The sequence below is a fragment of the Anolis carolinensis genome, chromosome 2, assembly GCF_035594765.1.
Source record: "Anolis carolinensis isolate JA03-04 chromosome 2, rAnoCar3.1.pri, whole genome shotgun sequence".
Classification (NCBI taxonomy): Eukaryota; Metazoa; Chordata; class Lepidosauria; order Squamata; family Dactyloidae; genus Anolis; species Anolis carolinensis.
In genome coordinates, this window is record NC_085842.1 from 220649802 (window position 1) to 220772425 (window position 122624).

The 122624-nt window shown below is 41.5% G+C and overlaps 1 protein-coding gene and 1 long non-coding RNA gene across 3 annotated transcripts; one reads left to right on the forward strand and one right to left on the reverse strand.

Moving 5' to 3' along the window:
- Positions 1-7480: 7480 nt before the first annotated feature.
- LOC134296552 (uncharacterized) lies at positions 7481-18292 on the reverse strand. Its single transcript, XR_010003348.1, has 2 exons — positions 18070-18292; positions 7481-14333 (listed from the first exon to the last, which is right to left on the reverse strand). It is a non-coding gene; the product is annotated as an uncharacterized LOC134296552 (long non-coding RNA).
- Positions 18293-18400: 108 nt separating this feature from the next.
- On the forward strand, positions 18401-60817 carry rad23b (RAD23 homolog B, nucleotide excision repair protein). Of its 2 annotated transcripts, none has more exons than XM_003223752.4 (10): positions 18401-18604; positions 32058-32139; positions 35591-35670; positions 38522-38796; positions 41399-41454; positions 47322-47449; positions 50508-50652; positions 54542-54669; positions 55376-55579; positions 59489-60817. In XM_003223752.4, exons 1-10 carry the CDS (start codon positions 18539-18541, stop codon positions 59600-59602), a joined length of 1278 nt encoding a protein of 425 aa, XP_003223800.1. In that variant the 5' UTR covers positions 18401-18538; the 3' UTR covers positions 59603-60817. The 2 variants fall into 2 exon arrangements, with proteins under 2 accessions (XP_003223800.1, XP_062827882.1); XM_062971812.1 differs by having other exon boundaries at positions 54542-54668; positions 55357-55579.
- Positions 60818-122624: the final 61807 nt, after the last annotated feature.

The window sequence follows — 122624 nt, forward strand, 5'->3', positions numbered from 1 at the left end:
CAATTTTACCATTTAATATAAGGGACCTCATTTTATCACACAATTGTACAGAATGGAGTTGTATTGTATAGAATGAGCATCAATGGATTTGGGGACTTGGAACTAAACCCAGCAGATACAAAGTGTACTGCTGTGATCTGCCGTGCAGATTCTGATGAGCACAGCTATCCCTCCCAGTCAGAAGAGAGAAAGAATATTAAGTTGGTTGCTCTTGGACCATGTTGTTATGCCAGGTTAAACTTCTTAAAAACAGCTTCAGCTGTATTCACAGTGACAGCTTGTTGCTAATGGTGTGTATCACACCCTCGCCCCATTTGTGGTGTAACTGTATGCTTTGCATAGTTTTTTCAGGTGAACTAATGGCGTTATTATCATCTCATTCCCCCCACCCACCCCATGACTTGGCACTGGTTTGCTTCGATAGTTTTTAAAATAGGCATACTAAAGCTAGTACAGCATGATGTTATTACAGCACACTTATCACTGTCCAAATTTCCCATCTTGAAAGATGACAGGAAAAGAAATAGTCTACACCCACATCATTTTTGATATCTTTCTCCTGTGAAAAACAAGAGTCCTTATTTCACTAGTCAGTTGTTTCAGGTTCTCCTGTTCAAAACTGCTTCACTCATACTCATTAAGCCATAATAACATGATCACAGCACAGTATCATTACAGTGCGGCCATCCCTGCCCAGATTTCACATTTTGAGAGGTGGCACAGGAAGAGTCCTGTTCAAAAGTCATTTCCATAAATCACTTCATTTGCAATTATGCAGTAATAACATTATGGCAGAATGTCCTGCCGTTATTACACTATTAGCCTATCAGATAAAAATAATTTTCAAAATGTAACACTGTGGTTGGTGGCAGGAAAACTGTGGATAAATATTTTAAAAACAAGCTCATGTTATGCAGTAAAGACATTGATTTTAAATGGCCAATAGGTCAATACAGCAGCATTAATACCAAAGTCTTTATATAAAAATGAGAAAAAAAATCTGAGGATGTAAACCAAAAGCTACTGTGTTTCCCTGCTGAAGATTTCCTTGGGAATGCTCAAGGGAGAGACGGCGAAAACACTCCCACACTGTACCCATTAATCACAATGCAGTGGAATGAGGCACCCACATTCAAACCGGCTACTAGATCATAGTGGAAAAGAGTGTCACTGACAGGTTATTTTCAACATTAAAAAATTATGTTCCCAATGATTGTATGGCACAACAGCACTGGAAGAACCATGGCATCATTTCATGCAGTTGAGACAAAAGCAGGACCAAACTACTGCTATGACAGTATGACAGAATGATGTGATCAGGACATTAGTCAACAATTTCAAGATCCTATGAGTACTCTTAACCCATCCTTGTATGGTGAGGAAGGATAGAAACCTTGCTCCTGGCCAAAGCACCCAGCTTGGAATTTCAGCCCATGAGACCAGCAAACAACCAGCTTGCAAAAAGTGTGTGTGTGTGCGTGTACGTGAGATGTATGCATGGATGTAACATAGCACCCTAAAGGACAGTTAGTTAAAACTATAAAAAATGTGTATGCGTCAGTTTCAGATATCCCAAATCAGATCCCCAAGTTAGAAAAATATAATGATTTTTTGTAATTTTCTGGCCAAACTTGTGATATCACAGAGGTGGTTCCTTGCAATGATCAAAAATGGATCAGGAAAGGGCTGACCAAGAAGACAGGAATTGCTTCCAGGCATACTGATTGCGAAAACGGATGGAAACAGCAACTGAGTAAACAAGTCCAGGCTCCAAATAGAATTTAGCTAACCTGAGGTAATAATAATAATAATAATAATAATAATAATAATAATAATAGCTTTATTTTTATATCAACATATCCCTGAAGGGACTCGGGGCGGCTTACAGGGGGACCAAGCCCAGCCCAGCATAAACAAAGATTACAAGCTAAAACACAATAAAAAAAAACATAATAACATATAGACAATCTAATTAAAATAATTAAAATCAGCAGAGTAAAAACATTATAAAAATAATCAACCATGACAACTATGAGACAAAGGTGAAAACAACTGGTGTCAAAGAGGACACACGTACCTTTAAGACAGCGGTGGAGGCTATTCCTCACCAGAGGCCATGCTGGCTGGCATTATTGGGACTTATAGTTCAACAACTTGTGAAGGCCTCCATGGTTCCCATCCTGCTTTGAAAACTTAAGGCAATTGCAAGTTAGAAGGAGGAGTCTGTTTTGGCTGTACCATGAAATGCTGAAGTGCATGGTTCCGAATGGTAACACATGGCATATGACAACAGGAATGCCTACAATTTCAGGATTTTGCATTAACTTTTTCAACCTGGACCTAACAAGTAGAGGAAGTACTTTTAAAAAAGGACTCTTCATTTGGCAGTCTCTATCAACTTCCGTGTATGTGTGTATAAGCACCTTCAAGTGACCTTGTTGACCTCAAGAAATTCATAAGGATTTTTTAAAAGACAAGCAATATTCAGATGTGATTTTGCCAGTTTCTTTGTCTGAAATATGGCCTACAGCTCTTGGTATTTGTTGGTGGTCTCCTACCCAAGGACTACCCAGTACCGACCTTGCTCAGTTTCCAAGATCAGACATGATCCAGTGCCCGTAGAGCATTTATACAAGCCTACACTTAACCCTCACCCAAATGTCCCTCTTTTGCTCTGAGCCTGTGACATATGCATCTGATTAAAATGGCTGTTGCTTTCCTAAGTAGCTTTGTTGGCAGCAGAACTTGGAGCTGCTGGAACATGATTGTTTGGCTGTGAATCAGCCACATGGTATAAACTGAAGCTGAACTGGCCAACACCAGCAAACATCAAAACCTGGAAAGGGCACCCTGCAATATGAATATTCATCTGTGCTCTACTAACCCATTTTTCATGGGGTAATACCATTGGCTTCAGTTAAATGATACAAACAGCAAATGAATTCCCCAGTATAGACTGGAATGTTGGATGCATCTCTTTCCTCCATCTCATCCCACACTGTTCAATCACATTAACAAATTTGGATAACAAGCCCCTTATTGTGCTTGTGGCATGTACACAAAATTACACTTGTTCATGGCAACGTTAATTAATACCGAACAATTGCCACCCTGGATGCATAATTAACATGAACTGGAATCCCCGTTTGGCTCCTAGAAATTCGCTAAAACAGCAGAGCACTCTTACCATCCAGCTGGGTTACACAGGGCTTACTACTGGAACTGAACAATAACTCCACAGAGACCCTCCAGACTATGTTGGCTAAATGTTGAGATGGAGACAGGGGAGATGGGTGGCTTACATGTCAGTGGGTCAATTAAGTGGCTGTGGTTTTTAATTTGCATTTCAAAGGAGTTATCCAAAACAATGAAGCTAGTTTGGAGACTGAGAACCTTGGACAGCTCCTTTAAAGCTCAGACTAAAACACAGAATATAATCACTACCCCACTAACATTAGAGCCACCCACTTCACAGTGAGAGGTTATAGCTCTCCTGTTTTCATGTATCGACTGTTTTTTTAATTGAAAACACAGGGGAAAAAACGGAAAAAGCAGGGGAAATCCAGAAAGAAACAATCAGGGCCAGCTAACACCTCCCAACAAAGGATTCCCCCAGGCAGGACGCAACCAAGCTTTGAAGCTGCAAGGCCATTCAATGCTAATCAAGGTGGCCAATTGCAACATTCATACTTGCCTCCAACAGACAAGAGTTCTTTCTCCCACTCTGGGCATTCCACCGATATATAACCCTCACTTGCCTAGTTTCCAAGAGACCTCACAACCTCTGAGGATGCTTACCATAGATGTGGGCAAAACATCAGGACAGAATGCTTCTGGAACATGGCCAGAAAACTCATAGCAACCCAATGATTCTGGCCATGAAAGCCTTTGATAACAAATTATGAAATGTCTACACAAAGCAGTTTATAAATAAATAAATAAATAAACAAACATTCCACTCTCTATACACATATTTTTCTCCATTTGAGAAGCCTTTGAGATCATGCGCAGCAACTAAATGTGCTTATCAGAAATAATAGAAATCATGCAGCAGCTGGGCATGGTGGATTGCACCCTTTGTGTGTTCCTTAACACGACCGTCTTGCATCATGATTACATCTCTGACATTTCCAACATAGAGGGAGGAAAATCAAGAAAAGTTCATTACAATAATTATCATCCACACAGTTATGGGAGGAAGAGAGGAACAACATAATGGAATTTATAAAAATGTAAAGGGGAGGGGGAAGATTACTGATTATAACTGATTATTTTTTGCTAACAAGCACCAGCATTAATCAAAACTGGCTGACAACTAGGAGAGAGAGAGAAACAATGGTGAAAAATGAAATCTTCAGATCACCAAGAAGGGATCAAATGGATTTTTGTCAGTGTGGTATGGGGAAAGGAGGAATCCTCTCCTTTCCTCATGCAACACACACACACTGCCCCTCCCTCATTCTTGAATTTTTGACAATGTTTTTTAAAAACATGTATACACCCTTAAGAGGATTAAAGAGCCCAGTCACAGAGAAGTGTCACAAAATTATGAGAAATTTTAAGTAAGGTCTGAAAGTCTATGCTTCAACAATGTGAGCAGTGTATTGTTGCGTAGGGACAATTACATAAAATTGTAATTTAAGATGAAATGTGTAATGCTAATTAAATCATTCTTACATTTATTCTTCAATATACCAATTTTTACTCAAGTTTAATGCCCCATCAAAGTTAATGTGCCATAGAATCTAACCTCAGTTTTGAAAACCCTGAAACCCTCAAAAGTATTTGCTGCCGAATGTAATGCGTAGTGACAAAAAGTGTGCTCTTTGCGTTGTCAAACAAAGAGCAAAAGGGATCCTCTCTCCTCTGTATTAGTCTACTGTATACAATGCAGCTGTGGACAAGTCTACATAGGTACCACCAAGCGCAGCATTGCCCAAACACAAATCAAGGAACGTGAAAGGCACTGCAGACTAACTCAACCACAGAAGTCAGCCATAGCAGAGCATTTGAGGAACCAACCTGGACACAGCATATTATTTGAGAATACAGAAATGCTGGACATGTCAGACTACACAGAAAGGCCATTGAAATCCACAAGCATGTGGACAATTTCAACAGAAAGGGGGAAACCATGAAAATGAACAACATCTGGCTACCACTGTTAAAAAATTCTAAAATCAGGATAGTAAATAAAGAGCAACACTCAAAAAACAGGAGAATTCCAGACAGGAAACAATCAGGGCCAGCTATCACCTCCCAACAAAGGATTCCCCTAGGCAGGAAGCAGCCAGACTTTGAAGCTACAAGGCCATTCAATGCTAATCAAGGTGGCCAATTGCAACATTCACACTTGCCTTCAACAGACAAGAGTTCTTTCTAACCCTGGACTTTCCACAGATATATAAACCCCATTTGCCTAGTTTCCAACACACCTCATGACCTTTGAGGATGCCTGCCAAAGATGTGGATGAAACGTCAGGACAGAATGCTTCTGGAACATGGCCATACAGCCCAGAAAACTCACAGCAATCCAGTTATATCTTGACTTTTGAGAAAAAGAATTACAAATCACTAGTCATTTATAATGTTACTTCCATGTCATTATATACATTGCATAGGCTTCTATTACCAAGGTACTTGGCCAGGATCCGCCTGTCCACATAGCTTCAACTGGCAGAATTATGTGGTTTCTGTGGCTCCCCTCCACAAAGTTTCTAACCATTAAGTTGAGAGAGATGGCTGAAATGGCTGTAGTGTTATGTGATTTCAGCTCAGTTTGAGTTCCCAGTGTACCTGCGCTCCACTCCAAAATAAGACACAGCTGGATGAAGGCAAGCGCCAGTGTTTTTATTCACTTCTGCCAAAAGGTTTGATTTGAGAGTCTGTACTCTTAAATCAGACATGAAGCAATGGATACATACAGGGACTTCTATAGACTTGACATCTATTCAAACAATTTACGTTTGCTGCTCTGGGTGCAAATTATTGGTGCAAATTATGATCCACACACTGATTGGTGGAGGCATGCCATATACTGCCGATTGAATGGTGGGGATTTTAATAAACCGTCATTGCTCAGTTTGAAGCTTGTGGTTGTTTTCTGGGTCTGCCTTTGGGGGGTGGAGGGGTGGAATGTGGCAGGGCTCGGGGCTGATGGGCGTGGATAGCTTTCATCCAGCCAGCCCAAGTTAAATGGGTCTGACTGGGGAAACAATGGGTATTGACACACCTGGAGAGGTTCTCAGGAAGAGACAAAGGCAGGGAGTTGGGCAACTTCATGGCCTTTTTGGATGGCCAAGGATTAATTCATTGTTGGGTGTTTTATTGTTGGCTAGGAAGGGATGGTTATCAGGTGAATATGCCAGCTGCCTGAAGGAGAAATTAGATCAGCCCTGTGTTTCCCCCTGGTGAAACTGGAGAATGATGTACATGGTACAGAGCAGTAGTTCTCAACCTGTGGGTCCCAGGTGTTTTGGGCGACAACTCCCAGAAATCCCAGCCAGTTTACCAGCTGTTAGGATTTCTGGGAGTTGAAGGCCAAAACATCTGGGGACCCACGGATTGAGAACCACTGGTATAGAGGTTTCAGTGCTGGACTAAAGTTCTAGAAGATCAGGGTTCCGATTTCCATTCAGCCACCGAAACCCAGTTGGTAACCTTGGGCAAGTCATGCTCTCTCACCCTTAGAAGACGACAATCGCAATTTTTCTCTGAATAAATCCTGCCAAGAAAACTGTATTATAGGGTCACCATATATTGGCATTGACATGAAGGCACATAATAACAATATGCTTTCATTATACAGTAGAGTCTCACTTATCCAACATTCGCTTATCCAACATTCTGGTTTGATTATCCAATGCAGTCTGCCTCCCACCCTGATCCATAGCTGTTTCTCTAGGCAGCAAGGACTGAACTTTTTACGGATTTAATTTCCCACAATGTTGTTATTGTAAGTTCATTTTATGCAATTCTATTTTTATTTGCAGTCAATTTGTTAGTAGTCAAAGTTTTTGTAGTCGATGTTTTCAATACATTACGATGTTTTGGTGCTAAATTCATGAATACAGTAATTACTACATAACGTTACTGTGCATTGAACTGCCTTTTGTTGGTTTGTTGTAAAACATGATGTTTTTGGTGCTTAATTTGTAAAATCATAGCGTAATTTGACATTTAATAGGCTTTTCCTTAATCCCTCCTTATTATCCAACATTTTTGCTTATCCAACATTCTGCCGGCCCATTTATGTTGGGTAAGTGACTCTACTGTATTTGCTTTTGAGTGAATACATTCAGGGCTCTTATATAAGATAGAGGAATAGTCAACTCTTGTATACTCTACTTTTAAAAAATCCACTTAAGATCTGCATATTCTCTTGTGATATTTTAGCTGTATGAAAGCAAAAGCACATGCTTAGAATCTCAAAATGGGAATGAGATAATTAATTTACATTCAATCTGTCAAGAGTCAGACGCCAGTTAACATACAAAACAAAGTTTATTCCAAAGATAAGCCAAAAAATAACATAAACACAGGAAATATCCTTGAAACACTTCACTTTTCAGTGTTTCGAGAGTAGATTGGACAATAATAACTCAAAAACGAGCCACGCTAATTTCCCATGCTGGCATTCAATAAAAAACTAAATAACGCTTCAATTCAGCTTTGGAAAACAAATAGAGTTAATTGCTGGAAAATAAACAAACTAGAAAAGCAGTAAAGCTGCTTCCACGGTGCAGATAAGCCGAGAGCCTCAAAGGGATGATGAATAGCCGTCGTCAGAAGAATCCAAGGTCAGGTCGGGAGGCAGCAGAAATTCCGAAAGACAAACCAATAGTCAGAAGCCGGGAGTAGCCGTCAGTCAGAGGGCGTAGACAGAAGCCAGGTCAAATTCAATCCAAAGTCCGAAGAGGGTGCAGTCATCCAAAACAGGTCCACGATAAGACACAGCGAGAGCCAAGCTAGATGATATCAGCAGATTCAAATCATAGTCCAAGTTCAGTCTTCATGGAAACACAGAGATCCCAATGGCGCCTCAGCAACACCTTGCCACACGCAAAGTACAGTGGCCAAACATTCCCATTTTATTCCCCTTCCTCCTGGGTGACCAAACACTCACACCCAAACACCAGGTGTCCCAAATCTACTCAGAGTCTGAACTCCACACAGCTAGAGCTCGTGGATCTGGAGTACCTAGCAATTCGTCGGAGTCCCAATCATCCTGCCCACACTTAGCCCCATGAACACTTAAAGAACCATCCTCCCTTCTCCAAGCATCCCAATTGGGATCAGCTCCTGCAGAAACCCCAGGATCAGAAGTATCCATAAGCCCCAAATCCCCAGACATCTCCGGAGGCTGTGCCCATTCAGTGCCCGCTTCCCCAGCCACCACCTGTTCCTCAGCATCCATCTCCCCATCTGAATCTTCCTCAGAAGATCCCCCATATAGCTCTCTAAGTCGCTTCCTGCGCAACTCCTCCAGTGAACCCTCATCACGAGGGTTTTTTCTTCCTCTTCGAATTCCATCACCATCAACCATAATCCCCGAAGGCGCAGTCACAACACAATCTTTCTGAGCATGCACTCCAATTTCAAATCTATAACTCGATCTTTAAAAAATGGGATCCTTTGCAAGCATCCTGCAGCCAAGTAGTCCCACTACATCACCAAGATGTACCTTAATTCTACTGTTGATCTATGGGCTGAGTTTGATGTAGCAGCTAGAGGCCTAATGCAAAAAAAAATATCTTAGTATCTTCACAAAATTAATATGTACTTTGCTTGTATTGGCTTTTCTGACTGGCTCCCAGATGAATTCACATAACACACACTCTGTCTAGAAATCTATATGAAATGATGATATGACTGCTGCTTCTCCCTAAAATTTTAGTAATTAATTGTATTTTTATGTTCATTTGTTTTTGAATTTGTTGTACCCAGCCTCGAGCCATCAGTAGAGACAGGTAATAAATAAAATGCATTTTTATAATTAAAACTGTTTTGCTTAATTGTTCTGCTTGTCATTTGAGAATAACACCTTGTTTCCTAAAAGATGTTGAGTTTTGTTCTCTTAAAAGCATGCAACAATTTTCACTCTTGTACATTCCATGCACACATACTTGTCCATAACATTCAGGCCAAAAGGGAGAAAGATCGATTTCTCTTCTTGTTTCAGTACAACTGTTGTGATGGATTACTCAAGTTCTTCAACTCCCTGCTGGAAGTTGGGGCTCCCTTTCTTCTTTTAAAAAAATATGCTTGGGCAGCTTTCTTTATTCTGATGTGGGGAAGGATTGTGTCAGTCTGTTCTTTAAATCAAACTCATACGAGTAAGTTTTCTGCATAGGTCTCCACTGTGGCCACTGCAAAAACCCCAGCAAAGCAAACAGCTGAAATATATAGGATTTGGGCTGAAGCTCTCTGTCGAGGCAGCTGCTGCCACCTACAGGCTCAGTATAAGGTGTTGGTAACTCAATGTTTCAGAAAGAGACAACAGACATTCTTACTTTGTGTGGTTAGGTTATACATGTGTATGGATGCAGTTTCAAGTGGCCCATTAACATATGGGTTGTTTAGAAAAGAAATGTTCTGAGACAATAGCCTACAGTACCCTGCATTCAATGGGGGTATTCCATCCAAGATTAATCAGAACCAATCCCACTTAGCTTCCAGAATCACACGGCATCTGGTGCCATTAGAGCAGGCATAGGCAATTTTTTTTTGCTTTGGGGCAGCACTGCAGGTCCGGATGCTCACCACATCCTTATGCCAGGGGGAAGGCAAGACACGCGGTTTTGGAAAATGGCATTCATAACCTTTTGGAAAAACACCTTTAGGAAATCATAACTTTTAAAAAGAAAAACATGACCTTTCAGAGAAAAGCCAAAAACCCTTTAGGGTAGAATCTTCTCTTGGGGTATGCAACCAGATATAATTACGCAAGGCAATGGTTTCAGTTGTTAGACTGAATAACCTGTTATTTCTGATCTGTTAGAAAACAGAGATTTGCCAGTGCATAAAAACAGCAGAGCTTTAGAAGTGTTTTTCAGTGCCCAAAATATATACTCTCCCATAAAACAGCTTGTTTTATATTGTGCATTTAAGAGACAAAAATGAAGCAGGCTTTGAAAAAAAGAATGTATTTGGTTTACTCACCACATTCATGTGTTCAGCATACATAAGTACAAAACTTATCAGTCCAGTTTCAGATATGTTTGAGATGTGTGTGTTTGTGTGTGTGTGTGTGTGTGTATGTGTGTGTGTGAGAGAGAGAGAGAGAGAGGAAGGGAAAGGGGAGAGAGGAGGAGGGAGGGAGGGAAAGAGAGAGGGAGGGAGAACCATGGAGTCAAGGAAACTGCATACCACAACATACATAAAGGAAACAGTAAGCAACAGGTTCATAGATAAACATTACTAGAAAAGGCTTGAAGAAGGTTGTTATTTCCAATATTCAGCGACTGTCCTGATCCTCCTCCTCCAATCCTCAGGTTGCCCTCTTGGCATTATGCTGGGAGGAGGGCGAGACAGGCGGTGGTTGAAAGTGCTCTGGAGGACTCTTAGTCGTTGCATGCCTTCCTTGAGCCGTCCTCCTGGCATAAAGATGCGGCCGCTTGCAACGTCGTTATGCCAGAAGGGCGAGACATGCAGCGGCTGTGAGTGCTTCAGAGGGCTCTCAGCTGCTGCGTGCCTTCCTTCCCCATCTTTTAAGCATAAGGACACGATGGGCCACTGTGTCCTTATGGCAAGAGGAAAGGGATAATGAGGAGGGCCTGAAGTAAGCACCCAGGGGACTACATTCGGCCCCCAGGCCTTAGCTTTTCCATGCCTGCACTAGAGGAACAACATTTAATCACTAAAATACATGTGCGCAAAATCAGAATATAAGGCAAAACAAAGACATTGAACCTGAGCTTAGAAAGTAATAGGTGGGAAGTCAAATGATGGCGCTGACTTTCACAGTACATGTAATTGCTTGTAAAATTGGAATTGACACAACTGGTAGAACCCAGGATGTGCTCACTTCTGTGTGTGTATGTGTGTGACTTGTCTTAAGTCATTTGTTACATTTCATAGTTTTCTTAGAAGAATACTTAGAAGTGTTTTGCTAGTTCCTTCCTCTGAAATACAGTCTAGAGCAGGGCTTACTAAACTTTTCCACTTGGGACCCCTTTCCACCTTAGAAATATTTGTGTGACCCTGGGTATACAGGTATATAAAATAGCCATAGAAATCAAAACGTTTACTGGTAACAAACCAACATTTGCAAGGCTTGCTAAACAGGCTGATTTACCTTTTTATGCAGTATAGCTGAAGCAATTTCTGCAAAGTCGACAATAAAAATTGCATGTTGTTGGTAACAGATTTGTGCAAATGTCTAGGTGGCCTTCTGAAACATTTTACTGTTGCTAATGTTTTAGTGATCCCAACATCAAGCTAAGGGGACCCCATTTGAGGTCAGGACCCACAGTTTAAGAAGCAGTGGTCTATGGCATCTGGTATTTATTGGTGGACGAACCAGGGCTAACTCTGTTTAGCTTCCAAGATCAAACAGGATCTGGTGCTTTGGGGCATTTATGATTTGTTTTTATTGTTGAGTTTTATATTGCTTGTTGCCTGGGCTTGGCCCCATGTAAGCTGCCCCGAGTCCCCTCAGAGAGATGGGGCGGGGTATAATAATAATAATAATAATAATAATTAAATTTTGCCAATCTCTGTGAGCCGCCCTAAGTCCCGTCAGGTGAGACGGGCAGGGTATAAATGCTGTAAAATAAATAAATAAATAAATAATAGCCCTTGCATTTTTATGTTGTAGGGAGGCTGCAGTCGATCAGCAGCCCCATTAGATTTCTACGGGATACAGCCACCATATGATACATGCACAATTCAAAGAATTCTACAAACTTCAGGCTGTCATTTACTCTGTACTACAATTAGATCCCTATGAATAAGTACAGTATGTTGCCATTATCTGCTTCTAGGAAGTAATCTACACAGTCAATCATGCAGTACAGCTATTTTTGCACACCAGGATTGGGCAAAGTATGGTCCATGGATCACAACTGAGACCCAAAGCCTTTTGTTGGGGTTTCCTAAAGCCCTTCTCAGAGCTAGAAAAACCAGGTAGGCAAAATGGAGCCAATGTGAAGTAGTTGGACTAGAACACTAACAGTCCAAATCTGCATTCTTAGCTGAAGAAACCACAGGATGGCCTTGGACTAGTCACAAGCTGAAGTGAAAATGCAATGGCAAACTTCATCTAAGTAAATGTTGCCAAGAAAACCCTATAATATGATTACCATAAACTTTATTTTTATTTAGTTATTTATAGTTATTAATCAGACCCAACCATACTATCTATAGGTGCAGAGTTTCACAGCTGAACGCCATAATTCACAAAAAAGGACGCAGGATATTGACTGGAGTTCACAGAGATGCATTTGAAATAACAAGAGTATGGAAACATAACCTCCTCACAGATTATAGGAGCAAAATAGTGGGGGATAGGAGCAAATTTAGTAGAAAATCTGAGGTTAGCATAGACTGAGCTGCAACTACAGAATAAATCAGAATGCTGATAATGTATTATGCTCCAACCATCACTAAGTATTCTTTGTCTAAGAAAATCCTATCAAACTAATGGAATTTTCATAGGTGGACAGGTGAATTGAAGGTACATACACATGTAAGCTTGACAAGCACTGTGTGCTGAAGAGAAGAAATTATTTTCTCTTAAATAACATAAAGAAGCTGTGCATTTCAGCCTGGCCTCTGATGAATTCACAAATACTGTAGTCCAGCTTGAAAATTACCTATATGCTAAGAAAACCATCTATTTTAGAACCAACATTATTCTACAACAGATGGTGTTATTTGTTTAATAATGTGGTAGCAGCTTCAAGGCACGTTGCATTGTTCTATGTTACCATAATGCAGTCATTATTCCCATAATGTAGAAATATAGATACATATGGCAGTGTACTGAAATTCATAATTATGTCTCTAAATATAGCCACATTTCTGCGTAATTTTAATCATATCCATTATAAAACCTGGGGATGGAGGCATGTCAACCAGTTCTGGGTGGGGTTACCCCCCCCCCCCCCAAGATTGTGTTTGTAGTGCATCTAGATTTGTCTCTCCAAATGTCAGACCAGGTAAATGCGATGGTCAGGAGTGCTTACTACCAGCTTTGGATGATATGTCACCTGCACCCCTTCTTGGAATCGGAGGACCTAAAGATGGTAGCGGTAACCTCAAGGTTGGACTTCTGCGATGCACTTTACATTAGGCTACCTCTGTACCAAGTTTGGAAACTCCAATTAGCTCCAAACATAGCAGCCAGACTTGTTATAAGAACATCCAGGACTGAGTATATTACACCCACACTAAAGTCACTCCACTGGTTGCCAATTAGCTTCCGGGCAAAGAACAAAGTGTTGGTTTTGGCCTTTAAAGCACTATGTGGTTTTGGCTACCTACAGGATCACCTTCTCCTGTACAATCTACAGTGGACACTTAACTCCAACCACTCCAGAACCTGACTAGTGGCCATTACTTAGAGAACTTTTACATAAGCTGCACCAAGACTGTGAATAATCTGCGGGAGATTTGACAGCAAAATCAGTTGTAGGAATGCAAGATACAACTTGAATCTCTTCCAGTTAGCATACCTGGTAAATTTTAAACCGTGAATTTGAAATTTACATTCTATGATGATTGTATTTTAATCTTTGTTTCATGTATCTTAGTGTGTGCATTTTATATAACAATGTTTCAATATATGCATTTTATTGAATGTTTTTGTGATGATGCGTTTTAACTATGTTATGCTCCGCCTCATGTTGTGAGGAGAAGCAAGTAACAAATCATGATTATCATGTGTTTGACTATTTGCTAACTGTTCAACCTGTATGTTCATGATAAGACTATTTAAAGAATTAGCATACATCTCCAGTACTCTTACAAGAAAATTGAGAATGTACTTTTTGGGAAAAGTGAACATAAAACAAAAGCATATAATATGTTCCTTTTCTCCATGAAGAATCATGTATAACTTGAGTGTTTGTAACACTATACAATTTTGTGCACTAAACCAAATTTGTATAAACTAAGCCATTGGAAAGCAAATATCTTTATTTCAGATTTCAGAATTCTGGATGTTAACCCAATGCTAAAAGACATGAACTTGTCAATTATCTTCCAAGCCCAATTAAGAGTTTCACTGGCCATGGCTGACTGGTGGCCAGGTCTGTTGGACTGCAATTTCCACCATTGCTGACCACTTGCCAGAATTGCTGGGAATAGTAGAAGTTAAGGTACAGAATTATCTGGAAGACAAAAGGTTGCCCTTACTCATTTCAGTCGTTAACACTTTTAAATATTTATCAACTTTTAAAATCTTAATTGTTTAGAGTAGTATCGACACTATGGAATTGCGGATTAGGTTGGAGTATTTAGAATTCTAAACTAGAGAACTCTAGGACATCACAATACTATAAACTACAAGATTCTATAGGATGCAAGTATGGCAGTTAAAGTAGAATCCTAACACTATGATGACATAGTGTGAAAGAGACCCAGATGTTGAGTGGCCCTCCACTCACATTATTCCCAAACAGTTGTCTAAAGCAGTACTAATCAAAGTGTTAGTCTCTGTATAGCTGCTGGTGCTTTCCAAATTTCCAGGAAAGAAAGAAGCACTCTTGTTCAGCAAGAAATTTGCCTCCTGTTTGTTGCTTTGCAACTGCACTGCATTCTGAATTAAACTTTCAGCTGTGTCAATTTCTTTTCAAACATCTTTGACATTCCAATTCCAGTAAAAGTACAAATGTATTGTCAAAGCTGTCAGTGGAACTTCTGAATTCTCATGAGAACATGATTTTTGTGTCTAACAGAAGTGAAATCTTATAGAGTTCGACAAGAACTGATCACAAATAATGAGTACAGGACTGCTGTCATAAAAATCTGTTACAGGCTGTAGTCCTACAGAGCAGGAAAAAAGGAAATGGATATATGTGTTTGGGTACATGTGTATGTGTATACAGGCAATCCCCGAGTTACAAACATCCAACTTTCAAATGACTCCTAGTTAAGAATGGGGATGACAACGGAAGTAAGATAAATCTATCCCTAGGAAGGGAAATTCACTCCTGAAAAGAGTTTTCATGGGGAAAAGGTGTCTCCACTGAAGTTTCATCACCAATCCTTGTTTCCACAATCAACCATTTTTTCAACACTCAATCATCACAGGGACAGAAAATGAGATGAAATCTTCTAAACTGGGTAAGAGACAGCAAAACAAATACCACAGGGGTGTTAACACTTCCCTATGCTATTCAAAGTGCATGCACACACACAAACACAAACACACACACACATATACATATATGGCTGGAGTTACATTTAAATAATGTACCTGTTCCAACTTACAAATAAATTCAACTTAAGAACAAATCTACAGAACCTATCTTGTTCGTAACTTGAGGACTGCCTGTATATATATCTATACATATATATATATATATATGCATACAGGCACACACACACATATGGCAAACGTAAGCACATACTAAGACAGAATAGTATTTTTAGACGGGTTTTCTTTTACCACAACAAATCTGAGATAAGTACTGTCAATTTACATATTTATGTGCGCGCACGCATATATAAGCTGTATCAACGCTTCATATGTTTGTGTTGTATATATGTATAAACTGACTATACTTTTCATATACATATGTATGTACAGACTAGGCAAAAAGCCACAAAGGAGCCATACACATACTGTATATGACACTATGGTACTGGATGCCACTTACAAGATTTGGTTTTTCACAAGTAATTACATTTATTTCTCATATCTACGGTTTATGATGCTATGGTGTTAATCTTTTTTTAAAAAAATATTAAAGATCGAAACCCCTTAATGACAGCAGATAATCTGGACTTTATATGGCAATGTAGAAAGCTAAAAAGCCAATGGGACTTGTGCCTGCATAAACAGGAGTATAGTGTCTAAATTCAGGGAAGTGATGATACCCTTCTATTCTGCCTTGGTCAGACCACACCTGGAATCACACTGTGTCCAATTCTGGGCATCGCAATTGAAGGGAAATGTTGAAAAGCTGGAATGTGTCCAGAGGAGGGCGACTAAAATGATCAAGGGCCTGGAGTACAAGCCCTATGAGGAGCGGTTTAAACAGCTGGGCATGTTTAGCCTGCTAAGAGGAGATATGAGGAGGGTCATGTATAAATATGCAAGGGAAAGTCAAAGGGAGGGAGCAGGCTTGTTTTCTGCTGCCCTGGAGACTAGGACACGGAACACTGGCTTCCGGAACATTAGGAGGAAGTTCCTCACTGTGAGCGCTGTTAAGTAGTGGAACTTTCTGCCCCAGTGTGTGGTAGAGGCTCCTTCTTTGGAGGCTTTTAAATAAAGGCTTGATGGCCATCTGTTGGGGGTGTTCTGAATGCGATTTTCCTGCTTCTTGGCAAGGGGTTAAACTGGATAACCCACGAGGTCACTTCCAACTATAATTCTATGAAGCTGTGGAGAGGTGGGTAATAACATTATTATTACACACTTATATATGTGTCTCCTCACATACATATACACACATATTTGTGTGTAATGAGCTGTGTGTACTCTGTCTATATACTCTGCTCTCACCATATACATAAGCCGACTGTGGCCCCTTCTACACTGCCATATAATCCAGATTACAAGGCCGACAATTCACATTATCTGCTTTGAGCTGGATTATATGAGTCTACATTACCATATAAGCTGGATTTTATATGGCAGTATAGAAGGGGCCTGTGTGCATTCTTTCTCTTTCCTCACCCTAAAAGTATAAAGTGTGGTAAAAGACAAATCCAGGCAAGCAGCACTTTCACCTGCCTCAAAGGATTATTTTGCTTTAGGCCCCTTCCATATTGAACTACATTATATGGCAGTGTGGACTCAGGGCCCTTCTACACAGCCCCTTATCCCAGAATATCAAGGCAGAAAATCCCACATTATCTGAGTGTGGACTCAGATAAACCAGTTCAAAGCAGATATTGGGGGATTTTCTGCCTTTATATTCTGAGATAAAGAGTGGTGTGGAAGGCCCCTCAGATAACCCAGTTCAAAACAGATATTGTTTCTGCCTTGATATCTTTGGTTATATGGCTGTTTGTAAGGGCCCTCAGGCCTGAATAACATGCTACATTATCTGCTTTGAACTGGGATGTATGGCAGTGTGGACATAGGGCCCTTCCACACAGCCTTATATCCCAAAATATGAAGGCAGAAAATCCCACAATATCTTCTTTGAACTGGGTTATCTGAGTCCACACTCAGATAATGTGGGATATTCTGCCTTGATATTCTGAGATCTAGGGCTGTATGGGCCTTCAGATATTTCAGTTCAAATCAGATATTGTGGGTTATTCTGCCTTGATATTCTGGGTTATATAGCTGTGTGGGAGGGCCCTCAGTCAATACATTCTCAAGTTCTCCATTCATTTCTCTTTGGGACCATCCACACAGCCATATAACCCAGAATATAAAGGCAGAAAATCCACAATATGTGCTTTGAACTGGGTTATCCGAGTCCACACTGACATATATTCCAGTTCAAAGCAGATAATATGGGATTTTATTCAGCTGTGTAAAAAGGGCCTGGATTATCTCAGGGCCCTTCCAGACAGGCCCTATATCCCAGGATCTGATCACAGATTTGCTGTTTATCCGATTATCTGGCAGTGCAGACTCATATAATCCTGTTTAAAGCAGTAATCCTGGGATCAGATCTTGGGATGTAGGGCCTGTCTGGAAGAGCCCTTAGGGCCCTTCCAGACAGCCCTATATCCCAGAATATCAAGGCAGAAAATTGGACATTATCTGTGTATGAACTCAGATAACCCAGTTCAAAGTAGATATTGTGGGATTCTGTGCCTTGATATTCTGGGATATAGGGCTGTCTGGAAAGGCCCTCAGTCACACTGACATATATCTCAGTTCAAAGCAGAAAATGTGGGATTTTATTCAGCTGTGTGGAAAGGGCCTTCCTGTTTCCTCACCTCTGAGCCTACTTTCTTCCTCAAATCGTGATCCTCCTCCTGGCTTAATTCTCTCTGCCTCATTCTGTCGCTTCCCTCATCCTTTGCTCTTCGCTGCATAAGAGTCGCGTTCGCACATGCGCAGTTGTTCCACACACAGACACACAAACAAGTCCTTTCCCGCTGGCGGACTTTCTCGGAGGGGCTGTCACGAGACTGCAGCGTCACGCGCGCTGTCGTCATCATGGCGGCGGCGGCCCCTTCTGTCCTCCGAGCGTGAGAATTCCGCCCTGCGCCTGCGCGGGTGCGCGCGCAAGGGGGGAGACGACGCTTGGCGCGCTCTGACTCCGCCTACTGTCGCCCTCCCCTTACTGTCGCTGGAGCTCGCCTGCTGTCTGTCCTCCGTGAGGGAAGGAAGGAAGGAAGAGAAGAGAGAAAGTGCGGGTCGGCTCCGCCGGGGGAGGCCCCATTGCCAATTGCCGCCGCCGCCATGCAAGTCACGCTAAAGACGCTGCAGCAGCAGACCTTCAAGATAGACATCGATCCTGAGGAGACGGTGCGGCCTGAGAGGAAGAGGAAAGGGATGGGTGGCGGGGAGGAGGAGGAGGCCTGAAATGTTAGGCCCGAAATGGCGGAGCCTCCTCGAGGCCTAGCTCGCAAAGAGGACTGTGGAAGTTTATTTGGAGGGGGGGGAGGTGAGGAGGAAAGAGAGTTGGCTTCCCCTCTGGGCTAAGTAGGGACTCGAAGCCCGCGCGCAGGCCTGGGCCTATCGCATTGTTGCTTATGGAAACGGCTCCATGCGATAGGCCCAGGTCTGCGCGCGGGCTTCGAGCCCCTTCTTAGCCCAGAGGGGAAGCCCTTTTTCCCCCTCCCTCGTTCTTTCCGCCATGACGGCTCATGCTCTGCTTCGTTGGCTGGTGACTGACGGGGGGTATTGAATGTCGTCTCCGTCGCGCAAGAGGGAGGGTGGGCGGGCCTGTTTGTGAGGGGGAAAGGGTGCCATGACTGTGCACTATCGCTTCGCGCGAGGAAGGGGTGTGTGTGTGTGTCGCTCTGGCTGTCTCTGTGTATCCGTCCGTGGTTCTGTTTGCGCATGCGCCAGTGTACTTGGGATCCATGCGCGGGAGAAGTGAGCATGGGCAAACTTCAGGAACCCCAGGCATTCAAAACTCTATATGTTGAAGGGTTGTTGTATGTTTTCCGGGCTGTATGGCCATGTTCCAGAAGCATTCTCTCCTGACGTTTCGCCCACATCTATAGCAGGCATCCTCAAAGGTTGTGAGGTATATTGGGGGAAAAACTAAGCAGGGTGGGAGAAGGAACTCTTATCTGTTGGAGGCCAGCGTGAATGTTGTAATTAACACCTTGATTGGCATTTATGGTCTTGCCAGATTCCTTTCCTGGCTTCTTCCTGTCTGGGGCAATCTTCTGTTGAGAGGTGTTATCTGCCCCTGATTGATTCATGTCTGGAATTCCTCAGCTTTCATAGTGTTGTTTCTTGTTTACTGTTATTATTTTAGAGGGTTTTTAAAAATACTGGTAGCCATATTTTGTTCATTTTCATGATTTCCTCCTTTCTGTTGAAATCGTCCACATGCTTGTGGACTTCAGTGGCTTATAGTTGTTACAGTGGTCCAGCATTTGTGTGTTCTCAAATAATATACTGTGTCCAGGTAGGTTCATCAAGTTTTCTGAACTATATGTGGTAGTCGCTCCTCTGCTTATTCCAGGCCAGTCTGCACAAATGTGCATATCCTCTGCTGTGGAACTCATTCCCTAGTGATATTAGATCAGTCCCCTCCTTCCTGGCCTTCAGAAGGAGAGTAAAAACCTGATTTTGGGAGCAGGCCTTTGAAAATTTCACAGCAACCCACTGAGGCAGGAGCTTTTAGAACAGGCATAGGCAAACTTTGGCCCTTCCTCCAGGTGTTTTGGAATTGTGGGAGTTGAAATCTGGTCAAAGTTTGCCCTTGGCAGTTTTACAATCATAATACTTGGAAGAGACCTCAAGGACCATGCAGCCCACACCCCTTTTGGTTATTTTTATTTCATTTTTTAAACCTTTTTTTTTGCTGGGACAGGGCCAAATTGTATCTCAAACCCCTTCCACACAACTAGGTAAAATCCCACATTTTGGGTTGCAGTGAGTTTTCCAAGATGCCTGGCCATGTTCTAGAAGCATTCTCCTAATGTTTCACCCACATCTATGGCAGGCATCAACTAGGCAATGGGGTTTATATATATGTCGAAAGTCCAGGGTGGGAGAAAAAACTCTCATCTGTTTGAGGCAAGTATTTATCATATCAGAAGTAAACCAAGATAACAGTTGTAAAGTATTTAAAAAATACAAACAAAGTTAAAAACCTGGCATTATATGTCCTATGACCAGTGACTGGCCACTTGGAGTGCCTCTGGTGTTGCTATAAGAAAGCAAGTGTGAATGGTGCAATTTGCCACCTTTATTAACATTAAATGGCCTTGCAGCTTCAAAATCTGGCTGACTGGGGAAATCCTTTGTTAGGAGGGGGTTAGCTGGCCCTGATTGTTTCATGTCTAGAATTCCCATGTTTTCTGAGTGTTTTTCTTTATTTACTGTACTGATTTTAGAATTTTTTTAATACTGGTAGCCAGATTTTGTTCATTTTCATGGTTTCCTCCTACATTTGCTGCTTTGGACTAGAATATATGGCAGTGTGGACTCAGATAACTCAGATCAAAGCAGATATTTTCATGATTTCCTCCTTTCTGTTGAAATCATGGGATTTTCTGCCTTGATATTCTGGGTTATATGGTTGTGGGGAAGGATCCTTAAAATCTTCTTAAATAATTATTGGCTTATTTCCAATCTTCCCTTCCTGGGCAAGGTTCTGGAGAAGGTGATGGCCACCCAACTCAAGGGATTCTTGGATGAAACTGATTATTTTCATCCATCACCGTCTGTTTTTCGGCCTGGTCATGGAACAAAGAGAGCTTTGGTCGCCTTGGTGGATGACCTCCGCAGGGAGCTAGACAAGGGGAGCATATCCCTGTTGGTTCTGTTGGATCTCTCAGCGGCTTCCGATACCATCGACCATGGTATCCTTCTGGCCCGGCTCTCTGGGATGGGACTCAGGGGTACTGCATTGCAGTGGCTTTGCTCATTCCTGGAAGATCGAACCCAGATGGTGGTGCTGGGAGACACCTGCTCGCACTCTGGCCATTGGCTTGTGGAGACCTACAAGGTTCTGTTCTATCCCTCATGCTTTTTAACATTTACATGAAACTGCTGGATGAGCTTATCTGGCGTTTTTTAGTTTGGCTTAATCTATATGCAGATGACACAAAATCCAAGGAAGCTCCCCAAGTCCTGGACTAGTGCCTGGCAGCTGTGATGGGCTGGAGGAGGGCTAACAAACTAAAGCTTAATCCAGACAAAACAGAGGTCCTCCTGGTCGGTCATGAGGCCGATCGGGGTATAGGGTGGCAACCTGTGCTCGACAGGGTAACACTTCCCCTGAGGACACAGGTTCGTAGTTTGGGGGTCCTCCTGAACTCAGCCGTCAAAGTTCTTCCTACTGTTTAGGTGGAATGTCTTTTCCTGGATCCATTGCTCCCTGCTCTATTCTCTAGAGCAGCAGGAAACAAGTTTGCTCCCTCCTTAATGTGACTTCCTTTCAAACATTTAAACATGGCTATCATGTCCCCTTCCAGCCTTCCTTTCTCCATGCTAAACATACCCATCTCCCTTACCTGTTCGTCATAGGGCAGGGGTCCCCAAACTAAGGCCCGGGGGCCGGATGCGGCCCTCCAAGGTCATTTACCTGACCCCTGCCCTAAACTTTAGATTTAGGGTTGACCTAAGTCTACCTGCTCTTTGGAGGTCTTTTTACTTACCTATGGTCTTATGAGATCGTCTAGATGGTCTTTGAAGGTCTCTTTGCTTAGCTATGGCCTTATGAGACCATCTAGATGGCTTTTGGGGGTCACTTTCCTTACCTATGGTCCTATGAGACCGTCTAGATGGCCTTTGAGGGCCCTTTCTTATCTATGGTCTTACGAGACCATCTAGATGGACTTTGGAGGTCTCTTTGCTTACCTATGGTCTTATGAGATCATCTAGATCAGAGGTCTCCAAACTAAGGCCCATGGGCCGGATGCGGCCCTCCAAGGTGATTTCCCTGGCCTCTGTTAGGGTTGACCTAAGTCTGAAATGACTTGAAGGCACACAACAACAACAATCTTAATTTTGGACTATTTCATCATAGTCTGGCCCCCTAACAGTCTGAGGGACTGTGAATCGGCCCTCTACTTAAAAAGTTTGAGGACCCCTGTCATAGGCCTTGGCTTCCAAACCTCTGATCAGTTTGGCCGCCCTTGTCAATATCCTTCTTGATGTGTTCTAGGTTTTTCTCCCTTGAAAGGAGCTTTAGAGAGCCATGAGAGGTTTTACAGTCTCAAGTTGAACCTGAGAAAGTCAGTTATGTGTGTTAATTTTCAGTCTGGGATATCACAGAGAAGGAAAGTTCCTACATGTGACACAAGCTACCCAAAATGGTTGTTTCAAGTTTATACCGTCTTTGTAATTTAGGTGGATAGCAGAAAAGTGGTCTAAATGCCTTAAAGAGACCGGATCCAACCTGATTTCGGAAATGAAGCAGAGTCATTCCTGTTTAGTGGAGTCTCTGGTGGAGCAGTGCCGGCAGAACTGATGACTTGAAGGTTGGGTTGCTGACCAGAAGGTTACTGGGAGAGTGCAGATGAGCTTCCTCTATCAGCTTCAGCTCCATGGGGGACATGAGAGAAGACTCCCACAAGGATGGTAAAAAACATCAAAACATCTGGGCATCCCCTGGGTAATGTCCTTGCAGACGGCCAGTTCTCTCACACCAGAAGTGACTTGCAGTTTCTCAAGTCGCTCCTAACAGTAAAAAAAAGAAAAAAAAAAGAAGCCTGGTTAGTACTTGGATGGGAAACCAGTGATAAATACCAGGTACTACAGGTTATATTTCAGAGGAAGGAATGAGCAAAAAAAACCCTGAGTATTCTTTTTTAAGAGACTTTGTTTTGGCACTAGACACAAACCTGCTGAAATGCCCTAAAGGCACCAGATCCTATCTGATGGAATCTAAGCCGGATCAACCCTAATTAGTATTTGGATGAAAGACCACCAATGAAAACTAAGTGTCATAGACTATATTTCAGAGTAAGGAATTATCAAAACTACTTCTGAATATTCCTTGCCTAAGATTAACCTATGAAATTAATGGGATTCCCATTAATTAAGCATGAGTGTGTGTGTGTGTTTTGTATTTGCATCAGGGGAGCGGTGATACCTCTGAACCAATCCCATGCAAATATTGAGGATCCACTATGCAACACTAGAACAACTGTTATGTCTGCTTCATAATGCTTGTCTAACTCTTAAGTAAGTGTGTCCATTAATTTAATTAGATGCCCTTTTTCTGTAATAGCTATAGATGAAGTATAAGGTATTGTGGAGCATGTTTCTGTTCAAATCTGACAGTATTCTTCTGTAAAGATTACATACAACTTCAAAGAAACTAAGACCTTTGAGTTTGGTAAACAAATATATATGTTATGAATGTTTTTCATTGCCTATGGATTCATTGCTAAATACAGGTATATGTACTGTGGTAAACAAGGTAAACAGTTTCTTGGTTCTGTTTTTAGCTTAGCTAGTTGTTGGGTGCAACATAGAAGTTTTTTTCCAAAACACTGTTGATACATATATACTGTACTTGGGATGTAATCTGGAGATGTGCTTAATTTGTTGGATAGTTTAAGGCAATCTGTACTCTCAACTTTTTTATTTGTAAGAGGGCAGGGTGGGCATTTTGTGACTCTAGATATAACACTGCAACACCAAGATCAACAGTGGAACTGGAAATTGCACTTCCTAAATGCCTACACTGCAGTTCAGAGATAAGGATTGGCTAACAATATGCTGTTGTAAGTGTTATGGAAATAGTGGGCTTGTTTGTCTGGTCTACAGTATCTCAGTTAAATATGATGAAATATCAGTAGGATTTATTGGGTATGCTCATTCCTTTTGCTCCTCCCTTCATAGTAAGAACAAATTGTTGAAAACTTCAAAATAGGAAGCTATGGCAGACATAGTTGTGATAAGCTATGTTATAAAGTCATCTTCAGACTACAGTTTTGTATCCTGACTTGTTCTTGGAGCTATTAATTAGAGTATTCTCTTTGGATATAATTTTAATGAGTTTGAAGGGGATCTGCTTGGTTGACTTCTGTGAAGGAAGAAGCTGCCAGGTTATATGTTCAACCAAAAGGCCTATTTTTCATCTCAGCTTACTGTTTACAGACTGAGTCCTTAAATAATGCAAGAACTATAGAAAGAAGAGCTTATCAAATCAATCCTACATTACGATACATTACAATATCACAATCTAATACTCAGATTCTCTCTAACACTGGCACTGCTTCTGCTTTGGCATTATGGGAATTGTAGTCCAGTACAGGTTGGGAAGGCTGCTCTGAAAATTCATTATTGAGGTCTGGATGTGGGGCTGCTCGGCCATGACTCCCATGAGTTAATGCAGGGCATTGTGGGTGTGAGGGAGGGAGGAGGAGGAAGAGAAGAAGCACAGTGCCTACCAGGCTGTTGAACGCCTCAGGAAGGGGAGCCAGTGGGTGGGAACTCCCCCCCCCCTCAAATAATGGGCTGATTTTCAGCCCCCCCCCCCCCCCGAAACAAAACAATCAAAAACAATTTCAGGAGGCTTTCCGAAAACGGATTGGGCCCCCGCAGCGAAAGCCAGAAACGAAACGGGACTAGCTTTTACCTGAATGCACACCACTAGCCTCCACTACACTTTGGGGCAGAAAGTTCCACTGCTTAACAGCTCTCAGTGTGGACTCAGATAACCCAGTTCAAAGCAGATATTGTGGATTATCTGCCTTGAAATTCTGAGTTATATGGCTGTGTTGAAAGGCCCTGAGATAACTTGTTCATTATCCCACTCCCCCAATGCAGCCTTCTGTGAATTTGGAGGTTTTAAAACAGAGACTGGATGGCCATCTGTCAGGGGTACTTTGTGCTTTTTCTGCATAGCAAGGGGTTGGACTACATGGCTCATGTAATCTCTTTCAACTCTACTATGCTATGATTCTATAATTATTTGAAGCACTGAATCCTGATTTCGGTCACTCCTGTAGCAGCCTTTTCTATTGTAGCCCCCCTCCCCATTTTATTGAATTTAAAGCAGTGGTAGAGGCAATTGAATGTGATACCCATATACTCATTAAAAGCTTACACTTGTAATAGGAAGAAAGCATATGTCTTTGATGAAATTAAACGTGTAGATTTTACTCACCTGGAATGCTTGTTGATCTCTGTTCTAACTGACTTCAGATTTTTGCACTGGTTTGGAGTATTTATTGTGAGCACTGGCTTTTAAAATGCCTGGCTCTTGTCCTCATGTAGGCCTGTGACTATCAGTTTTGGTGTTGTAATCTGACGCCTTGCCACCATTGGTCTTCTAGCTATGTCTTAAAGTGCCATTTTGTTTTACCCTTAAACTTCTGTTCTGCCAAAATCCATGAAATTAGCTGAGAAAATGTAGTTGAAAGATTCATTTAATCTTTTGGTGGTTACTTATCATAGAATCATAGAATAGTAGAGTTGGAAGAGACCTCATGGGCCATCTAGTCCAACCCCCCGCTAAGAAGCAGGAAATGGCATTCAAAGCACCCCCCGACAGATGGCCATCCAGCCTCTGCTTAAAAGCTTCCAAAGAAGGAGCCTCCACCACAGAGAGTTCCACTGCCGAACAGCCCTCACAGTGAGGAAGTTCTTCCTGATGTTCAGGTGGAATCTCCTTTCCTGTAGTTTGAAGCCATTGTTCCGTGTCCTAGTCTGCAGGGCAGCAGAAAATAAGCTTGCTCCCTCCTCCCTATGACTTCCCCTCACGTATTTGTACATGGCTATCATGACTCCTCTCAGCCTTCTCTTCTGCAGGCTACACATGCCCAGCTCTTTAAGCCTCTCCTCATAGGGCTTGTTCTCCAGACCCTTAATCATTTTAGTCGCCCTCCTCTGGACGCTTTCCAGCTTGTCAACATCTCCCTTCATCTGCGGTGCCCAAAATTGGACACAGTATTCCAGGTGTGGTCTGACCAAGCCAGAATAGAGGGGGAGCACGACTTCCCTGGATCTAGACGCTATTCCCCTATTGATGCAGGCCAAAATCCCATTGGCTTTTTTAGCTGCCGCATCACATTGTAGGCTCATGTTTAACTTGTTGTCCACGAGGACTCCAAGGTCTTTTTCGCACACACTGCTGTCAAGCCAGGCGTCCCCCATTCTGTATCTTTGATTTCCATTTTTTCTGCCGAAGTGAAGTATCTTGCATTTGTCCCTGTTGAACTTCATTTTGTTAGTTTCGGCTCATCTCTCTAATCTGTCAAGATCGTTTTGAATTCTGCTCCTGTCTTCTGGAGTGTTAGCTATCCCTCCCAGTTTGGTGTCATCTGCAAACTTGATGATCGTGCCTTCTAACCCTTCGTCTAAGTCGTTAATAAAGATGTTGAACAGAACCGGGCCCAGGACGGAACCCTGCGGCACTCCACTTGTCACTTCTTTCCATGATGAAGACGACGCATTGGTGAGCACCCTTTGGGTTCGTTTGCTTAGCCAATTACAGATCCACCTAACCGTAGTTTTGTCTAGCCCACATTTAACTAGTTTGTTTGCCAGAAGGTCGTGGGGGACTTTGTCGAAGGCCTTACTGAAATCCAGGTACAGCATTCCCTGTATCGACCCAACTCGTAACTCTATCGAAAAAAGAGATCAGATTAGTCTGGCATGACTTGTTTTTGGTAAATCCGTGTTGACTATTAGCAATGACCGCATTTATTTCTAAGTGTTTGCAGACCACTTCCTTAATGATCTTTTCCAGAATCTTGCCTGCTATTGATGTGAGGCTGACCGGACGGTAATTGTTTGGGTCGTTCTTTTTTCCCTTCTTGAAGATAGGGACCACATTCGCCCTCCTCCAATCTGCTGGGACTTCTCCTGTTCTCCAAGAACTCTCGAAGATGATTGCCAGTGGTTCTGAAATAACTTCCGCTAGTTCCTTCAGTACTCTTGGATGTAGCTGATCTGGCCCTGGGGACTTGAATTCGTTTAGAGTGGCCAGGTGTTCCTGGACAACTTGTTTCCCTATTTGGGGTTGGATTTGCCCCAATCCTTCATCCATTCCATGTTGCTGAGGTTGAAGATGGCTTTCTTTTTGTGAGAAGACCGAGGCAAAGAAGGCATTAAGCAGTTCTGCCTTTTCCCTATCCCCTGTCACCATCACCCCATCTTCTCCTTGCAGTGGCCCTATCGCCTCCTTTTTCTTCTTTTTTCTACCAACATAAGCAAAAAAACCTTTTTTGTTGTTTTTTATGTCCCTGGCAAGCCTGAGCTCATTTTGCGCTTTAGCCTTGCGAACCTTTTCCCTACAGGTGTTGGCTATACGTTTGAATTCTTCTTTGGTGATTTCTCCCCTTTTCCACTTCTTGTGCATGTCACTTTTGAGCTTTAGCTCAGTTAGAAGTTCTTTGGACATCCATTCTGGCTTCTTTGCATTTGTCTTATTTTTCTTCTTTGTTGGCACTGTGCATTTGCGCCTTGAGTATTTCACTTTTGAAAAACTCCCATTCATTCTTAACTCCCTTGTTTTTTAATATTGGCGTCCATGGAATGCCGCTCAGTAATTCCTTCATTTTTTGGAAGTCAGCTCTCTTAAAGTCCAGAATGCGTGTTTGACTTATCTTAGTTTCAGCATTCCTTTGTATTGCAAACTGCAGGAGCACATGGTCACTTGCCCCTAAGGATCCAACCACTTCAACTGTATTGATCAGGTCTTCCACATTTGTTAAGATTAGATCAAGAGTTGCTGATCCCCTTGTTGCCTCTTCTACCTTCTGGACCATAAAATTGTCTGCAAGGCAAGTGAGGAATTTGTTGGACTTTGTACTCTTGGCCGAGTTTGTTTTCCAGCAGATATCGGGATAATTGAAATCGCCCATGACTACTATATCTCTTCTTTGTGCCTGTTTGGTCAGCTGTTGACAGAAAGCTTCATCAAGTCCTTCATCCTGACACGGAGGTCTGTAGTAGACACCCACGACAAGGTCTTTTTGAGTCCCTGTTCCCTTGATATCAAAATGCACACCTGTATTCAGTATCTGCTCACCATTATGAAATTTTAAAAAGTGGGGTTTTCTAAAAGCCACACTTTGTTGTCTTTTAGTGGTGGTGTAAATCATTTTTTAAAACCTGCGTTAACATTGAGTATCCCTTATCAGAAATGCTTGGGACGGGAAGTATTCCATATTTTGTAGATTTTTGAATTTCAGAATACTTGCATATCCATGATGAGATATCTTGAACATGGGACCCAAGTCTAAACGCAACATTTATTTATGTTTATATTCACCCTAAACACATAGTCTGAAGATAATTTTATACAATATTTTAATAATGTTCATGAAACAAAGTCTTTGCGCATCGAACCATCAGAAACCAAAGGTGTTGCATCATGCCACCCACATGGACAATTTTGTGTTTTGGAATATTTTGGCATTCTGGGTAAGGTATACTCAAACAGTAGTGACAGTAAATGTGACAGTTTTAGAAATCAGATGGCTGTGTTATTACCAGACACAGAAAGGTCTTCTAATAGAGTGTTGCTATATTTTTCTTGTTGTTGTGTTCCAAATACTGTTAAATTGAAACTAGTACCCTTTTAGTAGGATAATTTATTTAATGGCCCTTTAAGTTGTAGTTTTACTGGTGTGACTGGTTTTAACCATATCATAATCTATGTTGTGAATTACAGTAGAGTCTCACTTATCCAACACTCGCTTATCCAATCTTCTGGATTATCCAACGTATTTTTGTAGTCAATGTTTTCAATACATCGTAATATTTTGTTGCTAAATTTGTAAATACAGTAATTACAACATAACATTACTGCGTATAGAACGACTTTTTCTGTCAAATTTGTTGTATAAGATGATGTTTTGGTGCTTAATTTGTAAAATTATAACCTAATTTGATGTGTAATAGGCTTTTCCGTAATCCCGCCTTATTATCCAATATATTCACTTATCCAACGTTCTGCCGGCCCGTTTATGTTGGATAAGTGAGACTCTACTGTACTTTGTGACCCATACAGGAGAAAGGTAGTATAGACATAGCATAAACGTATAAAACATTAACATATATTTGGTCCTTTTGCCAGATGGGAATATAGATTCTTGAACTGGTACCACTGTAATAGATTGTATAGTATCTGTTAGGTATCAGATTATTATTTTATTATGACACAGCAAACAAGATATATATGCTGGATTTCGTATCACTTCCCAAGAGTTTAGGTTATTATTATTATTAATTTTATACCCCACGTTTCTCCCTGTGATGACTTAAGGCACCTAACAATCCACACTAGACAAGTTTAAAAAGTGCAATACAAAAGTTAAAAAATAATTAAATAGTAACATTGTAGTAAAACCAGAATTAAAATACAATAAATACACTAAAATGGCCTTTTAGAACATACTCCAGCCTAAATCATAATTGACCAAAATGTCATTCTAATTTGAGAAAAAAACATTTTTTTTTCAAAATACATACCATAGTAAGATGTAGATGTTTAATATTTATTTTAAATTAATGTTTCAATTGCATTGGTATTGTTTGTAAAAACACATGTGTGATAGTTTTAACTTAGCTTCCCATGTTTGAAAGAAAAGTAGGATAGCAAACAAATACAGAATAGCTTTCTGAAGCTTTTGATTTCAGTTAACATTTTAAAACACTTTGTATCATTAATAGCCTAATCATATGGATATTTACAGTATATCAAAATCTGCTGCATCAAGTTAATATACACCTTTGTAAGCATACATTGGATTGCAGCCATACTGAATGAAAATGTTTAATTTACATATGGTTTATGAATTTGAACCTTTCCCTAATAGCTGTTTTTAGCTAGAAACATCTTGATTTGATGTTGTAGCTTGTAGTTGTCTCCTTAACATTTGTGGTAACATTTCCCCTCCCAAGGTTTGATAATGTTTGCTCTCTTGAGCAAGTTAGATAGGTCTTTTCCTCAGAGAAGGGCATAGTTCCTTTTGTAACAAAACAAAACAGTGAACGTGCAGTATTAACTCTTACCAAAAAAAGGAAACACCCTCGTCTCTCAGGAGAGTGGTTAAAGGCAAGAGCTTAGTCCATCATGGGAGAATCTAAAAGAAGCACCCACCCCTGCTACCATTTTCCCATTCAGTCATTCTAAAAGTCCAGAAACAACACACAACAGAGGGAGCAGAGGGGAAATAGGGCATCAGTAGATTCCCCCAGAACAGACTTAAGGGCCTTCCAGACTGGCCCTATATCCTAGGATCAGATCCCAGGTTTTCTGTTTATCCCAGATTATCTGGCAGTGGGGACTCGTATAACCAGTTTAAAGCAGAAAACCTGAGATCAGATCCTGGGATTTAGGGCCTGTCTGGAAGGGCCCTAAACGTTCACTTTTCCACTTTACTCAGGGGATGGGATGGTTTCTTTTCCTTTTTAAAAAAATAAGCATTAAGATATAGTACTTTAACCCATGAATAAGTCAATCTGGATTTTTGGAATTGATGTTTTTTAGTAAATTTTTTAGACTTTTAGGTGAGATATTTAATCTTGGAATAGAAATGTTTTGGAAACCACAAGTTTGTTTGGAAGTGAAAAGCTGACGAGTTTAGTTCCTGTTACTAAATTTTAGGCTACCCGAAGATTTTGTTTAGCCATTGATTATGAGATAAAGTTCTTCTGTGCAGTTGTAAGAAGAAGGAAGTTGTAGAACCTGTTTCACTAGATGGTTTACAGATACTTACTCATCTTATAGTTGGAGCTGGAAAAATTCAGTATATCTGCATGGCTGGCTAAGAAAGTCCTATTTTAGCATTCCTCAATTAGGACATTTTCTAAGTGGCCTCAGATGTATTAAGCTCAACTGGCTGGTTTAATTAGCTACTAGGTTCGTTAGAACCTGTAACAAACTGGCTGTGGCTGCGGTGGTGTAGCGGATTAAACTGCTGAGCTGCTGAACTTGCTGATCAAAAGGTTGGCAATTCGAATCCGGCAAGCTGAGTAAGCTTCTATTGTCAGCCCCAGCTTCTGATAACCTAACAGTTTGAAAACATGCAAAATGTGAGTAGATCAATAGGTCCCAATCCAGTGGGAATTGGCCTGTGGAATTCGTGAAGCTGTCATGCTGGCCACATGACCTTGGACAACACTGGCTCTTTGGCTTTGAAATGGAGATGAGTACCAACCCTCAGAGTCGGACATGACTAATCTTAATGCCAAGGGAAAACCTTTAACTGTTATCTTGTTAGAATAAAATGAGAAATGATGGGGAAGAAATTTGACTTTTTATCCTTGTGTGATAAGGGCTATAGTATCTAACAAGTTCTTACAATAGTGAAGTCAGAAATAGTTATGAGCTATGGGTTTTGAATGTGCGAAGGATAATGTTGAAAAATGGAACCCAGATGTAAAATGGAGGACATTAAAATTGGTATGTCTGTATCTGTGCTAGACCTCTTTTTAATGACGTGAGTGTTAATAGGTAAGTTCCCAGGGTGTGGCAGATGCACAGATATTCTAAGTTTATTTTGGACAACAAGTGATCTCCGATCCTATGGAAGTTGAATTTAACTGCAATAGTGTATAGGTTAGTTGTCTCTTAGTGAAACTGCTGTAATCTGTGTTGTGGTGAAAGCTATAGGTATTGTGAAATGTATCTATTACTTGCCATAAATTTCAGAATTAGTGTAACTGGTTTTGAATAATTTTAATGCACTATCACTGAAAATATAAAATACTGTTTTCTATTGAAAAGGGGGAAATCCCCTTAAATTTTGTAGAAGGAGTATCAGGTGTTGTGATATTATAGAGTTAGAAGTTCCAAATGTGTTCTAATTGAAACTGTTTGTTACAGGTAAAGGCTTTGAAAGAGAAGATTGAATCGGAAAAGGGGAAAGATGCATTTCCAGTAGGAGGCCAAAAATTAATATACGCAGGTAAAATGATCTTATATATAAAAATACCTTTGAAATGGGTTGTATAGAAAACATGACACTTCTAATCAGTTCATGAAGTACCAAGTAATGGGAGATGTCCAACTTCTTTTATTTCATTCAGTAAATATTGTAAAATGAGACATTTTGTTTGAGGAATTGTCATAAAATGTATATTATTTAGTCTCTTTTCTTGCTTGGCTTATATGCATGTGTACAGGTAGTCCCCAGGTTACAAACATCTGACTTACAAACAACTTCCAGTTAAGAATGGGGGTGTGACAACAGGGAAGGAGTTATCATGGGGAAAAGGTACTCCAACTGAAGCTTTATTACCATCCTTGTTTCCACAGCAAGCCAAATTTTTCAAAATCCAATTATCACAAGTACAGAAAGTGAGATAAAATTTTCTGAACCAGGGATACAGACAGCAAAACAAACACCACATGGGTGTTAACCTTTCCCTATGCTATCCATAGCTTGCTTGTGTGTGTGGCTGGAGTTACACATAAAAATGAATTTGTATTTAAGTTGCAACAGGTACAACTTAAGAACAAACCTACAGAGCCTATCTTATTTGTAACTTGGGGACTGTCTGTACTTGGAAAAAAGGTTCATCCAACACAGTAAGACTTGGAGATGTATACTTATGCTTGTCCGTTCCTTTCTGTTGCTTGTGCCATGACCCTTTAGACTCATAGTAATTAAAAAAATATATATAATAGTGCATTGTAAAAAAGAAAAGCAATATTAAAGCTATTTCAGTTCTGAACATGTTATGTAGTATAGAAATTAGTTGAAAAATATTTTGATGTATGCTAAGTTTGAAACATGAAACGGAAGCATGAATCCAAATTCTGTGTAGTTCTTTCATGTAGACTTGACAATTGCAAGGGAAAAATGGAAAAAATATCCCTTCTCAGCAGTTTTTGTCATCCCTGATCTCTAAAGATATTACCCATAGTGACTCATATGTGACATCTTACTGCTTTATTTTGCACATAAGCATTCTGTTTTCTAAATATATGGGCCTTTCCACATACTATTCTGTGTGGAACTGTAGAATAGGTACTTATCCTGTTTGAGAGCCTTGTGTTATAGTTATAGTTTTTGCCTGTCTTATGAGGTCTTTTTGCTAATCAAAACATTTATATTCCATCATGAAATGCTTAAAAACTTGGGTAATTGGATTAGTATCCCAAAAGTGTTTCATGCTTACTTTGGCTATTTAATATAGCATTAAGATTTTCTGCAGTGTAGACAATCTGACAGGCAAATTGTATTCCTATGCATTGGTTTTAGCTTTATATATAGAAATGCATCAGTATTTCTCTTGCTACTAGATTCATTGCAGAAAACTCTTTAAATAAAATATTGAAGATGCAGTGTAGACATCTACCACAAAAGTGGATAGACAAAGAATGCCAATTAGAAATGGTTGGTTAGAATTTCTGCCCAGCAGTACCTTATGTATAACTCTATCAACTTTTGTGTTAGTTGTGTATATCAACTGACTTCTGTTAACTACAACTGCATACAGCAATAAAGCCAGGACTTGCTTCTAGCTTAAAGGGATGGCCCATGAGCCAGTTCCAATCTGCAAGCTATTTGTTGTCAACTCATGGTGAATTTCCAGGAAAGATAGAAGCAGATATAGCTAATAGGTACAAATATTGCTGGGGTCTGGTACACTGCAGTAAAAAACCTGCTGCCCCACCCCCACCAAATAGTTTTAAAAGCACTGCTGTATAGTATTCTGATTGAACTACTGAATTAATATATTATGGAGCAAATGCCCAAGTAATCCTCCAATAGATATCATCATTACAGAATTTTAAAACGAACGCTCAAGAGGGAAACTTGTGATCTTATAGGCCATGTTGTGAAAATAGATCACTCTATATTATGGGGTACTTACTATACTTAATAACTAACAGCATGTTATCTATTATTACATGTGGGAATTTAGTATTGTTTTGCCACAAAGTAAGAGATATTCAACACTACAGGCATTCCCCATTTTTTGGCAGTCTGCTTTTTGTCTATATGCTCTTTCAACTCTAAAATTATAACCAGAATCCATTAATTTTACACATGGTTTGCTCTTTTGACCATGCATTGAAGTAATGGTTTCTAGTTACATAATTTAAAAGAGTCAATGGAATCAAGGTAAGGTATCTTTCAATTGGATATCACCATTTCTGCACACACACCTTGCCTAGCTAACAGCCTGAGATAACTTTGAATGCGCTTGGAAGGGATGGTTGGGAGTGATTATCTTATGCAGTTGGTTGGCTGTTGAATTAGCAGGCAGTGGGTACTCAAGATTGAATGAAAAGATATACAGAATACTACTGCGACCATGTTTTTTTTTAACTCAGTGCCATCTTTCATTTAATCCCTACTGCGTCCTCCACTTACTCAGCAGGTTTATTTATTTATTTATTTATTTATTTATTTATTTTGTATACTGCTCTTCTCCCCCAGTGGGACCCAGAGCGGTCTTACATAATGGCAAGATTACTGCCACATACATACAAAAATGGATCAGAGTACCACATTTTGGCAGTTTCTGCTTTTTGACAGTGCTCTGGTTCCTAATAGGGCTGTGCATGGATCCATTTTTCAAAACTGGCTCAGGCTGTTTTGGCATGGGTGCTGTTGCCATTTTTTTCTGACCACAACAGACCGCATGTCTACCTTCGGTTTCTTTCTGCTACACGTGGAGTGCGGAGTGGGAGGCAGCCACACGCTCACAGGTTTCCCTGTGAGGCTGTAAGCCCTGCTGCATACCTGAGCCAATTAGAAGAAGAAATCCGCTCATGTGCTCAGTGTTCTATCTCAGTGCCTGAAGGAGATTAAAGGAAAGAACGCCAAAAACAGTGGTTTCTTAAGCCTGATTCTTTAAACCAGGTCTAGCTGAAGGAGATTACAGGAAAGGATGCCAGAAACAGTGGTTTTCTTAAGTCTTTATTATGCCTTAAACCCAGGCTTAAACTGAAGGATATGAAGAGAAACTATCCCAGAAACTGGTTTCTTAAGACTGATGCCCTAAAAATGACGGAAAGGGGAGCCTCGTAAGTTCCCCATTGCCACCAACAGGCCGGATATTTCGGCTGCCAAACTGAAAAACTGAATCTTCCCTGCCCGAATACGGGAGACTCCCAAAAAATGGATTTGGGGGGTGGGGGGCACCGAAATCTGGACACTGAAAACGGCATGGGATTTTAACGAATTGCACACCCCTAGTTTCTAATCTGTCAAATCAGTACGAGATACCTGTAGACATAATGTTTTTCTGATGATTGTAGAAAGCCTGCTCCCTATGCAGTTATATCACTTGTTTCTACTTAAAGATTTCAACACAGAATGAACACATTACTTAACCACAATTTTGTGGTGGTGAAGGCTAAGGAAAGCAAACATCATCTGAAATGTTTGTCTCATTTTCTAGGTAAAATTCTTAATGATGATACTGCTCTGAAAGAATACAAAATTGATGAAAAGAACTTTGTTGTGGTTATGGTGACAAAGGTAAGTTACTATTCATTAATTTTGTTTTGAGATTTTCTGGGTTTTTCTAAAAAGTATTTATTGTAAACGCAGGTAGAATAATGAAAATTTTAGTAACCATTTCATAGTACAAGCAGAATGTTGTTCACTTAATTTTCTTAACATTGCTGATTCCGCATTTATTTCCCACTTGTGTCTAACCATATTACTCCCCTCCCCCCCCCCCCCCCCAACCCTCTGGGAACAGTACTTTCTTTTGTACAAATATTATTTTAATTGATCAATCATGGTTCAGTTTTTTATATTTTCCCTTTCCTTTATCAATACTTCCCATTTCAGATTCTACTTGATTTGGCCTGATGTATATTTGGTTCTCCTTTTGAGGATGTAGTCCTGGAGCATGAAATCTGCTAAATATTCAAACCATTTTATGTGCTTTTTCCAGCCCAATGCCATTGTTGTTTGGGTGCTGACTGTCATATATTTTATAATATCAGGCCAGTCTTTAGTATTGTCCTTCCTATCCACTTTCTGGGTAAAGATTTTTTTTGGTTCAACTCCAATTTATGCTCTATTAATTCTTCCATCTCCTTTACCTTGTTACAGAATTTTTGTGCTTTGTCGCAGTCCTACCACATATGCATATAGGAGCCAATTTCTTCACATCTGTGCCAACACAATTTTGTGATTGATTTAGTTACATGAGCTAATTTATTTGGGGTTCTATGCCATTTGATCAATATTTTCCTTTGTGTTTCTCTGGTCCTTGTATATTTAAATTTTTGATTGAACTGGAAAAATCAACAAATTCACAATTGGAAAAATAATTTTATTTGACTGGGATATGTCTAGTATAATTAAGATAGCCAAAATGATGATTTCCCCCAAATTTCTGATTTCTGTTTGAAGTCGTACCATATAGTATTCTCAACAAAATAATCAAGAAATGGGACAACTCAATAAAAACTTGGATAGCAGTAACAAAAAAAAAAAATAGAATCACCAACTCAATATTTTTCTCCCCGGAAGGAAATGGAGGCCCGCCAATTAACAAGACTGTTACAATTAGATTTTGATTATTCAAAAAGATGGGCCAGAATTGAAAAAACAATGGCCAGGATCACTGTGTTTAAAAGGGCGGGTTAACAATAAGGTATTAAAATAAATTAAAGGAGATCCAATTATCTTATCCATGGAGTATTGGAAAAATGGTAAAGCAAATTTCTAATAAACAAAGTAGATATGCTCCCAATAGGGTTTTTCGATAATACAAAGGAACAGAAATGAGAAAAGGAGAAAGGTCTGATGGGCTTCATATAAATTAGTTGAAAAACAATATCTCCTATTCTGAATCCTGATATCCAAAATTATCCACATGGATGACTGAGTTAGGGACACCTTCGCTTTCTGATAGTTCAGTGCAAACACATTTTCTTTCATGCACAGAAATATTTAAAATGTATATAAAATTACCTTCAAAACGTGAGTATAAGGCAGTCATGAGCAAACTTCGGCCCTCCAGGTGTTTTGGATTTCAACTCCCACAATTCCTAACAGCTGGGATTTCTGGGAGTGCAGAACGCCTGAAGGGCCGAAATTTGCCCATGCCTGGTATAATGTGTTTAAACACAAAATCAATTTATACTGAATAGACTTGGATCCCATCTCCAAGTTATTTCATTGTGTATGCAAATACAGGTATTCCAAATCTGGGGAAAAAATCCGAAATAGTTCAGAAGAGGGATGCAAGTTTGAAAAGTCATTATTGTGAAATGCTTGCAGCAGTGGTGTGTTGACAAAGAATCTCATATATTTTGCTGGATTATTTTCACTGCTATAATCAGTTTAATGATTATGGTGTGATATATTGGCAGTTCGGGAGGGTTACAATTGATGTGAGTCTGAAATATAGCAGTGACTGCTTAACCAGATCTGATATTTCATCATTGTCATTGCCCCACTGACAATGTAATTTGTCTAAAATCATTATAGATTAGAGTGAACTAAGTACATGATTGTGTCTTTGTGAACACATTAATTGTGCTTTTTTAAAATCTCTGGATCACCCAACAGTTGAGTCTCTGAATAACCAGAATCACAACAAATTACTTTTTGAACATATTGATGGCATTCCAAGAGAAACACTGAAATATAGGGAACATGACTTTTAGTAGCTTATTATTTAAAACTGTCCAGAGAATATAGATGTTAGGTTTCATATCTACTAGATTTCACTGTTACTATCTCTAGTCTAAAATATATGGATTGAAACACAATGACTGAATTGCAGTACAGATATGGTAGTGGTGGGCAAGCTGTAGGTAAGCTTATTTGTTACTACTGGTAAGAATATCATAAAATTGCAAGTGTTTTTTAAAATACAGTCAGAAATCATTGGTTGTGCTAGCAGAAGGATAACAGCATAGCTATTGGCAGGCTTAAATTTTGTTATTTGCATGGAAGGCAGCTTTAAAAATGTTGAAAACGAGACTGCCAAACTATCAGTAGCACTTGATGTATACAGCAAATATGAAGTGACACTATGCTTAGAAAAGGAGTGATCTTATCCAGATATATCGAAGAGATCATTTTCACTTTATATTCACCACATAAATACTACTTTAAATAATTCTTATTATCTGCTACTGCTGTGTAAACCTTTTGAGGAAAAATTGCTGCATATAACTTATAGTACATCAGTAGCATTCTTGTGGAAGTGATTTAAAGCAGCCTCTGTGTAACAGATTTAAGTTCCAGGTGAGTCCAGAGAGAGGTGTGTAAAAGGGACTTAACATTAACGCATATTACCAAATTGAAACTGAAAAGCAAAGCATGGCTTGGTAATTTTATTAATTTAAATTAATCATTGTAGCCCAAAGCAGCAGCGGCTCCAGCTCCATCGCCAACTACAACGCAACAGTCAAATGACACCACTACTACTGTTAGTTCTTCTACGATAGCTGCCGCAGCCCCCAAACCAGCACCCGTCACAGCTCCTGCACCCGCACTGGTTTCAACACCTGTAGCAGATCCTCCAACGCCAGCTGCAGTGACTTGTGAACCAGCACCTGTGAGCTCCCCTGTAGAAGAGAAAGTAGCAGAGAAACCCATAGAGACACCAGCTGCCACCAGCACATCTACAGACAGGTATGATCAGATTGTTTGGAAGTAGAGTGCTTCTTACCACAGTTCAGAGGGATTCAGTGGAGAACCTTAAACCTATCTACCTCCAAAAAAGCTGTCTACATTTTCTTCTGAGCTGTTTATAAACTAAATGTATTCTACATACTCATGTATAAGTTGAAAATATATTCAAAAAAATGCAACCTAACAAACTGGGTTGATTTATGCACAAGTGAATGCAGTATTTATTTATTTACGTCATTTCTACCTCACCTTTCTCAACCCCGGAGGGGACTCAAGGCGGCTTTACACATAGGCAACTATTCGATGCCTTAAAACTAAGTACAATTAAAATAAACATTTAAAATAGTATTACAAAATACGTTTAAACAGTTATAAAATTTAAACAGAGAGAGTAGATGGACTCAATGCATCTTTTAGGTTCTCCCTGGCCTTAGTCCATCTCAGGATAGGCTGAAAAAAAGCCCAAATCCACACCTTTCTCTGCTGCAGCAGTGAATCTTTTGCCCTTTCCCACCAGGGCACATTTGCTCCTTCCTGACCAGAGTGGCCAGAGTTGAGGAGGCCATTAACTCCAGTTCATTTCTTCTCTTTTCAAAAGTGGCAATACTCATTATCCTTTCTCAGCCGGGGTCAGAAGAGTGGAAGGAGTTGTGCTTTCTTTTAGTTTGCCATAGATGTACTTGAGAACTTTGTCAGTCCTGGACCTAAAAGAAATGTGAATGCCTTCTACTGTTTTCATTGACCTTTTGTAATATCTGGGTAGGGAAATGATGGCAACGGCCAGGGGTGGCTGCTTCCTTGATGGAATGTTGGTAACCTGTGTTGAGCCCCACATTTTTACCCTTGAGTTATCTATGAGTCGTATCAAAATTCATAATTTTGGCATTCAGCCTTGGTCTTTGACTTCTATATGAGACCAACCTGTACATACATGAGTATATACCAGGTATGGGGAAACCCAGCCCCTGGGGCCGGGTGCGGCCCCTTGGGCTCTTTTCTCAGGCCCTTCTCTCTCTCACCATCCTATCCCTTCCTTCTCTCATTCCTTCCCTTCCTTCCTTACCCCCTCTTTCTCATCCTGTCCTTCCTTCCCTTCCACCCTTTCATCCTTCCTTCCCTCTTTCCTTTTTTCCTTCCTTACTTCCTTACTTCCTTCCTTCTTATCTTCCACACCTCCCTTCCCTCCATTTTCTTCTACCCTTCCTTCCATACTTCTCTTCCTCCCTTTCTTCCCTTCTTCCATCCTTCTCTACCTCCCTTCCTCCCCTCCCTTCTCATTTTCCTTCCTCCTTTCCTCCTGGGGATGTTTAGCTGGGCGAAGAGAAGATAGAGGGAACATGAGAACCATGTTTCAAGATTTAAAAGGGTCTCCCATTGAGGAGGAGGGAGGGAGAGGGAAAACTGACTTTCTGCTGTTCTAGAGACCAAGGCACAAGGGAGCAATGGTTTCAAATGGCAGGGATTTAGTTGAAAAGATTAGGAAGAATTTCCTGAGAGTAAGAGCTGTTGGAGTGTAGCATAGGCTGCCTTGGAGTGTGGTAGAGTCTCCTTCTCTGGGGGCTTTTCCGCAGAGGCTGTCTTATCGGGAGTGCTTTGATTGTGCCTTCTTGCATGGCAGGGGGTTGAACTGGATGGCCCTTGGGGGGGGTCTCTTCCAGCTCTAGGATTCTAGGCAATATGGGGTCTAATATATACACTTTTTCTCTCCCATCCACCATCTCATTCTGATGAAGGCTAACCTTGTTGGGATCCAAAGGTTTCCTGTCTTTCCTTCACTTTCTGCCTACGAAAGAGAAAAGGAAGGGGAGGAAAGGGCAGAGAGAGGACTTGGGGAGAACCCCCTCCCTCCCACCCCGCTCTGGCCCGCCATGCAGCCCCCAAGTTAGAAGGTTTGCCCATGCCTGGTATATAGTGTACATTATTATTACACTTTCTTCTGAAAAGGGTCCAGATAGGGCTATGATATAATGAACTGCTGTTGAATTTTAGTGTAGTGAAGAAAACTGTGTTTTAGTGTTTGTTTATGCAGATTTTTTTTATCTGTGATTTCACTTACATTGCAAAATATCCTTCCCAGAGGTGTTTGTAGGGCTCTCTAGGCCCTCCAGTACAATTCTGTGGTATGATTTTTGCCCAAGTATAGTCAAAATGTAGCTATTATCCACAGTTTTTGATTGTGTGTGTCTTGGAATGTATCCTTCATATTTATGTGAGTTGTATTTAACTTGACCTACTCTTTGAAGACAGTAAATACCAAACTAGCATGCATGCTTTGAATCACTCTGTATCTATCCTTCATCTGTTTGCTTGTATTCCCATTATGAACAATGAAGTCAAAGGTCAGCAGTTTTCATAGTTATTATATCTCTGGATTTGCTTTATAGGAGGAAGGGATGTTAAATAACTTCTAGCAATACTTTACTTAAAATAAATTAACATTTGCAGTCAACGTCCGTTTTTACTAGAATGAGTATACAGCAATTTGAAATGCTTTGTGAGCATACATTTTAGTCATCAATAAATGTTCTAATTCTGAAAGTGCATGAATGAACCACCTTCAAGGTGGAGACACATCTTGACATTTGTTTTTGTTTTGTCGCAGTACAACAGGTGATCTATCACGATCAAATCTCTTTGAGGATGCTACAAGTGCACTTGGTAAGTGTTTAATGAGAGTTGGCTGAGTGGGAAGATCATTGCTTCCATCCTACTTCAGCAGTTCTTGACACAAGATTCATAACTGAACAAGTACAATTTTTGAAGAGCCACTAATGAGTGTTAAATATAATAAGAATTCTGCTTCAGTTTATTTTCAGATAACTATTCTTTCTATTTTATACAACAACAAGCTTTGCTTGGACGTCCCCTATTAGTTTCTTTGGCTTGTCTGTGAATTCCAACTAACTTATACTTGTAACCTGTGACAAAGATGGCATTTGCTTCCATTGAAATACAGCAAACTTTAACATAAACTACAGCTGTAAATGTGATTCCTCGTCAAGTTTCATATTCCTTTTTTTCGGCAACCTGGATCAGTACATATTAAGTTCATTACTAACTAATACTATCTTGGAGATATTAACCAGACCTGCTTGTAATGGCCTATTATATAAAATGCTCTATACCATTTCCTGTACTGAAACTTTCATCATTCAGTAATATCTAAGTATTTAAAGTGTAGATTGTGATTTTATGGTTTTCCCCATCTCATGTAATGGCTTTGTACCTCATATTACTATGATTGTCATGGTGACAAAAGATGTGAATAAAATATAAACTTGCATCCAGAAAAAGAATTTATTACTGAAATCACTGTATGGGGTCTCCTGAATTATCACTTATTGTCTTGGAGATCTGTAATTTCACTGTTATGGATAGTTCCTCCACTGATGTACATTGCACTGATTCCAGCCATAGATATTGTGCCCAGACCATTGTCTGGCCATATGCCATCCTTCTTGCAATGAGCTTCTTCATACGCTACTAAACTGGCCCTTGGGCAGTAGACATGCAATCTAAATCCAGGCCCATACTGAAAGCATTGACTAGCATGGTCAAACCTGCCACAATCTGAGAACTGTCAGGTCACCTCTGAAGATAAAGCAGTACTTCATAGTGTATATTTTACAGCATTCTTGAAATTTTAGTGTATCTCTGCATATTTTTACTTTCTTGCTTTCATTCATAAGAGTGGCAGATAACAGAGGCTTGTAGTACCTTTTTATAAGTATTTTTATTCAAAAGGGAAGAAAACAGTAGAAAAATGTAATACAAGGAAGCAGGATTTTATTATATACAGGCTTTAGGTCAGTGAGGTCCTGTATCTTTGTTCAATACACAATATCTTTAACATAACCCATTGAAAGAAGTCCAGGGGAGTGATATCTGGTGAACGAGGTGGCCAGGGAATTGGACTATTCCTTCCAGTCCACTGGTCTGAAAATGTTTGATTTAGGAACCCACGAACGTGCAGTCCCGCATGTGGTGGTGCACCATCTTGCTGGAAAAATGCGATGTGGTTAAAAACTATGATAACCATTGAGTCCATAAAACAAATCTGATTAAGATATCTCATCAGTTGCTGTTGTAATAATTTTTAAATGGTAAAGAGACTTTATGGACACCCTGTATATGCTAAAACTACACTGCTACATTCTAGCTACTACAACAAACTATAAAATTATATTGAAACACACACACACACCTATAAATACAAACTCCACAAACAAACAATTCTACAGATCACACACTCTGATTAGTTTTATCTGTTAGTATCCTATTCCTTTTAAATGACAGCATATAATTACACATCTCCTTTTGGTAACACTGCTAAATTATAAATCTTAGAGTTGACATTTGCCCTCAATGTTGTGAAAAAATTAGTCCCAAACTTAAAGTCAATTCAGGATTTCTCCTTGAAAGAGTTGTTGTTCTGTGGCAAGGGAGAGGAAATCTGGTTTAGGAGCACAAGGCAAGTAGTCAAACTTTTTTTGGGTTAAAAATGCTGTGCTGCTAAAGGATGTGAGTAGTGCTCCATCAGCTGTATCACCCTGTGTGGTTTCTGTCTTGTATCCTCCCTCAAATATATGGAACTGTCTGAAGAAGGTTGGTGATATAAAACTGCATTTAAAACTGGTTCTCAACCTGTGAGTCCCCAATGTTTTGGTTTTCAACTCCCAGAAATCCTATCAACTGGTAAATAGGCTGGGATTTCTGAGAGTTGTAGGCCAAAACACTTGGGGATCCACAGGTTGAGAATCACAGTTTTAAAACATTAAATACTTTGCTTCCTATTTATGTAGCATTGAAGTGCCACTCTAGCTGCCCCGTTACTTACCTAGATTTTTTTGTGGCTTATGCTTTCAAAGCAACCAACTTTTCAAGAAGACTGGTGTGTGTGTGTGTACACACATACACATACACATTTAAAGCTGAAAGCCATTGTCTGCTTTTTCTGTGAGCTTCACAGTGATTGTAGTGTTGTGTCTTGGTTCCATCAAGATCACTTTTGGGGTTGGAATGATGCTTTTATTCAATAACAGATGCAAATAGACTTGAGTCATTACTGAATTTACCTATCAATTAGACACTAGTGTTTAATATCAGATAAGCAATTTTCTTAAGAACCTAAGAGCCCTGCTGGCTCCAACCAGGATCCATTTAATCTGGCACCCTATTTTGTCAATATGTGACCAGACACCTTTTACAAGCCTACAAGCAGATAACATTGTTAGCAATTTGGGTATTAGCATTTGGTGGGACACCATTTCTTTATCTGGAGATGCCTTTAAACTGCTGTGAGGTATATTGGCACTAGCCTATCCAGGCACTGATCAGATTGAGACATGCTTAGTTTTACTAAGATTTCTGTGTCTACAGTTGGCTCACAAGATGTTTCAGATTAGAGCTCTTTTGTATGATTGTTGTAAGTGAACAATATCTGAAGAACCAGTTTTCCCATCTATCTTTGTTATAGTTGATTGCTAGACATTTACTTGTTAGCTTCTTCTGAATCTTAAAAGTACTTAGAGTTTTGAAGGCAGATAAGTAGGAATAGGGATTCCAGGATTCAATTTAAAGAGGGGGAGGCTATTTTCAACTCAGTGAGAAAGCACATTTTAAGAGTATTAGGGCTAAATGCCAACTTATCTGAGAAACAAGTTTCATTTAGCTGTGACTTAGCAGTACCTTGAAGCCAGGAAACGGTCAAATCCCTGTGCTCCAGAAGGGAAGGGGAAAGAAACAGAATTTCAGTTCTGCTTTGACAAAATAAAACTTTTTTCCAGCCTCAGTCTTGGTCCTGCACCCAGCTAACTGTAGAGGCAGTAGTCACTTTGTTGTGTGTGTGTGTGTGTAAATTTTATCATGGCCTATTCAGGAAACAGTTGAGCAAAGGGGAAGAGGAGGTATGGTTGCCCAGTTCAAAGGATGAGCTAAATATGGAAGGAGAAGTTGCTGTTCATTAGGCTTATGCACAGATTGGGAGTGGTCCGTTCTTTTTGGCCAATCCGGCTTGTTCAACTTGGCCGGATGGCCATAACAGTAAGGGCTCAGCCATTACGTTTTTTCGTCCGTAACAGGGCCACGTGACAGCTGATCATGGCATCTTCTCCCCTCTTCGGCACCATATGGCACACTGAGAGGGTGCCGCATGCTGCTTGCAAGGAGTTCCCTGTTAGCTCTTCCTGTTGGGCCAATTAGAATAGAAGAACACCGTGACGTGTCTTACACACTGCTTCCTTAACCTCGTTGCTCAAACTCAGACTTCCTTGAAAGGAAGAAAGAAAAGGGTTCCAGGAAGGATGCTTCTTTAATCCCAGACTCCCTTGAGAGGAAGATATGAAAGGATCTCAGGAGGGGTGCTTTTTTAATCCCATTGCTCAAACTCACACTCCCTTGAAAGAAAGATAGGAAAGGATCCCAGGAGGGGCGCTTCTTTATCCCCATTCTTCAAACCCAGACTCCCCTGAAACGAAGAAAAGAAAGGGTGCTAGGAGGGGTGCTTTCTTAACCCTGTTCTTCAAACCCAGGCTCGCTTGAAAGGAAGATAGGAAAGGGTCTCGGGAGGGGTGCTTCCTTAACCATGTTCTTCAAACCGAGACTCCCTTTAAACGAAGAAAGGAAAGGACTCCAGTGACAGAAAGGGGAGTCTCGTAAGTTCCCAATTCCCGCCAATGGGCCAGATCTTCCTGGATCTTTCGGTTGCCAAGCCAAAAATAGATTTTCCCATTAATCGTTTTTTTTTTTTTTTTTTGAGAGGCTAGGTACCCATTGAAATTCATATACCAAAAACGGATCACCCTCCAGCCAAATCCACTGGCTACCGATAAGTTTCCGGGCCCAATTCAAGGTGCAGGTTATTACCTATAAAGCCTTAAACGGTTCAGGACCTGCCTATCTCCGTGATCGCCTCCTCTCCTACGAACCAACGCGAACCCTAAGATCATCCGGGGAGGCGCTCCTCTCGCTCCCGCCTTAGTCTCAAATGCGGCTGGTGGGGACGAGGGAGAGGGCCTTCTCGGCAGTGGCCCCCCAGCTCTGGAACTCTCTTCCTAAGGAGATCAGGTTAGCTCCTTCCCTGCCCATTTTCCCCCGGGAATTGAAAACATGGTTTTTCCAGAGCACGTTTGAATGAATAGGCCCAATAGAGCTGTCGTCAGAATACTTCTTTATGTTTCAAAAGCGTATGACACTTTATCACTGTTACTCATTTCCATGATACAGCACTTTATGAAACTTACCCCCGCTGGTTTGCTTTTGATTACTCTGATTTTATCTGCTTGGATTTTAATGTATTGTCCATTATTTTATTTTGTGTATCGTTGAAATTTTTAAGTTTTTGTCAAAATATGTTGTGTCGTTGTTTCGGGCTTGTCCCTGTTGTGAGCCGCCCCAAGTCCCTTCGGGGAGATGGGGCGGGATATAAAAATAAAGTTTATTATTATTATTATTATTATTATTATTATTATTATTATTATTAAATTGCACAAGCCTACTGTCCATCAGCAGCTTGCAGGGTTTTCATAGTGAGTGCTGAGAAACAGAAGACTATTCACCTTCCACCAAGAAAACATGACTCTAATATGTGGGCTGATAGCCACCAAGGGAATATGACCTTCCCCTTAGAAAAGATTCCCTATTATAATGGACAACATAAAGGCTTTTATCGTAGCAGAGCAGGATGCCTTGGTGGGGGAAGATTTAAAGGAGCTCGGCAGTAGATAAGAAAGTGTGGCAGAAGAAGCAACTAGTGATTTTTTGAGTTTTGTTTAGGACTGTCAACCTTTTGAAGGTTTTTGAGACATATATTTATCTATGTGCAAGTTGAGGATAAAGAGTTCCTCTTTGTTAATCAACTGAAACAATTTTGTGCAGTAGGTCTATGTCTCTCTTTTTCAAAGCAGTGATTGAAAGTTGTTAGCTATTCCTTAATTACAGATTGCATGCATATAGCTTTTGTTCTAATAAGTTGTTTGAATTTTCAGAGTCTGCCAGGTAAGCTAGGAGAACCAGTTTTCATTCTGACATACTGGATAACTTTCTTTAGTTACAAAGACGGTTATTATGTTTTAAATTCATCAGATATTAGCAAAGATATTAGCAAAGAAGCAGCATACTTTAAGTAGCAAAAGTTGTTTCAGTTTATTCAAAGTGTTTCAACTGTCTTAAGGGACTGTTTGTCTCATCATAAGTATGTCTGATTATATTAAGATCTGCAGGTGAGGCCCTTCTGAGGACATTATCATTTCAAGAGACCTACTTGAATAAACATGTGTGACAGGGCTTCTTCCTGTATCATTCTCAAATTGTGAATGCTCAGAGTTAACTACACTTTCTACTGTTAGAAAAGGTATCAAGACACTTTTAAAATTTGACCTTTTACTTTTTAGTTGTTCTTATTTTTAATCAGTTTCAGAGTGATTATTTCTTGCAAACCCCACTACATTGTTTTCTTGGACATTTCCCTCCCATTGTCTCAATTTATTCATTTTTCATCTTGATGTTTGGTTTTCTGTTTTTCTTAGTGACAGGTCAGTCCTATGAAAATATGGTGACTGAGATCATGTCAATGGGATATGAGAGAGAGCAAGTAATTGCTGCATTGAGAGCCAGCTTCAACAATCCAGATAGAGCAGTGGAGTATCTTTTAATGGTGAGCATATCTTGATTTTTATATGATCCTTCTGTAAGTTTACCATTGAACTATTCTTCATATGACAAAGTCCCTAAGAGTAGGTAAACCTGGATTTAAGAAATTACGGATTGAACAACTTGATTCAATAATTAAAGTTAACTACACTTTCTAAAGTTATTACAAAGTTTTCTTCAAGGGTAAAATCTCCCAAATATTTGAGGCTTCATAGTTGTCCTCAAGATCTTCCTGAAAGTATAGGCTTACCACTGAAAAGCCTGTGGAAGTAGGCTGGTAAAAATGTCTCTTTTGTTGACTGTAAAGAAGGTTCAGTCTCTTAGTATTACATATGCCAGTTATTCGGCCCTTTCCAGTATCAAAGCAGCTTGATTTCTGCATCACCCAAATTTTCTGAACCATCTTTAAAAGTAGTCCCATTTTAGGAATAAATTATAGTAATGCAGCATGGCAGTCATCAGACCAAGAAAAAAATTAAGCAAAGGCTATCTGTTTTAGGCAAAATAGAACAGTGGTTCTCAAACTTTTTTGATCATGGAACCCTTCAGAAGACCACCCCCCCCCCATGGAACCCTAACTCTGTCCCTGATTTTCCCGCAGAACCCTAACTCTGCTCCTAAGCATTGTCAACACATAATGTCTTCTACCCCTATTTCCTGAGTGTTTTGTATAATGTAGCAGGTTTGTAAATAAAAAGAAAACATTTAACATATAACCACAAACATTTATTTTGGTACAGGGAAATATTGGATTCACACCGAAAGTGATGAATGAAATCGTTTCATTTGTGTACTTAAAATAGTTTTGAAATTGGACTTTATGCTTGACAGCTGAATACATAAATATGTGGTAGCTTCCAACTCATTTCTAAATTTGGTTTTGGTGTTAGCATAAGCTAAAAAGCCTGATTTGCATTCATAGGTTGATACGAAGGGCATTGCTTGGATAGCCCTTGGCACAGATTTTTCAAAAATATTTTAAAGAATCCCTCCAATGTTTTATGGAACACAGTTTGGATAGAAAGTAAAAAGGTCTTGTCACTATATTCCCAAATATAATGATTTTCATTTTTGGACAGGTTCTTACATGGAGGTTATTTCTGAGGTGCTTCATCTTTTTCCAGAAAACACAGCTTTATTGAGGAGGTCATGTTGCACTGCTTGTTTTCCTTTCCAGAACTCAATATATGAAGCTCCCTCCACTTAATATGCAGTCTTGATGGTCTGCTTGGCGTTGTGAAAAATGTGAATATTGTTAATTAACATTTGGCCATAGTTCTTAAATCATACATGGCAGAACACTTGTTAAGCAAGTTGTCTAAAATGTTGAAACACTGCTTAAGATAACTATTTTGATAATTAGTCCCTTCCATTTGAGCCCATTTGTATCACTCCCTGATGGTAATTTGTTATAGATTTTTGTATGTGGAGAACTTTCACTTTTGTTCTCAAGTCATGGCCAGAACTTTGCAGTTACTAGTTTGGCTCTAGTTTTGCTTGTTTTGCTTTCAAGTGTTCTGATCTTTCGAAATCACATGTAGAACACCAACGTAGGAAATAATGTTTTAACCTGCTTTTGAATCTTCTCAGTTTCAAAATTAGGTTGCCATGAAATGTCTGGGCTTCAATTTGATAACAGCAAGCACCATGGATCTATGGAATGAGTTACAAAGTTCTGGCCACATGGCTACAACTGTTTGTAAATGGAAAAACAGATGCTCTGAGTTGCATCTACAGTTCTCCCTTCACATTTGCAGATTAAGCATTGGTAGATTTAATTGCTTGCAGATTACTGTATTTGCTTTTGCCATTGCTATCCTACACTTTAAAAAAAAACTTTGACCACATTGGTGTGGCTAGGAGGAAATCAAACTGAAACGGTGGCTGGCCTGCCTATGTGGGTGCATAGGAAGGGGAAAGGGGATGGTAAGAGAGGGGGCAAGGTGCATGCATACTTATTTGGGAAAGAATGGTAAAGAAGATGGGTCACTGGAGCTGGAGGAGGGAGGTGTGTGCACCCACTGGCATGAGTGGTCAAAGGAAAGGGGATGGGACGGGGGAGCAGGAGGAGTGAGGGCAGTGATGTTCGGGTTTCTAGGATGGAGGGAGGGAGGGAGCAGCACATGGAGGGGAAGAGAAGAAAGCTGGAGTGAGTGAGTGGGAGGAGTACTAGGGCAATAGGAAGAGGTTGGGGTAACTGTTCTTACAGCAGCAACCTCAGCAGGTATGGACTTAATAAGGACTATTAGTCTGATCCAGGCAAGACCTGCTTACTGTATTCACTATTAAGAGACCTACTGGGATAGTTGCTGCAAGAATAGGTGCCACAACACCTTCCTACTACCCTTGCCCTCCTCCCGCTGTCACGATCACATTTGCCTTCTCCAGTGGCAAGGGGAATTTAGGGACTACAGCTACTAAAAAAACCTCCACTGGTGTCACTATTCTCTTCTTTCTCCTTTGTAGCAGCAAAGTCTGTAGCATGCATATTTGGTAGGCATAAGGTATTTGTGTTTTTCCACTTTTGCAGGAAGCCTTCTTCCCTAAGCCCCACAAAGGTCGAGGGCTGACTGTATTTAGCATTTGTCAGAACCTTTGACTTTGATTTTTACGGTTTTACGAATCATAGAAGCTGAGATTCACGGTCCACTGAATTCGAAATTGCTTTTCAATTTAAAATGCAGCCTGTCATCACAGTGCATGCACTACAGGAAAAAAAAACCAGTCAAGTGGAGCAGTCTACAGCATTTGTTGTAGACTAATTTGTGTTCTGGCGATATTTGTGTATGTATATGTATATGGATATATATTTACATTGAATGTCGAGTGTTTCAGCTAACATGAAGATACTGCTGAATGTTGAATAGCTAACATTGTTCAGATATTTACTTGTAAATTTTCAAGAAGATAACCAGTACTGTATATATCCTAATTTTCAATGTTTATGAAAGTTATTCAGGATATTGAATGAAACGTAAGTTCTTTCCCAGAATCACTTCACACTATGCACACTTCTTAATTATTAAAGCAAGTGAATGTTCAATGTGTATGTGTCATTTTAGGGTATTCCTGGAGATAGAGAAAGCCAGGGCATGACTGATCCCCCTCAAGCAGCCAGCACTGGTGCTTCCCCCTCAGCAGTTGCAGCTGCAGCTGCAGCTGCAGTTACTACAACTACCACAACTACTACTACTAGCTCTACAGGAGGTAAGGTGGCCATATTTCAAAAGATCTCTCTGAAAAGCACCATTATCTTATATGATAACGGTGGTTTGACAACTGCTATTCTTAGAATGCTCTGTGGAAAAATTATTGAAAAAGGGGGGGGGGGCTATAGTTGTAGATTTCCTAGTCAATATTCCCAGTCCTATTTTGGAATAGACTCACGTAGCTTTTATAGACGGACATATTAACATTCCTTTTTCCATTACAAAAATGGGGTGGGAATAAATCTGACCATTATGATTGACAAATATCATCTTGGGGGGAAGTACAGGTACTGATTTTTTGGTCTAGAGTCAGCATCCTCAAACTCTGGCCCTCCAGCTGTCTGGGCCCCGCAAAATTCCTGATTATTCAACAAGCTGGCTAGGCATTGGAGGTCCAAACAGCTGGAGGGCCAAAGTTTGAGAATGCTTGGTCTAGAGAGTTTCAGCTGTTAATGTGTTGGTTTTATAACAATTCTGCATGTGTGGAAAATTAGATGCCCATACCCACATACACGCTGTAATTGCCTCTATGATAAATATGTACTGTGTGTTTACTTGATTTGTGAATCTTAAGTAAGTACATTTTTAAACTTCACTACAAAACATACTTACTAGAAGTGCCTAAACTAGAGGTGTCAAACTTGTAGCCCGCCAGACGTTTGTACCTCAAACTCCCAGAAGCCCTACTCACTTGTTCAATGTTCAATTCTGGGAGCTGACGTCCAGAACATGTGAAGGGCCACAAGTCTGATGCCACTGTTCTAACCTAAGTGGGACCCATGAAGCTGGACTGCGCTACTGGGTGGATGGTATCACAGGACAGGGACCCTCCCCCTTTCTTTCATCACTTGTGGCAACTCATTCAACTGCAAAGTCCCATTTTCTGCACACAATAAAGGCAGACCCCCCCCTCCCCCCAAAGGCTAGCAAAGCATTTCTCTGATAAGAGATAATGTTGTTTCTCCTAAGTACTTCTCTTAGAATCATAGAATAATAGAGTTGGAAAAGACCACATTGACCATCTAGTCCAACCCCCTGCCATGCAGGAAAAACACAATCAAAGCAGCCCTGACAGATGGCCATCCAGCCTCTGTTTAGAAGCCTCCAAGGAAGGAGCTTCCACTACACTCCGAGGCAGCGAGTTCCACTGCTGAACAGCTCTTACAGTCGGAAAGTTATTCCTAATGTTCAGGTGGAATCTCCTTTCCTGTAATTTGAACCCATTGCTGAGTCCTAGTTTCCAAAGCAGCAGAAAACATGCCTGCTCCCTCTTTCTTAGGACATCCTTTCCCATATTTATACATGGCTATCATTTCTCCTTCTCAACCTTCTGTTCTGCAGGCTAAACATTCATTCATTCATTCATTTACGGCTCTTTTATCCCACCTTTCTCATCCCCGGAAGGGACTTGGCTCTTTAAGATGCTCCTCATAGGGCACAGTCTCCAGACCTTTGATCATTTTAGTTGCCCTCCTTTGGAGACCTTCCAGCTTGTCAATATCTCTTTTGAACTGTGGTGCACAGAATTGGACCAGGTGAGGTCTATCCAAAGCCGAATGAAGAGGCACCATGACTTCCTTCGATCTAGACACTAGACTCCTTTTGATGCAGCCCAAAATCGCATTGGCTTTTTAAGTTGGTACATTACACTGTTGGCTCATGCTCAACTTCTTGTCCACCAAGACTCCAAGATCTTTTTCACATGTACTGTTGTCAAGCTAGGCATCGCCCATTCTGTATCTTTCCATTTCCTTTTTTCTGCCTAAGTGTAGTATCTTACATTTGTCCTTATTGAAATGCCTTTTGTTAGTTTTGGCACAGCTCTCTTAATCTGTTAAGGTCATTTTGAATCAGTAGTCACTTCTTTCCAGGATGAAGAGGAACCATTATTGAGCACCCTTTGCGTTTGGTCACTTAATCAATTACAGAGCCACTTAGTAGTATTGCCTAGCCTACAATGGACTGGTTTGTTTGCAAGAAGGTCATGGGGGACTTTGTCAAAAACCTTACTGAAATCAAGATATGCTACATCCACAGCATTCCCTTCATCTACCAAGCTTGTAACTCTATTCAAAAAAGAGATAAGATTAGTCTGGCATAACTTGTTTTTGAGAAATCTATGTTGAGTTTTAGTAATCATAACATCCCTTTCTAAGTGACTGCTGACTGCCTCCTTAATGATCTGCTCCAGAATCTTTCCTGGTACTGATATCAGGCTGACTGGACAATAATGGTTTGGGACCTCTTTTTTCCCCTTCTTGAAGATAGGGGCAACATTTGCTCTTCTCTAGTTTGCTGGGACTTCTCCTGTTCTCTAAGAATTCTCAAAGATTATTACAAATGGTTCTGAAACAACTTCTGCTAGTTCCTTCAATACTTTTGGATGTAGTTCATCTGGCCCTGGAGACTTGAATTCATTTAGAGTAGCCAGGTATTCCTGGACTACTACTTTACCTATTTTGGGTTGCATTTTCCCTATTACCTCTTCTTCTCCGTATTGTTCAGGTTGAACCTCAATCTCTTTTTGAGAGAATACTGAAGCAAAGAAAGTGTTGAGCAGCTCTGTTTTTTCCTTATCCCCTGTTAGCATTTCACCACCTTCCCCATGCAGAGGCCCTACTGTTTTTCCCCCCACTTTTCTACTGACATAACCAAAGAACTAATTTTTATTGTTTTTAATTTCTCTGGCAAGCCTGAGCTGATTTTGTGCCTTAGCCTTACGAATCTTTTCCCTACATATGTTGGTTATTTGTTTGAATTTCTCTTTGGTGATTTCCCCCCTTTTTCATTTCTTGTCCATTTTTGCTATCACATTTGGTACAGCAAGCAGTGTAAAGGAGTGTAGAGAAGGATTGAGGCAACAAAAGCTACTCTAAAGCTACTTTGTGCACTGGGTAGTGATCTACTGTGGAATTACCTTCTCTGTTATGGAAAGGGATGTGTCTGTGAAACCATTTATGTACACTTGATCTATAATTTGATCACTTTCAGCCTCTTTAAATGAGAATAAAATTCAACTATTAAAGTGCATAGCTTTGTTTTTGTTGTTGAGTATACTTTGTTTCCTTTTCCATTAGAACGCAAGGGAAAGTTTTTCACAATCTTTTCAAGATAAAATGGGTTTCACTTGACCCAAATGCTGCGTTGGAAAGAATGTGGTGTAGCTGTATAGTAGTGTTCCCTTACTTACTACGGGGGTTACGTTCCAGGACCACCCACAATAAGTGAAAATCCTCAAAGTAGGGGCACTATTTATTCTATATGTGGAGGAGAGCAAACCACAGACCACTTACTACAATGCAGTCTGTATTTTAGCAGTTACACTATACAGTACACTGGCAGAGAAGAAGAATGGAAGCTAAATAACATTTTTTTATTTCCAAACCGTCCCTCCCCTCCCCCCTCTCTCTTTATTTCTCCCTTTCCCCCCTTCCTAAACCTGCCAAACAGCGAAGATACTGTGATAAATGTGTACATTAATATTAATTGAAAACCCGCGAAACAGCGAGGGAGCAAAAAGTGAACAGTGAAGTAGCGAGGGAATACTGTACTTGCATTTTGCACGTAATGGTCTAAAAACCTTTTTTCTATTGAAATCTTGTTTATGATCTGTAGTTTTTCAAAAAAAATCTTGTTTACTATGCATTGTGCAAGAAATAAGTATGAACAAATAATCTCACTCCTATGCAAGGAATTGGGAAATTTTATTTATTGAGGTGGTATGCCATTCTGAGATAAATGTTCCCAGTTATAACGACAAGCTAAAGACTTGTCACCTCATTTGAATGAAGGATAAGCTTGTTCACACTGTTGTCCATAAATGTCAGTCCCAGCTATCACATTTTTCCTTGTGAAATACTTAATAGGCATGCTTCCATTACTTTCAGGACATCCTCTTGAATTTTTACGAAACCAGCCTCAGTTCCAGCAAATGAGACAAATTATTCAGCAGAATCCATCTCTTCTGCCTGCGTTGCTACAACAAATAGGCAGAGAAAACCCTCAATTACTGCAGGTGACTTTTAAAGCATTATGGGTTGTCCTTTGTAATTTCAAGGTGTTGTGTGTTAATATGTATCATCATTTATAATGAGGCAGTAAAGTTGGTGGCTTTTTTAAAACTACTGTATATAGTCATGTGTAATCCAAAAATTGACCTCAAACCCTGGGTCAACTTACCCACAGTCAATATAAGTAAGTACTGAACCTTTTATCTTAGCAAAAAAAGGAATTATCTTAGCAAAAAAAGGAATAGAGTAGTGAAGGGCAGGAGCTTAGCCTGTGCCCAGAGACCCTATGGGAAGCTCCAATCCCCTCTGCTCTCTCTGCCATAGTGCTGCTTCTGGTCTTGTTGCATGCCTGAGCAAGAAAATAATGGCCAATGACAGTTGGCCCTTTGAGGTGGCATTGGTGCTTTCCTCTCTCTGTAGATGTCACTCAACATATTCATAGATCATATTGAAATTCCTAATTTTGGCTCCAAAGCCTGCCTTTGACTTACGTTAGATCAACTTATACACAGGTATTTACGGTAAGTTATAAAAAGCCTCCCCATTTACATATATATCAGTTAGTCCTCATGATCAAGACTGGGGTGGGGTGGGGTTTCTAAGTTTTGTAAATTGCCATTCATTGTGCAACAATAATTGCAAGTCTGTCAGAAGAAATGCATATGCTTTATTTCAGTGTATTGTTTGCTTTTGTCCTCCCATGCACCACAGCAAATAAGCCAGCATCAAGAACATTTTATTCAGATGTTAAATGAGCCTGTTCAAGAGTCAGGCCAAGGGGGAGGTGGCAGCGGAGGTGGTGGTGGTGGTGGTGGAGGAGGAGGAGGAGGAGGAGGAGGAGTAGCAGCTGAAGCCGGAAGCCGCCACATGAACTATATTCAAGTAACGCCTCAGGAAAAAGAAGCTATAGAAAGGGTGAGTATTCTGTATTTTTAGAGTGGCATCCCGATCACTCCTTTCATTATTCCCACTGTTGTAGACGTTCAGATACGGGTAGACATCTTGCATAACAATGACTTTTAGCAGGATTGATGGGAATCCTGAGTTTGTAGAAGCATTAACATTTCTGTACAGTGCCAAAATAAAATGTTATTTCCTTGCTCCAAAGCCAAATCCAGTTAGTCCGGGGGACTGATCATGGATAGGTGGAATAGAAAGCTTGTTGATGGGGTAAAGGAGAACTGGAATAATGGAGGACATGACTGCTGATGAATATTGATTCAGAGCAGGACCTGAAGCATTTTGAATCAGATCCCACTTGCAATTAATATATGCCATGTGACAATGTTTTTCTGCTTCCAAAGCAATTTGTTTTTGCTTTGGTCCTGTAAAATAAAAGGATGAATAATTGTTCAGCGACCTTCAGAGATTTTCAGTATATTAAGAGTTGTAATACATCCAACTCACATATGACTCCTCGTTACAAACGGGGTGAGACAACAGGAACTGAGACAACAGAAAGAGAAACAGAGACAACGGGGAGCGAAATTCATTCCTAAAAGGGTTATCATGGGAAAGCATTATCTCCACTGAAGCTTTATCACCAATCCTGGTTTTCATGACAAGCCACAATTTTCAAAATTCTGTTGTGACAGGGACAGAAAGTGAGGTGAAATCTTCTGAAAAGGTCACAGACAAAAAAAACCAAACATTACAGGGGTATTAACCCACTCCTGTTCTATCCAAATCGGAATATATATCTCTGTATAAAAATGTAATGTTCGTTTTACTATGGAGTAAATAACAAAACCACTGAACCCAATCACACCAAATTTGGCCATAAAAGACATAGTCATCCAAAATATGTCTTTCAATCAAAAAAACCTAGAAAAATAGTCCAAATTACATAGGATGAGGAAGAGCTTTTCTCCCCCTAACTGCCAGTTAGAAAGGTAGGCTCTGCTGCCTTTAGGCCCCCCCCCCCTTGCTGCCTTTAGGCCCCGCCCCCTTTGTATCCTAGCAACGCTGAGGGCACAGGCAGAGTGCACTTAGGCCTGATCCACACTACCTATAAAATACTGAATATCTGATTTGAACTGGATTATATGGCAGTGTGGACTCAAGGTCCTTCCACACAGCTATATTACCCATTTATAATCTTATATTATCTGCTTTGAACTGGATTATCTTGAGTCCACACTGCCATATAATCCACTTCAGTGTACATTTATACAGCTGTGTAGAAGGGGCCTCACATAATCCACTTCTAAGCAGATAATATAAGATTATAAATACAAGAATATAAATATGAAATAATTACTGTAGTATAATAATACAGAACAATATAATCTCTAAAACCAGGACAGTAAATAAAGAGCAACACTCTGAAAGCAGGGAAATTGGGATTTCCAGAAAGGAAACAATCAGGGCCACCTAACACTTCCCAACAAAGGATTTCCCCCAGGCAGGAAGCAGCCAGGCTTTGAAGCTGCAATGCCATTAAATGCTAATCAAGGTGCCTAATTGTAGCACTCATACCTGCCACACTGAGACTATTAATTGCTATTCAACCTGGCCAACCAAGGACTCCGCAAGGTAGAAAGCGGCCAGGCTTACAAGCAGCAATGCTATTCAGTGCTTTTCAACCTGGCCAACCAAGATTTCCCCTAGGTGAAAAATCCCCAGGCTTTGAAGCCACGAGGCTACTCCGTCCCATTCAGCCTGGCCTAGCAAGGATGCCTTATGTAGAAAGCAGCCAGGCTTTTAAGCTGCAAGACTCTTCAGTGCAATTCAATCTGGCCAAGCAATGATTCCCCTACAAAGTAAGTAGCCAGGCTTCACAGCGGCTCTTTGATTGAGGGTGCTACTCCAGCTACTCCAGAAAACGACCAGGCTTTGAGGCTGCAAGGCTATTCACTGCTATTCCACCTGGCCAACAAATGATTCCCATAAGCCACAGAAACACGTGGCTGGGTAAAGCTATATATATATTGCTCGAGTTACACTTCAAAAATGTACCCATTCCAACTTCCATATAAATTCAACTTGAGAACAAACCTACATAACCTATTTTGTCTGTAACCCGGGGACTGCCTGTAGATAGCTATTACTCATAATGATTTGGTTTTACATGATTGTATAATACTTACTTACATTATTCTGGCACTTCCATAGCATTACATAGAGCCTTTCAGGCATTGTGTCTGTAATTTCTCTCCTTGTAAGTGCTCTGCAGACTCAGGGCTCAGCTCAGGAAGTTACCTCATGATTTCTTTTTATCTTTGAGGTCTTAACCTTAATTGAAGCCTAATGATTTCAGAATTGTTTACTGCAGAGTTTTAGTTGAAATTTCATTTTATCTGAAAAAACATTTGAAAAGAGCAAGTTTATACACTGTTTGATAGCCTACTTCCTGTGTGTGTTACACTTATCTTTGAATTGTGCTCAGAAACAAACTTGTAGGCAGTGGAGCTGCTGTAGCAGTGGCTGCCACTTTATTTCTGGACTCAATTTAAAGTGCTGCTTATGACTTTTAAAGCCCTATATAGCCCAGGTCTAGGCTATTTGACTGAACGCATCTCTTCATACAAACCTGCCCAGGCCCAGAGATCCTCAGGAGAAACCCTTCTCTCGGTCCCACCTCCATCATAAGCTTGATTGGTAGGAAGGAGAGAGCGGGGCTTCTTTCTCGGTGGTGCCTCCTTGACTTAAGCTCCCTTTTTCCTAAGGAAGCCAGAAATCCTCCCCCCCCCCCCCCCCCCCGCTGTCCTACCTTTCCTTTCTGGCAGGCTTTTAAAGAAGGGGGGAGGGGTTTAATATCCAGTCAGAGGGTTCTTTGAAAATGTTTTTAACCAGTTTTAAAGATTTTAACTTGATTTTTAATATGTTAATATTTCTATTTTAATGTTTATATATTTTAAGTTTTACATTGTATTGTATTGCTTTAACTGTAAGTAAAGTGCTTTGAGTCTCTTTAGCAGGAAAAAGTGAGGGTACAAATAATAATACAGTACAGTCTCGCTTATCCAACCTTCGTTTATTCAACGTTCTGTTTAACCAACACAGTTTTCCTTTTAGTAATCGGTGTTTTTGTAGTCAATGTTTTCAATACATTGCAATGTTTTGGTGCTAAATTCATAAATATAGTAATTACGTAACTTTACTGTGTATTGCTTTTTTTGTCGATTTGTTGTAACATGTTTTGTTGTTTAATTTGTAAAATCATGACATAATTTGACATTTTATAGACTTTTCCTTAATCCCTCCTTATTATCCAACATTTTAGCTTATCCAAAGTTCTGCCGGCCTTTTTATCTTGGATAAGCGAGACTCTACTATAATACTGATAATCTATTTTTGTCAAATGTTAGCATTATTTTATTTAGGTACCTCTGTAGTGTGTCATCATCTACCCTCTAGATTGTTTTTATCTTATGTCCCTGGTCTCCGTGATTATATTCTTATCCTTTTCTCAGCCCAAGTTTTAATTAAGTGTCTCATGCGGCCCGCCCTGTTATTTTTATATATATATATATATATATATATATATATATATATATATATATATTGTGTTGCAGTGTATATGATTATTTATTGTATTGTTTAATTGTATTGTGATATGTTGTTTTATATTTTACTATATTGTACTGTTCTGGGCATGGCCCCATGTAAGCCGCCCCGAGTCCCCGTTGGGGAGATGGTGGCGGGGTATAAATAAAGTTTTATTATTATTATTATTATTATTATTATTATTATTATTATTATTATTGTTACTGAGGGTACTATCTTCACACAGCTTCAGAAATGTTGAATCCTGAGTTTATTCTGATAAGTAACCTACTAGTACAGTAAATTAGTATTCTAATAGTCTTTTCCTTCCTCCAGTTAAAGGCACTAGGATTCCCTGAAGGACTTGTGATACAAGCATATTTTGCTTGTGAGAAGAACGAAAACTTGGCAGCCAACTTCCTTCTACAACAGAACTTTGATGAAGATTGAAAGGGAGAGACTTTTTTTTAAAAAATATATCTCACACATCACACCAGTGCATTACACTAGCTGTTCACTGGATTGTCTGGGATAACTTGGGCTCATATCCATGATACTTGGCATATGGTCAGGGGGAGGGGAGGGAGAAGGAAATATAGAAAGGATACGTGGAAAGATAAGCACGTCTGTTCAAAATTGGCAGATGCAGCAGATCAAAGTATAAAATAATATACAACCAAAAATCAGCTTTTTTTGCAAATACTTAGTTCTTTTCTTCTATAAACTAAGTTCACCCCCCCCCCCCCAAATGCCACTCTTTTAGTGTACTAGATTTCAAAATTAGTGTGGTGCCCTGCTTTTGTTTCTTTTGAATTAACCTTGGTCTCGGAGAGAGCGAAGGCTACCTAGAATTGGCAGTCTGTATTTCATGGTAACACTGGATAATGGCTTCTTGAATTTAAGAGAGAATATATTTGAATAACTATAACAGATGCCAAAAAATGGAGGCGGTGGGTTTCTTGCAGGTTCAGATGTATGGAACTGCAAGAGACCACTCTTTCTCATGAAGTGCTAGATTAAAATTCAAATTAAAACCACTTGTTTTAGATTCTTGATCATTGATTTTGAGAGATCTACTCCCTATCCCTTTCTTTATTTCAAAATAAATGGAGAGGCTATATATGCAGGCAGAATCATATTATTTAGGGCAAATAATGCAAGATGACCTAATTACTGCTTCAATGTTGGGTTACAGTATAGCTTTTTTAAAGAAATAAACAACCATTGCATGTTTTGGGTTTGACGTATCCTTTTTTGTGAATTGAGCACTTTTTTGTTGCCAATGAAGAAAATGTAAACTCTCCATCCTAGTGAAAGTATTTATGAAGAAATCAGATTCCATCCTACCTATATTTCGTTAAAATGAAAAAGATCTGACGAATACAGCTGCAAGTATTTCAAAACTAGGTGTCTTAAATGCTTGTAATCTTATAGTTTCAATCTCTGGGACTCTTAAGGCTATTGTCATTTGTATTGCTTTTAAAAAAGGACTGTAATGCTCCAGTAACTTGCCTTCTCTTCTGTTTAAAAGCATTGTGAAACTATTTTGCTCTTGAAGAGATGTTCAGAACATGGGAAACTAGATGAACAATCAAATTATTGGATCCCTAAAGATTATGCACATCCCCCTTTTACTTCCTATTAAAAGTAACATCTAATTGTGAAGTTTTGGCTATTGTTTCTTACTAGCAGAGAGGACCTAAAATTTGCTTAGTGTGATGCATGGTTATAAGTAGCTCTTAGTTTGGATCATTGTTTGAAGATCCTGCTTTGCTTACTGCAGTTTCGTCAGTCGAACCCAGCTCTTGGCCCACATCTAGACCTTTGAAGAGAGATCGTTTTCCCAATTTCCAGACAAGCGGTTTGTTGAGATTGGGACATTTGCAGAGTAAGGACAACCTTTAATGTCAAACCAACTTGGAATGTCATGTGTTTTTCCTTGCATACATGTTATCACTTTAATAGGCTGTAGGTATACAAAGCATACTGAACATTAGAGATGTGCATGAAAAATTTCCTTCGTGCTATCATTTTGTTTCGACCGTTTGTCTACACAAAATCAATGATCACATTTTCGTAGGAAACAAGAGGCAACACGAAAAATGAAAGCCGCACAGTCATCGTGCTTGCTTTCGTTTTCCTTTTGTTTCTGCCCCATAACAATAAGCAGGTACTGATAGAGGGCTGCTTTCCCATTACAGCTGATGTGTACCAATGGGTATTAAATATATATATACTAGCTTGGGGACCCGGCGATGCCCGGGTCATTTGAGAATTGTATTATTTGTCTTTTAATGTTATGTATTCTGTTTGGAGTGGGGTGAACTATAAATTCCCAGAATCATGGGTGAATCTTCCTGAAACCCTGCCAGTATTATAAGTTGGCCATTTTGGGCGTGTGTACCAGGTGGTAGTGCAGTATTCTCTGGATGGGGGTGAACTACTGTAATTTCCAGATTCCCAGGGCAATTGCCCCAAATATCTATCAGTATCCACAGCAGGCAATATTCAGTCTGTGTGCCAAGTTTGGTCTAGATTCGTCATTGGCTGGGTTCAGTGGTGTTTGGGTGGAGGTGTGAACTACAACTCCCAAAATCAAGGCCCCTTCCCACAAATACCTGCAGTATGTTCAGTAGGTCATGAGGGTTCTCTGTGTGAAGTGTGGTCCTAGTGCATTGTTGTTGGGGGTCAGTTTATCTGGCTGCAGGTGAACTATAACTCCTTTTTTCCCAAACTTGTGCAATATGTTGTATTGGTTATGGGGGCTCTGTGTGCCAAGTGTGATGCTCATTCATTGCAGGTGAACTATAAATCCCAGTACTTACTACTCCTCAACTTCCAATCCAGTTTCCCTCCAAACCCACCAGTAGTCAAATCTGGGCATTTCGGGTCTGCATGGCAAGTTTGGCCGAGAGCCATCATTATTTGGGTTCATAGCGTTCTGGGTGTAGGTGAACTACAACTCCTCTATATTCTCCAGTAGGAGTGACAGTGCTCTGACTTGATGCAGGATGAACTACAACTTCCACCATGTGGAGTCAATCCCTAAACTCCTCCAGTACGTTTAGTTGCAGCTCAGTTCTGCTGTGTTTGTTATACAGAGAGATTGGAAAGGGCAGTGGGCGGGGCCATGCAAATTCCACAGCAATAGAGAACCCTGGGATGCCTGCCTGTGGTGGAAGGAAAAGCACAATCTAGGATGAAATGGTCCCCAAACCAAAGCAGTCCTTGGGTGGTGGGCCGTAGTGTTTGGGGAGGACATTGGCAGGGGTTGGGCTACATGTTCATGGTGCTCGCTATAACCGCAATGTCAGTGGAAAAGAGTGACTTGCTAGATTCTTAACCCTGGGAAGTATAGCCTGTTTGTGAAGGCCGGAGGCTGTGTGAGCAGACATCCGTGCCACATACACACATACGGGTTTTCGCTTTTATTATGGATTTAGATTTAGATATAGATATATATATATATATATATATATATATATATATATATATATATATACACATACACACACACACACACACACACACACACACACACACACACACGATAGTTAGCTACTATGGGAATCTAAGCTGGGTCTGGAAGAGGAGGAAAGACTCCACGTTACATTTGATGTGTGTGGAAATGGATGTTTATATATATAGAGAGAGATGGAGGGAGAGAGAGAGAGAATGAATGCTAGCTAGCTACTGTGGGAATTTAATCAGCCTGGGAGAGGAGGAAAGCTGCTGCATTACATCTGATGTGTGTGAAAATGGGTATTAATATAATAATATTTTTATATATATTAAGAACGCTAGCTAGCTACTCTGGGAATCTTAATCTGAGCCTGGGAGAGGAGGAAAGCCTCTGCACGATACGCAGTCGTGTCATATAGGCGGCCCATTTTTGTTAGCGGGACACAAATACGAAAATGAGACAACACAAATGAAACTACACAAAACGAAGAGCCATTTCATAGAAATGCAGAACTTTACTGAAGATGCCAGTTCTCATTGTGTTGTTTTGTGGATTTTTCTCTTATGGTAGTCCATATCCTCAGACCTACTGATGATCAATTGCAGTAACAGAAATTTGGCATCAATATGAAAAAAACACCCTCTTTGGTACAAGGTGGTTATCCCAAAAGATAGCACTTAGGGTTTGCTACTCACTGATTACCCATGTTCCACTGCTAGAGCTTCTCATCTCTCTCCAAAGACACAAAAAGCATAGCCTATTGCTATAGATTCAAGTTTCATTTCTTCACTTGGAGTATTGGCTGCCATACAAACACCTTTCAGTCCTTGTAACTCTATAACTAAATGAAAAAATGTGTGTCTCTTCCCATCCCCAGTTTCAAGATTTCTATCCTGGCCAGTTTTAATGGGAGGAGCCATGCAGTGGCAGAGTAATAGGTACATAGTGGGCAATTCTATGACTAAATAAACCAGGGATGATCATTCAGCAACACAGATACCACAAACAGTGGAAATGTGCAAAAAAAAAAAAACCCTTGTAGTTTAAACACTGTATTGTCCAATTCTTTGCTAACAGACTACTCGCGAAAGACCAGATGGAATTAAATAATGGGATTTTCAAACGAACACTGGGATGCTTCACACATTTTAGGGTTTATTGGGGGCACATTTGCCCAGGGAGTTGTACACCATTGCTGAATATGTGCTGTTGTGGTGATAGGCTTGGACTCTCAGTAACGGGCAAGATGATTGAACTGAGACTCTTCTACTTTGAGTATATCATGAGACCATTTCTTAGGCAAGGAATGCTCCAAAGTGGTTTTGCTGTCTCTTTCCTCTGAAATAAAATCTCTGCAGCACCTGGCATTTGTTGATGGTCTCCCAGTGCTGATTCTAAATAATTTCCAAGATCAAATGGGATCTGGTGCACCTTGTGGTTGGGCCTAATGATTGGAATAATGTTAATATCATGGGACTAATTAATCGAACAATGTTAATAATATGGGGAGAGGGGCACTAAAGCAAAATGTATTAGGTAATGTCTTGTTTATTTACTGGTGGTGATTAGACTGCTTATTTTAAATAGAAGATTAACTTTAAAAATAAGCTTGTACGTTAGGGTTACCATACATCCTCCTTTGTCAAGACATGACCTCTTTTTCAGGTCTACATGTTTTGCCTGTGTGAATTTTAAAAACATTTGAGAATGTTTTTAGAAAATGTTGCTGTCTCCTGAAGCCACTGTGTCATCACCATTGCTGGCTTCACTGAGAGCCCTTCTAGGAAAAGAAATGAGAGGTTGGCCTGGCAGATCACTCAAAGAGAAAGAGACCATGACAGGATGTGGGGAGGAAGAACAGAGACAGACCTGGAGGTGTAAGCGAGTAAGCTGGGTGGTGCAGCTGAGAGAGAGCCTTGGACCCGATGAGGTAGCTATCAAAAGAGGTGCAGAAAGGGAGGCAAAATTGTTGTTTAATGCAATAATGTTTAGGGACACCATACAACCTCCATATACACGAGCACACTTTCCTGAACTGAGTGTGATCCCATTGTCAGGAGTGCTAAGAGAGAAAAGAGTTCATGATGGATGGGAGTTTCTGAAAAGAGATATTGGGTTATAGTTTCAAACAGTTTCAATGAGGAGGCGCAAAATAGATATCTAAAGAAACCAGAATGGATGTTTAAAGAGCTTTCAATTGAGATGATTTAAAGGCTATGTTCAAGAACTGGAAAAAGGGAGAAATCGCCAAAGAGGAATAGCTGGCATGTATAGGGATAAATTTAGAAAAGCCAAAATGTAGAATGAGTTCAAGCTTGCAACAGAGGTTAAAAACTGAAGTGGCTTTTTTTGGTCATGTTCATAACAAAACAAAGAACAAAGAAATGTGTAAAGGTGATGGTAAAATGCTAACAGGACAGAAAAGGCAGAACTACTCAATGCCACCTTTGCCTCGGTCTCCTCCCAAAAGGTTAACAATGTTCAATTTGGGGAGGATGCAGTAGGGGAACTGCAACATGGAATAGGTAAAGTGGCAGTATAGCAATATCTGAGTCATCTAAATTAATTCAAGGCTCCAGAAGAAGATGGAAATGCTGGTCATCCCCTAACAGCGAGGTGAGTTCAGCCCGGGGGGGGGGGGGGGGGAGGGTTGACCAGTTATGACAATCTCATGGGGTTGATACAGACTAGAAAAATGAGGTGCCAAACACATTTTTAAAAATCAGTTTAGATAAATCTTAAATTAGACTTAAAACAGCTTTTCAAACAAGGCTCCTTCAAACAGAATGATCATCTGGCCTTCCTTTAGGGAACTATCATCTGCAAACACATGTGAGCTGGGCACTGTAAAGCTGTAAAGAAGAACCCTACTAGATTTCAAGCAAATGATGAAGACCATGACCGTCTTCAGCGTGCTTTTGTCTTGGAACCTAGAAAAACAAACATTCAGGATCCATGGAGCCATACTTTGCAACAGAAAGGAGCCAGGGCAGATCTATGCAGCCTTCTCAACCCGTTATTAGGAGGAGGCCTTCTAAGCCAGTCTTAAAATGGAGAACAGCTGTGGCACATTCATCTCCTCCAATGCTCCCTTCATGAGTTTAACGGTTATTTAATACTAAAGCATTTGTCTCTACACCAGCAGGCATATGGCAAAACAATGGCCCATTAAACTGACACTGTTGTTTCATCAGCCTGCCAGTGCAGCTTCAGCCTGTTCATTGGCATAGGTTTTGTGTGACTGAACAAAGGTTTTGGGTTTCGTTTTGTAGTGCAAAAGTCTGTAGCATACAAAGAGCCACAAAAGCAATGGGTTTTTTTTTTTGGGGGGGGGGGGAGTGAGTAGCTGGAGACAAAATCCCACAGAAAAAAGTAAACTAGTGATAACCTTTCAGCAAGGTCGGCAATCCTGGCCCCTTCTTTGGAGTTTGGCGGCAGTCTGAAGAAAGAGTGTGAAATAATATGCCGTCAGACCTCCACATTCACTGGGATGATACTCAATCTGGACAAGTTAAACCTACACATGTGGAGTGCCAACTGTTGTTTATTTGTTCAGTCACTTCCAACTCTTTGTGACCTCATGGACCAGCCACGCCAGAGCTCCCTGTCAGCCGTGGCCACCCCCAAGGTCAAGCCCGTCACTTCAAGGATATTATCCATGATATGGAGATCAAAGATTTGGGGTCTCGTTAGAAATGGAGATCAGCACAAGGCTCCAGAATCAGGGTTGCACAACACCTGGTGAGCTTGTGAGAAACAAAAAAAAGATTTCCCTATTCCCCAATAAAAGTCACCAAGTTTTGAAGCAAAGGCCACAGAGCTCATTCTGGTCCAGCTGGAGCAGGATGATGGTCGCAATAAGATGCAAGAAGAACCGGATTACCATTACACAAGAAAATCCACATTTTATACTTTTTACATTTTGAATTTCCCGCTACTGCACGCCCGACCGGCTTCACTCTGGTTGGTCAAGGGAATCCCTGATGTCAGAGGCCAGGAGGAGCAGTCCAGGGGCTCGTGCGCCTCAGCCAATGGGACCACGAGCCTCGCTTGTGACATTTACCCCATGTCAGCCGATGGGGGAGATGGAGGCGCGGCCCTGATACGATTGGAATTCATAAGAAGACGCAAAAGGGAAGTTTGGATTGCGTTGTCCATGCTCATTCATAAAGGGAAATTCATTCATGGAGAGGGAACCAATTCATCCTGACAGAGAGTGCTCGGGGCTGTTGCAGCAGAAAGCAAGATAGCAGTTTCTTTTTAAAAGTGTTTTGGAGTGAAATGGAATTGGTCCGGAGCAAATCTGTGAACCGCAGATATGGAGGTTTTGCCGGTTTCCATATCCGCAGTTGGGAAAACCGCATCCCCTTGCTCCCGAGGCCGCCTTGAGCCTAAATCCTGCACCCACAGGCCTGGGTGCCTGGGCCCACGGGTGCAGGCTTTGGGCTATGCCTAGCCGGGCTTCACAGGGCCTACAGCTGATTGCCGAATAAGGATCACTCCTTACTTGGCAATCAGCTGCAGGCCCTGCGAGGCCCGGGTGCGTTTTGGGCCTACGGGTGCAGACTTTGGGCCTACACAACCGGGCCTTGCAGGGCCTACAACTGATTGATCTGAAAGGCAGGCTTTGAGCCTTTCGTTTCAAGTCAGTTTTTGTTGCATTGGCGGGCTTTCTGTTTTGTGCCATCCAAATGAATGATACAAAACAGAAACATAAATGAAACAAATGAGAGAAATAATGGCGCTCTGTGCAATCATTCCGGCCACATGACCTTGGAGGTGTCTACGGACAACGCCGTCTCTTCGGCTTAGAAATGGAGCACCAACCCACAGAGTCGGACACAACTGGACTTAATGTCAGGGGAAACTTTTACCTTTACCTACCGTGCACATCTCTAGTAAGAACACTTTTCCTCTGGGTGGATTTGTCTTTACTCTGAGGATGCCTGCCATAGATATGGCTGAAATATCAGGAGAGAAAGCTTCTGGAACATGGCCATACAGCCTGGAAAACTCACAACAACCCACTACATATGGCTACTAACAAACCTGTGCAAATGAATGGCGTTCAGCAATCTTTTGCCTGTGTCAATTTTTTTATGGCCCCAACATTAGGCTAAGGGTTCGGGACTCACACTTTAATAAGCAGTGCTCTGTGCCACACATTTGATTATCCCAATGATATTGAATTGTAGCTAGAATAGCTAGTAGTGAGGATGGTTGGGATTTACAGTAGGTCAAACATGAGAGCGCCAAACACTCCTCACCACTAGATGGCACTACTCTGTTTAATTGTCTGCTAACTTCAAGCCTAGTTTAAGATGAAGAACCATACCGAGGGAGAGCAGAGTAGCTTGAATTTAAGGCCATTGTGGTGAGAGGCCTTGTATTCATATTTGAATGATAGCAGCTGTTTCTAAATTTCAGTCTATGTATTGAAATCAGCAGTTTTGTAGTAACGAGCATCCTACAGATTCTGAAACATTCAGCCACTTTGCAGATCTTTGAAGATTTTTTCCCCTCCAACAGAGAATGGTGACGTCCAATGAAACACGATGCACCATGCAAAGTAGTGGGATGTCTTAGCTTTGCCGATTCTTTGATGGGTGGCTGCTCAGATCTGTTGGCTTTGGAGCCCCTTCATACCTCTGTGGCTTAATGTGGGTTACAAACTAGATTGGTGGCAATTGTAAATGTCAGCTTTCTACTACCATCAGTCAGAGCCTATGGGATCCTGGACAAAAACAATCCTCTAAAACAGGGGTCCCCAAACTTTTTAAACACGGGGCCAGTTCACGATCCTTCGGACCGTTGGAGGGCTGGACTATAGTTGGCCACCAAGCAATAATAATAATAACAACAACAACAACAATAATAATAAAGAGGGTTGGAAGAGACCCTTTGGGCCATTTAGTCCAACCTCCTTTTGCCTCTGTGCACCGAAAGCACAAGCAAAGCATCCCTGACAGATGGCCACCCAGCCTCAATGTTAATAATAATAATAATAATAATAATAATAATAATAATAATAACAATAACAATAATAATGATAATACAGGGTTTTGGAACGCAATACTCCTGACCTCACAATCGTGTTAAAAAACAAAGTATGGATTGCTGATGTTGCAATACCAGGTGACAGCAAGATTGAGGAGAAACAACTGGAAAAGCTGACACGATATGAGGATTTAAAGATCAAATTACAAAGACTCTGTCACAAGCCAGTCAAGGTGGTCCCAGTGGTGATCGGCACACTGGGTGCAGTGCCTAAAGACCTTGGCTTGCACTTAAACACAATCGGCGCTGACAAAATCCCCACCTGCCAGCTGCAGAAGGCCACCTTACTGGGACCTGCATGTATTATTCGCCGATACATCACACAGTCCTAGACACTTGGGAAGTGTCCGGAATATGATCCAGTACAACAGCCAGCAGAGTGTCTGCTGTGGACTCATCTTGTTGTGTTTCAAATAATAATAATAATAATAATAATAATAATAATAATAATAATAATAATAATAATAATAATGATGATGCCCTTGGGTCATTTAGCCCAACCCCCTTCTGCCCTTTTGCCATGGGGGCCGGATAAATGGCTTCGATGGGCCGCATCTGGCCCCCGGGCCTTAGTTTGGGGACCCCTGCTCTAAAATATGCTCACAGTATGCTACTCTTTGGTTGATCCTTGAATGAAGTAGACTTTGCTCTTTTCTTTATTTTCTTCTTCTAAATACAATTATCCCTGATATATCTTGATCTCTTATTCTTTCAAATGCTTTGATCCGACAAGGCAGCTGTAGGAGTACATGTATGCCTTTGGGAGGCACTATAGCACAGCTTTTAAAGGCTCCAAGAACTGACAATTGCTGAAAATCGGTAGGAACCAGACACTTTCTTTTCAACTATGTAATTAAGTATAGGATTTTCCCTTTCCTGGAGATTTGGCAAGTATGTACTTGTATGTATCCTCCCCATTCCTGTTCAGCTCTTATTTATGGAAAGGTTAAAAGAGGTAAAATTTTGGAATGACATGAAATTAGAACTCAACTCAGTGGACAGATGTTCTGGGGACGTATGCTAATTTAAAAAAACAACAACCATAGGGTTTCTTTTGTAGGCTTGTCACCATTGATGCAAATCCCTCCATACAACCTTAGGGGCACTCAGGTGACACCTGTCAAGGAGGTTGCCTTCTAGTTGCTGACCCATAATTGAGAAAAGTCTTTGTTTTTAGATTAGGTTTATTTATTGTGTCAGAAGCAAATTGAGAATACAGCTATAATGTATATAAAAACCCACAAACTTCAAAATTTGGCATTATGTTCAATTTCCTTTGAGCAGAAGCTAGCTACTTGGAGTGCCTCTGGTGTTGCTATAAGAAGGTCCTCCATTGTGCATGTGGCAGGGCTCAGACTGCATTGTAATAGGTGGTCTGTGGTTTGTTCTTCTCCACACTCGCATGTCGTGGACTCCATTTTATAATCCCATATCTTAAAATTAGCTGTCTTCTGAGTCACTCAGTCTTCTGTGTGCCCAGGAAGGAGTCTCTCATCCAGTATCAGCCACTGATTAAAGTTCTGGGCTTTAGCCTGCCACTTTTGGACTCTCGCTTGCTGAGTTCATGCGAGTATCTCTGTAGATCTTAGGAAGCTATTTTTTTTTAATTTAAGCTGTTGGCATACTGGCTGATATCCAAACAGGATGGGCCAGAGATGTCAATGCCTTGATCATTTCATTGCTGGGTGCCGTTTCTCGACAGATATCAGGTGGTGCAATACCGACTAAACCAGTGGTTCTCAACCTGTGGTTCTCCAGGTGTTTTCAACTACAACTTCCAGAAATCCCTGCCAGTTTACTAGTTGTTAGGATTTCTGGGGTTGCTCCCTGAGAGGGGCCTTTGCCCTCTTCCAGCAAGAAAATAACATGAAGACGTAACTTCCTGTCATTTACACTTTATCTATATTTACACTCAGGGGCACTCTTTAGAATTCTGTGGTTTGCATCAAAACACAGATTGCTTCTCACATGGGCAATAATATGTTCCGTGTTTCAGAGTCGCCAAACCACACAATCTCTATATCTACACAGACAATGGAACAACCACAAATATTGCCTACCCACAAGCATATATCTGAAACCTGCTCATTCTCAATCCTTTCTTTCCCCATTTAATCAGACTAGGCCATAGCAACGCGTGGCCGGGTACAGCTAGTAATAATATAAAAATTATAAAAATATTATTTTTTAGTTGATTCTTTTAGTGAGCCATATTGGGCCCCACACTGAGGAAAAGGAGGAATGTAAATGAAACAAACATATCTGAAACATAATATTGGGACATTACCCTATATATACTCATAGATAAGTCCAAAAATTTTAGTCAAAAAATCAAGCCAATAAATCTTGGTCAACTTATCCATGGGTTAATGTGAGTCCTGTACCTTAACTCTTTATCAAAAGAGGAACCATCTCCTTCTCTGCATAGAGCGGCTAAAGGCAAGAGCTTAATCCATCCTCGGAAAAAAAAGCAATAAGCCTCTATTCTCTCTGTCCTGGCATGGCTTCCGGCCCTTTTGGATGCCTGAGTGGGGAAATTGGCAGAATTAGTGCTTTCCCCTCTCTGTAGAATCACCCTTGACTCCCAAACCTGTTTTCAACTTACACACGAGACTGACATATGCATGAGTATATGCTGTATATCGTCAATTCTTTCCCATTCTCATTTTATCTTTGGTGACAGAGAATTTTCTCTGTGCAGAATATTATTTTCTTGTTGAAATGACTACGACTCTTACATAGTACCTTGGCATCACTAGAAATATGCCATAAGTGAAAGATGCTTCTCACTTACCTCACTTACCCTGACATTAAGTCTAGTCATGTCCAACTCTGAGATGGTGCTCATCTCCATTTCTAAGCCGAAGAGCCGGCATTGTCCATAGACACCTCCAAGATCATGTGGCCGGCATAACTGCATGGAGCATCATTACCTTCCTGCCAGAGCGGTACTTATTGATCTACTCACATTTGCATGTTTTTGAACTTCTAGGTTGGCAGAAGCTGGAGCTAACAGCGGGAGCTCACCCTGCTCCCCAGATTCAAACTGCCAACCTTTCAGTCAGCAAGTTCAGCAGCTCAGCGAATATTCTTACTCACCAAATAACATAAATAAAGTGGAACACCTTGGAAAGAACTATTAGACCAACTTGTAGAGTAAATGTAATGCTGTGATGCATTACCTCAAAGCTGTTGGAACCACGGCAGATACTCAAGTAAGCAATTTTGTTAATGTGGGGCACACATGCAAGAGACTAAGACAAAGCTGTCTGTTGAGATGAACCCGCTTATATTTCAGTACAAAGGATTAAAAATTACATAATTGTCAGAGATGTTTAAATGACAATCCGGACAATCTGTCTCTTAAAGTTGTTTAATTAGAGATGGATAAACTTACTAGGAAATTTCATGAAACCACCACACCCACACATTTCATTCTCTAGAAGTCAACTCTAGAGCTTTCATTAAATAAAAAACCTGGATTAGAAAGAAACCTTTCATCCAGAAATGGAGCCACAGTGGTGCAATGGGTTAAACCCTTGCGCCGGCTGAACTGCTTACCTGAAGGTTGGGTTGCTGACCTGAAGGTTGCCGGTTTGAATCCGTGAGATGGGGTGAGCTCCCATCTGTCAGCTCTAGTTTGTTGGAATGTGAAAGAAGCCTCCCAGCTAACACATCTTGGCGTCCCCGGACAACGTCTCTGTAGACTGCCAATTCTCTCACACCAGAAGTGACTTGCAGTATGTTCTGAAGTCGCTTCTGACACGATTTAAAAAATCCAGAAGTGGATAAACAGAAATTAATAAATGGAACTAGAATCAAATGAAGCATTTCAGAGCAATACTTAGGAGGAGCCAACTAAATCTCTATATACACTGTCATATAATGCCGTTTGAAACTGTTATATGGTCAGTTTAACTGCTGAACTGCATGATATGAGTTTACATTGATCACATAATGCAATTGCAAAATGCATTATAAGGCAGTGTAGATGGGGGCCATAGGAACATAACAAGAACAAATAAATGGTCTGTGTCATTCAGTGATTGACAGTACCAATTCAGGCTCTGAAGAATCATAGAATCATAGAATCATAGAATAGTAGAGTTGGAAGAGACCTCAAGGGCCATCTAGTCCAACCCCCCGCTAAGAAGCAGGAAATCGCATTCAAAGCACCCCCGACAGATGGCCATCCAGCCTCTGCTTAAAAGCTTCCAAAGAAGGTGCCTCCACCACATTCCGGGGGAGAGAGTTCCACTGCCGAACAGCCCTCACAGTGAGGAAGTTCTTCCTGATGTTCAGGTGGAATCTCCTTTCCTGTAGTTTGAAGCCATTGTTCCGTGTCCTAGTCTGCAGGGCAGCAGAAAATAAGCTTGCTCCCTCCTCCCTATGACTTCCCCTCACATATTTGTACATGGCTATCATGTCTCCTCTCAGCCTTCTCTTCTGCAGGCTAAACATGCCCAGCTCTTTAAGCCTCTCCTCATAGGGCTTGTTCTCCAGACCCTTAATCATTTTAGTTGCCCTCCTCTGGACGCTTTCCAGCTTGTCAGCATCTCCCTTCATCTGCGGTGCCCAAAACTGGACACAGTATTCCAGGTGTGGTCTGACCAAGGCAGAATAGAGGGGGAGCACGACTTCCCTGGATCTAGACGTTATTCCCCTATTGATGCAGGCCAAAATCCCATTGGCTTTTTTAGCTGCCGCATCACATTGTAGGCTCATGTTTAACTTGTTGTCCACGAGGACTCCAAGGTCTTTTTCGCACACACTGCTGTCAAGCCAGGCGTCCCCCATTCTGTATCTTTGATTTCCATTTTTTCTGCCGAAGTGAAGTATTTTGCATTTGTCCCTGTTGAACTTCATTTTGTTAGTTTCGGCCCATCTCTCTAGTCTGTCAAGATCGTTTTGAATTCTGCTCCTGTCTTCTGGAGTGTTAGCTATCCCTCCGAGTTTGGTGTCATCTGCAAACTTGATGATCGTGCCTTCTAACCCTTCGTCTAAGTCGTTAATAAAGATGTTGAACAGAACCGGGCCCAGGACGGAGCCCTGCGGCACTCCACTTGTCACTTCTTTCCATGATGAAGACGACGCATTGGTGAGCACCCTTTGGGTTCGTTCGCTTAGCCAATTACAGATCCACCTAACCGTAGTTTTGTCTAGCCCACATTTTACTAGTTTGTTTGCCAGAAGGTCGTGGGGGACTTTGTCGAAGGCCTTACTGAAATCTAGATATGCTACATCCACGGCATTCCCTGTATCGACCCAACTCGTAACTCTATCGAAAAAAGAGATCAGATTAGTCTGGCATGACTTGTTTTTGGTAAATCCGTGTTGACTATTAGCAATGACCGCATTTGTTTCTAAGTGTTTGCAGACCACTTCCTTAATGATCTTTTCCAGAATCTTGCCTGGTATTGATGTGAGGCTGACCGGACGGTAATTGTTTGGGTCGTTCTTTTTTCCCTTCTTGAAGATAGGGACCACATTCGCCCTCCTCCAATCTGCTGGGACTTCTCCTGTTCTCCAAGAACTCTCGAAGATAATTGCCAGTGGTTCTGAAATAACTTCCGCTAGTTCCTTCAGTACTCTTGGGTGTAGCTGATCTGGCCCTGGGGACTTGAATTCGTTTAGAGTGGCCAGGTGTTCCTGGATAACTTGTTTCCCTATTTGGGGTTGGATTTCCCCCAATCCTTCGTCCATTCCATGTTGCTGAGGTTGAAGATGGCTTTCTTTTTGTGAGAAGACCGAGGCAAAGAAGGCATTAAGCAGTTCTGCCTTTTCCCTATCCCCTGTCACCATCACCCCATCTACTCCTTGCAGTGGCCCTATCGCCTCCTTTTTCTTCCTTTTTCTACCAACATAAGCAAAAAAACCTTTTTTGTTGTTTTTTATGTCCCTGGCAAGCCTGAGCTCATTTTGCGCTTTAGCCTTGCGAACCTTTTCCCTACAGGAGTTGGCTATACGTTTGAATTCTTCTTTGGTGATTTCTCCCCTTTTCCACTTCTTGTGCATGTCACTTTTGAGCTTTAGCTCAGTTAGAAGTTCTTTGGACATCCATTCTGGCTTCTTTGCACTTGTCTTATTTTTCTTCTTTGTTGGCACTGTTTGCATTTGCGCCTTGAGTATTTCACTTTTGAAAAACTCCCATCCATGCTTAACTCCCTTGTTTTTTAATATCGGCGTCCATGGAATGCCGCTCAGTAATTCCTTCATTTTTTGGAAGTCAGCTCTCTTAAAGTCCAGAATGCGTGTTTGACTTGTCTTAGTTTCAGCATTCCTTTGTATTGCAAACTGCAGGAGCACATGGTCACTTGCCCCTAAGGATCCAACCACTTCAACTGTATTGATCAGGTCTTCCACATTTGTTAAGATTAGATCAAGAGTTGCTGATCCCCTTGTTGCCTCTTCTACCTTCTGGACCATAAAATTATCTGCAAGGCAAGTGAGGAATTTGTTGGACTTTGTACTCTTGGCTGAGTTTGTTTTCCAGCAGATATCGGGATAATTGAAATCGCCCATGACTACTATATCTCTTCTTTGTGCCTGTTTGGTCAGCTGTTGACAGAAGGCTTCATCAAGTCCTTCATCCTGACTCGGAGGTCTGTAGTAGACACCCACGACAAGATCTTTTTGAGTCCCGGTTCCCTTGATTCTTATCCAGATGCTTTCAAGCTGGTTTCCCGGATTACAGTCTTGCATTTCTTCTGCAACGTAACTGTTTTTGACATATAAAGCTACTCCCCCTCCTCTCCCCTTTGTTCTATTTCTGTGAAAGAGGTTATAGCCCTCAATGGTTAAATTCCAGTGATGGGAGTCATCCCACCAGGTTTCAGTGATGCCTATGACATCGTATGTGTGGTGCTGTGCTAGGAGTTGGAGTTCGTCTTGCTTATTTCCCATGCTCTGAGCATTAGTGTAAAGACATGTAAGCCCCTGTGACCTCCCCTCGAACTGTTTATTTGGGATTATTGTGCTCTCTGTACTTGGTCCTTGCTGTGTTTGTGCAGCCCTCCTTTTAGCCTTTCGGCGGTTCCCTGTGGTCGTGGGTAATATAGTGTTCGCCAGGCTGTTGTTCCCCTCCCCCAGTGGATTTAGTTTAAAGTGCGCCTGATGAGGTTTGTGAGTCTGTGTGCAAAAAGATGTTTTCCTACTTGTGTGAGATGCACCCCATCGCTTGCCAGTAGTCCATCCTCTTGGAAGAGTAGACCATGGTCAAGGAAGCCAAAATGCTCCTCTTGACACCATTTTCTGAGCCAGTTATTGACCTGTACTATTTTTCCGGCCCTTGTAGAGCCATGTCCTACAACGGGGAGGAGGGATGAAAAGATCACATGTACATTATACAGTTTTAGCTTTGTTCCCAGAGCTCGAAAATCATTTGTGATCTTTTGAAAAGTATGCCTAGCGGTGTCATTGGTACCTACATGAATCAACATAAGGTGGGGAGGGTGATGGGGCTTTAGGAGCCTGCTGAGCCTCTGAGTGATATGGTGTATTTTTGCCCCCGGGAGGCAGCATGTTTCTCGAGCCATCCCATCCGGTCTGGAAATGATGGCTTCCGTTCCTCTAAGGAGGGAGTCACCTACTACCAAGACCTGTTTCCTTTGAGGATTGACAGGGTCCCTTTTGTGCAAGACAGTGTGTATGTCCCCTGAAGAGTGTTCCTGTTGAAGTGAATCATGTAGGTGTAAAGTGTTGTCCTCCTCCTCAACATCCCCAGTGCATTCATCAATGACAATCCATTGAGATACATCCGAGAGCCCATTACTCTCCCAAGGATGTTCCTGTTGCTCCTGGTCTATGATTGGGGATGGAGCATTTGCATGATTACATAAGTGTGACTGTGGTGATGCACTGTCCCTGTCAGGGCTATCCCCTGCGCATTGATCCAGGATGGTCCACTGAGTGGTATCTAAGAAACTGTGGTCCTCCACAAGATGTGTTTCCTGATTGTATGTTAATGATGTAAGAATTTCAAATCTGTTGTGTAAATGCAGCTGAGCAGAGGAGTTCTGTGGAGGCTGCCTGGTCCTGCGTCTCCTTCTATGGGTGACCTCCTTCCAAGCCTGAGGGTTGTCTACCTTTGAGTTGATCTCCCCATAAGGTTCCTGATCATGGTCTTGGTGGTGTTGGTGTGATGCAGGCTGCTGATCTACAGCAGCGTGTTGTGCAGTGTCCAAGAAGAGCTCGAGTGCCTGAATGTCCTTAAGGGTCTTAATACGGTGCTCGAGCTGTTGGATCCTCTGCTCCATCAGAGTCATCTGTTTGCATTTGGAGCAGATGTAGTTGTCTAGTTTTTGTGTGAAAAAGCGGAACATGCGACAGCTGGTGCATGTGATGGGAATGTTTTGCTTTTGTTGCATCTCTTGGTGAGCGTGGTGGCCAAGTGGGATCTTTGTACAGTTAAGTAATATGCACGCACTTTATGTGCAGACTGCAACAAACCACGTCTTTGTGTATTTGTTTATGTTGCTTTGTTTCCTGTATGTACTGCAAAGGATAGTTAGTAAAGGTGCCTTACCCTACCTGGCTCTCTTTCAACACACAGTCACACAACAGTTAGACTTTGACCACAGGAGCCAAGCCCAAACTCAGTTTAAAATCTTAGCCAAATCTTAGCCAAATCCTACCTGAAGCCAGGGAGCAAAAATGTCCTCCTGCTTCCTCTGCTTCTGCGAGAACCAACTGCCCTTCTGGGATCAGGCTCTGGCAGAAACTCACACTGGCAAATAAAGCTTTCCCAGAAACTCAATTAACAGGGGACAATGCCTGCTGTCAATCAACTTAAGTACCTGGCTCTCTTTCAACACACAGTCACACAACAGTTAGACTTTGACCACAGGAGCCAAGCCCAAACTCAGTTTAAAATCTTAGCCAAATCTTAGCCAAATCCTACCTGAAGCCAGGGAGCAAAAATGTCCTCCTGCTTCCACTGCTTCTGCGAGAACCAACTGCCCTTCTGGGATCAGGCTCTGGCAGAAACTCACACTGGCAAATAAAGCTTTCCCAGAAACTCAATTAACAGGGGACAATGCCTGCTGTCAATCAACTTAAGTACCTGGCTCTCTTTCAACACACAGTCACACAACAGTTAGACTTTGACCACAGGAGCCAAGCCCAAACTCAGTTTAAAATCTTAGCCAAATCTTAGCCAAATCCTACCTGAAGCCAGGGAGCAAAAATGTCCTCCTGCTTCCACTGCTTCTGCGAGAACCAACTGCCCTTCTGGGATCAGGCTCTGGCAGAAACTCACACTGGCAAATAAAGCTTTCCCAGAAACTCAATTAACAGGGGACAATGCCTGCTGTCAATCAACTTAAGTACCTGGCTCTCTTTCAACACACAGTCACACAACAGTTAGACTTTGACCACAGGAGCCAAGCCCAAACTCAGTTTAAAATCTTAGCCAAATCTTAGCCAAATCCTACCTGAAGCCAGGGAGCAAAAATGTCCTCCTGCTTCCTCTGCTTCTGCGAGAACCAACTCGCAGAAGAGATCTTTTTCCAATATAGCAGAGTTTCTCAACCTGGGGGTCTTGAGGGGGTGTCAGAGGGGTTGCTAAAGACCATCAGAAAACACATGTTTCTGATGGTCCTAATTGTAGGTCAACTACAAATCCCAACAACTACAACTTCCAAATGACAAAATCAACCCTGCCCCAAGCCCACCAGTATTCAAATTTCAACATATCAGATATTTGTGCCAAATTTGGTCCAGATCCATAGTTGTTTGGGTTCACAGGGCTCTAAATGTAGGTGAACAACATCTTCCCTAAATCATTGTTAATTCCTCCCAGATCCCTCCAGTACTTTCTATTGTTCATAGGGATTCTGTGTGCGAAGTCTGGTCCAATTCTGTTGTTGTTGGGGTTCAGAATGCTCTTTGATTGTAGGTGAACTATAAATCCCAGCAACTACAACCCCCAAATATCAAGTTCTATTTTCCCCAAACTCCACCAGTGTTCACATTTGAGCATATTGAGTATTTTGGCAAGTTTGGTTCAGATCCATCATTGTTTGAGTCCACAGTGCTCTCTGGATGTAGGTGAACTACAGCTCCAAAACTCAAGGTCAATGCCCACCAAACCCTTCCAGTATTTTCTGTTGGTCATGGGAGTTCTGTGTGTCACGTTTGGTTCAGTTCCATCGTTGGTGGGGTTGAGTATTCTCTTTGATTGTAGGTGAACTATAAATCCCAGCAACTACAACTCCCAAATGACAAAATCAACCCCCCCCCCCCAAACCACACCAGTGCTCACATTTGGACATAGTGGGTATTTGTACCAAATTTGGGCTAGTGAATGAAAATATATCCTGCTGCATATCAGATATTTACATTGTGATTCATAACAGTAGCAAAATTACAGTCGTGAAGTAGCAATGAAAATAATTTTATGGTTGGGGTGGTCACCACAACCTGAGGAACTGTATTAAGGGGTTGCGGCATTAGGAAGGTTGAGAACCAGTGCAATACATAGTATTTTAATGCCTTCCCAGACTCCTCTTTTGTCTTTATCCTCTGTCCAACTGGGAGATTTTTAATGGTGTCAGCACTGGGAGGATGGGGCAGGAAATATGGAGAAACACAGACTTTCAGCATCAGGTTGTAGTATCTGTAGTAAACAATACAATTAGCAAATCATGGACTGGGATAGTACAGGATTGTAGTTGTGTAGAGGTCCATATAACCCAAAGGCAGTGGATCCTGTCTGATCTTGGAAGCCAAGCAGGGTCAGCTCTGATTAGTATTTGAATGGGAGACTGCCAATGAATTCCAGATGTCGCAGGCTATATTACAGAGGAAGAAACTGGCAAAACCACTTGAGCATTCCTTGTCTAAGAAAGCCTTATGAAATTCATGGGGTTGTCATATGTTGACAAGCAACTTGAAGGTATATAATGCAATTATATGTGTCTGCCTACAACAGACAAAGTAAACTGCAGCTGCATCCAGGATCCCCAAATTAAATGTTGTCATCAGTTAAAAGGCAATAAAGAATCACAGGTTAATCTGCCTCACTAGCTTTCCCCAGTATAATAAGAAAATTACATAGGTGTGTACGTTACACAAAATAGGAATGATAAGAAAAGAAGGGGCCAGTGAAAGAAAAAGTCATCCTCAAATGCATTTTGGAAGAAGTCTTCAAGTTGTCTTTAAAATGCTGAAAATATTTTGCTTGTGGAAAACTGACCATATATGTTAGTTTTTCATAAATCTTTTTGACAAAAGGTCCTGGAACTGCTCTTCTTTTTCATTGTGTAGGTTACTCTGCCTCTGGTACCATATTTTCTGATAAATAAGTAATGCCCAGGAACAGATCCACTTCTTTCATTGAGAAAATAGTGGGTTCTTGTTATCTGCTAATGTGTGCTTCCAGAAACCCTATGGATACCAAAATTAATATGGGAGCCGCAGTGGTGCAACGGGTTAAACCCTTGTGCCAGCTGGACTGCTGACTTGAAGGTTGGGTTTCTGACCTGAAGGTTGCTGTTTTGAATCCGCAAGATGGGGTGAGCTCCCATCTGTCAGCTCTAGCTAGCGGGGACATGAGAGAAGCCTCCTAGCAGGATGGTAACACATCCTAGTGTCCCCTGGGCAATGTCGCTGTAGATGGCCAATTCTCTCACACCAGAAGCAACTTGCAGTATGTTCTCAAGTCGCTTCTGACACAATTAAAAAAAAACCAACAAAATCCATGGATCCTCCAGTCCCATTATATACAATGGCATAGTAAAATTGTGTTCCTTATACAGGGTTTTTGAAAAAGAAAGCCCTATTCACCATTTAATTTAGGGAGTTCTTATTCAAACATCCTGTATAAAATGTCAAAACATGTTTTGAATTTATAAGATATATTTTCTAATCATGGATGGTTGAATCTGTGGATACAGAATCCGTAGATGCAGAGGGACAAATGTATACTGTCTTTACTTTCTGATTCTTTTCAGTGGAAACTCCAATGATGGATGATGTGACCTTCTGAAGGACTATGATCACCAGTTTTGGTCCAATTTCTGGTTTAGGAAAAGACAAATCAGATAGAAATTCAAAGTTACAGACATGAGTATGCTTCACTAAGGAGGATGGGACTGAAATTTGGGAGGTTCATTCTCTGCTGGGTCCTGATTTTCATTTCCTCAAAAAACTTGGTGCCCTGTTATGTCTTTATAAGGCATGCCTTTATATCTTTACATAGAGGCATCCATTGGTCTCAGGTTCTACACCAGTGGCTCTCAACCTGTGGGTCCCCAGATGTTTTGGCCTTCAATTGCCAGAATTCCTAACAGCTGGTAAACGGCCTGGGATTTCTGGGAGTTGTAGGACAAAACACCTGGGGACCTACAAGTTGAGAACCACTGGTCTATACCAATGGGAGGCAACAGATTGTGGTTATCCTAATTACCTGGGTCAGATGTCTCAGAGCAAGATGGTTTATATTAGGGAACCATCCGGAAAGCTGCCCGAGGCATTTGTTGCACTCTTTCTAGTGGCAAGTCTGGTGCTGGTTTGCTGCTTGGCTGTACAGGATGACCCCCATATCCACGGAACTGCTACCCATGATTTCATTTATCCATGTCCAACAAAATATGTCTCCTATAGTTATTTTCTAGTGTGAATCAATAATATATATGGGTCAGGAGTCCTTCATATCAATAGGATTCACTATTACCTGTGGTTCTGTATATCCACATAAAGTCCAACAAAGTGGTCCCAAGGATATTGGTGTGTGTGCGTGTCATACTGTAATCGCTGTTTTTACCTGTAAGTAAACCCGCAGTGGCACAGTGGGTAAACTGCTGAGCTGCTGAACTTGCTGACCAAAAGGTTGGTGGTTCGAATCTGGGGAGTGGGGTGCACTCTCACTGTTAGCCCAAACTTCTACCAACCCAGCAGTTTGAAAACATGCTAATGTGATTAGATCAATAGGTACCACTTCAGCGGGAAGGTAATGGTGCTCCGTGCAATCATGATGGCCACATTACCTTGCAGGTGTCTATGGACAACATTGGCTCTTCAGCTTAGAAATGGAGTTGAGTACCAACCCCCAGTCATGATATGACTAGACTTAATGTCAGGGGAAAACCTTTATCTAAACTCTTAGAAACTATTTTGATTATTTTAAGTCAAATACAAAAACTGGTGGATTAAAATACTGTCAGAAATGGATGCCAATAGCTTTAGTGACAACTGAGCATCAGGCTTGGGTGATTATAGAACTACATTTTAATATGTGGGTTATAGAATTTGTGCAACATTTGTGTACAGTAGAGTTCCGGTTATCCAACTTCTGCTTATCCAACACACCGTATTATCTGAAGCTTTGGGATCTCGCCCATCCCGGCGCCTGGGCCTCCCTATTATCCAACAGTTTTGGTTATTCAGCATTCAGCCCGCCCGTTTATGTTGGATAACTGGAACTCTACTGTATTTTGACTGAGATGTGAGGGCAATCTGGCTGCGACATCTGTCACTCCATTGATCGCCAGGGTTGATTTGGCTGATCTGGCTGGCTAGGCGGGTGTCCCCTCCTTCCCTCACTGCTCCATGTGCATCCCTCCCGAATCTGTGCGCTCGGTGGAAGAGGACGACGTCCCAGGTATAGAAGGAGTGTACCAAGGTCTCCAGTCTTCGGTACGGGGTATACGATAGCTGTGCTCCCCTGTTAGAACCTCCAAACAAGCTCAAGGTCCATTTGTAAGAGAACATAGGTTGTATTTTGACTGTGCTGTGACCCACCTTGAGCCACAAGGAGAGTCAAGTAAGAAATAAAATTATTATTATTGTTGTTGTTATTGTTTTCAAAAACTAAACAATAACAACTACAAGAAAAGCTACAGCCTAGATCTAGTTATTCTAGTCTCAGAATAGACCTGTAGAATCACGGAAACTTACATAAGAGTGGACATCCTAGTTCCACTCAATCCAGTGAGTCTAATCTCTTTGAGTCTAACAACTGGCTGTCGGCCAAAGTGTAAATGTTTGTGCTACTAGACTTGGAAAGTAATTTATTGTGATACTAAATAAAACCCAGCAAGAAATGCAAGGCGCATCCCAGGACTGGGAAACGTCGGCATATGGGAATAATCGAGTTAATTAAAATACCTGGGCAGCTTTCAACTATATCTGTCAGTTACTATGTTTGGCAGTTTGGAGCGATCTCTGCAAATGTCAGGATGGAAACCTTGTCGATGTTTCTCCCGTCTCTGTTTCATGTAACAGTGTGTTTCCTTGTTTGTACCTGCTGAATATTGCAGAAACACACGACTGTTGTTTTAAGCAAATATAGAGTCTCCTTGCCAACAGGAAAATCCTGTTCCACATAGCTTTCTTTTACGAAGAAGACTTGATGCATGAAAATATATATTTTTTTGTTGCCACATTAAAATATATTGCTGCTCTTCCAAATTTCTTTCTTCATCCTCCACTAAGACAGAAAAATAACAAAGTAGTGCCATAGGACAACATCAGTTGGGGTGGAAGCTATGTTAATTCTGCATACGTTTTGTGGCTCACCCTGAAAATGGATCAAATTAGACACCTGATTTCAATTTTATGGGATGATTCCGCCATCCTTTTCTTTTCCAAATCAAGGATTACTTTAGATTTTTTTCTTTTCACATTATATTACATCTGGCTCTTACTAAAGCCTTTTAGCCCAGCCAATAAAATTCCAGAGAGGCCACTCATTTATTCAAAAGTGATTCAGCCAGGTTTTAAAATCTGGTCCCGTGTTGCCAAGGTTGTTTCACTATTAGGACTTGGTTCCGGCATTGTCTTTCTACCAAGTGGGTGAAAGTCATCTTCTGTAAGTATGTAATAGTGAGGGATGAAGGAAAGAGTGCATCTACACTATAGAATTAATGTATTTTGACACTACTTTACTTGCCGTGGCTCAGTTGTAGTTTTACAAGGTTTTTAGCCTTCTCTGTTTAGGAATTCTGGTGCTTCAGCAAACAACAACTTGCATGATTCTTGTAGCATTGAGCCATGGTGGTTAAAGTGGTTTTTTTTTGTGTGTGTCAGGAGCAAGTTGAGAAATTGAAAGTTGCTTCTGGTGTGAGAGAATTGGCCATCTGCAAGGACATTGCCCAGGGGACCCCCGAATGTTTTTGATGTTTACCATCCTTGTGGGAGTCTTCTCTCATGTCCCCACATGGGGAGCTGGAGCTGATAGAGGGAGCTCATCCGTGCTCTCCCTGGGTTGGATTCGAACCAGCAACCTTCAGGTCAGCAACCCAACCTTCAAGTTATTAGTCCTGACAGCACACGGGTTTCACCGATTGTGTCACTGGGGATTCCTGGTTAAATTAGTGTCAAATTTCATTGATTCTACAGTGTCGATTCACTTTGTTAGTGGAAATCCTTGTTTCAGATTTTTGTGTGTGTGTTAGGAGTGACTTGAGAAACTGTAAGTTGTTTCTGGTGTGAGAAAATTAGCCGTCTGCAAGGACATTACCCAGGGGACGCCCGGATAATAATAATAATAATAATAAAACTTTATTTATAACCCGCCACCATCTCCCCAATGGGGACTCGGGGCGGCTTACATGGGGCCATGCCCAGACACGATACAATATAACAAAATAAAACAATATATCATAACACAATATAATAGTACAAAAATAATCATATACATTACAACGCAAATCAGAGCAGACAGGGCAGGCCACATGAACATTTAATTAAAAACTCGGGAGAGAGAGGCATATAAATAAAGAGAACAGGGGTATAAGATGGAACAGTCCAAACAGTCCAAAGGATAGAATCCAAGGGGAGTAATCAAGAGGTATATAACATTTACTCCCCGAAGGCACATCGAAAAAGCCATGTTTTTAGATCTTTCTTAAAAGCCAATAAGGTGGGGGCTTGCCTGATCTCAGAGGGCAATGAATTCCACAGTCGGGGGGCCACAGCAGAAAAGGCCCTCTCTCTCGTTCCCACTAGACGGGCCTGGGATAGAGGCAGTGGCGAAAGAAGGGCCTCCCCGGATGAGCGGAGGGATCGAATAGGTTTATAATAGGAGATACGGTCACGAAGGTAGGTGGGTCCCAAACCGTTTAGGGCCTTATAAATGATGGTATTCACCTTGAATTGGGACCGGAAGGTGAACGGCAGCCAGTGGAGCTCCTTGAACAGGGGAGTAGATCTCTCCCTGTAGCTCGCCCCTGTAATTAATCTGGCCGCCGAGCGCTGAACCAATTGTAGTTTCCGGGCCGTCTTCAAGGGAAGCCCCACGTAGAGCGCATTACAGTAGTCCAGTCTAGAGGTAACTAAGGCATGCACCACCGTGGTCAAGTCAGACTTCACGAGGTATGGTCGCAGTTGGCGCACAAGTTTGAGTTGTGCGAAGGCCCTCCCGGCCACCGCCGACACCTGAGCCTCAAGCGACAGGACCCCCAAACTGCGGACCTGTGATTTCAGGGGGAGTGCAACCCCGTCCAGGACAGGTTGCCACCCAATACCCCGATCCGACGCGCGACTGACCAGGAGGGCCTCTGTCTTGTCAGGATTGATCCTCAGTTTGTTCCTCCTCATCCAGTCCGCCACAGCGGCCAGGCACTGGTTCAGCATCCGAGGGGCTTCCTTGGATTCAGATGGAAAGGAGTAGTGGATTTGCGTGTCATCTGCGTAGAGATGGCAACGCCCTCCAAAACTCCGGATGACCTCTCCCAGCGGTTTCATGTAGATGTTGAATAGCATGGGGGATAGAATAGACCCCTGCGGGACCCCACAGGTCAATGGCCAGGGGTCCGAGCAGGAGTCCCCCAGCTTCACCATCTGGGAACGACCCCCCAGGAAGGACCGGAGCCACTGCAGCACAGTGCCACCAAGCCCCATCCCAGAGAGCCTCCCCAGAAGGATACCATGGTCGATGGTATCGAAAGCCGCTGAGATGTCCAAGAGAACCAGCAGGGTCACACTCCCCCTGTCCAGCTCCCTGCGGAGGTCATCCACCAAGGCGACCAAAGCCGTCTCGGTACTGTGCCCAGGCCTGAAGCCAGACTGCGAGCAGTCCAGAAAATCAGTGTCATCGAGAAACTCCTGGAGCTGCTTGGCAACCACCCGCTCCAGCACCTTGCCCAAGAATGGGAGGTTGGAGATTGGTCTGTAGTTGTTACAAATAGATGGATCAAGCGAAGGCTTTTTTAATAGTGGTTTTACTACCGCCTGCTTAAAGCAGGATGGAACTGACCCCTGAACCAAAGAGGCATTTATTATGGTCACAAACCAATCCAACAACCCATCTTTGGCCAGCTTGACCAACCAGGAGGGGCAAGGATCCAGAGCGCAGGTGGTCGCCCTCACAGACCCGAGAATCCCCTCCACGTCATCAGGAAGAACAAGCCGGAAAGAATCCCATAAGATCGAACAGACAGGTACCTCGGTTACCTCCTCTGGAACTACAATTAAACTGGAGTCTAGCTCAAGGCGTATCTGAGCAACTTTGCCTGCAAAATGGTGAGCGAAATCGCTGCACCTAGTTGCCGAGTCATCGGGAAGCCCCTGTGCCTCAGGAGGCCGTAGGAGCTCCCCAACAACTCGGAACAACTCCGATGGCCTATTGGCCGCAGACGCTATGCGGGCAGTCGTGAAAGCTTTCCTGGCTGCTCGCAAAGCCACGGAGTAAGCCCTAATAGCGGCTTTAGCCCGTGCTTGGTCAGACACATCCCGAGATTTCCTCCAGATGCATTCTAGTCCCCTCCGCTCACGCTTCATCACGGCCAGCTCCTCAGTGAACCAAGGAGTCGACGTGGCTCTACATAGCGAGAGGGGACGTTCGGGAGCGATCGTGTCCAGTGCCCTTGCCAACTCCCTGTTATAGCGATCAGCCAGGGCATCGACAGGATCGCCAGTCTCCAAGACAGGAAGATCCCCAAGAGACCTCAGAAGTCCATCCGGATTCATCAGTCTCCTGGGGCGGACCATCTTAATGGGTCCACCACCCCTGCGGAGGTTAGAAGAAACGGCGATACTTAAACAGATCAGATGATGGTCAGACCATGACAATGGAAGAATATTTTGCTCTTCCACTCTGACTGTCCCACCGTCCACAACAAAAACAAGGTCCAAGGTGTGTCCTGCCTGATGTGTGGGCCCAGATATAATTTGAGACAGCCCCATGGTTGTCATGGCAGCCATGAAATCCTGAGCTGCTCCTGTCAATGTGGTCTCAGCATGAATGTTAAAGTCTCCCAACACTATCAGTTGTTGGGAGACAAGAGCCGCATTGGAGACCACTTCTGCTAGCTCAGACAGAGAGACTGCTGGGTCGCGGGGTGGATGGTACACCAGCAGAATCCCCAAGCTGTCTCGGGCTCCCACCTTCAGGAAAACACACTCGAACCTCGGAGATTGCGGAACGGCGCATCTGATCAGGGCGATGGACTGCCTAAAGATCACCGCAGCTCCTCCTCCCCGCCCCCCAACCCTGGCCTGTTGATGCACCCCGAAACCTGGAGGACACAGCTGGGTGAGATTCACACCTCCCAGCTCATCCAGCCACGTTTCGGTGATGCATGCCAGATCCGCCCCCTCATCCAGGACCAAATCCTGGATGATAGCTGTTTTACCGTTGACGGATCTGGCGTTCAAAAGCAGGACCTTGAGGTTGGGGGGTCTGTCCTGAAGACTACCGCACCTAGACCTCTCCAGGGTCGCAAAAACTCTGTTGCGCTTCTCCCCGGGTCGATAGTGACCGTGCTTTCTCCTCCCCCATATCACCTCAATGGGGCCACCACCATGAAAGCCTTCTTCCCCCTGATGGATAAACTGGGTGGAATTACCAGTTGCCGGGACTAGTCAGCTGTCCTGGCAAGGAGAGCCTCCAAGGGTACTTGTTTGTTTAGAGAAGGAGCTTCTCTCCACTAATGGGAGAGAGGGGTCAGTTGATTTATCATCAACATGAATGGGAAGGTGACTAAACAAGACTGGAGTCTTGTTGTGGGATTCGGAGGTAGAATAAGCATGACTTAGAATTGGGGACTCTTGAATGTCAATACTCAGCCCGATGTCCAAGGGGCGAATCAGTGGGTCTACCAGAACCCTCCTGAGAGTGATGCCCCATTGTTGCAGTTTGGGCCCACACAAAAACAATTTTTCCCTTAATATTTTATCTTCCAAGCCAATGATAAGACGCAAAGAGCGGTTCCAGGATTGGTATTCTCTACAAAGCCAGTCGATTGTCTTGATTCTCACTTCCGACCAGCTTATGGATAAAATTTGTGCAAGAGATACCTGGACTGCTCGCTTAGAAGTCCACCTGCCTCTGTTCAATAACGAGTCTGAAACTTCCACTGCAACCTTGTTTGTTCGTAACAGATGTTGAGAGTTGCAGGAAGTCTCCAAAGATTGTCCGGCCAATTCAGAGGGCAGCACAGTGTTAGACTTCTGCAGGACATTGTTGGTTTCCTTCCCATCCCCCCTCCCCAGACCCATTCCCCCAGATAAAAGCCCACCCTCCTCTCTAGTCCCTCTAAGGCCTGGACCGACGACCACCTTCTGCTCCTTGAGCTTAATTTCTCCATGGCCTTCCGGAGTGTTTAGTTCCTCATTTGAGTTAATAAGCCTGGTTGGTATAGTTGTTATAGTGTCTGTAGGAGAAGGGTATTTCACAATCAGGGAAATTCCCTTGAAGAGATGGTCGAGCTTCGCGTTCAGTATTTCCAGCTGCTGCAGGACAGTACCGAACGATTTCCCCAACAGATCACATAAGTGCGAGAGTTCATTATTGCCCGGAGTTTCCTTCCAACTCATTTCTTATTACCTTCTCAGAAAGCCTTCCTATAGTATGCCACTCTGCTCTTTCAAAATTAGCACCTCAATCCTATAGTCTCTTTCTGTCAAGCTTTCACTCAGCAGTATATCCACCAACATACACAGACCATCAATTCACATTCTAAACCCTCAATTACCCATCAGTAAACTCACGGTACTCTCAAACCTAAGTGATCGCTTCCTATGACATTAATACCAGGTTAAAACCCGCTACCTATCACGGTCAATACAGTTTCCCTGCATAGAGATAAAAGTTTCTCACTCCCGACTCTGTAAGACACACATACACAAACACATACACACAAAAGGAGGGGGAAAAAAAAAGGCAGGCAGCAGACTATGAGGATCTTATAAATGCTGCTTAATACAAGTCCACCCAATTAAAGATGTCTCGAGGCCACCTAGTTTGATGTAAATTCCAGATGCAGGAGAGCAGAGCTAGCGAAAGTGTCTTCCCTAGTAACACGAGGTCAGAAGAAGACTAGTGGAAGCCACCCGGTCCGGCGTGGCCTCCAAACGCCTGGTTCTGCTTGTATAGCCGATGCAGCCGATGCAATGGGCCGAGGGAGGCCGCCCGGTCCGGCGCGACCTCCTGAGGCTAGAATTTCCTATGTAGGGGCCAAAGAGGATTGAGGCAGGTCGCCCAGTTCGGCGCGGACCTCTAGGGCCAAAGTCTCTTCAGCGCTGTTGCAGGGGCTAGATCCTTCTCCCAGGTAGCCAGGAAAAGGCCAAGACCAATGGCCGGCAGCCTCCCTGTTCGTTGCCTCCGCAAAGGCCGAGGGAAAGGTCTGTGAAGGGGGGGGGAGGCCGCCCGGCTCGGCGCGGCCTCCGGAGGTCTGAATCTTCCCCCCTGAGCAGCCAGCAACAGACTGAGACCGATGCCAGGAAGCCGCCCGGTTCGGCGCAGCTTCCAGAGTCTTAATGAGGCCGATGGAAAAGGCCGAGAGGAAGGCCCGATGGAGAAGGCCGAGAGAAGGCCCGAGGAGGGGGGGAGCGGAGGCCGCCCGGTTCGGCGCGCGCCCCACCGCCGGAGAGGAGGCAGCTGGAGCTGGGATGGGGGTAGGCCTCTCCAATCGACGGGCCCAAGCCGGCGAGCAGCTCCGAGAGGTCGCCCGGTCCGGCGCGGCCCCCACGGCCGAGGGTGGAGGGAAGGAAGGAAGCCCAGCCAAGGGTGGAAGGAAGGAAGGAAGCCTAGCCGAGGCCGCCCGGTCCGGCGCGACCTCAAACACACCAAAAGCGCTAGGGCAGTCGTCTCACGCTCACCATTCCTGCCGCCGCCAGCCGCCAGCAACTCCACGCTGCAAACTCAAGCGGCTCTCAAGGTTCTCCGGGTGCACCTTTGGAATGGTTCATGTATTACCATCCTTGTTAGTGAGAGATCAGGCAAGCCCCTACATTGTCCTCTTTCCGCAAGGAACTGAAAACCTGGTGGTCCCTGCAGATTTTTGAACAAGATTACCACCTGTACTGGTTTATGCCATAGCCTTTGCAGTTTGATTTTGAGGTCTTGATAACAGTTCATTTTTTCTTGTTGTTTTTCGTCAATCCGACTGTCACCTGGTATGGCGACATCAATAATCCAAACCAGGGGTCCTCAAACTTTTAAAGTGGAGGGCCGGTTCATGGTCCCTCAGACTATTGCGGGGCCGAATTATCATTTGAAAAAAAATATGAACAAATTCCTATGCACACTGCACATCTTATTTGTAGTGCAAAAAACCCCCCAACAACAATTATTTATTTATTTGTTTATTTACTACATTTATACCCCACCCTCTCTCAGAGTGGCTTACAAGTTGTATGTACATACAATATATTATATTATCAGCATAGCACAATATTAGCATTATATATTACTATATTGTACTATACCACTATACTGTAATATTTTTAGTAATAATATATAATTAATATTATTATATTGTATTATTATTATATTGTATTACATTATAATATTAGTATCAATATTATATGTATACACAATATATTATATTATTACCATCGCACAATATTAGTAAATGAAAGAACAATTACAATATTTAAAAATAAAAACAATTTTAACCAACATAAACCTATCAGGATTTCAATGGGAAGTGTGGGCCTGCTTTTGACCAATGAGATAGTCAAGTAGGATTGTTGTTGTTGTGTGCCTTCAAGTCATTTCAGACTTTGGGCAAGCCTAAGTCTAAAACTGAGGGCGGGGGCCAGGTAAATGACCTTGGAGGGCCGCATCTGGCCCCCGGGCCTTAATTTGGGGACCCCTGATCCAAACCTTTTTCTTTTCCACAACTGTGAGGTCTGGTGTGTTGTGTTCCAGAACTTTGTCAGTCTGGATTCGGAAGTCCCACAGTATTTTTGCGTGCTCATTTTCTGCTACCTTCGCAGGTTTGTGATTCCACCAGTTCTTTACTACTAGCAGATGGTAGTTGTGACATAAATTCCAATGAATCATTTGGGCCACATAGTTGTGCCTCTGTTTGTAGTCCGTCTATGCAATTTTCTTACAGCAGCTGAGGATGTGATCAATGGTTTTATCAGCTTCCTTGCACAGTTTGCATTTTGGGTCATCGGATGATTTTTGATCATAGCCTTAATTGCATTTGTTCTGATGGCTTCCTCCTGGGCTGCAAGAATCAGGCGTTATCATGATGATGATAATTATTGTGGGAGGCTTTTCTCATGTCCCTGTATGGGGAGCTGGAGCTGAAAGAGGGAGTTCACTTGCTCCCTTTGGATTTAAAACGCCGACCTGTTTGTCAGTAGTCCTGCTGGCACATGGGTTTAACCCACTGCACCACCGAGAGCTCCTTGTTGCAGATTAAGACCTATCAATAGGACAATCCTGATTACATTGACATTTCTGTGTGGAGACTGAACAATGCTCCATTAGAGAAGAACCCATCCCATTATTCCTAAGCCTACCCAAAGCTGGTGCTTGAGTAGAAATGGTTTTGTGTTCCGGCCACACACAAGTCTTCAAGGCAGAACTGAGAGTATGGACTGTTCAGACCACAACCTGCAGAATCCCTAACAAACATGGCATGGTATTGTGAGCATTGAAATTCCCCAGTATTTTTTCCCAAGCTTTTCTTCTAGGAAATGTTGACCAACAGAGGAGTTTGGCAGCTGTCATGTTCCTGGCACAGTGAATCCATTCTGAGTTTTCCTCTGAAACTCAAAGGATGTATTGAAGACGCTGATGCCCTTCCAGTACCTGGGATAGCTCGCTTGAATACTCAAACTAACAATAAATTCACTAACCCCCGAATTGGCCACCCACATTTTGAGAAATCCCATAGTGATGACACAAAGTGCCTAGTAGAAAGTTGTGCCTTCTCGGTAAATTAAAATTTTGAGCTTAGCAGTGATCTTTATACTTTTAGTATATCTCAATAGTCCCCCCCCCCCCCCCGGGGACACATTGGGTTAAACCCTTGTGCTGGCAGGACTGCTCACTGATAGGTCGACAGTTCAAATCCGGGGAGAGTGGGTGAGCTCCCTCTGTCAGCTCCAGCTCCCCATGTGGGGACATGAGATAATCCTCCCACAAGTATGGTGAAACATCAAACATCTGGGCATCCCCTGGGTAATGTTCTTGCAGACGGCCAATTATCTCACACCAGAAGCGACTTGCAGTTTCTCAAGTTGCTCCTGACATGAAAAAAAAATCAGAATAGGCTTTGAAAGAGGTATCAGTCCCCGTCGTCTGAAACTAATGGATATGGAGTGGCTTTCCTGATCGGAAGGTCAGCGGTTCGCATCCAGAGAGCGAGGTGAGCTCCTGTTTTACCCCAGCTTCTGCCAATGTAGGAGTTCAAAAACATGCAAATATGAGTAGATCAATAGGTACTTCTCTGGCGAAAAGGTAACAATGCTCCATGCAGTCATGCCGGCCACATGATCTAGGAGGTGTCTACGGACAATGCCGGCTCTTCAGCTTAAAAATGGGAATGAGTTGGACTCGACTAGATGTAATGTCAAGGAGAAACCTTTACCTTTACTTGTCTGCCATGGCTCAATACTTTGGAATCCTAGGAGTTGTAGTTCTACAAAATCTTCATTGCCAAAGAGATGTGGTGCCCCACTAAACTACAGCTGCCAGGATTCCTTGGTGTTGAACAGTGGTTGTTAACGTGATGTCAAACCTGAATTAATGGTACAGTGTAGACGCACCCCAAGAAGGCTTCCTCACATTTCCACATCAGAGGGAGCAACAGAAGCAACATTGTCCCCATATGTGAATTATTTCCAGTAGGTGGTGCTGGAGGATTGCTGCTCTGCCCCACAGCATTTACACCATGGGTTTCTGTATAGTTTCATCTTGGCTTATTTAACACAGAGTTTGGTAGTCATCAGTTACACACAAAGTAATTAGTTACCTGTAACTAGTTACTTTTCAGGTAGCAAGGATATGGCAACATATTTTAAAAGTAACGAAGTGAGACAGAAGGAAGGAACTTTATAAAGACGAGTAACATTTTTTAAAGGTAAAGGTTTCCCCATGATATTAAATCTAGTCATGTCCGACTCTGGAGGTTGGTGCTCATCTCAATTTCTAAGCCATAGAACCGGCATTGTCCATAGACGCCTCCAAGGTCATGTGCCCAGCTTGGAGTGCTGTTACCATCCCGCCAGAGAGGTATCTATTAATCTACCCACTTTTGCATGTTTTCGAACGGCTAGGTTGGCAGAAGCTGGGGCTGACAGTGGGAGCTCACCCCGTTCCCCAGATTCAAACCACCAACCTTTCTTTTTTTATATTTTACAATTTTTTTAAAAAAAACACATACAAAACATTTACAATTCCCACCACCAACACAAGGATTGTTTTCATTTACATATTCATTTCTTTTTGAGACAATCTTTATATATTTATCTTTATACATTTCCATTCTATATACTATATAACATTTGTATCTTATTTCTTATGGCTTGATCTCCGGATTGATTCATGATATAGTTCTTTACCCTTGTCCATCTTTCTTCCATTTCTCTTGTTCTATTTTCATTAGTTTTTAAAACATTTAATTTCACATTCATAATTTCAAACTCCATTTGCTCCACCATATATTGATACCATTTATTTACTGTCCATTTTGATTTATCTTTCAACCCTAATACTATTACTGCTTATGCAACCTTTCGGTCAGCAAGTTTATTTGTTTATTGATTATTACAACATTTATATACCACCCTTCTCACCCCTGAGGGGGGACTCAGGGTGGCTTACAACCAAATATAAAACAGAGTATATAAAAACAATTAAAATTCAACAACAATAATAATTAAGATTAATTAAATTAAAACATCCATATAAGTTCAGTAGCTCAGTGGTTTAACCCGCTGTACCATTGAGGGCTCCATATTTTCTAGTCATTTTCTAGTCATTTTCAAAAGCTATGTTTAATGCATTTTTAAGAAGTAGTTTCACAGGAATTTTACAATATTTATGCCAGTATTATCAAATCTAAGTGTTTACTTCTAAAGGAATGTAAATTAATATTAAAAAATTAACAAGAAGTAGAGCAATGGAGTAAATTACTTTCCAGCCTTTCACCCCTCTTTTCTTTCTCCCTCATTTTATAATAAGTCATGAATTGTTTTTTAAATTTATATGTTTTATTTTTCTTAATAGGATTGTTTTAGTCGCCATTTCCAACTGGAGTGTAAATCCAACAAATCAGTAAATGCATTCATTTGTTCCTGCAAGGCTTGAATCCTTGCACCTCTGCTTTTGGAAATAAATTGTAGGTTAGAGAATTCTAAAAATGTCCCACTGAATTTTTTTTAAAATTCTGAAGACAGCTACAAGTGAGTGTGTTTTGAAAGCAAAATACAGGGAAAAAATTGAGAAACGATACCAGAACTTCAATAATACTAGGAACTTTCTCCATTGCTAGCATTATTGATTTTAACACTCCTCTTATCCATGCTATTTCAGAATATTTGTGTGAACAAAGTGAGCAGGGTTGATGGTCAGATTGAGAAATAATGCACATCTGGGCTGAAATCCCATGTGCACTTTAATGGGAGCCAATTTGAACACAGCAGGACTTACTTCTGAGTAAATACGCATAGGATTGCACTGTGCAAGCTATGCTGTCTTTGTTCAATTTAAGTCGACTCCAACCTCGTTCTTGACAAGTTTTTTTTAAAGCAGAGGTTTGCCATTGGTTTCCTCTAAGGCTGTGTGACTTGCCCATAGTGACTCAGTGGTTTTCTATGGCTGAAGGCATTACAGTTCTTGTTAACAATAATCCAGAGGGCACTATTTTAACACTTGCCCAGAGCACTCACCCCAATTCCTATTTAGCATTTAAACTTTTCAACTTTGGCCTGACCAAACACTCTACAGATTTCTTCTGAACACTTCCATTCCTCTGGTGTTAGATCATATACAACCAGGGGTGCATTTACACTGCAGAATTAATGCAGTTTGACATAACTTTAACTGCCATGGCTCAAGACTATAGAATCCTGGGATTTGTAGTTTGGGGAGGCACCAACACTTTTTGACAGAGATTAAAAAATGTATTGTAAAACTGGTTCTCTTGACAAACTGTTATACGTTTGGGTTGCTGTGAGTTTTCTGGGTAGTAGGGCCATGTTCCAGAAGCATTCTCTCCTGATGTTTCACCCACATCCAAATCCTCCTCTGGCTTTGTGTTTCAGCCCATCATTTTGTGAGATGGGATGTCCTATAGTCTATATATTTTAGAAGAGTCACAAAAGAGTATATGTTGTCTTGAGGAATTGTATTTGCTTATGCTGACAGCTTGGGGATTGGGCTTTCTCAAGGGGAGCCACATACCCTTCAACGTTTTACAGAAAACCAGAACAGAACAACCTGAGAGCACACCAATTTTGCACTTTGAACTCAGTCTGCAACAACTGCTTTAAACTGAAGACAAAGGGAAAACGGGAGAGGAAAGAGAAACTGGGATATTTTAAAGGAAGCTGAGAAAGTGGGACAGCAGAGGATTAATTCTGTCTGTCCCTTCCAAACTGGGACAGCTGAAGAATATGGGAATGGTTAAGAGTGCATTCAGAGTGATGAAAAAGACAAGGAAGTCCACATGTTATTTGTGTTCCTTGTGGTTTCATTTTGGAGAGCCAAATATATTTATTCATTCAAGAAAGTTTTAAGTCAGTGCCTGATACAATCTGAGTGTTGTTTCTACACGGACAGTTAATCTGGGTCAGAACATCAATTTAAGAGTTCCAGTTCACTGCGGAGTACCTACATAGGGAACCCAAGAAATAGTTGGAGGCTGGGATGGTGACCACAAAGATCCACTGAGTGCAGATCAACCCGAGATAAGAATTTTTTTTCCCTACCTCTTCTGGTTAGAATTGCTGAAAAGATGATACAATCAACACTACGGTAATTCAGGGCAAAGCAAGAAAGTGGGAGTGAGCATCCCCATGGGATCTCTTGGGTGTGTGTGTGTGTGTTTGTTTACCTTTTGGCCAAGCTGTATATTCTTTCTTCAAATGCATTAACATTACTCCTGTACACATAGGTGCTCCACATTTGACATTTAGCTGCCTGCTCTGCATTGTTTATACACAGACCAGCATCAGCGGAAGGGGTTGCAGTGAGCTGGCTGAACTGCTGACCTAAAGGTTGGTGGTTCGAATCTGTGAGACAGGGTAAGTTCTCCTCTGCCAGCTCTCATTTCCCATGTGGGGACATGAGAGAAGACTCTAGGCAATGTCCTTGTAGACGTCCAGTTCTCTCACACCAGAAGTGACTTGCAGTATGTTCACTTCTGACATGATAAAAAAAAAATCAGTGGATTTCATAGCTTCATCCAGAATTTCTGGATGTTGTTTCCAGTTGAATTTGTGTTGTAGTTCACATTGGGGTGTGTACATTTTATAGACACCCCAACCTCAAGCCTGCTTCAACTTGGATTTTGGTGCCTGTGTAGAATGGCCCCCAGACTTTTTTATACCAGCTCCTCAGGTTGGTTTATTATAACCCAATATAAAATTGGAAAGAACAGTGGAAAAATCCGATGCCATTCAGTCTAGGTGCTTAAAATGCCTCTAAATGTGAAACGTGAACTAGAGAGTTCTCAGACTGAAATAATATTTTGAGGCCAAAATCTAATATGCCAAAATTCTAGGGCAATATGATGACAATCAGGTTGCACAGACATCTCAATTAAAATTTCTGTACATACGAAATGAAATCCTGTCAAGCCAGTTTCAGTTCTTTGTCTTGCAGGGAAACTATAATGCTATAACTGTGTAATGTGAAAGGTGCCAAAGATCACCAGCTAGAGGGAATTGGCAGTAGGCAGATGCCTCTTCTACTGTCAGGAATGCCCTTCTGTGAACAGAATTGATTTCAGTGGTCTGTTAACAGAGTATGCTGCTGACAAATCTGCTCTGCTGGCTATAAATTATAGACAGAAGAGCAATGAAGAGCTTGGGGTGAGGTAAAAGCCGAATTATGCCAGATTCAAACCTCCTTTACTTACAAAGACAATAAGAGGATAGGTAAAGGTTTCCCCTGACATTAAGTCTAGTCATGTCTGACTGGGGATTGGTGCTCATCTCCATTTCTAAGCTGAAGAGCCGGCATTGTCCATAGACGCCTTGAAGGTCATGTGGCCGGCATGACTGCATGGAGCGCTGCTACCTTACCGCCGCATGTTTTTGAACTGCTAGGTTGGCAGAAGATGGGTGTAATGGTGGGAACTCACACCCGCTCATAGAATCATAGGATAATAGAGTTTGAAGAGACCTCGTGGGCCATCCAGTCCAACCCCCTGCCAAGAAGCAGGAAATTGCATTCAAAGTACCCCGCTCCCCAGATTCGAACTACCGGCCTTTTGGTGAGCAAGTTCTGCAGCTCAGCGGTTTAATCCGCTGCACCACCACAGTATCCTATTACAGTAGAGTCTCACTTATCCAACACTCGCTTATCCAACGTTCTGGATTATCCAACGCATTTTTGTTGTCAATGTTTTCAATATAATGTGATATTTTGGTGCTAATTTTGTAAATACAGTAGTTACAACATAACATTACTGCGTATTGAACTACCTTTCTGTCAAATTTGTTGTATAACATGATGTTTTGGTGCTTAATTTGTAAAATCATAACTTATTTTGATGTTTAATAGGCTTTTTCTTAATCTCTCTTTATTATCCAACATATTCGCTTATCCAGCGTTCTGCCGGCCCGTTTATGTTGGATAAGTGAGACTCTACTGTACTTAGGAGAGTCCAACATCTCTAATCTAGGAGGGATTTGGAGTCAACACAGCTTCAATTGCCCTAAAGTCAGCACAGCTTGGTTGTTGTGGTCAGTTAAGATTTTCCCCTTAGATTCCTACAACCTCATCAGACAAAGGGATTTCCCGTCCTAACTTGCTGCTGGCAAACTGCCGGGATGGTTTGCTGGATGCAGAGCTACTTCCGGCGGTGTTCCACTGGGCTCCTTCCCTGCAGTGTGCTGACTAAGAGAGAGTCCTGAGGATATGGGCCCGGGCTGTGGCGCAGGCTGGAGAGCAAGCCAGCTGCAACCAGCTGCAATGAATCACTCTGACCAGGAGGTCATGAGTTCGAGGCCCGCTCAGAGCCTATGTTTGTCTTGTCTTTGTTCTATGTTAAAAGGCATTGAATGTTTGCCTATATGTGTAATGTGATCCACCCTGAGTCCCCTTCGGGGTGAGAAGGGCGGAATATAAATGCTGTAAATAAATAAATATGACTGACTTTACCCATGTTCTCGGGCCCCTGGTGGTGGCGCAGTGTGTTAAAGCGCTGAGCTGCTGAACTTGCAGACCGAAAGGTCCCAGGTTCAAATCCCGGGAGCCGAATGAGCACCCGCTGTTAGCCCCAGCTCCTGCCAACCTAGCAGTTTGAAAACATGCCAACGTGAGTAGATTAATAGGTACTGCTCCGGCGGGAAGGGAAAGGCGTTCCATGCAGTCATGCTGGCCACATGACCTTGGAGGGGTCCACAGACAACGCCGGCTCTTCAGCTTAGAAATGGAGATGAGCACCAACCCCCAGAGTCGGTCACGACTGGACTTAACGTCAGGGAAAAACCTTTACCTTTACCTACCCATGTTCTCATTGGAGAAGCTGAGAACATGGAGTAAACATCGTGGGATGGTAGCCCACGACCAACCATGGTAAGGGGATGAAGCTGAGCACTGTCCCACTGTTTCCTTTGCTGTCCCCAGGCTTCTGGAACTTTGTGTGATGAGGTCCCTACTGTGTTTCCCCGAAAAGAAGACAGTGTCTTATACGAGGGTTATCCAGAAAGTAGATTACTTTTTGGAATTAAAAATGAACAAAGTATAGGAGAAAATATTTACCATATGCAGTTGAAAGCCACACCCAAATACCACTTCTCAACATAGTCGCCATTCAAATCTAACCACTTATCATAGCAATGAATGAGCGTGGCAACTCCTCCCCCACAAAACTCTGCTGCTTGCGTCCTCAACCAGCCGGTCACCCCTTTTTGCAGCTGTGCATTGTCGCCAAAACGCTGCGTTGCCAGCCACGCCCCATTGTTGGAAATAAGTGGTTGAGGACGCAAGCGGCAGAGCTTTGTGGGGAAGGAGTTGCAAAACTCATTCATCACTATGATAAGTGCCTAGATTTGAATGGCGACTATGTTGAGAAGTGGTATTTGGGTGTGGCTTTCAACTGCATATGGTAAATGTTTTCTCCTATACCTTGTTCATTTTTAATTCCAAAACGTAATCTACTTTCTGGATAACCCTCGTATTAATTTTTGCTCCCAAAGATGTGCTAGGTCTTATTTTTGGGGATGTCTTTATTTTTGCATGAAGAAGAATTCACATTTATTGTTGAACAAAAAAAAAAAAAAGAGAACATTTATTATATACTGCACAGTTACACGGCCCTCAACCAAAGCTGAATCCTGTCTGTGAAAGCTTTGTTCTTTTTTATTTTCATTTTCCGCTTTACCCCCCACTGGAATTCTGCATATAAATACCATACATGTATATCTGAATAATTTTTTTTGGCTGGACATTCAAAAATGCATGTATATGTTAAGAGAACATCTGTTCTTGGAGTTCAGTGTATCAGAAATGATCACGCTTACAGCTCATATTAAGGCAAGTTGACACGAAATATCAGGCAGTTGGGTTTTTTACAATCTGCAAACAGCTGTGTGCATTTTGTGATGGGAAGGAAAGGCGGGAGAAAGAGAACCTCATTTATGCAAATATATTCTCTAAAAATATCCCATCCAGGGCCCAAGCACCAGGGGATGCCTGATGTGAACACAAACAGCACCTATTATCAGATATGGAAGTGAATGCAAAAGGGGGGGGGAGAGCTAAAATTGGCTGTACTCAGTCCCATCGTATGCTTGCATTCAAAATCATGTTATGCCATTTAACGTCAAGATTGCCAATTCAGAGATGCTGCTTCACGTTCAAGAAAAGTGAGAAGAAAAGTTTGGCAAGACTGGAAGGGCTCTCCAATTGTGATGAAATAGCTTTGCAAATATTTTGCATGCCTTCTAATTAACACTGCTAGAATCCTAGACTAGGTACCTATAGAGATGTAATGAAGTAGTATCTCTAACCCTAAACCGCCTTCCCCAGACCACTTTAAGAGCCAGTGGCTTATAGAATCATAGAGTTAGAAGAGACCTCATGGGCCATCCAGTCCAACCCCATGCCAAGAAGCAGGAAAATCACATTCAATGCACTCCCAACAGATGGCCATCTAGCCTCTGTTTAAAAGACTTCAAAGAAGGAGCCTCCACTACACTCTGTAGCAGAGAGTTCCACTGCTGAACAGCTCACACAGTGAAGAAGTTCTTCCTCATGTTCAGGTGGAATCTCCTTTCCTGTAGTTTGAAGCTTGATCTGGCTGCTGGAGCTTGCTTACTGGGGTAGGTTTCCAATACAGGTTGAGTCATCCCTTAACCAGAATTCCAAAATATTTCAAAATCCAAAATTGTCTACAAGGATGACTGACATAGTGACTACTTTGCTTTCGTATGGTTCAGCATACACAAATTTTGTTTCATGCACAAATTATGGTAAATATTGTATTCAACTACCTCCAGCCTATGTGTATATAAGGTATACCATCTCCAGGATATCTCATTATGGATTTTATTGAGTAATGCTGCTATCCTGCATCATTTGTATGTTTAGGGAGAGTGGTAATTTACCATTGGTGTCACATTTCACCAATTGTCATGCAACTGTGATGCTCCAATGATCTGATGTACCCGCTGTAACTCCACTCTCCTGAATGCTGCTGCTCTAAAAATCTGTTAAGAAACAGATGTCCTCATTGTGGAAGAATATGTGGGTCAAGAATAGGGCTCTACAGTCACCTATGTGTCCACTGCCAAGACACCACACTTGGAAGGCCATCATAGTTGGACAACAAGGGATTGCCTAAGTAAGTAAGTAAGTAAGTAAGTAAGTTAAGATAACATTGCAATTCCAGTAAAGTGGAGTATTTTTTTTTTAAAAAAACAACATTTTAATTTATATTTTACTAATAACCCCACCTATGCAATGCTGGAAGAGAAAAGGTGAGGCAAGCAAAACAACAAACAGTCACCATAGATATATGGCGAGCTGTGGTGCAACTGGTTAGTAGCCAGCTGCAATAAATCACTACTGACCGAGAGGTCATGAGTTTGAGATAGCCTAGGTCGGAGTAAGCTCCCAACCATTAATAGTCTAGCTTGCTGTTGACCTATGCAGTCGAAAGACATCTGTCGAGTAGGGAATTTAGGTACCACTTTATGTAGGGAGGCTAATTTGACTGATTTACGACACCATAAAATCTTCAGCAGTGTGCAGAAGAATGAGGAAGTACTCCATCAAGGACTCGGTGTCACAAGTGGACAGTGAAGCAGCAGCTCCCCCTGTGGCCGGGATTGAGCATACCCTTATGAAGCTGGAAGTTGGAATGTTAAATTGCCTTTGTTTCTGTCTATATGTGTCTGTCTATATTTGTCGTATGTCTGATGGCATTGAATGTTTGCATTGTGATCCACCCTGAGCCCCCTTCGGGGTGAGAAGGGCGGAATATAAATACTGTAAATAAATAAAATAAATAAATATGAGAGGTGCATAAATCCAATAGAATAACATACAAGGCTACCATGCAAAGGGATGGCATGTAAAATACCCATCTTTACATTCATGCAAGTGTTGTGTTGCTTAGACAGGTTTCTCAGTTTATGCATTTAGAAAGGAATGCACTTACACATTCTAACACACTTCAGATAATAAGGCGTTATGTGAGTGCGTACTTTGGATACAGTCTCTGCACAGGGAAAATCAATGTTGCATGTCAAGTCAATCCTTGCTGTGTGTTTATATTAGAACTGCAATTTAGATGTGAAGGGAATTCCAATCTCTGCCCACTCAGGTAATTAAGGAATTGTTAGATTCCTTAGCAAATGCCTACGGCCCAGTGGGAAAATGCCTGGAGAGCTGACTGAGGGTGCATCTATACTGTAGAATCAACGCATTTTGACAGTGTTTTAACTGCCATGGCTCAATGGTATGGAGTTGTAGTTTTGTGAGGCCCTAGCACTCTTTAACAGATAAGGTTAAAGGCCTTGCAAAACTACAACTCACAGGATTCCATAACATTGAGCTAAAGCAATTAAAATCAGGTGTCAAAGCATTAATTCTATAGTGTAGATAAGGCATGGGAAAACTCAAGCCCTCCAGGTGTTTTGGACTTCAACATCCAGAAATCACAGCCAGCTTACAGGCTGTTAGGAATTGTGGGAGTTGAAGTCCAAAACACCTGAAGGGCCAAAGTTTGCCCATGCTTGGACTGTCGATACCCCATAGATGTTACAGTATGGAGAAGTGTAGAGATAACAGGGAAAACTTTGGAAGTGATGAGATTAAATGGCCGGGAAAAGCAGGCATTTGCTTAGTTTTGATTTGACTAGTCCATTGACAGACCAGATATCAGAAAGACATCCGATCAGCGGGTTCAGGACACAATGTAATACTTTCAAGTTCAAATATCAATTTTTCCACAAGGCCTGTTTTCAGGATGGCGATGCCAAGGAGGAAAGTGAACTACACAGGGAGAATTACTTTTTGTACTAGGGTTTCCCAAATCCTACAGCCACCATGGCCACTACTCATGTTGCCTTGGTGATTTGCCAACATAACTTTTCCAAGCTCTAGCTATTATATAGATTTCATTTTAGAAAAGACAGCCATCACAGTGGAATTTGGTGGTTAAATAGAAGTGTAAAAAATAAAATAATTGTCACACACATTTGCACATTTGTGGCATAATGGAGACACCCACACAGAAACTTGGAGAGCTCCGTGAATGCAGCATACCTCTTTGTTTTCCAAATTTGGATTGAGAAGAGTCATCAAGAAAACCTAGCAGCTGCAAAGCCAGTGGGGAAAAATTGCTCTTAGATTGCTTTTCATCAAAAAACAAAAATTCCCAGCCTAATTATATTTTGGATGATTTGGATTTGCTCCATCTAGCTCATTTTCCCAGGCTCAAATCAACAGTAATCTTCACATTTATTTCAGATCTCTGATTTACCTGACTAGCTTAATTTAATTTAGTAATGAACTGTTCAAATAGCCTACAGTCAAGAGAGTTAAAAAGTCATCACTTCTTGAGTTAATCGGTCATCTAGATGGAGGCGGCAAGCCACAAACCCAAATAAGTGCATAACCGCGTTGTTGAATCACACTTTGAATGTTTCTAGTTCAGCATCCAGACTCCAGTAGTGGTCAGCTAGAGGCCTCTTGGAAGCTTCAAAAAGGGAACTAATACTCCCATTGCGTGACCAATGGATCCCATAGAGCTCTTTTGGTTCTCCTATATGTTTAATTCACATCCTAAAAAGGTTATTGAGGGTGTTCAGCAAAACAGATGCAGAATGGATTCACCATATCACCTAACATAATAGCTATGTTAGTCCAACCCCCCGCTATGCTTCTTAGTGGGGGGTTGGACTTGATGGCCCATGAGGTCTCTTCCAACTCTGCTATTCTATGATTCTATGATTCTATGTTGCTCCTGAATATGTGAGTTCCATTGACCCAATTTTCATGGCTAATAGTTGTTAGTAGATAAAAGATACATCAACACTGGAGAATGAATGTTGTTTGGCAGCACTTTAACTGCCCCACACCACTGCAGAAATTATACTGTTTAGCCAGTATTGCACCACCTGACATCCGGAAATATTAGCCAACAATGAAAGGAACAAGGCAGTGACATCTCTGGCCCATCCCCTGTTCAGATATCAGCCAGCATGCCATTGCTTAAATCAAGAAATAATTTTCTAAGATCTACAGAGATACTCTCAGGAACACCTCAGCAAGCGAGAGTCCAAAAGTGGCAGGCTAAAACCCAGAACCTCAAGCCATGGCTGATACCGAATGAGAGATTCCCTCCTAGGCACACAGAAGACTTGGCGACTTGGAAAGCACTGAACAGACTGCACTCTGGTAACACGAGATGCAGAGCCTATCTTAAGAAATCGGGCTACAAAGTGGAACCCACGACATGTGAGTGTGGAGAAGAGCAAACCACAAACCACCTACTACAATGCAGTCTGAGCCCTGCCACATGCACAATGGAGGACCTTCTTAGAGCAACACCAGAGGCACTCCAAGTGGCCAGCTACTAGTCTAAGGACATTTAGTATAATGCCAATTTTTAAAACTTTGTGTTTTTAAATATATTACAACTGTACCCGTGATCCGCTTTTGACATGATAAATAAATATAAAGAAACTGCATAATGTGGGGAATAAGTTATCTTTTTACAGATTGCATGTGTGTGTGTTTGAGAAAGAAAGAGAGGGTGAGAGATCAAGAGATCTATGTTTGCATATCTGTATATATCTACCTATCTATATTGCTGATCCAATTCCTGTTCCACTTTCTTGTATGCCAGTGAAGCAGGACGAGGCAGGGCAGAGGGAAAAATGCCAAGCATGAAGTCACATCACATTAGCAGGAGACATGCAAAGATGATATTGGCTAGTAGCAACCATGTGCTTAAGGTAAAGACATAATTTGGCATAGAGATAAGCCACAAAGAATTCATTTTCTTTCTCCCCCCCCCCTTTTTTTTTTTTTTGGTTAGAAGCAGGGTATAATTAATATCAGACAAAAATCTTTTTCTCTGATCTCTGCTCCTAAAGCAAAAAGAAGAGAAAGAGAGAATGAATAAATATGAATTACTCCATAGTATGAACCATGATCCTGCTTGAAACAATTTCTAAGGGCACAAAGCCTTTTCTTGCATTATGAACATAACATGGGAACTTTGTCAAAGCAAATGTTAGTTGAAAAAAAAGCTGTTTACCAAAGGAAAGGCTGTTAAACATCTTATACAGAAGACAGTATTGTAATCACAGATCAATAAAATGAAGGGAAGATGGACAACAGTGCAGCTGTATACCAAAACATGACATGAGGTCACTCTCTGGGTTGCTATTTGTGCACATTGTCTTCTGATAATTTCCAAATTTTGCCTTCCTAAGTTAAATACTCTATGCACCTTTAGTAGCAGAGCTGATTAAAAGACATTGTACACCAAAATTGAAAGAGCTGTTAAGATCTGCTTACCACATGGGGTCAGAAATAAGAGAAAGATAAATGACTTATTCCGAGTATTTGGCGGGAGGTGGAAGGTAAGACTGTGGAGAAAAGCATAGTCTTGGCAGATCATAAAATCCTATCATGCTTAATCAAGGCAAACATTCCCCAAAGTCACTTATCAATGCATGAATGCTGGCTCTGATACATTCTAGTGGAGTGAGAGTGACAGGACTGAGGGAGAGAAATGGGAACCTGCCAAGGTCCTCATGTTTTCCACATTCAGATACAAAACTATAAGAAAGGTAATACACCCACAAAACTGCCAAATGGCAAATCGGATTTCCTACATCCAGGCAGTTTTGGCTCATAAAGTCTGTATCATAACGTCCCCCACTGGTGGAAGGTGGTACCAAAGGAAACAGGAGAAAATTGATGTATTTCCACAAGCTCTTTCTCTCAGGACATTATCACACAAAGCTGTCCTACCATCACATTTGAAGGAACAATGATCCTAGGAGATTACTGAGTGAACAATCCCACGAGATACCCGGTTTGTTTACAATGTCTTATTGCACTTTATCACTATTACTCATTTTTATAGGCCATCAGTGTTCTAATTAGACTGTCCCTTCACCCTTTATACTATTTATGAGCCTTATCCAGAGTTCTGCACAAGTTTCTTTCTCTACACATGTATTTTATGTCTAGGTTTTTAAAGCATTTGATGTCTTTTATGTTGTTTATATAAGCCTCCGATGGCTCAGTGTGTTAAAGCGCTGAGCTGCTGAACTTGCAGACCAAAAGGTCCCAGGTTCAAATCCGGGGAGCGGAGTGAGCACCCACTGTTAGCTCCAGCTTCTGTCAACCTAGCATTTTGAAAACATGCAAATGTGAGTAGAACAATAGGTACCGCTCTGGCGGGAAGGTAACTGCGCTCCATGCAGTCATGCCGGCCACATGACCTTGGAGGTGTCTACGGACAACGCCGGCTCTTTGGCTTAGAAATGGAGATGAGCACCAACCCCCAGAGTTGGACACGACTGGACTTAACGTCAGGGGAAACCTTTACCTTTACCTATGTTGTTTTATATTTATTTTATCATATTGTTTGAATTCAAAGATTGTATTTTATTCTATGTGGATGTTGGGCCCGTCCCCATGTAAGCCTCCACGAGTCCCTTCGGGGAAATGGAGGCTGGATATAAAAATAAAGTTGTTATTATTATTATTATTATTATTATTATTATTATTATTATTATTATTATTGGGATGGCTGTCTTTTTCTCTGCAAAGCCCCAACTATGCTACATAGCTGGATATGATTGCAGAAGGTAAGTTCCAGGAATAGAACATGATATTGGGATATTGACAGATTTTTCCAATCAATAGTTGGGGAATGCTTTGTTGTGGGAAGATGACAGATCAGCAATGGGTGTCACACAATGTCTTCCATCCCAATTTGCCAACTCCATGTAATAAATGGAGCTGTGGCAGGCTGTGGCACAGCTGCTTAGTAGCCACCTGCAATAAATCACTACCGACCGAGAGGTCATGAAATCGAAGCCCAGGTCGAACTGAGCTGCTGACTATTTAATAGCCTAGCTCGCTGTTGACCTAAGCAGCTTAAAAGACAATTGCATCTGTTGAGTGGAAAATTTAGGTACCACTTTGTGTGGAGAGGCTAATTTAACATTTACGACACCATAAAAACTTGCAGCAGTGTGCAGAAAGGAATGAGGAAGTACTCCATTAAGGACTCGGTGTCACAAGTGGACGATGAAGTGGCAGCTCCCCCTGTGGACAGAATCGAGCATACCCCCATGAAGCCAGAAGCTGGAAAATCTTAAATTGCCTCTGTGTCTGTCTATATGTCATAAGTGTAATGACTTTGGATGTTTGCCATGTATATGTGCATTGTGATCTTCCCTGGGTCCCCTTTGGGGTGAGAAGGGCAGAATATAAATACTGTAAACAAATAATACATAAATACATAAAGTCAACAGAGTGATTTCAACTAGAGAAAAGCACTATGATTCCAATTTAACTACCATGGAAACATTCTTTGGATACTAATTTTAAAGAACCAGAATATTTTGTTGCAGTAGTTTCTTGAGTTGTTGCAATGTATGCTGCTCCAGACTGCTGACAACAATTTCAGTGAAGGTATGCATACTATTCTCAGGTAGGGAGGCCACTTATACATCACCAAAATGAAGGCAGAAAAAGACTTGCATCTACTAATTACAGATGTACCTTGGTGAATGAAGTACCATAGATGTGCTATTGAGTTCCACATCTTTATTTAGCTCCCTACACAAGAAAAGAAGATCAGTTCAATACAATTCAGCAAATCCTTTATTTGCTGAATAACATACATAGAATTAACAGTATAAATATGCACAATAAATCAATTAGATTAGGTCAGGAGGGCATAAATAAAACATATTGAATCTTCCTCAAAGCATATGAAGGCTTCTTCCAAGCAATATCCAGGCTGTTTAATTCACCAGCCTTCACTTTTGCTATGATTTCCACTTCAGTGGTCAAATTTATGGATTTATACTTTTTTATGGTGCACATATTAAGTGTATGCTGTGTTTCTCCAGTTCTTCTTCACTATCCTTACAATGCCAGTGCCAATAAAAAGACATCCAGCTAAATAGAAGATGGGGAGGGAAAGGGAGCTAGAGCATAAAAAGATATTTTAAAAAGAAGCTTTGTGGTCAGATGCTTTTATGAGGGAATAATCATTGATCCAAAAATACACCATCATGTGTCCAGGATGTCTGATCTGGTGGTTTATTCCTGGTTGAGTATCCCATATTTGGAATTCTGAAATACGAAATACTCAAAAACGCAAGATTGTCTACGTAGGTGGCTGAGACAATAATTTCTCATGGTTCAGAATTCACAAGCTTTGTTTCATGCATAGAATTATTAAAACATTCTGTATAAGATTACAGTGTTCCCTCACTATTTCACGGTTCACTTTTTGCGGATTTGCTGTTTTGCGGTTTTTCAATCAACTCTAAAAGACCATTATAAATCATAAAAATTACAATTTACAGCCTAAGGAAGGGAGGAAGGAGAACCCAAACAGAGAGAAAAGGAGCCCAAGCGGCAAAGGGAGAAGGAGGCGATTTATCAACACACGATTGGTTGATAAAGACTTAAAATAGTGTATAACTACTAAAATAAAGTATAAATATTAAAATAAATATAGTGTCCCTACTTTGCGGATTTTCACTTATTGCGGGTGGTCCTGGAACCTAACCCCCGCAACAAGTGAGGGAACACTATCTTCAGACTATGTTTGGAAGTATATGAAACATAAACGAATATTGTGTTTAGACTAGGGCCCCATCTCCAAGATACCTCATCACGTACATATATGCAAATACAGATATCCCAAAATCCAAGAAATTCCAAAATCAGGCTCTTCTGGTCCCAAGCATTTTAGATTAGGGATATTCAACTTGTATCTTGAAGAAGACAATATACACTCTCTACGCTTTTAAATTAATGAGGGATAAGTTGTTGTCAAATAAATAAATGAAGACAGGAAATTAGACATTAGGGACCTGCTCACATGCAAGTCCTCCCCTCCATTTCCAAACACTTCTGAACAGTTCATAAAAGGTAAAGGTTTTCCCCTGACGTTAAGTCCAGTCATATCTGACTCGGGGGGTTGGTGCTCATCTCCATTTCTAAGCCAAAGAGCCGACGTTGTCCGTAGACACCTCCAAGGTCATGTGGCCAGCATGACTGCATGGAGCACCGTTACCTTCCCGCCGGAGCGGTACCTATTGATCTACTCACATTGGCATGTTTTCGAACTGCTAGGTTGGCAGAAGCTGGAGCTAACAGCGGTCGCTCACTCTGCTCCCGGAGTTTGAATCTGGGACCTTTCGGTCTGCAAGTTCAGCAGCTCAGTGCTTTAACGCACTTCACCACCGGGGCTCCAATGCATCTGGAAATGGGATAAAGTGGAGTAAAACATGTGGGATCTGCCAGATCCACCCATGTTGAAGTGCTTCAGTGACATTAGGTCATGGGCGTTCCTATGGGTGGTGTCCTACTGAGCCTTGATAGATGGGATAAAGCAGCCCATAGAAGCAGTGTCTTAAGAACAGAGTTTGTGAAGGTAAAAACTGTCCCATAGAAATATTGTCTTAAGAAAGTGGTTCTGGAAGGAAAGCAGATCATAGAAGTGGTGTCTTAAGTATTATGCCTTGTGTCTCTTCTAAGTGGATAGTTGAGCTGGAGGCTTTCCCCAGCTCCATCTGATGAAGTCCTAGGAATGTAGAGCAGTGGAACCCAAAATGCACTCAAGCATATGATCAAATCCTTTTTTTGTTCTATCATGAGTTGTATATTTGAGGACATCATGAGATTTAAATTTAAGCTGAAACCAGAAAATTTTATTGGGACTGCTGGATGATCTGTGTGATAAACAATAGGAGGTATTTTGTAATTCATGGTTACAGCTTCCAGAATATTTTATGCACAGAAGAAGAAAGATACAATTATCCCATCAAGAGAAGATTGGATGCTGAAAATATACAGTGTATCTGATATGGACTAACAGATAATTCTGATTACAGGAAAAAGCATTAAGTAATTCTACGTGGGGCTGGGGTAGGTCAGGTGTATTTGGATTTCAAGGATGGTAGATGTTACACTGGTTCAATCCCCGGGAGCAGTGTGAGCGGCCGCTGTTAGCTCCAGCTCCTGCCAACCTAGCAGTTCGAAAACATGCCAATGTGAGTAGATCAATAGGTACCGCTCCGGCGGGAAGGTAACGGCGCTCCATGCAGCCATGCCGGCCACATGACCTTGGAGGTGTCTACAGACGACACCGGCTCTTTGGGTTAGAAATGGAGATGAGCACCAGCACCCAGAGTTGGACACGACTGGACTTAACGTCAGGGGAAACCTTTACCTACTTTAGATGTTACACAGAGGTTAAGTATTCCTTATCTGAAATGCTTGGAACTAAAAGTATTTTGGATTTTGGAATACCTGAACAGGCAGTCCCCAAGTTACAAACAAGACAGATTCTTTAGGTTTGTTCTTAAGTTGAATTTGTATATAAGTCAGAACAAGTATATTTTTTAAGTGTGACTCCAGCCATACATATGTATATATTAGATTTGGATAGCATAGATTAGGATAAACATCCCTGTGGTTCTTGTTTTGCTGTAAGTGCCCCTGTTCAGAAGATTACACCATACTTTCAGAACCTGTGATAATTGAATTTTGAAAAAAATTGGCTTGTTGTGGAAAACAGGACTGGTGACAAAGCTTCAGTGAAGACACCTTATTCCCACGATAACTTTACAGGAGTGAATTTCCCTTCATAGAGGTAGATTTCTCTCACTTCCTGTTGTCTCACCCCAGTTTGTAACTCTGAGTTGTTTGTAAATTTGATTTTTGTAACTTTAGGACTGCCTGTATTTGCATATACATACATAGCGAGATATCTTAGTGATGGGACCCAAGTCTAAACATGAATTTTATGTATATTTGTATAACTCATACACACAGCCTGAAGGTAATTTCATGCAATTTTAATAATTTTGTGTATGAACAAAGTTTGTTTCCAATGAAACATCAGAAAACAAAGGTGTCACTATCTCAGTCAGCCATGTGGACAATTTTTGATTTTGATGTATTTTGGAATTCCAGATAAGCAATGCGCAACTTATATAAGCAGAAGGATGCTTATGTTATGTATTGCATTTGAGGACATTGGCTAAAGGATCAATTATTACAATCAAGTGGGTAGTTTGAAAGCTGTACCCTTTCCCCTCCTTTTTCATTTTGTTGCTTTTTCCGTTTTTTATATTACAGTGGGCCTTTGGTATTTGCTGGGGGTGTGGTCCGGGATTCCTGTGGATAACAAAATCCATGGATGCTCATATCCCATTATATGCAATAGTGTAGTAAAATGGGTGTTTCTTATATAAAATAGCAAAATCAAGGTATATTTTTTGGATTAAAAACAATATAACTCATGGATGGAATCCACAGATACAAAATCTGTGCATACAGATGCCTGCCAAATAGTTTTAATTTCTGTGTAAAAGGTAACGGTTTCCCCTTAACATTAAGTCTAGTCGTGTCTGACTCTGAGGGTTGGTGCTCATCTCCATTTCTAAGCCAAAGAGCCAGAGTTGTCCACAGGCGCTTCCTAGGTCATGTGGCCAGCATGACTGCATGGAGTGCCATTACCATCCGGCCAGAGCGATACCTAATGATTTACTCACATTTGCATGTTTTCAAACTGCTACGTTGGTAGAAGCAGGGGCTAAAAGCGGGAGCTCACCCTGCTCCCTGGATTCGAACCACTGACCTTTCAATCAGCAAGTTCAGCAGCTCAGTGGTTTAAACTGCTGTACCACCGAGGGCTTCTGTCTAGCTGTAGTTTTATTACGTCTTATTATATTTCTCGTTATGTAGTTTTATATTATAAAAGCTTTTTTTGTTTAATAAAGATATTTAACAATGTCTTTATTAAATAAAAAAGGCTTTTATAACATAAAACTATATAACGAGAAATATACATATGACATAATAAAACTATAGCTAGACAGAAGCCCTCCGTGGTGCAGCAGTTTAAACCACTGAGCTTTATTGTTGGGGGAGTAGTTGGGCACTTCCTCATATGAAGGAAGAGGTATTATACAGACAGAAAAATGACCTAATTTGACCTGTGACTTGTTTGAAGGCCACCTCCAGGTCTTTAGAAGCCACCAAGTAGTAGTAGTAGTTGGTCTTGGTCTCCTCCAGACTGCTTTTGCTCTTCTATCATGTTTGGTTGCTCCTGACCCTGGAGAGCAAGGAAGATAGCCAAGAGCAAAATCCTTCTTCTTCTTTTTCAGCCAGAAGCAATAGTAAAACAGCAGCAGTGTCGATGCTATTGATTGCAACATTTGAAATCCATTCATCCTTAAGTACAACACCATTTTGGGATAGAATCACACAAGTGTTTTCCCATTTTCCAGTCTATTGTCAAAGAGGCCAAGTGGATTTTCTGAGCTGCCCTACAACCTGTCGCAAAAGAGATGCTTGTCCGGAAACAAGAGGGGATCCTGTCATCTGCCAGCATAAAGAGGCTGCTATTTTTCCCCCAATGTCTGAAAACTCAATAGCAGAGAACTTGAATAACAAGATTGAGCAAGCCTCTGCATGTGCTGAAAGCAAGCTTGTGGAGTCCAAAATAAAACTTATGCAAAAAGGAAAAAAAAACCATCTCAGTTGCAGCTAGGTGGCTCAGTTGATACAGCGCTTTCTGCTTTTACCACCTTCACAACCTGACATATGTGCTTCCGATAGAAACCACGATCCCAGAAATTGATCTGTGAATTTTCTGCAGCAAAATGAGGACGGTAGTTTCATCTGGCTTCCTACTCAGATATCAAAATTTACCCTTGTATCCTCCTTCCATATTGCTAGTCTTTTTACATACATGTCTCTGTGTTGTTCATTCAAGATGAGTTCTTCTTCTTACATGGGATGACTTGCTGGTGGGAAGGGATTTCATGAGGGCTGAAAAAGCCCCACATGGATATGGAAAGCTACCTGCATCATCTGCAAACAAAATCACTGGTGTTATCCTTGGCTGGGCTGTAATGTATGATCTGGCAAAATCGGTATGTATGCATTTGTATTCCACAAAGTGGAAGGGAAGCAGTGTACGATGGGCAAATTGGCCCGTGTGATGAGGTGGTAGATTAATGGAGTAAAACTACTTTGAACCCAGTTTGTCCATAGCTTATTTCTATAGTCTAGAAATACCAGGTAAAGTCAGCAGACACTCCTAGGAAGTGCCACATAGGATTTTACTTGAATTGGGCAAGATATATCCCCTTTGGAAGGTAAATACTGCTCTTATAATCAGTATTTTATTGATGCAAAGTACATTTGTTAGATCTTTTAAAATATCTGCATTTATTTGACTTATTTTATAGCCAATAATATCTGGTATGAGATGGAGTACCAATTCGTGGACATCAGTCTTCCTTCTAATTATATTTAAAACTAGCTTGGGTACCCGCCATTGCCTGGGTTATTTGAAAAAATCATTTTTTTAATTGTACAAAATGCATAAGGTTGTGGGTGAACTGCAACTCACATCATGCCAGGTTAACCCTGAAAAACTCCATCAGTACTTAAAGTTTGTTATGTTGGGCATGTTTGCTCTAGATGCATTATCAGTGCTTTCTGGCTGTAGAACTACAACTCCCACTATGGTGAGCCAGTCCCCTCAAACCCCTCCAGCAGGTTGTTAGTCATGGGGGTTCTGTGTGCTAAGCTTGGTCCAGGTCCATCATCGGTGGAAGTCATAGTTTCTCTGGTTGTGGGTGAACTACAACTTCTAGAAAGGAAGGTCAGTTCCCCCCAAACCCCTCCAGTAATCAAATTTTGGCTTATCAGGTATGTGTACCAAGTTTGGTCCAGATCCGTCGGTGTTTGGGTTCACAGTGCTCTCTGGATGTAGGTGAACTACAACTCCCCCAAATCAAGGTGAATTTTCCCCAAAGATCTCCAGTATTTTTTGCTGATCTTGGGGGCTCTGTGTGCCAAGTTTGATCCAATTCCATCTTTGGTGGATTTTAGAGTTCTTATTTATTGCAGGTGAACTATAAATCCCAGTACCTACAACACCAAAATGTTCAGGTTAATTCTCCTCAAAACCCGCCAGTATTGAAATTTGGGTACATCGGGTATGCATGCCAAGTTTGGTTCAGATCTATCGTTTGAGTTCATAGTGTGGTCTGGATGTAGGTGAACTACAACTCCAATAAATCCCTCCAAAGACCTTTTTTATTGGTCATGGGGGCTCTGTGTGCCAAGTTAGGTCCAGGTCCATTGTTGGTGGAGTTCAGAGTGCTCTTAGATTGCTGGTGAACTATACATCCCTGTAGCTACAACTCCTATACATCATGGTGAATTTTCCCCAAACCTCTCTAGTATGTTCAGTTGTGGATCAATTCCTCTGTTTGCTGTGTGCCATAGAAAAGAATAGGAAAGGGTTATAGAAGAGGTAGTGGGTGGGATCATGCAAATTCCATACCAATGAAGAAAAGTAAGAAACACTGGGATGTCTGTGGTGGAGGAAACACATAAAATCTAGAATAAAATGGTCCTAGTACAAAAGCCTCCACTTGGTTGGTAAGCAGTATGGTGTTTGTGGAGGACATTGGCAGGGCTCTTGGGCATGTTCATAGTGCTCACTATAACCTGAAATGTCATTGGAGGGAGGGCCTTTGGTGTCTCCTGAGTAGTGGGAGCTATAGCTGTTTGTTGAGGCAGGAGCTTGTCTGTGTAAGTTGACACCCCAGCCACACACACACACACACACACACTTTCACTTTTATTGTGTGTATGGATACTCTTGTTTCTTTTCAGTTATACTGTAGTTGTTTGTCTTAATCTGTTTATCCTATTATGTTTACATTATTGGTGTACTTTGATTGTAGTTTATGCGATTTTAATATGTTGTATGCCACTTTGGATCCCGTGAGGGAGAAAAGCAGGAAATAAATAAAGAATTATTATTATTATTATTATTATTATTATTATTGACACAACAACATTGTATGACACAGCAAACAAGATAGATATGCTGGATTTCGTATCACAAAATCACAAGTCGAACACTTCCCAAGTGTCTAGGACTGTGTGATGTATTTTCGGATGATGCGCGCAGATCCCAGTAGGGTGGCCTTTTGCAGTTGGCAGATTGTAATTTTGTCAATGTCTATTGTTTCCAAATGCCGGCTGAGATCTTTTGGCACGGCACCCAAAGTGCCAATCACCACCAGGACCACCTGCACTGGTTTCTGCCAGAGTCTTTGAAGTTCAATCTTGAGGTCCTGATAGCGGCTGAGTTTTTCCTGTTATTATTATTATTGTTAATAATAATAATAATAATAATAATAATAACTTTATACCCCGCCTCTATCTCCCCAAAGGGGACTCAGGGCGGCTTACATGGGGCCAAGCCCGAATAAAAACAATAGCAATATAAAACACAACAGTAGACAAAAAACATGCACAATTATAAAAATTTAAACATTAGCCAGTAAAAACAAATGACAAGAGCTAATAAAAACATGGATTAAAATGGAGAGGCTAATAAAAGTAGACTGGGTAAGGTGCACCATATAAATATTGTAAACACGAGGTGACTGATAAAGTGCTGCAAATCCTAGCAAAGAGATTCAGTTGATTTGTTTGAATCTAGAAAATGGACTCTCTTTCTTAAAATCATAAACTTTGTAACATAACAGGTTTTGTTGTATCAGACCTGGCATACTGGGGTGGCTTCCTTCTTCTGTGGCTGTCATTTGATGGTTAAAAAGCCAAAGCACAATGCAAATCCTTCAAGCAATTAGACATGTGATTTAATTTATCCTCACAAGCCCTTGTATTTCCCTGCTTTTATTGTACTGCGGTGCTGATTCCCTCTTTTGTTCTTTACCCATGTTAAAGTAGAATTAGATGCAGCCAGTGATTCACACACTGGCTTAATTAAATCTTTTGGTTCATGTCAATAGCAGCGGGAATCCATCTTCTTGAGCGTAATAGATCTACCAAGGAAGAAGCTGATATGATTAAGACTTAGCATTTTGCCCAGCAGGGAAGAGCCAAAGGTGCTTAAGCTGAGTTACAAATAATTAAATTGTTTTAATACGTATGGGATTCCTCTTCGGGCTTTGTACCAGGCACACAGAGACGGTTAATGAAGAGAAATGCTATTCATCGCCTTGGGTTTATTTTTTAGTAAATTGCCACTTCATTAAAAAAAAGTTGGCAGTTTCTAAACAAACATGTGTCATCCTGCGATGAAGAGCTCACTCGTCCTTGCAAAATGTGCTTGCGATCGCTTTCTCTGTTTCTGCTTTCTAGGTGGCTGGTTATGCGATATAGTTAGTTCTACGTATTTCCCAACTTAGATGCTTCAGAGGAATGGGTTTGTGCTGGTGGCGCAGTGGGTTAAACTGCTGAGCTGCTGAACTTGCTGACTGAAAGCATTGGCGATTCGAATACGGGGAGTGGGGTGAGCTCCTGCTGTTAGCCCCAGCTTCTGCCAAACTGGTAGTTTGAAAACATGCAAATGTGAGAAGATCAATAGGTCCCGCTTTGGCAGGAAGGTAACAGCGCTCCATGCAGTCATGCCGGCCACATGACCTTAGAAGTGTCTATGGACAACGCCGGCTCTTCAGGTTAGAAATGGAGATGAGCACCAACCTCCAGAGTCAGACACGACTGGACTTAATGTCAGGAGAAAACCTTTACCTTTACCTTAATCAGCGAAAACCTTATTGATTTTAAAAGGTAAGCTTTAAGAACTAAAACAGTGGAAGATTTTATTCAAATAGAGGCATTCCCTCTTTTGTTCCATGTACCAGAGACTAACTCCACACAGTTACTTGATTATAATTTATTTCACTGAGTAGCAGCTCCAATTTTATTTAGTTTAATATCTAGCCCCATTCTTTCTCAAGGGCATGGGACAGTAAAAAAACAAACAGCAAAAGCCAGCACCATTAAAAGGTACTTACGTCAAACATAAACCTTGTAGAGGATTTTTTTTTTTAAAAAAAGAGGTCATCCAAAAACAATTTAAGCATGAATGGCCTTTCAGGTATTGTTTATTTATTTAATCCATATATATCCCAACTTTTTTCTCATTATAGCAATCACAGAGGCTATTTATTTAAAGCAGTACAATACAAACTAAAAGCTGTACAAAGTTGTCAGCAAAAATATGAATCTAAAAACATAATAAAAGTGAAAATCTGCATGTGTGTATGTGGTAGGGGTGTTCACTTACACAGACAGCCTCCCATCTCAACAAACAGCTATAACTCACAGTGCTGAGGAGCCACCTAAGTCCTCCCTCCAAGTACATTTCAGGTTAAGGCGAGTGCCATTAACATGTAGCCCAAACCTTGGTAATCCACTGGTAATGCTGACAGGGGATGGGGAAAAGGCTGAACTACTTAATGCCTTCTTTGTTTCACTCTTTTCACAAAAAGAAAGATGTCCTCAACTTCAGCAATGGAATGGATGAAGGATTAGGGGAAATCCAACCCTTAATAAGGAATCATAAAGACTATAAGGAAGTCTGAGCGAAGGAGGATAGATGCTTTTGAACTGTGGTGTTGGAGAAAAATTCTGAGAGGGCCTTGGACTGCAAGAAGATCCAACCAGTCCATACTCCAGGAAACAAAGCACAACTGCTCACTGGAGGGAAAGATAGTAGAGGCAAAGATGAAGTACTTTGGCCACATAATTAGAAGACAAGAAAGTCTGGAGAAAATAATGTTGGTGGGGAAAATGGAAGGAAAAAGGAAGAGGGGCCGGCCAAGGGCAAGATTGATGGATGGTATCCTTGAAGTGACTAGTTTGACCTTGAAGGAGCTTGACCTTGAAGGAGTGGCGACAGCCGACAGGGAGCTCTGGCGTAGGCTGGTCCATGAAGTCACAAAGAGTCAGATGTGATTGAATGAATAAACAACAACAAAAACCCCAAATAGGGAAACAAGTTGTCCAGGAATACCTGGCTGCTCTAAATGAATTCAAGTCCCCAGGGCCAGATCAGCTACATCCAAGAGTATTGAAGGAACTGGCAGAAGTCATTTCGGAACCACTGGCAATCATTTTTGAGAGTTCTTGGAGAACGGGAGAAGTCCCAGCAGATTGGAGGAGGGCAAATGTGGTCCCTATCTAGAAAAAAGAACGACCCAAACAATTACTGTCCAGTCAGCCTCACGTCGATACCAGGCAAGATTCTGAAAAAGATCATTAAGGAAGTGGTCTACAAACACTTAGAAAGGAATTCGGTCATTGCTAATAGCCAATAAAGATTTATCAAAAACAAGCCATGCCAGACTAATCTGATTTCTATTTCTGATAGTGTTACAAGATAGGTTGATGCAAGGAACACCGTGAATGTACCATATCTGGATTTCAGTAAGGTCTTTGACAAGGTCCCCCATGACCTTCTGGCAAACAAGCTAGTTAAATGTGGGCTAGGCAAAACTACGGTTAGGTGGATCTGTAATTGGTTAAGGAAACGAACTCAAAGAGTGCTAACCAATGCTTCTTCTTCATCCTGAAAATAGTACCGCAGGGTTCCGTCTTGGGCCCGGTTCTGTTCAACATTTTATTACTGACTTCAATGAAGGGTTAGAAGACATGATTATCAAGTTTTCAGGTGACAATAAATTGGGAGGAGTAGCTAAAACTCCAGAAGACAGCCTCCCATCTCAGAATACAAAACGATCTTGACAGATTAGAGAGATGGGCCGAAACTAACAAAATGAAGTTCAGCAGGGACAAATGCAAGATACTCCACTTGGGCAGAAAAAATGAAATGCAAAGGTACAGAATGGGGGGTGCTTGGCCCGATAGCAGTATATGTAAGAATTTTCTGATATAGTTTGGATTCCAATCTTCTTGGTTCTCTTTCTGAGATTCTATCCTTTGATGTCTAAGCATCAAATGCTGAGCTGTGCATTTTCTTTCATATTCCTGGAAACACCTTGCTTTGGAATTGGTTCATGCAGCTGGGGTCTCTGAGTAACATATAAGCACATGTATGTTTGAAACCCTCCCCGCAAAAATCTTGTTTAGCTCAGCAAACTCTTTGATATCAGGGTAATTTTTTTCTCTTTATAGTTTTTGTGCATTAGAATAATGCAAAGCTCTCTGCTTTCCCACTGTGCTCCTAAATGATGCATTTGCTCTGCTGATGTATTGTTACCTTGCTTCTGTTGATGATGTTTTATATGCAGGAGGCACAGTATATAATGGAACAGGTGGCTAACATAGCAAGTTATTTTTAGCTACACCTGCCTTTCGAATTACGATGGCTTGTGTTGATAGTCTTCTACCTGGCCCAGGGACCTCCGAAAGAACAAGGCTTCCCTCTGTAAGGGCCTCCCTTGGAAGAGCTGTCTTACACGCATTAAGGAGTGTTAGTTGGCACTCCACCAAAACTGTGTGCAAGTAGTGCTTCTTTTTAAGAGCAGTTTAAAGGCACAGCAAAGTACTTAACAAGTATGGAACCCATTGGTTTTCCGTTTCCCTTTTTAACCAAATTACGCTGTGTATCAGAAGTATGAAAAAAGTAAAGGTAAAGGTTTTCCCCTGACATTAAGTCTAGTCATGTCCAACTCTGGGGGTTGGTGCTCATTTCCATTTCTAATCTGTAGAGCCAGCATTGTCCATAGACACCTCCAAGGTCATGTGGCCGGCATGACTGCATGGAACGCTGTTACCTTCCCGCTGGAGCGGTACCTATTGATCTACTTTCATTTGCATGTTTTCGAACTGCTAGGTTGGCAGAAGCTGGGGCTAACAGCAGGAGCTCACTCCGCTCCTCGGATTCAAACCACCAACCTTTTGGTCAGCAAGTTTGGCAGCTCAGCAGTTGAATCCACTGCACTATCAGGGGTTCCATGAAGAAAGTAAAGGGGAGGAAAGTCCTAAACAGAATGAAGATTTATTTTCAGATGGGGAAAAACCAAATCAAAGGACGACTTGTGTGCAAATAGAAAATTAGGACATAAAACAGCAGGCAGATAATGATGCACATCTCATTTGCATTAACAACCAGCTGTCATCATTTTTTTTCCTTCATAAAAAAACGACTTGAAGTAAACTGCTTTAATGTCACAAGCAAGACTCTACTTGCAACTTTTCAAGAGCAACAACAACAAAAAAGATATCATCATTTTACACAACCACAGATTCTGAGTTAGTTCATTCACCTGGATTTTAATAAGGCTACTGTCTTCTATTATGAAATTATTTAAATATTTGAAACATTTGATGCAAGCACATTATCTTTGAAATAGATGAAGGGATTTTTTTTCCACCGATCATACGGTTTTGCAGGTCCACTTAGCCCCCTGAAAGGTACTCTTGATGTAATAGCCTCAAACTATGGTAAGTTGGCTTCATACTTCAAAAAAACCCTGGTCATTAAAGCTGATTCCTGTGTCCTTTTGCCTAGGCGTTTCCGCTATTAAATGCCACAGGATTTCACTCCATGTGTAGCATTATTGCACAGTACATATCTTTAGGAAGGTTTCTCTAATTCCCACCCATTTTCGCAAGATTGTTGTCAGCATAAGATGAGATAGCTAGATCTCCTATCATGGGAGAAAGGGATGGGGGATATAAATCCTATAAATAAATAAAGATTCAAAAAGGTGTGAAGAGCTGTAGGTAGAAAGAATTTTTAACTGAGGAAATCACAGTCCAAACTCTATCAGGAAGAACAGTGATATGAAACATATGGATCTTCAGATATTGTTGGATATCAGCTGCATAAATTCCTTACCTTTTCCTATGCTGGCTAGAACTGATGGAAATGGCCTCTTCATTGTTATCATATCCTGCCAATATTTATGCAAATGCCATGTTAAAAATAGATTTTGTAGACAGTTGCTGCTAGAATAAAGGCAGCACAGTTCTGAGTTTTCAGCTATACACTAGGTTGTGCATAGATCAGTATTTAAAAAAAGTCTTCAGTTGGTTCAGTTCGTTTGAATGCCCATAAAGACATGGACTCCTCCACCATTTTTTTTCCGGCCACAACAGAACAGTGGCTGTCGACATGCATGTAATAATCTTATTTACATTGCAGGGCCTTTAAACTTTAATTTTTCTATTTGTTTTATTTTCACAGCTATATTTTGCATATTTTAACAATAAGATAGTTTCAGTATTTGTATTAGCACACTTTCATGCTGGATTATGTCTGTTGGCATATATTGCATTGTATTTATTAACCTCCCATACCCTGTTTCCCCAAAAATACGACAGTGTCTTATATTAAGTTTTGCTCCCAAAGTTGCACTAGATTTTATTTTCAGGGGATGTCTTATTTTTCCATGAAAAAGAATTCATATTTATAGTTGAACAAAAAAATTTGAACCTTTATTATATACTGTACAGTAGTTGTCATCACAAACCAACTGTGAATCTCATCAGGAATTTCTTGTTACTACCATTATTTTAACGTACAACAATTTATAATATGCACATTTACCGATCCTGCATGCTCTGGTGTTCTGTTCAGCAGGCATGCTTCCAAACAAAAACTTTGCTAGGTCTTACTTTCAGGGGAGGCCTTATATTTAGCAATTCAGCAAAACCTCTACTAGGTCTTATTTTCCGGGGATGTCTTATTTTCGGGGAAACAGGGTAACTGCAGAACCCATGCTCTCAGTTTAATTTACCCATGCTTTGGGTGAAATGGTCTCTCTAGGCCCACTTCTACACTTCCATAAAACCCAGAGTACCTCACGTCTGGTTCCAACACAAAGTAGAGTTCCATTGGAGGAGCTAGGCCCCTTCTACACTGTCATGTAATCCAGGTTATTAAAGCAGATAATCCACATTGTCTGCTTTAAACAGGATTATGTGTGTCTACACTGCCATATAATCCAGTTCAAAACAGATAATCTGGATTTTCTATGGCAGTGTAGAAAGGGCCTAGGAATTCAATGGATCTTCCAGGTGACTATATGGTATATTTTCCTGGAAAGTTATCACAGAGTTGTGTTGAAGGATTTTGCAAATTACTAGAGAGGATACCTCTCTGGGAAGTTCCTCTCTGAGCTGGATTATATGGCAGTGTAGAAGGGGGTAGGTCCTTCAATGGAACTTTACATTATGCTAGAACCAGAAGTGAGGTAATTTACTGATGTTTGTTGTACCTGTAATTTCACATAACCACAGTGTCAGGGCATGAATCTCCAATGGATATAGAGGTCTTACTGTAACTGCAATGGCCATTGGTTCACTGCAAATATAGGTTGACCATGTCCTTCATCCATCCAATTCTGGGGGTTGGTGCTCATCTCTATTTCTAAGCCGAAGAGCCGGCATTGTCTGTAGATGCTTGCAAGGCCATGTAGCCAACATGGCTGCATGGAGCGCCATTACCTTCCCGCCGAAGTGGTACCTATTGATCTACTCACATTTGCATGTTTAAGAACTGCTAGGTTGGCAGAAGCTGGAACTAACAGCGGGAGCTCACCTTGTTCCCCAGATTTGAACTGCTGACCTTTCTGTCAACAAATTCAGCAGCTCAGCGGTTTAACCGGCTCTGCCACTGGGGTTTCATGAGTCTCCTTAAGGAGAGATAAAGCAATGTAAATAATAATAATAATAATAATAATAATAATAATAATAATAATAATAATAGGGTGCCGTGCCAAAAGATCTCAGCTGGCATTTGGAAACAATAGACATTGACAAAATTACGATCTGCCAACTGCAAAAGGCCACCCTACTGGGATCTGCGCACATCATCCGAAAACACATCACACAGTCCTAGACACTTGGGAAGTGTTCGACTTGTGATTTTGTGATATGAAATCCAGCATATCTATCTTGTTTGCTGTGTCATACTATGTTGTTGTGTTGACGATGATGATGATGATGATGATGATGATGATGATGATGATGATGATGATGGCAGTTTAGTTCCACTCTGACTCTTTTTAAAAACATTTTACAATGATCCTTGCATGCTTTTATTGTTCTAATAAGGATCT

Bases quoted from the DNA above. Each gene is read 5' to 3' on its own strand.
- rad23b (XM_062971812.1), top strand. From the start codon at position 18,539: ATGCAAGTCACGCTAAAGACGCTGCAGCAGCAGACCTTCAAGATAGAC. The intron at 38,797-41,398 runs GTATGATCAGAT...GTTTTGTCGCAG, and splicing joins ACCAGCACATCTACAGACAG to TACAACAGGTGATCTATCAC. The intron at 47,450-50,507 runs GTGAGCATATCT...GTGTCATTTTAG, and splicing joins CAGTGGAGTATCTTTTAATG to GGTATTCCTGGAGATAGAGA.